Here is a 144,179-nt window from a genome sequence, read left to right as displayed (position 1 = left end):
GGGAAGCCACGCGGAGCCAGATAGGGAGCCTGCTAGCCCCGCGCCAACTGGACTTTTAATGGCCCAGTCAGTGGTGCTGACTGGAGCTGCCAGTGTCCCTTTTCAACTGGCTGTTCCAGTTGAAAACAGGATATCTGGCAACCCTAACTAGTGCTTATCCTTTCTTGTTACCACATGGTGCCCCCTCCCCATCCAACTGCTCTGGTACTGTGCGCCATCCAAGGGCTGTCAGGAGCAAGGCCTTCCTTTGAAGTGGCTTTACCCATCCAAGTGGGATCATAGGGAATGTCTTTCCTCTGCTCTTAGAGGCTCTCCTCATTGCTCGAATGTTCCTAGCATGTGAGGAGGGCACTCTCTAAGTTGCCTTTCACAAGGAGTAAACCGACATCACACAAACATCAAGGAGGGATTGGCCCTCGTCATGTCTCTAATCCTGGCTAATTCACACCAGATGGCTCCAAAACACGTACTGGTGGGAACAAGCCAACATCCTCCTGTGCCAGCAGGGCACACCCCCACATGCCTGTCTGTCCTCTGAGTGTCGAAGTCCCGGGGAGGAAGGGGCAGAGGCTAAGCCAAGCTGCTCCCATTCACAGGAGCCCAAAGGCCCTTTTCAACTGGTGTGTCTCATCGCATTACTTGTAATCTCCTTGAAGAGGTTAGTTAACCTTAAACCTTTGTCTGTCCTGTAAAATCCTGTCTCGTTAGCACGGAAGGCAAGTTGCTATCCAGTTAATGGCTTAGAAGATAGGAATACGGGGGATGCCACACTGGTGCAGAACAAAGGTGCAATCTATTATACTAAGCCAAGAGGTGAGGTCTAACAGGCAGTGGGAAATGATGGGAACACTACAGCTTGAGTCATTTAACATTGGATTGGACAGAGCGCTAGAGAAGGTACTATGGGGTACCACCCTGCACTGTCCTAGAGATGGACTATGTGATCTAGCAGATTTTTAAATTTCTAATTTCATAGATTCCAAGGCCAGAAGAGATCATGGTGATCATCTAGTATGACCTAGACATAACACAGGACCTAGAACAGCCCCCAAAATAATTCCTAGGGCAGATCTTTTAGAAAAACATCCAATCTTGATTTCAAAATGAACCCTGATGGCAAATCCACCGTGACATTTGGTAAATTGTTCCAATGGTTAATTACGCTCACTGGAAATAAAGCAAAAAAAATTTAACAATCTGAATTTGTCTAGCAACTTCCAGCCATTGGATCGTGTTATGCCTGTCTCTGCTATATGATTGTATGGCCTTTCTCCAACCCTGACAGATGCTACACAAGACTGCAGGCCAGTAGGATGCCTCTGACCATGTAATGCTCTACTCTGAAAAGGGGAAAAGGGATGTAATTTCTTCCTGGCCCAATCTAATGAACAAAACAGCCAACCTCAAGCATTCACATTTCATAAAACAGCTTCCCACCCCCCCCCCCCCCCGCCCTCCCCAAAATCATGAAATATTAAAAATAATGACTGTGGGGTTCTTTTTATTTGCCTTTAGTCTGGAGTTTCTCCCCACAACCAAGAAGGCTAGAGACTTATTTGATTTATTTTTACAATGAAGCTGTCATTGTTAGAATAGCATGACTCCAGGAGCTAAGGTTTTAAGAAAGACATCAAATATAGCAAGACTTGCAATACAGTCATTGGAGTTGGCAGTATTGGGATCTTTATGTCCTGAAGCAGGAGGACTGACAGCCCTTTGAATGTTTATACTAGCAAGAATAGCTGTAGATGCTATAATTTTTTCCATAAAAGTTTAATCCTTTCACTGAAATAGTTTCAAGTGACCATTGGCCCTGATATTCTAGTGTGTTTTCTTCTATTCAGGTACTTGTATTGCACTTGTATTGCATCTCACAGCTATTTGAACACCCAGTAGAAGTAAAATAATACAAAATTACAAGGTGACTTACATCAGTAGTAAGTAAAGCGTCCTCTCCTTTCCCCAAGTGGTTTTTGACATTTACCCTGTGTTTGTGTGTTCTAGTGATGGGAGGCTAGACCATGGGCCTTGTGCCCAAGGCCCTGTCCCTCCCTACCCCTTGCCTGCCAGCGCCCTGAGCTCCCCCTCCCCCATTGCCAGAGAAGCCCCAGCTGAACTGTTGTGGGCTGCCAGCTGGCCAGAGCACCAGCCCAACCTGCCGGCCGGCCTAGCTCTGACCTCCAGGCCGCCAGGCTGAGCTGAGCCCCAGCCAGCTTTGGGCAGAGGGGGAGCCCTGCCCTCTGGGCAAAGCATGGGTGGAGCCATGGCCTTGGTTAGGGGAGGCATAGCCTCCCCTGGCCTATTATACCCGCCGCCCATGGTTCTAGAGATGGTAATAGATTGAATTGCTTTGCTGGAAATCATGTTCAAAGAAACAGGATTTACATTTGGACCTGAAGGTGGTCAGGTTGATGGTCACCCTTAGGGAATCAACTCCTCACGGTCAGGCCAGCCCCCAAGAAAGCCCTGTCTACTGTGCTTCAGATTCACCTTTGAGATAGACTAGTCCCTTGTTCCCGAGGAGCAGAGTTGCTGAGGGCAGGCAAAGATCAGGAAGACAAGGGAGTCCTCTAGGGGTCCTGGTCCCAGAACATTGAGGGCCTGGTGAAAAGGACACCAAAAGCCAGATATACAGAGATGTTTATGTACCTGAGTGCAATTAAGTGTCTAGTGAGGTTTTCAAAAGCACTTTAGCAGGTTATGCAATGTGGAATTTGAAGGTAAATGGGAGTTAGGCATCTACAGTACTTCCTTAGGCACCTAGTGGGATTTTCACCTATCTTTATCTTTAGGAGCCTAAATACCTCTAAAAAGCTGGCTCCAAGATCTCAAAATTGGAATGATCTTCAATAGGGAGCCTATGGCGTACAAAGGGGATACAACCAGGAAGACGTGCACTGCCCAGGAACCAGGCTGCTGCATAGTGAACTAGCTGCAGCTTGTTTAAGACAGATGCTCTGAGCCCAAGGTAAAGCACATTGTGTTGATCTGATCTGGAGGTAACTAAAACTTATGTGAGCAAGGCAAAGCCATCACCGGACAGGATGGGATGTAATCCTCCAGCAAGCTGGCAGGAATAGAATATGGGGTTTGTGGGCAATGCTCTATTGAGAGTCCAGGGTCAGGAAGAGCCAATGAGTACTCTCAGTCAGCAACTGTTTTGACAGTTTGGGGACATACATCTTAAACTGGTGGACACATCGACTCCCAGGATATCTTTGCAAGTATGGCCATATAGTCTTTTAATACATATGCTATGCACGTGGGCTCCAGCAGTTACAGTGCCTGGCTATGGACCTTGAGCCCGTCCCTCAGGGTAGGGTGAGAACCACTACCCAACTAACTGCTCCAGTGGCAAAGTGGATCTGCTGTCTTTTGTACCAGGTTCATCTCCTTTCCCAAGGTCCAAGCACCACTGCAGTGCGCTAGTCACTTCAATGCGAACCAGTAGCACAGGGGCTAATATTGACATTTCTCAAGACTAAGTAAATCCGCATTCCTCTGCTCCAGAAACTAACCCTCAGAGCTCTTGTGCAAGCTAATGCGCTGAGCGATTGGGCTGGACAATCCTATTTTGCTTCCCTTGATTCAGAGATCAAAGGCAGTAGTACAGTGCTCTGGTATTTAATACGTCAATCCCTCCTGCTTCAGTGGCATCCTCTTAAAGGAATATATCAGCTAGTGGACTAGACCCGTTTAAGAGAGTCTTTTCCAGGCAGCAGAGCAGAAGACTGAGTGAAAAGCAGGGAAGCCCACTTAAAGGGAGTACTCGACAGAGGGATACATTAGGCCCTCCGTTATCAAATACACCAAACAGGGCTGTTTCTCTGGGTGTAATGTACTCACTGATATTGACTTTACTTTAGGGCCAAATTTTCTCCTCCCGTGCATAGTGTGACGGAGAAAATCCATATAAATTTAGTCTGAGACACAACCACAGAGGGGAAAGGTGGCTACCGAGCAGTAGCCTGCCACAACACAGAAGCTGAGCTCCATGCAGCCATGGTAGCTTGCCCTGCCAGGGAAACAGGGAGAGGGAAGAGACAGTAGGAGACCTCGTAGGGAACAGCTGCCCTAGGTGTCATGTTCCATTCCCAGGGCAGTGGACCTTATGATGGAAGTTGCATAGTAAATTTCTGCCCTTCCACTTCAGCAAAGCAGTAGCAACTTGCTTTTGGGTCTCCCTTGTGTCTTCACCATGCTGATGCCTAGAGGTGTAGTGATGGGCTTATTAGAAATGTCACAGGCCAGAGCTGTGATGGGGATGTGAGAGAATGTAGGTGAGTGGAGATGTCTATTGCTACCCACAGATCTTGCCTTCCCATAAAATCTGCAGCCCAGATCCTGCAAGGAATGTAGACATCAAGCTCCTATTTAAATCCTCTCAGCAGGCCTGCCTTGCTCTTCTGGCTGTTCTTCTCTCTTGCACTGGCTCTGCTTCCAGCAGAGGATCATGCAGTGAAGTGGAAACAACTAGGTCAGTTTAATGTCAGATGTCTGCCTTCAGTGGGAAGGGCCGGTTATGGGTGATAAAGATTTGGAGGTTAATGGGACTCTTGAAATTCAGCCAGCTCTGATATGGAAGGTACATGGGAACTGTTTAACTATTCAAGCAACATTAAAGAGAGAGGGAGAGATCACCATATCTGAGTCTAAGACTAGAATCGAGGAGCTCCTGCAGTCTTCTCTGGCCTCTGACACTGGCTCCCTCCGTGGTCCCCGGGGAGTTCATTTAACTTCTCTTTCCTCTGCGGTAAAAATGGGGTAAACTTAAACTGGCTGACTAGGTTGTCCTGAACATGAATATTTATGATGCCGAGGAAAACCCCTCTTGGCCCCTGGCTCCATCCCTTCATTTATTTTTATGTATTTGGATTTAAATAATAAAAAGACACTAATGCAAAGGCTCTAAGGGGCTGGTGGTGTAATTGGCATTACAGCATGATACCCCAGCAGCATTTAGACAAGAAATCAACTCAACTTGGCCCACTAACTAACTACAAAAAAGCTGCTTTCTACCACACCCACATTGTTCCAGGACCATACCCCACACCTGCTCAAAACCCCCTATCAAATAGCGTGTCACCAACATCAAGTTATTTTGGACCAAGGCCCGTTCCAGCAATGCAAAGGAAATCACAAGTGTCTCTAACAGGCATTTCTGGCTACTTCTCACCTATTCCTTGTCCCTGTGCTGTGAGTGTGTTCCTAGGTGGGCTGGGGGCATGGCTAGGGGCACAAATGAGCGGTAGCGAGTGTTCCTCAGCTGGCAGAGCAGTCCCTATGGAACTACTGTAAACAGCACAGAGGACTGCGGTAGCTGGTTCACCCTTTGGTTGGGCTGAGATTCAGGAGCAGCCACCTTTGCCCCCCACATCCTGAGTCTGTGCTAATTGCTAAGCATGGCCCAACCAGAGCTGGGGATGTGGCCTTCTCTGTTGTTGTTTGTTTGTTTTTATGATTATTATACCAATTCCATTGCAGCCTGTTTGCATGTTTGCTATATAAATATAGAGGGTATGTTGTAGAATCCTAGAAATGCAGGACTGGAAGTAGCCTTGAGAGGTCATCTAGTCCAGCCCCCTGCTCTGGGACAGGGCCAAGTAAACGTAGACCATCCCTGACAGATGTTTTGTCCAACTTGTTATTAAAACATCCAAACACAGGGATTCCACAACCTCCCTTGGAAGCTTATTCCAATACTAAATTATGCTTGTAGTTAGAAAGTTTTTTTTCCTGATATCTAACCTAAAGCTCTTTTGCTGTGGATTAAGCTAATTACTTCTTGTCCACCCTTCAGTGGACACTGAGAACAATTGATCACTGTCCTCTTTATAACAGCCTTTAATACATTTGAAGACTCTTATGAGGTCCCAGCTCCCTCATTGCTGCAGGATATTTCTGTTTGAGTAGTAAATATTATCCCCTCTTCAGTACTTAACACTGGGGTTTCTGTTGTTATTTTCTTCCTTTTGTCATATATTAGTGGATTTTTTTTCTGTTTTAGGAAATATATGGATGAATTTGGAACTGATTGAAATACAACAAAGATTTCTTCATTAGAAGAGTAGATCAGGAAAGACATTTTCTTTGTACCAGACACCACCTACCCTCCCTCAAGGTTCTCCTAACAGAAAATGAGCCCTCTGGAATCTGACCTTTGTAATTAAAAGAATAAATCCACTGCCAATGTATGGATGAACATGGTCATGTATTCAACTGGTGTCTCGGAGCCTCCATCCCCAGGAGAGGAATCTGTAAACCTGATATGTGAATGAAGGGGAGTGGGGTACCCCCTTGCTGCCAGTTCTCACTCTAAGCATAGTCAAAAGTCCATGGAAATCAATAGGATTTTTTTTTATTGATTTCAATGGGCTCTGGACCAGGATCATACCTTGTGAATACAGGGAGAACATGGAACAATACTACAGGAGTGGAATCATTGCCATCTTACTGTCACTTCCGTTCTGTATGGGATTTGCATCACAAGTTAGGGTTTGATCCAATGCCCACTGAAGTCAACAGTAAGTCTGCCATTGGCTCCTAGTCACATCTTTAATTTCCTGAGGTCTATTTCTTTCTCCAGTGAAGTCAATGGGATTTTGGTAATCGACTTTAATGGGAATAGCCCTGGGCCTGTAGTACCCAAGATGTGTCAGAACATAACTCTGCTGAGTAAAATCCAGTTTCACATCACATCCCATGATGCCATAGCATGTTACAAAGTACAAATTCTGTCATAAGTATTGTAACGTCACTTGTGTTAGAATGAATGCTGGGCAAATCTCAGTAGGTTCATTGGTTTGGTGCGGTTCACAATTAAGGAGTTGGGATAATATGTGATCAGAGCTTTTTGATCCACCAAAATACAAACTGGATTGCAAAAAGAGGCTCTCTTGAGAGATTCCTAGCATTCTCTTTCTCACTCGGGTTGGAAAAATAGCCCCTCTCTCCATACCACAGCTGTGCCAGCAACCAGAAACACATAGATCCACCGGGACAATTAAAACAACTTTTTCATGTCCATTTTGGGCAATGTTTTAGGTCAGATCTTATTTTATCCAAGCCTGAGCATATGTCTCAGCTCACCCCAAACATACCCAGTTCCACCACATACATATATGTATTCTGCAGGATACATCTTCTGCTTTGTGTGTCGTATATGTGTTGTTTGTCGAGGTGTTAGGGAAAAAAACATTCTGGGATTTTTTTTTTCAAAAATCTGAAAAATATCAAAATTTCAAAATATGAATGGAAAACTTTTGAGAAGCTCTACAAGTGGTCAAAAAAAAAAAAAAAAACCCTGAACATTTTCAAATAAAACTCACATTTCAGGAAATCTTGATGAGCTCTAACTCTGTGGTTCTGTTTTGCTATAGACATTTGCACCTCCCCTATCTGAGTGGTCTGCGACTTCCTAACACATTCTAAAAAGCGGTTTTGGGGTGGATTTTGCTTTTTCTCTCTTCCTCTCACTCGTGCTATCTTTTGGTTATTGTGAGATAGCTAATTTGGGGAAGTGAGACTCACATTTCACTCTCCTTGTAGTTGCGATGCGTGGTGGCTTGAGTCTCTTGTGAGGCACAAGTTCCACAGGTGTGGGCTAGCTCCCAAACAGATTCTGTCACACACAGTCACAAATCTCTCTGAGCATGCCTACCGGATTGGGCCCTGCACAGCTGGAGGAGGAGGTAGTGCCTCCCTTAAACACAGTGATTAGAGCACTTAATGCTCAGATATTCATTGGGCCAGAGGGAGAGAAAATGATTCTGTGGGCTAGTGGTTAGGGCAGTCACCTGGGAGCCCCAGGTTCCAGGCTCTTCTGCAATGATTATGTAAGTATTTTATACAAAGTGGAACTGCTTCAGCAGGAGATACTGAGAGAGCCCCTCCCTAGGAGGTGGGAGATGTGTGTTCAAAGTCCCTAATCCTCATCAGTCAGAGTGGGGATTAGTGAGTGCTCTAACCACTGGGCTATTGGGTTTAAGGAGACCATCTCCACTTCCTCTGTTTTCTTCTGAGTAAAAAGTGACCTGGCTTAGGCACCTAACTCCAGGAGAGGGTGCATGGCTCTGAATCCCACGCACAGGAAGGCACCTCCCATTAAGCACTTAGTTCCTCTTGAGAGGCAAGGGCTAAGCCCCACCAGTCTCCTCAGCATTTGTTATTGGCTAGTGTAGGTGGCTTCCTGTTCAGCTTGCTGGCTGTTTGTGAATTTCATTCTTAGGCAGCTAACTCTCCCCACAGCTTCTGTGAGGAGCCTGGGTATCTAACTCAGGGCTGTGGATTCCACTAGGTGCCAGAGCACCTAACAGTTAGGCATTGCAACACTGAGTCTGTCTTCTTTGTGGATCTACCTTTACTGACTTGTTTTTTCTGCTTCCAAGTTCAACTGGATTTTTCCAGGGTCAGCATTTTCCTCCCTACGTATGATGGGCCAGATGCTGCAACTGGCATAATCTGGCCTACCTCAATTGAGGTCACACCAATTTACAGCCGCTGAGGATCTGGCCTGATACCTCTATTATTGCAGATGGTATCTTAAGAGAAGCCTCCCTTTGAAGATGATGATGATACAGCCAGAAAAACAGAGAGTGAAACTAAACTCAAATACAGCCGAGTTTGGATGTTTTTATAAAGTCTTGCAGAGTTCCCTCCACCAACCATTAAATCCTAATTGCCATGCTAATGTTATTTTATATTGTAAGTGCAGCTCCAGACCCCTGTTGTTACAGCACCCAGCGGAATTAGAGCAGGCACTTAACTTCACCACGTTCCTTGCTGTAACCTTTTCATTCCGCGATTATTATTCTGCCGTTGCATGCTTGTTCGTTATTACTTAAAGGTATCCTCTCTTTTGCCAAGATGACTTGCAGTTGTGTAAATTAGAGCCATAACTAACTGGGTTCGGTGCTGAAGCAAGCACCTTTCTTCTGACAAGTTATGAATTAAGGGCTTCTGTTCATTCCCAGTGGAAGGAGCCTTTCTCCTTCATTTCTAATAAGGGCAATGCTGAGGTGGATTTAAAAGGTTCTTTTCCATGAAAGGGGTTTGATCGGTGATAATCTCCTCTAATCTGAGAACAGCAACAAACTGAGCATTAGGCCTGGATTACAGATGCATGGTTGGCTTTTTTCCCCCCCTGGTTTAAAAATTCATTTAAGATATGCACCCCCATGGGATGACAGCAAGGAAATGCCTTTCCAATTAGAATTGCACTTAGATTAATTATTAGGTAACCCTATCTCTGGTAATTACATTCCTACTGCAGACATTTCCTCTGCACTTTAGAAATGAATACAGTGTTTGGTAGTGTTGCTGTGGCTGCGTTTTAGCAGCCCAGATAGTGGTTTTTCTCTTTTGAGTAGTGCAGTGCTGACCACTACAATTAAGGAGCCATAACTGCTTCTCTTCTAACTCTCCTTCAAAAGATGGTAGAATTCTTTACTGCAAATAAATTAGCCAGTGAATTTAGTCCCTTTTTAAATTCATGAATCGGTCACTGACTAATCCTAGTTTTAGCAAATGTTTTCATTATTTGCACATAATCTGAATGAATATCATCCCACGGGTTGTTCATACTCTGCTCACTTTGACTGTTGCTCTTTGCTATTGGTGATTTGTGATTGATCACGTTATTGTTTCAACACCCTTGCTGGATGATAGATATTTTTTAAATAGGTGGAAAGCACAAAAGAAATGGTGACTAATGACTAGCCAATATGAATAGTGACCATTCTTTCTCATACAGCCGTTCTGTGACTTGTATGCAAATATACATAGTGGTAGGAAGAACAACCATTCCTCTGACATTCCTATCAGCAAGAAGCATTTCACATGAATGTTTGTGAGTAGAGACTAACAAGGGGTACACTAGAACCAAACAGACGTTAGGAATCTGAGTGATTTTTCACAAAAACTGGAGGCAAGATCCTCTACCCTCTTGAGCCCCTTTGCACCAGGTAAAAGAGCTGGCAGGGGAGAACTGCACAGGCACGGTGGAGATCGGCAATAAGGTTGCCTTGTAAGGCCCCTCTCACAAACCCTGGAGTAGGGTGGGTGTCAGGGGTGGAGCTGCAGCATGAAGCGCTGCAGAGATTCGAGGCAGTGTTGTGGCCCATAGGACTGTCTGAGAAGGCTACTGCAATTTAGACAGCCCCCAGAGCAGCCTAAGTTACACCATGAACCACTGAGCCACCAGGATCAGGACCATGCAAACTTGGCTTAGAACCACCACATGCCTTCCTCCCCTTGGGCTGCAAGACGGGTGCTGCTGCTGCACCTTTTAGAGATGCAGCACAGAATCTCACCCGAAATTGATCTGATTCTTCTCTGCCTTGCTCCTGGTCTGGTCATTTACTTCTCCGGAAAGTGGGAGTAAAATGCTGCCCTCAGTGGAGAATTTTGCTCTGGAGGTGTTTACATCCACTTTCCACTCACTTGACTCAGATGTAAATGATGGCACAAGGTGCAAAGAAGTGGAGATTCAAGCCCATGCTTTTGCAGTGTTTTGACCAGTTATTCTCCCTGGGAAAGATTTTGGCACTAGTCCATCCTCTTTGCCAATCAGTGGCAGCTGGGCATTCATGGCATGAAGCTGGCATAGCAGCTCTGTCACCTGCTCCTGGCACCTTTGGTGCATTCCAGGTGTGGGAGGTGTATGGCTAGACATGTCATGTTCTGGCGGTCCTGGATCAGCTGAACGGTTCCTACGTGGCTGCCTAGTGGATATAACTTAGAGCAGTCCTGTATCTGCCCCAATTTACACAGGGGGCTTGTTACACTAGTATAAATCCAAAGTAACTCCAGTGGAGTTACTCCAGATTTCAACTTGTATAGCTGAAAGAAGAATTTGGGCTCAATTCTGGGAATCAGAATGGTCCATTTACACCACTCCTCAGTAGGGGGCACAGCAGAGGACTGAACCCACTGGAAAGCTTATCTAACTGAAGCCAACGTTCTAGACCTGGCACATTCTGGATTTAGGTCCAGGACATGGAACTGACAATGCTTTAGCAGCACTGATGGATGATGTCCTCTTGTCAATGGGTAGAGGACAGACATCCTTTCTCATCCTCCTGGATCTCTCTGCAGAGTTCAACACTGTTGATCATGAGATGTTGCTGTCTCGCCTGAGAGAGATGGCAAGAGTCCAAAGTAATGTACTAAAATAGTTCGAGTCGTTCCTGGAGGGATGCACCCTAATAGTAGTGATGGGAAATTGTATCTCCACCACTGGCCCCTCACTTGTAGGTTCCACAAGGATCTATTCTCTCTCTCTCTCTCTCTGGTTCTTTTCAACATCTACATGCAATCACTAGGTGAACTGGTCAGACAACATGGATTCAAGTGCCAGCAATATGCAGGTGACACACAGCTCTACCTATCCTTCACCATATATGACCACAGCACTACCACTAAGACAGCCCAATGCTGGGATGAGATCAACTCATGGATAAGAAACAGCCGGCTGAAGCTGGACCTGAGCAAAACAGAAGTGATACTGGTGGGCCGAGGAAAGTATTTGGAGAAATTTGCAGCCATGGTGCAGTTTCCTTGTTTGAAAGTTCACATCCACAATTGGTCAATTCAGTCTGTAACCTAGGAGAACTGTTGGATTCCTTGCTGATGCTGAACTCCCATAGAATTCTGAATCAGGTTCAAGGTCTCAGTCCTCATCATCAAAGCTATCCATGGACTGGGCCCACGATACCTATCAGACCGTTTAAAGCTCTGGGATGAAGACCATGGTCAACAATTCCACTCCTCTGGCCGAGTGGAACTCTCAACAATAAGACTAAAGCTCATCTATGTGGGGAGAGAAAACCTGCTGTGGTGGTGGTCTGAGACCGTGGAATGAACACCCCATAGAACAAAGGTCCATTACAAACCTCGCCACTTTGCACTCCAAGTGCAATGCGCATTTCTTTGACCTTGTCTTCTCTAATAAAAATGCATAGCAATAAGTATATTTAAAACACACACACACAGAGAAAAACCACCTATCACAATAAGTCACTCAACTGCATATGCTCTGTGGAGGGGATGAGAGAACTGATCCCCCATGACAGATATGTAGTTTTGTTGCTTCATGCACTACTGGAAGGCACACAGATGCTGTGGTGATAAGTGAAGTATAAACACCTGAGTAGATTAGAATAGAAGATGATTGTGGAAACTGTCCATAAGCGGATGAGGCCTCAGAAATTCATGAACGCCTCACCTTTCTGAAATGAGATCCAGGTCACCTACTCAGGAGACTAACCTGGAAGTGCCACAGCAAGTGTAATCCATATTAATGCCAAGTGCAATTTACCTGCAATTGCTTTAGATGTAAATCTAACCTCCTGACACTGCTGATGAACCTTTTGGCAATGTGAAAACTAGGGTACAAGACAGATGAGCCTTCAATAAATATAAGGTGTGCATGTGGAAGGCTGTACCCTCTATGCTCACCCCCTTTTACAAGACTACATTAAATGTTGTACAAAGCATACTGTGCAAAGTATCATTTGAAAACTCACGATTTGCTGATCACTATTGGTCTGGTAAAATATGAGTGGCAACATTGTGTGTAAGGATATAAGCTTCCACTGTATTAAATTACCCAGGACATGTTCCGGAGGGCAGTCACAAAGTTCCACAGAGACAAAAGGTTAGCCAATGCCTCACCAGCTGGGAACGCATTCAAAGGGACCATCACATGATTAAGTGGCCACTCTTTGACAGGCGAGAGGGTGTGGGCAAAAGATCTACATTTTTGACAAGGAAGCAGCTTAAGGTTCCTGGACACAGTGACCTTCTGTCCCCTGAACATTAGCTGGAGCTGAATCTTGCACAAGAAAAAGGCTACAAGAAGAGAGAGCAAATGCCCCAAACCATCTCTCCCTTGCTCTCTCCCCAAAGCATCATCAACTGCTGACGAACAAAGGAAGCAAGATTGGACCGGGTGAGGGGGAGGCGGGGAATCCTGACTGAAAGAGGTTCAGCCAGTAAGACTGCTGGAATATGTGGTGTGAGAGACCTTTGCTTTGTATTCATTCAGCCTGTTAAGTTAGGTGTAGTTGTATTTTACATTTTATTTCCTTGTAACCAGTTCAGATTTATATGCCTCATTACTTGTAGTCACTTTAAAATCTATTTTTCTGTAGTTAATAAATTTGTTCTGTTGTTATATTTAAACCAGTGTGTTTGGATTGACGTGTTTGGGGAACTCCATTTGGGATAACAAACTTTGTGCATATCATTTTCTATTAATAAATGATGGACTTTGAGAGCTTGAATTGTCCAGGAGGGTGCTGGGCAGTACAAGACACACATTTCTAGAGACAGTCTGGGACTGGGCATTTGCTGGTGTTGCCCTGGGGTGTAATTCAGGAATGGCTGGCTACAGCACTCATACCGTATAGCTGGGAATGATTTACATGCTAGAGTCTGTGTGGAAGCATACCAGGAGTGGTTGCACTCACAGTGAAGCAATGTAAAAGGTACCCCACGTTGGAGAATTGAGGGGACACAGCTGTCCATCAGTCCAGATTGTAACCTAGGTAATGTCACAGTGCACTTTGTCCCTTGAATTTTATACATTCCTCCCTGAAAGGACATGGGCAAATGCTAAACCAAGTCTGTTTAGTTTACCAATTTGTAAAGCTGTATTGTTGTCCTCGAGAAACTGTCCACAGCTGGACTTTTCTGAGCTAGCAATTAAGAGTGAATAGCTTGAAAACACCCCAGAGGCTGACATTTATTCACACCCAGCTCTTTGGGGAATAATTATGGATACCAAATACATTCTCATAAATTGGGATGGTTTGTGCGTGATAAAAGGGCTCGATTCATCTGATCATTTACTTGCCCTGAATAATTCAAACATTTCTAATTGAAACCATCAGTCACTGAAGTCAACAATGGAGTTGCACCAGGGTAATTTAGAGAGCAATGTGGCCCAGAGTGAGAGAACTAGTCAAATTCTGCCTGGCTGGATTCTTGACTAGATATGTATAGACCTTTCCTAACCCAAAAGCATCAACTGCTTCAGCTTGAGCTAAAGCTCTCTAGGTCAGGGTGGGCAAGCTACGGCCTGCAGGCCGCATCCGGCCCATCAGACCTCTTAATCTGGCCCTTGAGCTTCTGCCGGGCAGCGGGGACAGGGGCTTGCCCCTCTCCGCACTTACTGTGGCTCCCGGAGCCCCCTCCCATATTCCAAACCCCTCTGTTCCACCCCCAGCACGCAGCCCCCTCCTGCACCTCAAACCTCTCATCCCTGGCCCCACACCTACAGCCAGAGCCCTCACCCCCTCCCATATCCCTGCCCCAGCTGGAACCCCCTCCCACACCCTGAAATCCTCATTTCTGGCCCCACCCCAGAGCCTGCACCAGAGCCCTCACCCCAACCCCCAATTTCGTGAGCATTCATGGCCTGCCATACAATTTCCATACCCAGATGTGGCCCTCAGACCAAAATGTTTGCCCACCCCTGCTCTAGCTAGAGCTGTGACAGGCTCATAGCCTCTGTGATCTGCACCAAGGGGGACCTGGCGCACACACTTACCAATGGGTTATACAAGCCTGGCCTCAATTTCATGCAAACTTGAGCTTAAGATGGTTTCTCAATTAAAATTGGATGGGTCTTATCCTCCAAATTGTTCAGCTGAGCTGAAGCAAAATGTGATGATTTTGGCTCAAAGCAAAACACAGATGATTGCAGACAAAAGCAGCCATATTTTGCCCACCTGTCTTGTGGCTGCTACCCAACACTATCAGCTAGGCAGCACTCTGGTGCATGTGGAGAGTTACATTCTGCTCATTGGCATCTGCTTAGTCATTTCATGTTTATTGCTATGGCAGGGCAACAATGCCCGAAGCACTGGGTGAATGTGTATGGGCTGTGTTAAGCAGGTCAGACTACATAATGTCCTGTCTGGCCTTAAAAATCTGCAAATGCTAGTTACACAGTAACCTACTCATACTGTGTGTATCCTTTATTCTGCCAGATATTAACATCTCTACCTTTTATTTCTATAGTGCAGTGAAGTCTCCTGTTAAGCAGAATCATTCTTATTCATGCCTGGTCTATATGCTCATCCTAAGTGGTATGGGTGCATGGGACACAGAGAATATTTGCCCTCGTTTCTTAAACTCTGCAAAGCTATATAAGAAAGGTACTCGCTTTGAGGGCTTTTTAAAAGACCGAGTCTTCAAATTTGATAATGTCTTCCCCCCTCTCCCCCTGTACATTTGACTTCTGTGTCACATGACTCCAGGAGCCACACAGAAGACACTGCATGGATCTGAATCAGAAATGTTCTCATGTCTCTGCACGCACGCTGCCATGTGCTACATTTTTTATCTGCTCAGGCACTGTACTCCCAGGAGGCAAGGCCTGGTTTTTCAAAGCGAGTCTTGGCAAACTCTGAAGCAGAAAACTCAGAACAAGATGAGTCACTCACTGCTCATTTTAGTTCCATGTTTACTGCATATTTACTTTTTGTTTGACTACAGATTTTGAAGGGAGTTTTCTGCTTTTCCATGCCTGTGACATACCAGACAAGCAGGAGCAGGAGGGCCAGCTTCTCTGTAACACTTTGGGAGCTCAGGTGTTGGGGATATTCTGTAACAGTCCACTGTAGGGTTTCTTGCACCTGCATCTGAAGCATCTGGTGTTGCCCCATGTTGGAGGCAGGATATTGGGCTAGATGGACGATGCATCTGAGCCAGTCTGGCAGTTCCTATGTTCTTTTAATGTCAGTCTTCCTCTCTATGACCATAACTCATTCGGTGATCAAGTTCTGGGGGTACCACTTTGCCATTTCTGTGATCTGTTGGGTACAGGCTCAGGGCATCCCTCTTCCATGCGAACAAAGGTTGTACAGAGTCCCATTTTTTGGTGCAGCGGCATGTTGGATATATAGTGAGGTTCTGCTTCCTGATATATTGGATTTAACTGATTAAAGATTCAGACTTCTCTCTGTCTGTGACCTGTTTCATGTACAGGTTTGAAGGAAGGAAGAATTGTTACCTCAGAATGAGCATGGATTGCAATTTTAATCCATAAATCAGGATCTCATCCTGATGCTAACTGGAAAAGTGCATTACCCCAGTGGTAACAAGCAAATCTAGCAGAGTGTACGTCTCTGTCTCTGCCTTCTCAGCATCTTCATTTTTACATCAAGCCAGTGACAGTGTAAACAGGGCCAACGTCCCTGTAAAAATATAATCTAGTCTTCCTCCTCAGACACCTGTCTTGTAGCCCTGACTCATAAAATGTTACAACTGGTAATTAATTGCATGGTATGAAAATATTTCAGTGCGGCTCGTTCCAGGGAAGAGAAGTGGGACTCTTAATAAATTATAAAGTGATGACTTTTAAAATGTGCTAACCACAATGGAAGAGAACTATTTATTTCTGTGAATGGAATTGTTAAAGGGATACATTCCATGAGAAGTGGCATGGAACGTATTATAAGTATTAAACAATAGCACTGCCTGTTATTAAGGTTGCTCAGTACTTCCTATTATAAGACCATGTTTTCAGTTGCTTATAACTTTGCCAAACATTAATCATTTGAACTGCAGTTTTACATGCTGGGTGTCTGCCTGAAGCTGAATATTTTTGGAAAAATTCAGCCAAAATGATTCAGCCATTTCCTGAGAATGAGGCCATGGGAAACTACGTTATTTTGCCCCTGTTACGAAATTAAAACGTTCGTTAAAATGTTCTAGAACCTCCCTGCTGTGGAGAAGAGGCGTGAAATTTGGCAGGGGATGGCCTTTGTGTCAGGGATGTGACTTTTGCTATCCTTGTGAAAACACATCCAAATTTGGCCGCATTATAAGCCTTTGAAAAATCACGTGCTTTTTTTTAAATCACGGTTCACACATGCTCAATAGAGGCTTCTTCAGTTTAGCAGCTAAAATCTCAACACTGAGATTGGACAAAGAGCTGGGGGGAGGGGGTTGTGCTGGAGCAAAGAATGGATTGGCTGGAGAAGGAAACTGAAAGTAGGAACCTGTTGGAGAGGGTAAGAGAGACAGATCTCACAAGGAACTGGGATGCAGGAGACAACTCGGATTGGTTTTGCAAAGAGAAACGGACAAGGAGCTGGGGCATAGGGTAGGGGAAGACTGAGGTTGGATAAGGAGCCCAGGAAGGGAGGCTGGGACTAGAAGCAAGTGGAGAGGGAGGGGACAGAGAGATTGGACCAAGAGCTTGAAGTGGGGGAACTGGGATTGTCTAGACAAGGAGACTGGGGGCAAGGAGTTGGGGTAGGAGGAAGGGAACTTTGACTGGGCCAGGATATTGGTTTTGGATGAAAGGAGGGGGGGAGATTTGAGATTGGGACTTGGACAGTGAGCTGGGTGGGTGAGCCTAGGACTGGCTGGGCAAGGAGACAATGGCCATGTCTACACTATCAAGCTTACAGTGGCACAGCTGTACCGATGCAGCTTTGCTGCTGTAAGATCACTCATGTAGCTGCTCTATGTGGATGGGGAGGGTGGGAAAGAGAGAGAGCTCTCCCGTCAACATAATAAAACCACCTAAATGAGCAGTGGTAGCTATGTCAGCAGGAGAGCGTATCCCACCACCATAGCTCTGTGCACATGAGCGCTTATACCAGTAAAACTTACCTCGCTCAGGGGTGTGGTTATTTTTTATACTCCTGAGCAACAAAAGTTTTGCCAACATAAAGGGTAGTGTAGACATGGCCTAAGCCTAGGATGAGAAGTTTGAGGAAAGGTGACTGGAACTGGGTGAGCAATGAGAATGGGACTGAGACAAGGAGCTACAGTGGGGAAGAGACAGGACTGGGACAGGGACAGGTTGGAGGGGACAGGCAGAAGAGGTTAAACTTGGGGTAAACATGGAGAAGAGTCTGTGCACACTAGACCACACTCCCCTCCAGAATCTGGAGTGGAACCCAATATTCCTGAATCTCGCAATTATTTTACGATATCTTTGTAACCCACTGGCAAAGATTGTATCTCCTTCTCCTCTAGTGCTGCTCCACATAGAAGATGACAGCTGCTATTGTTATCAGTTCCTCTGTTAGCTCAAGTGATGGAGGTTTGTACATTGGATCTAAAGGTTCCACCCCACTACTGACCAGGTGGGTGTCAATTTGATGCCACATGATGGAATTTCTGTTTTTTTCTCAGATTGCCTTTTTGAAAAAAAAACTTAGGAAATTACACACACAAACTGCGTTAAAAGAACACTGTTAAGGTTGCAAAGTCAAGTACTCAACAGTTCGGAAACACTAGTATTAAAATTGCTTGTGGAATTTTAATTCACCTCCACACCCATGCTTGTTGTGTATGCATTATAATATGGGTTTTAGTTACATGAGCACATGCTTTTTTTTTTTCCCCCTGACAGGACCTCTGGCTCATTCAGCACACAGGATGAATTTGGGACTGATATAATATTTTGTGGGTATTGGGACAGACAGTTTGAGGACAGCCCAAAATTAAAGGCCTGCCCCCCTCCACTAAGGGGGGGGGGCAGAATCACTAGACCCAGTTCCCAAGTGAGTACATGGTCAATGGGGAAAATAGCAGCAGGTGTGAGGTCAAAGGTTAAAAATCAGGGAAACAGAGGGGGACACCAAGCAGAGAATTCCTGACAGTGCCCACTGCTCCTCCAAGGTGTCCAAAGAGTCAGTGGACACTGCCCAGAGGATCTCTTCCTATTTAGATGGGACTAGAAATAGGCTCCATAGTCACAGAGCCCCCTCCCTTCCTTCTCCTGGAGTGATGCATCGCCATCTTGGCCAGTGGCAGGAGGAGGTTGACAAGGAGTGCCCATGACTTTGTGGGGCTAGGGTTAGGGTGTGAGTAGATCAGGAGGTGTCCAGAAAAGTGGTACACCACATCCAGTGTACTAAATGCCTCAATAACACCTAGGAGGGGGAAACCAGAGAATTACTACGCTCGTGAGAACTCACACAGGAAAATGATAAAAGACAAAACCATGATATCACCTGTGGGTGAGAAACTGCAGAATTGGAATTAATTTGCAAACTTGACACCATTAAATTAGGCTTGAATAAAGACGGGGAGTGGATGGGTCATTACAAAAAGTAAAACCTATTTCCCCATGCTAATTTTCCTCCCTACTGTTACTCACACCTTCTTGTCGACTATTGGAAAGGGCCATCCTGATTATCACTACAAACATTTTTTTTCTCCTGCTGCTATAGCCCACCTTAACTGATTACTCTCGTTATACTTAGTATGGCAACACCCATTTTGTCACGTCCTCTGTGTATATATGTATCTTCCTATTGTATTTTCCACAGCATGCATCCAATGAAGTGGGTTTTAGCCCACAAAAGCTTATGCTCAAATAAATTTGTTAGTCTCTAAGGTGCCACAAGTACGCCTTGTTCTTTCTGCTGATACAGACTAACATGGCTACCACTCTGAAAGCGATTACTCTATCTCTGACCTATCGATCCTCATCCTCAAATGAAACCTGCACAGCACTTTCAAGAGACGAGCCTGGGAGCTTAAATTCATAACTTTTCTAGACACTAAAAATCATGGGCTTAATGAAGACCCTGGATTTATGGCTTATTACAACAATCTGTAACCCACTAAACTCACTTTTTGTCCTATCCCTACAGGGGTGTTTAATGGGCCATTTCACCTTGAATAGTCCCCCTAGTTTAGCATAGAATATGTGCTAACTACTTATCTGTTTCATCTTGTATTTAACTGTGACATTCTCAGTACCTTTCCCAGAGCTGAAGAAGAGCTCTGAGTAGCTCAAAAGCTTGTCTCTATCACCAACAGAAGTTGGTAAAAAAATATATATTACCTTATCCCCACTTATCTATCGAGTGTAATGGTTAAGACAGTTGACTGCTGCCCTGGAGAACTGGATTCTATCCCTGCCTCTGCCCCAGAATTTCTGTGTGATGCTGGGCAAGTCACTTAAGCCAGACATTTCACAGGTAGCCACTTGTGTGTTCCTCATTTTCTGGCTGCCTGAATTGAGACCTTGATGTCTGATTTGCAGAAGTGCTGAGAAGTCACCGCTGTAAATGGGAGCTGTGCTTTGAACATACAAAGTGCTTTATAATACTATTTACTATGGAAAAATCAAGTTCCAAGTTGGGCACCCAAAATTAATGGATGCTTTTGACCTTGATCTCTCTGTTTCTCATCTGTAAGGTGGGGCTAATACTCATTTCACAGGTGTGTTGTGAAAATAAATTATTTTAATATTTGTGAAGCACTCAGGCCCTATAGTGATGGGTGCCAAAGAAAAACCCATGAGGAAATTCATAATTCTGACATCAGAGCAGGGCTTGAACAATGCTCAGTAAATAAGGCCCCATGGCCACACCTTGAACAGTGAGGATAACCCATAATAGTGAATAGCTGTTGATGAAATAAGGAGTGTCTATCCTCTGCACTAAATAAGACAGGGCCCTGTGGAAAAAAATAGTATGTGATAATCCAATTAAAGTTTGTATCATAATGCACATACACAATGGGCCCAAATTAAGGTTGCACAAGCAATCATAATTTTGGCATTTCCTAACTTGTGAATGTTTGACTTGCAAAGTTAATGACGTTCTGTTAAGTTTTTTGTATGTAATACAAAAATTGGATTGCGCATGAATAATTTCAATAAAGGCAATCAATCTAAAATAAATTACAGCGAAGTGTTAAAAGGGATAAATTCTTCATGCATTGAAAAGGGAGGCTTTAAAAAATTGTTATATGGTTATTCCCTTCAAAATGAATAAATAATACAAAAATCAAACTCCTTTACAAATCCAGGGGACTTATACATACACACACACATATTGTGGGTTGCTGGTGTTTCAATAATCTCTCTCGTGATTCTTACATAAAATACAGATGTAGAGCAAAAGTTTCTTTTAAAAAAAACTCCACTAATCTTTCTTCACTCCAGAGGTGCTGGAACAATGTGTATAGTGGGGGTGCTAAGAGCCATTGAACCCATCTGTAAACCCTGTAGATGATGGAAATCACTTCAAGCCAGGGGCACCCCCTGCACCTCTCGTTCCAGCACCTATGCTGCTCTCCCCTTTCTAAATTACCACCACAGATGGCTGTCATTTGACTAATACAAAGAAAGAGCCCATTGGAGCTAACGGTACAAAGGGAACTAGAAGTACAAATTTGTTTTCTGGTAAATTCTCCCCGCCCCAGTAGAATCCTGTTTTTCTTGCTCTTTCTTTTCCCCCGATAATCCTCCAGAAAAGCCATTCGTTAGGCATCTTTTAAAAAACCCAAAACTTTATCAATACAAAAGGAGTTCAATTGCTGCCCAAGTTAATACAATTCATTAGCTGTCTACAGGCCCCTTCCCTGCAGAATATGCTTTCACTGGGGTTGACTTGTATCCTGTGGTGGGAGAATAGGTTACACAGTGGTAATGAGGTTTTATATAGAAATGGCCCAGACTGAAACCTTGTATCCAAACATTCCAGTGGTTGCTGTCTCCTGGCATACAACATGAGCACCTCCCAGTGAGTGCAATGGGCATCATGTGAATCCTACACAGGGGCTGGGAAGCTTTGGGTAAGTTCATATCCAAACCCAGCCACTGGTCTTCATATATATATATATATAGAGAGAGAGAGAGAGAGAGAGAGAGAGAGGGTTTTAATTCAGCCCATTATATCAAAACGCTGCAGAATATTGGGGAAATTCATCCCTAGAGCTGTACTCTACAATGCTAGACGATGTGTCCAATTGGTATGATTGTCAAGTGCTGATTCACAGACCGGCTGCTACATAGATAGAGGATGATTCTGCCATCTCTTTCTCTCTCCCCTAATATTTCATCACAGAGTCATGTTCATTTCCCAGCAACACCAACACACATCTCTACAGAAATAGGTCAGAGAGCTCCATACATATATAGAGTAGTGGCACTTGCCATCTGTTGGCAGTGCAGTTCCAGGCATAAGCACCTTCCCTTCTTTGATCTAATAGGGCCTAGTGACAGCTGATGCTGGGGGATACTGTACCTTTGAGGATTCAGGCGTAATTAACTGGGGCTAGACAAACATACTGGACAAAACCCAGCATTCTTATATTGAAACGAACAACTTCAAGCTATTCTTCTAGCTGGATTTCATTTGTCTTAAGAACTAAAAAACAGCCTTCACTAAAAGGGTTTAAAGAGGGGGGGGGGATGAAGTATCATCATGTTTAGGGTAATTTCAAAGCAAAACATGTTGGATCTTAATAATAAGCGTTGTTAATTTCATGTTTGGCATGTTATTAAATATATAGCATCACTCAAGTAATAATTCATAAGTTCATAGAGGAAACAGCTAGAGCAAATGCCAGAAAAATACATTGAAACAAGTAGCATGGGGTACAGTATACACCATATGGTGAGTTATATATTACCCATGGGTTAATGGGTATAAAGCATTGGAAACAGATGTGATATTCATGCTATTCAAAGACTCAGATGTTTTCTTTGTTATCAGATGGAATTATTCATTGGCCCCCTAGGATTGAAAGTGCTCAAATCATTGCTACTGGAGTGATTTATATCGCTTGCCCAGACAACTCCCAGAACTCTGTTTGGTCAGCTGGCTTTAGATCATGTCTGTTGGGATACAATGGGAAAAGGAATTGAACAGAATCTGTCTGACTATTCATTTGAACACTCCGGAGGAAAACAAACAGTCTCTGTAGCAAGATGTAACAATCTGAGTACCAGGATGCTAGTGCCATTCAGTCTTGCTTCATGCAAGACCAGGATGCCTTTCACCTGTGTGTTGTTATGGGAGATGGTGTTGCTTATGACAAGGTCACCCAAAGTGGGGCCAAGCACTTAAATGAAGCTTGAAGAGTTCTAAAACACTCTCTCCCTATAACTGCAGAACAAAGGGAAGGCAAATCCTCTGCAATTTTCTATTGCTGGGGAAGCTTATCATTCATCAAGGAAGATACAATCACAGTTATGCTTTGATTAAAAAAACAAAATTATATACAGCAATAAGAATATTATGTACAGCTCTCGGGTTCCTGTGAAGGTTCCGGTGAGTTCTTCAATGACACAAATTTTGGGACTCTGTGCTTCTTGTGTTATAATGCAAGACTACATTGTTTTTCAGCATTTCAAAACGTGGGTTCCATTTCATAACAATCTTGCCCTGTTCTTTCAAATAAAGGGCATGGCACATTTTTAGAAACAATGTCTATGTTCCCACCATACATGATGTCAAAAAATGTAACTTCCACGATTTACTTACACACACACACACGCTCATACACCCAGCTGTCACTTAGCATTTCCAAAGGCATCTCTTTGGTATCTGCACCTTTAACTGTCCAAGCTGCCTTCTATGGAAAGCTCTTCTCAGGCTGTGATGTGTATTTTACTATCTAAACCAACTGACACTTGTATTTAGAATACAGTTGCTGATAACATATTCAACACTCTGTAGCCCTAAGTCATGTGCTACTTTGTGTGACAGTATTGTTACCTGAGGTTTGTAAAGCTCTGTCTCAGTTTAGGGCTGTGGGAACAAGAGGTCAGATTCAACTCTCCCTAGCCCAGTGGGTGTTGTTCTTCAGTAGCAGCTGGATCAGGTGATCCATGAAGTGCTCTTCCAACCCAAATAAGTTTGTGTGTGTGTATAACTTCACCCACCACTGAAATTGAGCCGCTTCAGAGGTGGAACTTGGCAGTTTTAACAGCACACGGTAACAGTACACAAAAATATAGATCAAGCAGTACGGAATGAAGTATTCAACTGAAAACTGCAGTAAACTGGGGGTATGAGAGATCAGAGTTGGGCTAGGATGCTGGGCTTAAAACCACTGATGTCGTGAAAAGTGCTATGGGATCTTTAATGTGCATAAATCATTAGAATGTTGGCTCTACATTTCATCCAAAAGACAGGTCTTCCAGAAACACAGTGTTCCCTGAGCTAGCACACTGGAGCATTAGTTTAATACTGAGTCAGGGAGAAGGGTGCCACCTGTTGCATCATCAGCGCTACTTCATTCAGCACTTGAATGTTGCTTGGTGGTCTCCCAGCCAAATATTGTCCTATCCCGGTGTCATAAGATCAGACAGGGTTCTGTGGGTACTGATCTTGTTTACCTTTCAATCAGCATTTGCAAATGTGTTGAGCCTCCGCCTTTAGTGGTAAATGAATAAAAATAAGACTTAACAATAATAAGTGCTCTTCTGGTTGTTACATTGTGTATCTTAATACCTGGCTCTTTTGGCATGCATCCACTTCTTCAAGACAGCATCTGTTGAGTTCCTTTCTCTGATCTTATGCAAAAATAGAACAGAGGTTTTTTTTTTCTCTTTAATAAAGAGGAGTGTGTTGGATACTGCTTTTGAATTTTCATGAGGGTGAACACTATTAATATTGCAAATGAACTTGACAGCTGAATTCGAAGCACCCCAGCTGCCATGTTTAAAGGAAAACGCAATGTAATAAAAAATAATAGTCCAACCACTGCATATAATAACGAAGAAAATTAAATTACTACACAAAATTCTTTAAGTGTCTTAAATACAATTTAAAATTAAGTATAATTAACAGTCAATGGGAAGCTGTCATCTGGACAGTTGGCTTATATAGATTAAAACACAAGAAATGCAGCTCCCATTTGAATGCATGAGAAAAGCAGAAACTTTCAAAGCCGCTGTAAAGTTATATTACACATTTTTTGGTTATATGAACATTGATAACATGATCCAAAACCTATTTAAATGAGTGGAAAGACAGTGGACTTTGGATCAGGCCCTTACCACTGTTAAAATACATTGGTAATATAGGCCCCTGTAAAATTAACCCTTAGAAAAAAAGAGGGCTTAATTTATCACTTTTTCTTCCTCCCCTCATACATGCTAATGGAATCTGAACTGCTTGATTCCTAATGCCTGGTGAAATTCTGGCCCCACTGAAGTCAATGGGAGTTTTGCCATTGACTTCATTGGGGTCAAGATTTCATCCTAAATCTTCATCAGAAGGGCCTTCCTTTAGGAAGTGGAAGTACACAGTCAATTCCCAGTTCGAGAAATACGAGTGCTAATCACTGATATTGAGACAGGGAAATGGCAACTTGTTTCTGAAATCTGTTCTGGAAATTCATGAACAATCTAGCTATTAATAATAAATAGTAATAGATCCTCAGCTGGTGTCAATTGGCATAGCTCTATTGATGTGGATGAAGCTATGCTAATTTACAGCAGCGGAGGATCAGACCCACTGTATATCTCAGACCTTATATTTGAGGCACTCTGTATACCGGGGATCGGCAACCTTTGGCACGCGGCCTGTCAGGGAAATCCGCTGGCGGGCCAGGATGGTTTGTTTATCTGTGGCGTCCTCAGGTTCGGCCGATTGCAGCTTCCACTGGCCACGGTTCACCATTCCAGGCGAATGGGGGATGCGGGAAGCGGCGGCCAGCACATCCCTCGGCCCACAGCCCCCATTGGCTTGGAACGGCAAACTGCGGCCAGTGGGAGCTGCGATCGGCCGAACCTGCGGATGCTGCAGGTAAACAAACTGTCCCGACCCGCCAGCGGATTTTCTTGACAGGCCGCATGCCAAAGGTGGCCGATCCCTGCTGTAAACATTACTTAACTCTCACAACACACCATGAAACATCAGGACATGTTAGTTATTAGTCTTTTGCACCGAACACTACACATCCATGCACAAGCTGCCTAGTGTGTTCAAGTCAGTGGGAGTTTTACTACAGCAAACAGTTCAGGATTGGATCCATACGAAGTATTATTATTAATGACTGAGGCTTTTCTTTTAAAAGGCATCTAAGGCCTTGTCTACACTAAGAGAGTTTTGCTGGTATAGTTATACTGGTAATAACTGGCAAAACCCTCCAAGGGTGGATGAAGTTATATTAGTATAACTGTGTTGATATTGGTATAGTTTATGGGGAATGACATAAGCTATACTGCTCTAAGTACAGTTATACCAGCATAATTGCATCCAGGCTAGGGCCTATACCAGCATAACTGTGTATGGGTCTGTCTACACTGCAATCAGAAGGTGTGATTGCAGCATGTGTAGATATACCTGAGCTAGCTAAATCAAAGCTAGCTTGAGCCACAATAGGAGGGAGCACAGGTAGTAGCATAGGATAGCCCTGCTTGCCCAGCACCTGAGGACATGCTCAAGAAGCTAACCTATACCACCCCCTGTGCTGCTGCAGCTTCATGCCCATTGTTACTCAAGCTAGCTAGATCAAAGCGAGCTTGGGTACATCTAACCATGAAATCACACTTCCCAAATGCAGTGTAGATACATCACACTCCTAAGCGATATAGCCAAGTTTAGATCAGGTTCTCAGAGCATGATATTCATCCTTATGCAAAGGACCTGTTCACCACTGAATACCTCTGATTAGAGATGAATTTCACCCAAAGAAAAATATCTTTCAGCACATGAAACAACAAAGAGAGAAAATGTCTCAAGGTCTTTTTCTTTCTTTAAAAATATTAATGCTTCTTCAGGTTTCAAAGCAAAACACAAGACATTAAAACAAATGAAAAGAAGGTGTTTTTTTTCCCCAGGAATGTTTTGTTTTTACTGTACATTTTGTAGCAAAAAAAAAGAAAAATTAAAAAGAAAATAATATTCTGATCACAGGGATGTCATTGTCTAAAACTCCAAGTAAGAAACATGACAAATACAAGATCAAGTACATAGCCATGTCACAATATATCTCTGAATCTTTAAAAAAAAAAAAAAAAATACATAGAGGTTTTTTTGTGGTTTTCCTCTGTGCCTTACAACCTTTCTCCACACGTCTGTTATAAAATAATAATAATAATGTGCAATTTCAAAATGCTTCCCAGCTGACAGATCATTGGGAACAAACAAATAAATAAACAAATTAAATAAAGACAGTTGCTGTAGCCACCAAAATATTGGAAATCACATTAAAGTCACTAAGGACAATGGAGTCAGGTGGATGGACCACGTGCACCCACAACATTCCCAGAACCGCAGCAATGCTCCCCCAAAAGGAACTTGAAAATCAGTTTACAAGCCATAAAGAACCATCATTGGTCTCAGGTAGCAAGTACCTTTGCAAGGGATGGGACAGTGGTCTGGGAAAAGGTAAAGGGGCAAGATGCAAGTGACACTTGGGAGACCATCTATTCTGAGACATCCAATTCTAACTTGTTTTCCGTGGCTAAATAGGAACATCCCCATTACACTTATAATCCCCTTAAATGCTCAGAGACCTGCACTTCCTGCAATGCTACTGATACAGACACGCCCTGTTGTGGCGACTGACTGGACAAAGAGCTTTCTGTGGCAAACGAGCTAAAGTCTGCATTTTCTTTATCAGTCGAACAGGGTGACAGAATAACCTTGGCCAGCAGCAATTTGTATTAATAATGTGTAGAGTTCACCGGAGCAGCTTTTGTTTTCACCTCTCTCTTGCCTTTTATATGAAATCTTGAATTTTTTCCCCCCTCCGGGATAGCAAAAGCCCCACTGATATGAATAGCTGTTGCAATCTGCCTTGACAAGCAGCGACCATGAAGGAGATGGAAGAAAGATGATTATTTTTAAAATTTATTAGCCCCCTAGATTTCATTTTCCCAGGACATAAAGGGTGGTGTTGAAGGCGGGTTATACAGTACACATCGAGAGTTTAATCTTTGTACATATCCTTGGTTTCATCACAGGGATTTGATGATAGAATAAAAACAAAAAGGAAAAAAGAAATCCCTTTTTCCTGCAAAAAACCACCCCAACCAAAAACCCCCTCAGCTCAACAATGGGGGGCGGGGGAGAAATTTCCATATGTTTTTGATAACACCAAGAGATTAAGCTGAAAAATCGATCTGTTCTGTCCCCACAGATGCCCTTAGTGTAGTTCTGTGATGACACGCACAATTACAGCCAGTGACATACTTGCATCAGTCTTCTATCCACGAGAGTGTACTTCATAGGTTACCAAAAAGGGAAGGAAAAACCCCCAAACCCTTTGAATTAAATATGTGCTGCTAAACCCACTTTAATCCTCGTTTAAGCTTGTTTGTCGGGTCACCGGGAGGCCAGGAGACTTTTGGAAAGCAATGCTAACTACAACTGGTAAATTCCTTGAAATGTTCACACTCCATTTTGTTGGGACTGGACATTAATGGGGCCACAGGTGCTTATTAGCATTTCATTACCTTTTTCCTCTTTTGTTATCTTATTTTTTTTATTTACCTCTCTCTCTCTCTCTCTCTTTTTTCTTTTCTCCAACATGGTTGAGCATATTCCCTCCCCCCTTTTCATTTTCATGGCTTTTCAACAAAACCAAATTTTATTACATTTGATGTAATTAGGGAGAAGCGAGGGGGGAGAAGCTCTTATTTACACTGTGCTTTCCATTACCCATTCTGAACTCCCATAAGTCCCTTTTGCCCCTGCTAAGTCATTGTCGTCATACTGCAAGAGCATGCCATTCACCGAGAGGCTGCGCTTTGTCCAAATATGGGTTATCTTTTTGGGGTAGGTGCAGCATTGAGATGTGGCAAAGTCCCCCATGTCAAAAGAATGGCTACGTTTAGTTTTCCCCTCCAGTGGTAACATGAGGAGACTACGGAATTTTGACTCCTGTTGGCCCAGAAGCGGCTCTTTGTCCGAGTGGCGGGCCACTGTGGAAGTTCTGGAGTCTACCGTGTCCTCCTTTTTTTGACACTTCAGTTCCAGGGAGGCAAAAGCTCCCATTAGCCGATCAATGTTATGTTTTGACCTAGAAGGAGGCCTCCACTTACTGGACAATGTGCCTTGTTCACTTTGGAGGCTATAATCATCACAGTCGCGGCTATTCACTGAACTAGAAGAGGAGGAGATGCTGCTCTGTACAGATTCGCAGTTAAACTCCATGAGTTCATTTCTTACCACCACTTTGGGGTTGACTTGGGGCAGGACCCCGTTTTGAACAGGTTGAGCTCCATTAGTCTGTGAGTAGACATTGCTGACATTGGCCATCTTCCCCTGGGAATTGTTACAAACTTTATACCGGACCATGAGTATGACGATGAACACCAGTAGAGTCGCCACAATGATGCCTCCAATGACTAAGATCATCGTCCCACCCAGAAACTGGCTGTGCATGGATTGGCACTGAGGATAGTCCTCTTTGGTGAAGAACTGGGCACACCCCACGACGTTGGTGGCTGTGAGTGTCGTGGCAGTGTCATCCCACATGGCCAAGACACAAAGGTCATAGCCCGTTCCAGATACAAGGTTGTTTACCACAAAGGCTTTGTTTGTAGCAGGGATCATCCTTTAAGAAAAAAAGAAAATTAGGTTAGAGTTTAATGGGAAACAGATACACCATTTGTTAATTACCAGTGGAGATGGGCCTGATCTGTAAAGTTCAGACCTAGATCCAAACTTCCTCAAAGGTCAGGAGTGCTCAGACGTAAGGTTTTTCTTCAGGTCCATCTCTCCTGTAGTTACAGAAGGGAACAAGAGTAAATAAAACCAGCCTGGCCTGTTCCTCCCAAAGTATTTGTATCCAAATTCAGAGTGTATATGGTGTAACCAAGGCTGGGTGAACAGCTCCAGGAACATAAACCTCAGCCTGTATGAACCAACCCTGACTGAGTCTGCCAAATGACCCTCAACTTTGCCCTGCTCAGGACCAGCAGCCTTGACATTGTTTCACGAGGGTCGGGAAATTTGCATTGTGATATGATGATGATGTTTACATTGCAATACCAACCTACAACAGTCTGCTTTTGGTGCATACAGATGGCAGACAGCCATCTTTCTCCTTCTCCCTACACTGTGAAGGATGGATCCTTGAAATGCAGAGATCTCATCTGCTGGAAATTTCTGCATGTGACCACCTTTCTCAGATGGGGTGGAAAAGAAGTATCTGCAACAAATGCAGAGGCGTGGTGGGAAGGTGTGAGATTGGATTAGAAGAGCAACTTTGTTTTGGTAAATCCAATCAAAACCAAACAGTCCCAACCTTGCCACAAATGAATAGAATATAAAAACAAAAGATATGCCTGAGTTGTGTTTGCAAAATATGGAGTTGTGCATGGAAAAAGACAATGGGCTTTGCAAGATGGGTGGTCGCTAATGGGTCTAATCCTCTGTTGCTGTGCATCTTGGGCAGTCATTTACACTAATACGACCCTGGAGCAAAGTAGATGTAAAAGCACCATTAAATCAGAATGGTGGTGTTCTAACTGCAGCCACTCCGCATTCATGTTACACTGGCATACATGATGGCACAAAGTGCAGGGCGGTGGAGAACCAGGCTCATGCCCGGTTTACGTGTTCTACATGTAACTGAGAAGCAGCCTTTACATTTTTTATCACACGCATGTCTTCAGACAGCATCCTGATGGCTTAGAATAGTGGGGAAAAAGGCAAATTAAATATAATAAGCCTGAGTCTCATTTATATCTCAGGCAACTTATTGCCACTCTAGCTTACTCCCACTCTAAAGCCCATTTACACTGCTAGAGTGTTTCTGAAGTGGCTTTAGACTAAAAGAGAATCAGGTCCAGCCATTCAAATCTTGCAGTCTTTGTACAGGCAAAATCCCTATTGACTTTTGCCTGAATAAGGCCTGAGTGGAAATTGAGTAAGAATTTCAGGATTTCACCCAGAGTAACCTGAGATTTGAAATATAAAACTACGGAGCCAGAGACCATCTAGTTAAGAACTGCTGGCCGAGGTTTGTTGCTGACAGTTATGTATTGATATACTGTCATATTGTATGTCTGGGTCAAAGCTAAGACCTTCAGCAGACTCAGATATAGATAGGAAGTCTTTGCCTACTGCATCCCTCTCCCCTTTGTTCTGCAGCTTCAGCAGATTTACCATACTGTTACCATACTGGCAAACAACAGGAACAATTATATGTAAGGTATTTAGGTATTTACTTTGTAGCTGATATTCAACAGAGACAACTGATGGCACCTCATTACCTGCAGTAACAACCTTTGTGTGATCCTCCTCCCCCCAAATCTCTAGCATTTGGTCACAGAAGACAAGGTTAAAATACAAAATGATTGAGAAATTCACACACAGCTCTTTCCCTGGTGACATTCCTTCACATGTGCTGTGCTGTCATACCTCACTAGCATTCCATTGATGACAATGGTATCTGCAGAGTATTCCTGGAACATTAAGTAATAGTAGATGTGTTCAACCAGACATACATGTAATAATCACCAGGATGGCATGTGGATAATGCCTGAGGCTGGCTGCTTATGTAGCAGTTCAAAAAGGTGTGTTCTTCCTGGACATGCTAGACCAGAATCTCAGGTGCAGTATGGCTGCTCTGCACTACACTGCCAGTGTAACCAGTCTCTAAAGCCAGTGTAACCATCTCAGGGAGGATCATTTCCATGTACAAGTGATCTTCCAGCAGTAGAGCAGACACATAGACACTTACACCACTCAATCATCTGTTGCCAGGGTAGCAGGGAAAATGGCATGGCCAGAAGAAAGGCAGTGTAGTTGTCATGCCCCTAAACCACGCCAATCCTTCAGGTGTATTTTGGCCTTGGGTAGCCATTGCAGTCAGCACAAATTAGAGCCGCCCACAGGTTGTTCTATCACCAGCCTGCACCCGAAGAAGTGGGCTGTAGTCCACGAAAGCTTATGCTCTAATAAATTTGTTAGTCTCTAAGGTGCCACAAGTACTCCTGTTCTTCTTTTTGCAGTAATATCAGAGCAGTGTAAAGGTGAGCAGTAAGCCACCTTTGCTTGCGTGTGCACGTGCATGCACACACACGTCACAACTTGGGTCTCTGCAGTTTGGCCACAGCTGAGGAACTGGCTTATTGCTTTTAGAACACTGTAGGCAAAGTAAGTATTGCACAGAGATGCCTGGAAAATTGGGCCACCCAGCAGGTGCATTCTAATTTCTACCTAGACCTACCTGGGACATTTAGTATCAGAGCGGATGTGTTCTGCACAGACACAGGCAGGATACTCAGGAGCACCTCAGGTACATTCGGTAGTGCAGCAGGAGTGCTGTACCTGCCATCTCTAGAATGTTCAATCTAGAGCTGCTGCTGATTGCGCTTCCCCCCAATGGTTCTAGAGGCGTTATACCTCCAGTCACCACAACTTGGGCAATAAGAACAGGAGTACTTGTGGCACTTTAGAGACTAACAAATTTATTAGAGCATAAGCTTTCGTGGGCTACTGCCCACTTCTTCGGATGCATATAGAGTGGAACATATATTGAGGAGATATATATACACACATACAGAGAGCATGAACAGGTGGGAGTTGTCTTACCAACTCTGAGAGGCCAATTAAGTAAGAGAAAAATTTTTTTTGAAGTGATAATCAAGCTAGCCCAGTACAGACACTTTGATAAGAAGTGTGAGAATACTTACAAGGGGAGATAAATTCAATGTTTGTAATGGCTCAGCCATTCCCAGTCCTTATTCAATCCTGAGTTGATTGTATCTAGTTTGCATATCAATGTAACAAAGCCCGATGCAAACTCTGTCCACATATCTATTCAAGTGACATCATCATAGGACCTAATCATATCAGCCATACCATCAGGGGCTCGTTCACCTGCACATCTACCAATGTGATATATGCCATCATGTGCCAGCAATGCCCCTCTGCCATGTACATTGGCCAAACCGGACAGTATCTACGCAAAAGAATTAATGGACACAAATCTGACATCAGGAATCATAATACTCAAACACCAGTGGGAGAACACTTTAACCTGTCTGGCCATTCGATGACAGACCTGCGGGTGGCTATCTTACAACAGAAAAACTTCAAAAACAGACTCCAACGAGAGACTGCTGAGCTGGAATTGATATGCAAACTAGATACAATCAATTTAGTCTCTAAAATGCCACAAGTACTCCTGTTCTTTTTGCGGATACAGACTAAAATGGCTGCTACTCTGAAACTTGGGCAATGTTCCTCTTCAATGCATGTTCCACACCACTGCCTGGGATAGCCATACTTTAGTCCTTAGAATACAATGCCACTAGGGCAGAGATCATAGCATCTTCTGTGTTTTGCAGATTGCCAACCACCCTATAAACAATAATAGTGAAAAAATGCACAGCAAGAAATGGGAGATCGCATTTGTTCAGATTTTACTATTGGAGCCCTCTGCTAAGTAGCCCAGTTTGCACATGTACATTCATGTTGCCCAGTTACTCTTGCTGGTTAATACTGTATCTGTCCTTCTGTGGAGTCTGTCAGTGATTAATGTGCTTCTCTAAAGTATTCACACCCCTCAATCCCAGACTTTCTGGCCTATGTGGAAGCAGGGACATAGTACACATCTCATAGACAAGCCTGGTCTCATGAGATTTCCTCCTCAGCTTGCAAAGACATAATGATAAGTCTGATTTCTGAATGCTGAGGGGGTGAGGCACAGAAATCAGTTAATGTTTGCAAAGTGCCTTCAGCTCCCCCAATGAAATCGACTATCACTATTGCTGTCTGAACCAAACCGTAGCCCATTAGTAGCCTGAACGTAGCCCTAGGGATTCTGCCCAGCTGTGGTTTTAAAGAGTCCTTTTGGGTCTGCGCTAACTCCCTATCATTGAGTGCGGTGTTCCGTGATTAACAGTGCTCAAAGTGCAGAGCAGCTGCGAAAGACTCCCCCACGTGATGGAGCAAAGTAAAGATTGAAGTGGCATCTCACAGCTACCCATGTTGTGGATAATCAAAGAGTCATCAATATCCCAGAGTGAAAATGTGTCTACATTGATTTTAGGTATGGGGACTCTTAAGTGCTGCCATCAATCACAGCAGACCAGTAATAAGTTTGGGGGAGGGAGGATTATTTCAAACAGAGTACCATGAAATACTTTAAAGATTGGGTAACTTCATGAAAACAAGATCATCCTCTTCAGATGCAAGAGAACTAGTTCTGAGTTTAGTTGCTTAACCCCTACAGTGCTTGAACCTACTACTTATTTCCATATTGAGCTCTTCTATTACAGGAATATTCATCTGAATGTCATGCAGGGTGGGACATCTGAAGTACATTTATAGAACCATACGTAACCCTTGGCTTTAGAGGTATTATGGAAAGATGATCACCTTTCCATAAGTAAGGTTGCAACCAGGTTCCTTTATAAGCCTATTATTAGCCTTTACGCAGCTACAGCTGTGCCTAGCAAAATTGATTGAGCTTAAAAAAAATACTAGCGTTCCCCTGAAGGCTATGTTTTTTTTCTGGAAAGTTTGAAGAAACTTAACCAAACTACATTTGAGTTCCAAGTCATTAACAAATTGCCCTGCATTGAAATTTTGATTCGTTTCTCATGTTTCTTTGTGCCCCTCTTGGTTAAATAGCTAATTGCTGCCTCTTTGAACATTCCACACAGTTAAATCTCCAGGAAAATTCTTGTCTGGTCCATATTTGAATAAAATAGGTTATAAACGAGTAAAGCTGTTAATGCTTGTTATATGTAACTGTAATGATTATGGCCCCTTTAGATGAAATTCACCTATGTGTGCACCTGACAAATACAAGACTTATATACCATTTAAACACCATTTTGAGGGTTTAAGTGGGACTTAAATGGTGCATAGGCCTTGGGATGACCCTGCTGATCAGCTACTCTCTGGTGGTTTAGAGAGAATATAATCATCCACTTTGGCTATGTGTACACTCACGACAGAGTGTAGACTACAGACACTGCATGCTCAGCTAGCATGGGTACAAACAGCAGCGTGGATGGTGAGATATGGCTTACACAAGTGCTCTTCATGCCCACGGTTTTTATCCTACCCGGTCTGCGGCATGCCCAAGCAGCTGCTGGAGCTTCCCCCACTGCCAGAGCCTTTTACTACGACGTGTAGCTACACATGTAGTACCTAGTCACTACATGCCACCCTAAGTGTAGACATAACTCTGCTTGATAAGGAATAGTTGAGGGTGTCAGTGGAGTTCTTCAGTACCACATGCAGTGGTGTTTGAGGAGTGGGGGAAAAGCTGGGCATTTTTAAATGCTCCTAAACTCTGCAGGACTGGGTGAGCTAGAAGGAGTTACAGGGAATGGAGGACCCTGTAGAGCTCCTGAAAAAGCCAACAACCATACAAGGAAATAAACTGGCAAAAAACTACTAATTTTAAGCTAAGGTTGCTACTATGCATTTCCTTTTACAGTTAAAGAAATCTAAGCCTTTAAAAATCTGGAAATAAACACTCTGGGAAAGGCAATAAATACTCAACTACACTAACAGTTCAAACAGTTGCTTTCACATTACATAATCCAAAACCAACCTTACCTCATCCCTGGCTAGACAATCCATCTTATAGGGATCCACTGGCAACCTAATTATAACAAGCGGAAGTTTGGTGCCATTAACCCATTCCCTGCCAACTCTTGGCTATGAGCTAGACACCGCAAAACACCTCCTCTGACCAAATCATTTCTATATTTATTCCCTTACCCTTTTCCTTCTGGGTAGGAAGAGCAGACAAATAACTCCATCATGTTAATGCAAGGATTCAGATAACGGATATTGAACTTAAGGTTACTACTAAAGTGTCTCACTAGAGATTAAAAATGTCCCAGGAAATTAGGAGATTCTCCCACATAGGAGTCTGCGTGCTACGCATTTAGAAATGCTGTCTTTCCAAAATGAAATGAGTTTGCAAGTCTCAACTTTGGGATTGTAAAAAACTGGAATTGCAGGAGGTTTTACAGGTCAAGACTGAGACACGTTGGAAGAGCTTTATGGGAGCCAGAAATGGAATAGCAGAGGTGCTATAGGGGAAGACTGAAGTGCATTGGTAGATCTTTGAGTGGAAGAGGAAAGTATGCATGGCTCCCATATGGATTATGCCTGCCTCGGTCCCATGCTTTTAATCTCTTATTTTGCACGAGCACTAAAATGAATGGATCACAACAAAACAAAACGGCATCTCACCTCTCAATGGTCTCAGCTCCCCTTTTTGAGTTCAGCCCTGTTTTGCTTCCAGCACTTTTTCCCCACTGAGTACATACCAGGCAATCTTGTAGCCACAGCATAGTGCAAACTGCTTTTGTGATATCTTAGCTAGGCCCATGGCTTCATTTAAACAAATTAGGAAATAAAAGACTTTGAAAAGCCAGCAGCAACGGTTAATTCCCAGGGCTTCTGTGGACCTCACTTTCATTCCTGGCTAGCAGGGACAAATGTGGAGGGCATGTGGCCTTTTGGATAGAGCACTGAACTGGGACTCAGAAGACCTGTGCTCTAGGTCCTACTCTGTCACTGGCCTACTGGGTGACCTTGGTCAAATCTCTTCAGCTATCTGTGCTTCAGTTTTCCCATCTGTAAAATGGGGATAATGATACTGACCTTTGTAAAGCACTTTGAGATCTACTGATAAAAACACTATGTAGAAGAGCTATGTATTATTATTATAACATAATATACAAATGTCCCCATCCCTTCTTTTCAAGCATTAGGGAGTACCTGTGGGGAATTTAGGGGTTAACATTCCAGCAGATGTGTGTGTGGAGCAGATGGATTAGGGGGAAGATAGATCAGACTTGTTGAGTAGGTTATTTCATTCCAACTTTCCGTCTTTCTAGGGATAAGATACCAACTATTCTTAGCCTGAAATTGGCTGCAGTAATCAGAGAACTTGAGCTCCAACATCCAGCCCCTGAGTATGATTGAATGTTAAGAAGGAGAAGCATTTAATGACTAATCGGATCTTTGTCAAATGTAGGTGCAACATTTCCCCGGGCAAATGCTGAGGGAATGCAAGCTGGCTTGTGTCAGGGCAAAAGGCTAATGAATGCAAGAAGGCTAAGAGTTTGGCCAAACATACATTTGTCTCAAAGCTTTACCAGTTCTTGCTGTAAAGACATCTCTTTTTCAATAGCCCATCTCTTGAGTCCTAGTTTAGTGCCCTGTTGATATCTCCCATGCGACCCTTGTGTGTGTTAGCCGTAAAGGTACACTCCCTGCATTTCAGTAAGATTCCCTTTAAGATCTTATATTCTACCATCGAAATTGGAGAGGAAATGACACATTAGATCATTTAGTGTAATAGCACCACGCCTTCACCTTCCTCATCTTCATTGTTCTTACATACACACACACCCCTATTCTTTCCCCCCACTTTTCCTCCCCTTTCTTCTTCCCCTTCCAAAGTGTGTGGAGGAGGCTGGTGAGAAAGAGAAAGGGAAGTTGGAGGAGAGAGATAAGGGAGAGAAAGGAGTGGGGGAGCCCAAAATAAAAAGTAGACATTTTTCTGTTTTTGAGAAATGAAACAAAAACATATTTGAACTGAAATAACCATTTTCATTTTCCTGAAAGAAAGAAAGAAAGAAAGAAAGAAAGAAAGAAAGAAAGAAAGAAAGAAAGAAAGAAAGAACTTTGTTAAATGAGTTTCCCATGAAAAAAAATCAGTTTGGCAAAATCCTGTTTTTGGCAGGGAAAAAATTCAGCTAACTCTAGGTGGAGCATTGACGAGGGTATAAGCAGGGTGGGGTACTGCACTGTAAATGAAGTTCCCAGGATGAATTTGGTCAGGATTAAAGTCAGAATGAGCTAAAAGGGGAACAGTTCAAGAAAAAGATATGAGAGGAATAAAGTGGTCAGGGTGAAAAAGACTGGATTAATAGAAATTAGGCTGAGGTAGTGGGAGAGCAAAGAATGAAATTCATGCTTGCACAGAGGGCCAGTACAAGGCCTTTAAGCCCTGTAGAACTTCTGTGGTGCACAGACCTCACACTGGCAGGCAAAGTAGGAAAAGGGTGAGAAAATGAGGACAGGTAGAGCGAGAAGAACCTGAAGGAGGAGTGGGTGAGGTGAGTGAAGATGAGAGGGTGAAGCAAAGAAGGTGATTAGAGTGGAGAACATGGAAGAGTCAATGCAGTGGGAAGCTCCAGAAAGACAAACAGACAGACATAAGTATAGCAATCAGCGGGATTAAAGCATGCAAACATGCATGTGAATGACAGCACTCAAAATGATGGAAACAGATCAACAGGCAGCTGAATTATGATCAAGGACACAGAACCTGATTGATACAAAGGTGAACGCCAATCAGTGCAGGTGAAGCAAATATGAGACAATTAGGAAGGCAGAGGACTGAAACAGTGCAGTGGAAAGGGCCTAGCTGGGAGCATGCCAGATATTTTAAGGAGCATGGGGACAATGAAGATCAGAGGGGGACTGGAGAGATCTGGGCCCCAGCAGGAGTGGCTGAGTCAACTTTTGGCTGCATGTTCAGTGGGATGGTATTCCTCATTGTTGCCAACACTTGTAATTTTATTGAAAGTCGCATGATATTTGGTGGTGTTCTTAAAGCCTCAGCTCCTGGAGTCATGTGATAAGGTGAGAATTTCAGCTAGCCTTGTAAAAAAAAAAATAAACTGTGTTTCTAATCTTTGTGGCTGCACAGAAAACATGACCTGAGTTTATCCTAAAGGATCAAACCCCAGCAGAAAAATAAAGAAAATACCAATTTTATTTTTTTCAGTTGCATTATTTTGAGGCCTGACTTATGATTTTTCAGTGCTAGCAGTTGACATTACTGATGAAGTGAGAGAGAAAGTTGCTTATAGGAGGATGCTAGGACTTGGAGCTTCAGTAGTGAGTGGTACAAGAGGCACTGTACATAAGGGATGGGACAAAGGGGGAGCTGGGTCCACTCCCCTCTGGAGCCCTGGGGAAGAGGTAGTTGGTATTATTGGTGATGGGCCCAATTCTTCTGCCATCTACACCCATGTAAGGAAATATTTGGCTGAATGTTGAGTGGTGTACAGTGTTCCTAAACTGAACAGTGCACCCAGAACCTCTCAGCAAACATTTGCCCCGCCACTCACCAATACACTCATGACTTTTCTCCTTTTAATATTTTCCTTATTTTACAACAGCCTTAATTTTGCCTTGTGATGGAACAATCATCATGAGAGCCAAATCCCTCCCCACCTTTCTGAATCCTGTCTCCTCATCACTCACACATCCAGCCACTCTTCAGAGAATTCATCTTGTCAGATGAGCCCCCTGGTACATGTCATCTCATTATTGTTTCCTAATTTGATTATGCTCTCTTTTGCTCACTTGGTAAAAGGCGGGGGTGGGGGGAGAGGAAAAAGTCAAAGGCAAGTTATAAGTCTGATGTGAAATAATGAACCAGAGCGATACACCCCCTGAGCTACAGGGAAGAAGAAAGGCACACCTGATACTGTATTTTAGGGAACATTAATTAATGGTTAAATCTATTAGGTAGTTGGATAGTGTTCTAACAGAAGGATTAAAAGACATTTAAAAGGAGATAGAACAAAGCACTGGGAGAGCATAACCTAGGCCTCTAGGGAACAATCGTGCACTGTCTGGGGAACAGAGTCTATGTAACCTGGTGAGTTCCTTCCATCTCCAGGTTCCTTTGTTCTATGATACATTTCTTCCATTAGAATTTTCTTCAGACTCTTGCCTAGAGCAAGGAGCCACAAGCTAGCTGTGCTGGAGAGCCACTTCTGACTGAATGGAGAGTCACAAAACTCACTATGTAACAGCCTGAGTAGACATAAGTCTGGGGAATGGTGTTGAGCTCCTTGATGTGACCCTTCCCCAAGTTTGGGTGTTTGGGTTCTGGGTTTTGGTTCAGGCCCATTATAGAGATGGGTCCAAGCTTCTACCACACAACCTAGTCATTCCGAGCTTCTCTGAACGTCCTGGTTTTGAATGAAAAAATCGAGCCTCGTGCACTTTCCCCTGACACACTTGGCGCTGGCCACTGTTGGAGATAGGATGCTAGATTAGATGCAGCCCTGATCTTATCCAGTATAGCAATTTGAGTGTTCCTATGTGGAAGTATGAAAATACCAGAGCGGCTGCCCTTAGGGTCTGCCCTGTCCAACTAGAAGCAGAATTACCAGAAATCTCACAGAACAGACTGACCTCAAGATCTCCTCCAGCTTCATTTAGCAAACCAAATTGACTCGGAGGTGCTTGAATAAATAGCTGACTATTTGTATGCCTGTGTGAATTAACCTGTAATTCTGACCTTTTTGAGGTTCTCCCGTAATGCTCCCATGAAAAAATAAGCTTTCTGGAACAGGAAATGTAGCAAACTCATCCCTGCCTAGGAACTTCATGGCTGTTACTGTACTACAAACCTTACACACACAGAACTTCAAAGCAGCATGGGGAAGAAACTTGGGTTCTCCCATTTTAATAGCACCATCTCATGCCACTTGAACTAAAGGAGAATCTCCACTAACTGTGAGCAGCATAGGTGCTGTGACACAGAATTGAGCAGTTCTGATTCCATCCAGTAGAGGACAGCAGAGTACATACACACCAACCAGTTCATCTGAGAATGCTCCACTCAGGTAGGGAGGCTAGCTGAATGGCTAGTAATGACCCAAGGTGTTTACATTAAAAATACTGGCAAAGCATTTAGGTTTTGTTGTCAGATGCAGGTAAGCTACACATACGAGAATTACTTCTGCATGAGTGCCCAAAACATGGCCTGGAAGCTAAATTAGCCTGCAGAGTCCTAAAAGGAGGCCAGTAGCTGCTCCTTTTCCTGTAGCCACAGGGTGAGGATAAAACTGACCAGCTGCAGGTTTTTATTCATTGCTATTGAACTCAACAAATAGTTTTAATTGATCTACTAAGTAAGATTTAAGGCCAGACACATATTAAGGCTGTGCATGTTTTACTTCTTACACAGCTGTCTATACTGTCATATACACACAAGGTGGGACTTGTGCTGAAGCCCTCAACTCCCAGTGTAGTCTATGAGTCATAGTCCATGGGCTAAGCATGCATCCTGTGACATTAGGGAACTTTTGCTGAGGTCAGCTGAATTCATTTAGGAAAGGATTCCTCTTGCACACTCAGACTAGCCATCTCCCTTTAACTCTTGAGCGAAATGGTTATTTATCAAAAAGGCAAGAGTAGACCACTGGGAGGAAGGGACCTGTAGGTATACAACCTATCGTTCAAATCAGCCACTGTGCCACATGACTGGCAGATAGCTAATGTAACACCATTTTTTTAAAAGAAGTTTCAAGTGGCAAACCAGGCAATTACAGGCCAGTATGCCTAACTTCACTACCGGCAAATTGGTTGAAATTATCATAAAGTACAAAATTATCAGGCACATAGATGAACATGATATTTTGGGCAAGAATCAACATGGCTTTAGTGAAGGGAAATAATCACTGACAAATCTATTAGAATTCTTTGAGGATGTCAACATACGTGGACAAGGGTGATCCAGCTAATATAAATGTACGTGGACTTTCAGAAATTCTTTGACAAGGCTCACCAAAGGCTGGTAAGAAAAATAAGCAGTTATGGGGTAAGAGGGAAGGTCCTCTCATGGATCAGTAACTGGTTAAAAGATATGAAACAAAGGGTAGTAATAAATGGGCAGTTTTCACAATGGAAAGAGGTAAATAGCGGGGTTCCCCCAAGGATCTGTATGGGGACCTGTGCTGTTCAACATATTCATAAATGATCTGGAAAAGGGGGTGACAAAGTTTGCAGATGATACAAAATTACTCAAGCCAGAGAAGTCCAAAGTTGACTGTGTAGAGTTACAAAGGGATCTCACAAAACTGGGTGACTGGGCAACAAAATGGCAGATGAAATTCAATGTTGATAAATGCAACGTAATGCACATTGGAAAAAATAATCCCAACTATACATATAAAATGATGGGGTCTAAACTAGCTGTTACTGCACGAGGAAGAGATTTTTGAGTAATCCCGGATAGTTCTCTGAAAACATCTGCTCAGTGGCAGTCAAAAAAAGCTAAAAGAATGTTAGGAACCATTAGGATACTTGAATACCACGTGCAGTTTTAGTCACCCCATCTCAAAAAATATATTAGAATTGGAAAATCTACAGAGAGGGCAACAAAAATGACTAGGGGTATGAAACATATGAAGAGAGATTTAAAACAAAAACGGGGACTTTTCATCTTAGAAAAGAGATGACTAAGGGGGGATATGATAGAGGTCTATAGTCATGAATGATGCAGAAAAAGTGAAAAGGGAAGGCATTATTTACCCCTTCACACAGAACAAGAACCAGGGGTCACCCAATGAAATTAACAGGCAGTAGGTTTAAAACAAAGATAAGGAAGTACTTCTTCACACAACTCACAGTCAACCTGTGGCTCTTGTTGCCAGGCGATGCTGTGAAAGCCAAAAGTATAACTGGGTTAAAAAAAATTAGATACATTCATGGAGGATAGGTCCATCAGTGGCAACCAGCGAAGATGGTCAGGGACACAACCCCATTCTCCATGTGTCCCTATCCTCTGACTGCCAGAAGCTGGGATTGGACAACCGGGGATGGATCACTTGATAATTGCCCTGTTTTATTCGTTCCTTTTGAAGCGTCTAGTACTGACCACTGCTGGAAGACAGAATAGTGGGCTAGATCTGGGTTGGTCTGACCCAATAGGGCTGTTCTTACATAGACATATCAAATTTGGGTATTCTCTGAGTAAGTGCCTAAATACAGTTTCATCCTTTTACTCTGAGGTCTAATAGTTAAATAAAGCATTTACTGAAATCTGAGACTCTGTCCTTCTTTGAGAATATATTTTAAAGCACAGACTAGTTGGAAAACATAGTATGGGGGCAGGGGCAGGTAATATATATTATTGAAGGGAATATTGAAGCCCTGCTAGGTCAGAAAAGTAGCTTTGATTTACACACACTGTAGGGGGGAGATAAGGTGAATTAAACACCTAAGGCTAGTTCAATAGTCTTGTCCAGGAATATGTTCCTTTATTCAAAAGTCTCAGACAGATTAACGGCTATTCTCACAAGGTTAGAGTAAATTGACAAAGTCACACCTGTAGGCCAAAGACTGTGACATATTCCTTACACCATGGCACTGGGACAGACATGGAGTGATTTGCCCAAGGTCACCCAGCAGGCTAATGGGAGAGCTGGGAATATAGCCCCCCTGAACCTCAGTTTGGTGCTTTACCCACTAGGCCACAATACTGAATGCACTGCAGGAAAAAATAACATAGACAATGTTTGTCAGGTCTTCTATTTCCAGATACTGACTATATATATCTATATCTAAGTACTTACGTGGTCCTCCTCTGACCCAACAGCAGAAGACAATGCACAAAAGATAGTTTTGATGTGTACAGCAGATTTCTCAGCATTAATTGTGGAAGAGTTAAGGACTGCCTCTCGGCAGAATGACCTCAAGTGAGCTTTGTCAAATTGTATGGATGGGAAAATGGTCAAATCAACACTGGACAAACTCATTCTATTTCAGAGTTTCAAATCAACTGGCTAGACTGGATGACATTATACTAAGAGGAGACTGAATCATGGTTCCAATCTCTAAGACTGAAGAGTACTGCTTCATGAGATTCACCCTGGTGTTGTTCAAACTAAACACATTTTGCATAGTTAGTTTTGAGGCCTAATATGGATCCAGATGTTGAACAGCTGATCAGAAATGATAAAGAATCACCCTGCACATGATGACCAATCACTGCAAAATTTAGATATGCCTTGCAGTCTGTGGATAAAATGAGATCCAGCTCTGGTTGGTCTATTGATTGACTACTAGTCTCGATACCCTGAGGCATTCAAAGTCACAGCTATTTCCTCGTCCATCATTAGAAGGAAAGTTGAGGAAGTTGTTTTGCACATAATGGATATCATTTTGAAGTCCTTATAGATAATGGAGATCAGTTTGTGAGTAATTTCATTGAAAGATTCTTTACAGACTGTGGAAGCAAACACATAAGAGCTTCCCTGAACTCTCCAAAGAGTAATGTAAAGAGAGAGTGTTTTCATCGTTACCTGAAACAAGCTTTCAAACCACTAATAGTGAGGGAAGGGACTGGAAAACAGTTGCCAAAGATACTAATGTGGGTGACATAATATCTTTTATTTGACCATCTTTTGTTGATGACGGAGACAAGCTTTCGAACTACACAGAGTTCTTCAACCTGAAGAAGAGCTCTGTGTAGCTCGAAAGCTTCTCTCTCTCACCAACAGAAGATGGTTCAATAAAACGTATTAACTCACCCATCTTGTCTCTCTAATATCCTGGAACTGATACGGCTACAACAACACTGCCTACAAATAGGGTTGCCAACTTTCTATTTGCAGAAAACCAAACACCCTTGCCCCACCCTATGCCTACTCCGAGGCCCCGCTCCTAGTCACTCCATCCCCCCTCCCTCCATCACAGGGCCCCCCCCCTCACTCCTCGCTCATTTTCACTGGGGTAGGCAAGGGGATTGGGGTGCAAGAGGAGGTGAGGGCTCTGGCTGTGGGTGGGGCTTTGGAGTGGGACTGGAAATGAGGGGTTTGGAGTGCAGGAGGGGGCTCTGGGCTGGGGGTTTGTGCCAAGGGGTTTAGAGTGTGGGAGGGAGCTCCAGGCTGGAGCAAAGGGAGGGGGTAAGAACTCCACCTGGGGTGCAGGCTCTGGGGTGGGGCTGGGGATGAGGGGTTTGGGGTGCAGGAGGAGGCTCCAGGCTGGGGCAGGGGGTTGGGGCATGGGAGGGAGTGTGAGGTGCAGGGTCCGGGTGGCACTTACCCCAGGTGGCTCCCAGGAAGCTGCTGGCAACTCCCTCTGTCTCCTAGGTGGAGGCGTGGCCTGGCGCCTCTGTGCTCCGCCCTTGCCTGCAGGTGCTGCCCCACAGCTCCCATTGGCTAAGGTTCCCAGCAAATGGGAGCTGCGGAGCCAGCACTGGATGGTGGAGCAGTGTGCAGAGCCCCCATGGCCACTCCTAAGCTAGGAGCCAGAGGGAGATGCCGGCAGCTTTTTGGGAGCCGTGTGGAGCCAGATAGGCACTCTGCCTGCTCCACTGTGGGTGGCCAGCAGGCCTTTTAACAGCCTCGTCAGCAGTGCTGACTGGAGCTACCAGGGTTCCTTTTCAACTAGGCTTTTCCATACATACAAAGTTCCTAAGGGTGTACTGCTCAACTATACATAGAGCTTCAGGTGAAATGCCTACAGAACTATTTCTCTACAGGAAATCTGCTGTAAAGTTCCCTTCCCTAGCTCCAGATTGCATAACTGAAAACAAGGTGCAAAAACACCATAAAGAGTATAAACAGAAAATGGAACAAAATGCAGATCAAGTACATGATGATACAAAGACCACATTTTTCCAAGTTGGAGGAACTTGGCTATGTTGCCAGCCCTAAAACCAGGGTTGGGACAGCTGGATGCATTCTATTAATATGAGCAATATGTCATCCTTAGAAACTTGTCAAAAAACTTATTTATGCTGAGGAGCAAAGAGGGTGGGTTGTTCCTTTATTCACAATACCAAACAGCTAAGACACATACTATCAGAACCTAGTTACGATGCCTCAGAAATTGCTTTGGACTTTAAGCTAGACTCTCCCATTTCTACGGAGGAGAAAAGAATACCCAATCAGACTGAAATTCAGTCTAGCTCTAGTTTGGACGCTAATTTGGAATTTCGAATAAAGAAGATGATCCTCATATTTGGACTAATACTAAAAGTGGAAGAGTTGTGGAAGCTTGTTAGATTTGACACGTTTTATGTTAAAAAAATAAAATAAAGTGAAGAATGGGGAGGAGTGTCATCTTATCGGCATTGCATGGATCTGTCAGGAAATGCAGAGGCAGGATGATGAAAGCTAAGGGGAGGGATAGCTCAGTGGTTTGAGCACTGGCCTGCTAAACCCAGGGTTGTGAGTTCAATCCTTGAGGGGGCCATTTAGGGAACTGGGGTAAAAATCTGTCTGGGGATTGGTCCTGCTTTGAGAAGGGGGTTGGACTAGATGACCTCCTGAGGTCCCTTCCAACCCTGAGATTCTATGAATCTAAGGAGGCATGTGGACATACATAATTTAGGGAGTTACTGAATATGGCTGTTGGTTATATCCATTTACATGCTGGTGTAATAGCTAAACAAAAGCATTTAATTGAAACCCAAGCCTCCCTGCTTCTTCGTGAATACATCAAGCAGTGCATTTTAAGGTTCTGATGGTTTAGCTCATGGTCTAGCTCTATGATCCAGCTTGCCGTTGGGTCTTTCATCAATAGGGGCATGTGATCCTTATTAGGACTTGGATTCATCAGATCCAATAGCCAATAACAATCTTGTAGGTGCACATCGATGGGGGCTGAGATGGAGCCTGTCTCTTGCAGTTGATGAAGCAAGAGTTTCTACTACTTTTGCCAGCGGTGACAGTGAGTTGGGAGGAGTGAAGCCCCATACCTCCAACCCAGCCTTCACACCAACTGGTGTTGGATAGGAGCAGTGGGTTGCAGATGATGCATTTTCTTTAATGGTCACTCAGGAACCACACTCCCCCTGTAATTTATGGGCCTAGTTTTCCATTGCTCCACTCTTGTGTTTGAGACAGGATCAAAGTTAAGTGTCAAAGGTGATCAACTCTGCTCCCTGTACTGGGGGCCGTACAGGGCCTGCCCAGCTCCTGATGTAAATGAGACCAGCCTGCTCTGATTTACATTCTGCTTTTCATGACATCCTATGAGCCCTGGAAAACAAATAGCTGTAGCTCCATGCACTCTGGCTGTGCCTCCTCTTCACTCTTGGCCCCCTATGCCAGGCCAAGGAGGCCCTGGTGCAAGCAAGTATTCTCAGACAGCCATTTTCACTCTTATTAAGGCCCATTTATGCTGCTGCAGTGGCACAGAGAGGCCTTAGGATAACTGAGAATTAGACCTACTGTGTCTGCACCAGGCATCTCAGAGCTCCTGCTGGGGTGATATCACCTTCACGCTACCCCTAAAGCAGGACTGCCTTATAAAGGTACCATACAGCCCTCTGTGTTTAAAGAGAAAATGAGCATTAGAGAGTTAAAACTTAGACAGAGCCTTTCATTCCAGTTGATGGAGTAACCTTTCCCACTTCCTCACCAGGGAATTCTTTCAGGGTTTGGGGGTTTTTGTTTTTAAAAGTTTAATTAATCCTTTTCTGCTCTCATGCTTCCTTAGTGTGACGAGGGAAGGCAGACAAACAATCAGCAGAAATGGAATCTGCAAAACTGCTGAATAGCAACATTTGCTGAACGGGGAGAGGAGAGTATGGGCTGGGTCCAGGCCTCTGGGAATGGAACCTAGTGTTGTAGTGTGGAGAGCACAGCAGGGGAACAAAAGTGGAAATGGTTAAGTACAAGACTCCTATTCTAATCGTAAGTAGACCCATTGCCTCCATGTAGAATCGACTGCTTGGTACCAGCCTTTGAATGTGGCTGTATCTGTTTCCAGGTTAATTGGAGACACCATAAGCAAAATAAGTTTTATTCATGATGCCGTCACAAGCAGAATATATATGTGGATAAATCTGGCGTCCAAGCAGAGTGAAGTCTGCTTTTTTAACAAATTGCCTACAACAGAGCATAAGTGTGTGTGCGTGTGTGTGTGGTTACACACACTGTCTGTATGTATATGCATTTGCACACTTTTATGTGTATGTGCAGTGAGAATACTTTTCTCTACATAGCACCTTCTGTGGCATTGCTACTTACCATTAAACTGTACTCCTACAGCCACCATGTAACAGGCATAAAACAGCCAGTTCAGGTATTGTGTAAGCCTATTATGCCTGCTGCCTTTCCCACAGATGTTACAGTCCACTGTGCTTTGTGTGTTCATTGTAATTAATTAATGTCAGGCAGAAGAAACTACACTTAATACAGACAGAGCCAGGCCCTGCCCAGAATGCCTCTATCCCTCTTTTATCAGTGCCAATAAACCACAAGCAAGTAGCCAAGGACAGAATTTGGGCCTTAGTTTCACTTAGCCACACACTGAATGAAGGTATAATTCTGATTCTTGGTGATTAAATACCAATGAAATATTAAAAGGATACGTAATTAGCATTAGCACCTCCACAATGGAAAAGGACTTGGTCTGTAACGGCTAAACTTCACAAGCATCTTTTAGAAATAGCAATTGCTTTTTAAGGAGCATGCTGGTCATTTTTGTTGTGGTAACACTGAAGAAGGGAATGGACAGAAACTCTCTTATCACCACAACTGCCAGTTTCCCAGACATGTGAAGATGTGCACAAATATTCAGGAATATGCTTAAACGTCCAGGGCTCCCCCACAAGACTTTCTGGCGAGTTGCTCAGTGGCCTATAAACTCTTCAGTCCTTATCTGTGGCACTTCCCTTTTATGTGCCCTTATGCTTTTGCAGACAGGGATTGTGGGCCTGATCCTGTCAGCTCCAGTGTGCTTCAAACCATGGGATGAGTGCCCTCAACAGCATTGACTTCAGTGGGAATGACTATGGGCAGAATGGCATTGCATTCATTAATTAATATTAGTCCCTTAATATTCTATTCTGTTTTCTAATACTACGCCCATCACTGTGGTATGTGAACACCTTCTAAAAGTGCATTAAGTGACATGACTAGCATCTGTCCCATAACCACATTAAAGACTAGAGCATGCACCGACACTATGCAAATAGACTGGAAGGATGTTCCAGTGGTTAGAGCACTAACCAAAGACTTGGGAGACCTGAGTTCAAGTGCCTGCTCTGCCACAGACTTCCTGAGGAAAGGAGTTGTTCTGTATGTAAATCATGACTGGAGGATGTCAGTAACTCAGCCAGAGGTCAGGGGTCTATTACAGGAGTGGGTGGGTGAGGTTTTGTGGCCTGCAATGTGCAGGAGGTCAGACTAGATGATCATGATGGTCTTCTGACCTTGAAGTCTATGAGTCTATATCTGCTCCTGCTCTCTCTGAAGTTAGCGGGAGGTTTGCCACTTTCTCCAGTGGTAGCAGGATCAGCTCCCTAAACTTTTGGATGCAGTTCAGAACCTTTCAGGGTTCCCACAGTACTATTCGGTGTAAACCTGAAAGGTCTATGAGCAAATCCTCTAAGTAGTGCCTAGCCCAAGAAGCCAGGCTGAGCAAATACACAGGGGCTGGATTGAGTAACCTTCTCCCACAGTTTGGGGGAGCCGCTCTTTGGAGGCCATTACAGCCCAATAGCTGGTGTAGGAGCCCTTATGTGCCACTCCCCCTACAACTCCCAGAGGGTGGAGGACATGAAAGCTTTGTAGCAAGCAGGGATTCTTCCCCTTGTCCAGCCTGCCAGTACTGGCATCTTCCTGTCCCCTGCATTCCAACATGCATGTGATTTGTACAGAGCTCTCCCCCAATATGCAGCCTTTTAACCCTTGCTCAGCAGAACTACACTGATTCGGTTCCTCTGCAGCCATGGTGGAGGGGATGGACTCACAAGTGGCAAGGAAACAAGCAGTCTCTTTTTCTTGCCCATCAGCCTGGATTTGTTCAGTCCCATCTCGCATCAGAATTAGACTTAGGGAGACGGGTACTCGAAATGCTTGTTTCTGAAGAGTTTTTGTTTTCGAACTTAGGAAGTTTTGCGTGGCTGCTGGCTTGAGACATGAGATGGACACTGGGCCGGCTCCAGCTTTTTTGCCGCCCCAAGCAGCGAAGAAAAAAAAGAAAAAAAAAAAGACAAACCCGATTGAGCTGCCACCGAAGCGGAAGAAAGGGTTTGAAGGACCTGCTGCCGAAGTGTCGCCGCCGACTGAAGCACATCGATAGAGTTGCTGTCAAAGTGCCACCGAAGAGGATGAGAGGGACTGAACGATCCGCCGCAGACCCGGACGTGCCGCCCCTTTCTATTGGCCGCCTGAGGCACCTGCTTCCTTCGCTGGTACTTGGAGCTGGCCCTGGATGGACACAAACTATTTGATCCCAGAGCACATTTCTCAAACAGTAAGACTGGTCTCTCCAAAGAAGCTCCGATCTCTTTCTGGGAGAGCTAAGTGGCCATAACTTCAGAAGAATTAGGAACAATCTTATGAGGTATTTTAGGAGGTTATGTTGCTGTGCCCAACAAGTAGTGACCAAAAAATCAAAAGACTGTTACCCCAACTCTGGGCTGTCCTCTGGCCACTCTGTTCCATTTCAGTGGTGCAAAGAAAGCCCTAAACCTGGTGGATTTAGCTCCTGAAAGTTCTCCTCTGTGTAGGTGGATCATTGGCTGGCACAGTGTCCATGTTGCAGCTCTTACTCCAATATCCGTGTTACTGCTTGCATAAAGGGCATGGCTGGAGAAAAGGGTGTAGCCAATGTTTCCCTGCACCCCATTGATCCCCAACTGCCATTGACTGGATAGCACAGAGAATCTCCAGGAGTGGGGGGAGAATAAAGAGCACATTTACAACCCTTCCCCCTTAGCTGCACCAAAGACTCCTTGGCCTCAGCAAAGGATCTGGGCCTGTGTCTAAATTGCAAACACAACAAGAAATATTCTGTGCAAGTTGGATCTTAGTTTGCTAGGATCCACTTAATGGGTCTCCTGAAAAAAAGCCTAAGGCCTGGCTGAATAGATTGCTATATGAATAGCTCTACCCAATTGATAAATGATACAGTGCGTATCTAATCTTGCAAGGTGCTCTCTTCTCTCCATGGTATTTGGTACCCTGCTTGGTATTTGGCAGGATCTGACCCCCAGTCCATGTAAATGCCAATGTCTGGTGCTGTCATCAGTCCCACTCAAAGCAGTTTTTGGCGTAGGTTGGGGTATGATGGTATAAGCTAATTGGCAATTTTCTATTTTAACTGTGTCAGCTATGCTGTATTTTGCTGTATCATCAAGTAAGGAAAGGTCACGTGATACTGGTATTTGATCAGGACTAAAACAACACGTTAGCCGTACGATTTCTGTGGCATAAATGTCATTTAAACTAAGGCTACGTGTATACTATGAGTAGGGGTGTGATTCCCAGCTTGTGTACACACACTTGTGCTAGCTGGATGAGAGCTAGTAGTGTAATCACAGTAGCATGGGCAGGGGCAGCAGCAGCATGGTTTAGCCGTTCTGAGTACAAACCTGTCTGAACCTCATAGGTACCCCTAGTTAATAGTGTAGACGTAGCCTAATAGTCACTCCTTTTCACACAAGATTAGGAAAGTGAAGTTTCAATACATAAGGTTATTGCATAAAAGTGCAACCTTGTATGAGATGTTCAGTTTCACTGAATCTGTTGACTTCAGGAGATGTCATAGACGGACAAGCTGGCTAATACTAAGTTTTCACATTTCTGAATGGCTGATTCGTAGATTTTAAAGCCAGAAGGGACCATTATGGTCATCTAGTCTGATCTCCCGTCTAACACAGGCCAGAGTATTTCACCCAGTGATTCCTGCATTAAGCCCATAGCTTCTGGTTGAGGTACAGCACATACTTTAGAAAGAAACCAGCCTTGGTTTCAAGATGCCAATGAATGGAGAAACCACCACATCCCTTGGATATTTGTTCTAAGAGTTACCCTCACTGTAAAAAAAAAGTTGCTTCTTATTCCAATTCTTATTGAATTTAAGTTGCTTATGTTCTTGCCACTTGATCATTATGTTTATGTCAATAAAAGTATTTTGAGAATAGGAATGGAACAAAATGGAGTTTAAGTAAGGGGAGGGAAGAAGAACTAGAGATAGTGAATTGAGCTAAACAACACTAGTTCAACTGAATTTTTTTTAATTATTATTATTTTGTCTTCTGATTACTATAGCAATGGAGATCCCAGAAACACCTAACATGAATGGATAGCTAGATAGAAGGAGTTTAGCAGAGACCATGGAGACTCAAACTACTGAGAGATAGCACTAACATAGCTTGAGGAGGTCTAAGGCAGTCTGGAGGCAGACAAGAGGTACAGAAAAATGGATGCCCAGGCATAAGTGCCATTAATTTGCAGATTGCACTCTCAAACCAAGGGGTGGCTCTGTCTTCGGAGCTTATGCACTTAAATATTATATTATTAATTATTATTATATTTATTATTTGTTGTGTAACGCCTAGAGCTCCAGTCATGGACCAGGACCCCACTGTCTGAGGCACTGTACAAACGCAGAACAAAAAGATAGTCCTTGGTGTTTTAACATATTCATTAAAATTAAGTTGACTGTGGTACTAAGTTCTAAGGTGCTGTACCACAGTTCTGCATGTCCTAAGATCTGTTGGGGAAATCAGTATCACTGAGCACAAGAGTCAGTACAGTAGACTCTTAAACGCCTTCAAAATAAGACATGACATTTCAAAGATCTTGTTGCTCGGATAAAATAAAAGATGACCTTTATTCTTCACTTTTCTTGACTCAAGGTCAGCAGCATAACTGTGATCTATTGACAATGGCCTAGGTTGCCCATTGAGCAAGGGATACCCCATGGTTGTCGATGATTAATATCTGTATTTCACTCACCTCAGAGCCATAACTCACTCAATGCTTCAGTGTTTGAGAATGATGGAGCATCACTGAAACAGATAAACCCATAAATACCCCCCAGCCCCCAAAATATTGCTAGCTCTCTCCAGGGGTTTCTTTAAGATTCAGACAATAGCTTTCTGTTTAACATGTGCACATAGGGGGATAGGAGGATGGACACAAATCTCACACTGAAAATTAAGGGAAAATTAATAAGGATGCATTAGCAGAAATGACTGATTGGTGTCACACACTTTCATTATTAGTCACTTTTAAGGAGAAGAAATGCTAGACAGAAGGACATCACATATATTCAGCTGCATCTGTGACTGGCAAGATAAATTCTTTTGCAATTTTGCTGAAAAATCATATTTTGAAGTATGGTACTTCTCTGAAAAAAAACATCTTTATAAAAATATCACCTTCTTAGGCAATAGAACTGACTCCTAGGAGTACTACTATCAATCACATCATTCAGAATCATATCTGCTGACTGTAGTGACTAAAATAAGTTTTCAGCTACCAGAGAGTGATCTGGATTCTCGTTTGACTCGGGTGTCATCAAACAAATTGTTAACTATGTTGCAACTGCAGAATATTTATTGCAATTGATGCATGAGCCAGGAAGAACCCAGCTTGACTCTCAGATTCCGGACAATGAATTAGTAAGGCTGGCAGTTAGAAAAATAAATCAAACAGAGCAGATTTAATCTGAACTCAGAGATAACATGGAATCTTAAAAATATATATTTAAAGTCCCTTTTCAGAGTAGAACTGCTTTTACTAGGATTCTCTTTTGGTTCTAGGTTCACTAGACACACCCCAATAATACCTATAGATGTAAATTTCCCAGTCAGCTCTTTAATTTTCCACAAAACATTTTGAGAAACACTTTGTTTCCATTTAATTTTTTGTGGTATTTTTTGGGTTTTCTTTAAGAAACCCAAATCTGAAACATTTTCAGTTTTCAAAAACCAAAAATTAAAAAAGTGGTTTTCAGATTTTCTATTTTTAATGAAAAACTGAAAAACATTAATGAAAATTTAATCAAAAAGACTTTTTTCATTTAAATATAGTGATTTTTTTAACCAACTCTACCTATAGATATTTAAAAATTAGTGATGGATCAACCATGAAAAGTTTGATGATTTCAGCTGGGTAATTTCTCCAAAGTTTGGGTGCTTATCCAAATATCATTCAAGCTGCTCTCCAGACTTTCTGGGTCTGCAAAATAGGACAAGACATTCATAGATTCTATGGCCACAATGGACCATGATGATAATCTAGTCTGACCTCCGTACATCACGGGCTATAGAACTTCCCCAAAATAATTTCTAGGGCAGATCTTCTAGAAAAAAACCTCCAATCTTGATTTAAAAATTGTCAGTGATGGTGAATCCATTGTTTCAGTGGTTAATTACTCTCTCTCTCTCTCTCAAAAATTTACTTCTTATTTCCAGTCTGAGTTTCTCTCATCTTAACAGGTTGTTTTGTGAGATTTCTAGTGATTCTTACTTCCAGAGTTGTCCAATTATACCAAAAGAAAAAGTCTCTCTCATACAATTTCTGTACAGGAAAAGAGCAAATACTAACTTGTTAGAGAGCCATGTATATTGAAATTGCCCTTGGAGGCAGTAGGTGTTATTATTTATAGTACCATAGTGCCTAAGAGCCCTAACCATGGGCCTGGACCCCACTGTGCTAGGTGCTGTATGAACCTCCCCTGAGAGCTGGAGGCACTGCACTGAGACCAGTACTGGGTACCTCATTTGTTGTTGCCATTCAACAGGCAACAAATACACAGATAAGGTCAACATCATCCTGACCAATGAACCCAGATCCCATATGCACATTCAGCTAGTACTGCCTAATGGAGACGGAGTGAGCATAAAACAGCATCCATAACTATTTGTCCCAGAAGAGTTTGGGTGGTCATCCAATCAGGTAAAAAATAATAGCTAGAGCCCTGCGTGGATACAAAAGTGTGTATCCGCATCTGATCCACAAAAATTGTCTGTGGATGATACACTGATACAGGGCTGTGCCAAGCCCCCGCCCCCCATTCCTCCCCAGAAACCTCCTGCCCTGCCCGGATCGTACCACCTCGTGCCCCGCTCCAGGTAGGAAGGCTACAATCCTGGGTCCTCATATGCAGCGCCGCCCTTCCAGTGGGGAGAGGGGGGCTCGGACACCCCTATGCAGCTGCAGTGGCTGTAATGCATGCAGACACAGCCCGGACAGAGAGCAGCAACAACTACTCTCTTCATAGAATGCGCCCTTGCTGCCCACTAGTTTAAATTACAGCCAGACCTCTTTCAAAATGGCACTTGGTCAGTCCTTTCTGGGCGTTGAATTTTACCTCCTCCATCCAAGCGACCTGGGGACTAAAACTCCCAGAATTCCCAGAGGGCTTTCCACGCTGCTGCGCGATTCAGAGAGTCGAGCTGGAGCCTGCAGGTTGGGGGACAGCTGCTCCATTTGGGTGAGTGTGTGCTGCAGAGCCCTGCGCGGATACAAAATTTGTATCCGCATCCGAGCTGCAAGCCACAAAAATGGTCCATGGATATAAAGCGGATACCTGCAGATTTGCAGGGCTCTAATGATAGCATGTGATATCTAGCCAAATACAGCTAACACATCTTGAATAAAGACAATCTGTACAGAATTGTCAACAGTCAATCCATAATTAAAATAATTCGCCAAAAAAATCAGTCAGATAATTTTGAACAAATAATAAATCTGGGAAAATCAAAATCTGGCCATGGAGAGAAACACAAGCAGAAAAAGAGGCTCAGTTCCAGATAAATTATTTGCTGTGACTTATTGGCTCAGCTGTCTCAGAATCTCTGCTGATAGCCAAAACCCAGAGGGGAATGAGATAAAAATAATAGGAAGAAAGTTAATCAAACTTACTTAGATTTAGTTCACATTTTGTGAGGGAAATGTTCTGTTTTTGTAATGCGAAACCAGTGCTCCTACTTGTATGCATCCCTTCTTGTGTCCATTGTGTCCATCCTTTTCCTGAGCTTTCAATCTTTATTCCTCTTTCTTTAGCTAAGTGCTGTGTAGTTGTGTTTTTTTTTTAATTAGCATTAGGACAACACATAAGAGAGCATACCGGATAAACAGCATGCCTGTCACTGCACTAGCTATATGGGATGGACACTGCAAGGAAAAAAGGAGAGAACATTGTGCACTGAAAATAAAAAGACAGTCAAAGTACAAAGAGGCACTTCATGTTCTGCTGGTATGCAACCCTCAATGGGAGGGGAGCAGCTGGGATGGAAGAGGCTGAAGATGTGTAACACACTCCTTCCCTGACTTACTGCTGCAAATGGATAGTGCTGAGAATCGTGATGGCTCCCTGAATGTAAATCCTAGCAGGAGATCCTGGCAGCCAGGATTATAGCACTTCAGCACATAGCTGAACAGCTCTGATCCTCTCCAGTAGAGGGTAATGTTACTCATTTCAGTTCATGGCTCTATTTTTGTGGACTTGTGTAATACAGTATAAGAAAAAGTATTTCACATGTATATAATGATCGTTTTCAGGGATCTCAAAGCACTTTGCAAGCATTAATACCAGATAGAGCCTCAGAATACCTATGTGTGGTAGATTAGTATACAGAGAATAGGATTGGCTGAAAATTTTGAATTAAATATTTTCCTAGTGGAAAATGGGGATTCTCTAAATCAAAATATTCTAAGGGAAAAGATCAGTCTTGGTTTGATTTTCCTGACAGAAAATTCCATCACAACATTTAATTTTGGGTCAGTTTTAATTTCTGTGTCCACCTGAATCTTCACAAGGGTAGTTGTATTTGCAGGTCACTCATGCCCCGATTCTGCACTATGGTCCTTTCTCCATAGCTAGACAATATTTCTCATTATGTGCTGTAGTCTCTCCCTCTCCCATAATGCACTATAACAGCTCAACCATGGGGTGAGACACACACACATATACACACACACACTCACCATGGTGCATCATGGGAGATGTAGTGCAGCTGGACAGAATGGCCCATATGGGAGAATAGAGGCATGAAGAACGTGGGACTACAGCTCCCATGAGGCCCTGAACTGGCTCGGGGGCAAAGATTAATGCTGATCCAAAAGGACATTTTCAAAAAAATATTGTTTTGACATTTTCATTACCTGAAAAAAAATTGATATTTCAACTTTTTATCCTCATTCTGGACAAAAATAAATGTTGCAACATTGGGACAAAAATTCCAACTTTTATCAGCTCAAAAGAATTATGGAACAAAAACATTGTGATTTATTTACTGTTTCTTTATAGCTATTACAGGAAGCCAGACAAGAGGTAGCTGGCAGATGGTTCTAGGCAGATGCTCTATAATGAAGCATAGGGAGCGAGACAGTAGCTTTAGGAATAAAACTATATTTTGTTCTGTTCCTTGTTCAGTGTTACAAATACCTCTTCTTTTGGTGGGTAAACTGAGGCACCAAAGCCAGAATTTTCAGACGGGCTCCTCAGCACCTACAGTTAGGACCAGATTTTCAAAAGAGCTTAGCTCCTGTTTAAGAACCAGAACAACAGGCCTGATTTTTAAAAGGTCTCAAAATTTGGAGTGTGTGATGGGTGCTGTGCTATTTGAAAATCTAACTCCACAGATTAACAGACTTACCCAACATCACACAGGAGTGAGTTTGTGGCCAAAACCAGGAAAAGAGGCTGGGGTTTTGATTCTAAGTCTCGTGCTTTTAATGTCTCTCAGCCATGTCTTTAAGCAGAAAAAGAATGTTGCCTTGTGCTGCTATCTTCAGATTCTTTTTCTTCCCTGAACATATTTAGTCCTTCTGAATTGTAGTACAAGTAATGGTGAAAATTGGACATGGTGCAGGAAGGTCCTGTGCAAGCTCTGTATCCCAGCTAGTCCCATTGTGACCAGAGAGTGTCAAAGAACTTCCACAAGAATGTCTCAGAATAAGATTTTCAGGTGTAGAGGGTAGAGCATCTTCAGTGGTAGGATGGGAAACATTACCAGAAGAGATCAGATGGAATCTGATACTGAACACGTTCAGGTCTAAATGCCATCCCTACTCTTCTCTGATAACACCTTGGCATCTTGCCAGCACCAAGCCACAACTGATGAGATTGGGGGCAGGAAACAGAAGGAATAAGAAAAAAAACAACAAAATCCCTCCCAAACATGCATACTGGGAACAAGAAAGACAGGAAGAATGCTACCATTAAGGTCATGCTCAATGCTGTCTTTAGTAGTCATGTGGCGCTTAGATACAGGCACCTTAGAAAAAGCGAAGATAAACTGCTACATAGGTAGTAATGTACAAGAATGGGGATCGTGCTATACTAATAGAATTAATTTAATTTAGAGCTGGTCAGAAATGGTTTTCTGATATAAAATTCACTTTCTGCAAAATTGAGATTTTCTGCAAAAATTTGGATTTTTCCATTGGAAGATCATTCCCAGCATCACAGCTCCCCAATTCCTTGGCAGGTGCAGCTGACCTGACAGGCTGCTGGGGAGTCCCAACTTCCAGGTTCCCTGGTTCTGGGGAAGCCCCCCAGGTGGACTGCCTCAGGGCTGGAACAATCAGGGGTTCCCCAATTTGCCAAATTCTCCACCTGAAGGGCTGTCAGGGCTCTGGGAAGCACAAGGAGCCTGGGAAACATTTTGAAGCAACATGCCATTTTGACTTTTTCAAAGTGAAGTTTTGAAATTCCCATTTTATGGAAAACTGATTACTTTGTTCTTTTTTTTTTTAATTTTGGAATTTCCCATGCAATGGGAATTCCAATTTCTGGCCAGCTCTGAATTATAACCTGATCTGGAATTTGAACTCAGGTTGCTGGAAATTAAGTGATGTAGCTACCACTTGAGACAGTTTATATTGTGCCTCCACATGCTACCGTGATGGGTACCTTAGAAATGCATGTAACAATCAGCCCCAAATAATTATGTTGAATGCATGGCTGATTCTCCATAGCTAGTTTCATGTGTTCCTTTCCCCTCACTCCTCTTATTCTTCAGGTCTTATTCTTTTGAAAGAAGACCAGGCAAATAATGATGATACAGCTATGATAACATTTGCCTATAATCTCTAGTTCAGGCACCTCAGTATTCATCTAAATCTCTGTCTATGGTAGTGGTAGCAGGATTTATATAGTGATGGGCTAATGCAGGTAAGGAAAATGCTAGCTCTTTTAATTTGAGAATACAGTGGAAAAGCCCTTATATATTTAAATAAAACTTGTCCTTTAAAGTCATAAAAAGGTTAAAATCAAAATTATTTTTATTTTATTTATTGGATGGAAAGCTGTATTGTTCTGCCTTGCAGCAAAAATATCTATCAGCTTTTACACAGTGCTTCTTGTCACTTTTTCTTCAAAAATTACTCATACCTCTGACCTTTCAGGTGTTCTTCCGTATGCACCACCCAGTTAATGAACACATTAATAAACACCAATTAAACTTGCTACAAATACCTGTAGCAGCTGTGACACAGAGATCCCTCAGCAAAAGTTCTCCTGTTCTTTACAAACTCTTGTCTCAGACTTGACAAACTCATTACACAAAACACATATCTTGCAGGGTATTAATCCATAAAAGGTAACATGCAAGGTGCCTACAGAAAGTTTGTAACTTATCAAAGCTCATAAGCATTGCAAAATGTATGTAACGCTAATATTTAAGGAACAATGTAACTATACTGAAAGTTTGCCTTATGGTTTTGGAGTAAAAGTCACCAGGGATAATATGTCTTGGGATGGCCCATTCACGCGGAAGGAAGTTGTCATCCTTCCCTGGTGAGCTGGTGATGTAATGAAAGGCTCAGTTGTCTAGCCTTGATCCATCCCAAGATCATCAATGGAAAACTATCAGAAACAACTGCAACAATCAAAACCACTTGGGGGTAAAAAAACAAAAACAAAAAAACCCGAACATTATAAGAGACAGAGGATCTCCCTGTCTATGAATAGAGACCAAAAAAATATTTCAGTATAACGCACAATGGGGAGAGGCACTGTAGATCCATTCGGTGAGGAAACATCTTGTGGAGCGTGGGTGTCTTCATGAAAGTTTGCATCCTGGTTCCTTGGAAGCCAGCCAGCTCTGAAGCAGACTGAACTTTGGGGGGAGGAATCTACTTTATTAGCTAGGAAAAGTAATTATTAATATGTGTAAGCCTTAGTTCGCATTTTGCGATTTTGTTTTATATTGTAATCATTTGTGTCCATCACTCTTTCCTGTTTCTAGTTGATCTCTAGTCTTTCTTAAATAAACCTACTTTTGTTTTATGATAAGGGCTCATACGTGCTACGTGTCATACAGGAGCGGTGGTTTAATGTAAAACTAGTAAGTTGGGGCACACTGCTCCTTTGGGGGCAGCAGATCTGTGAGTAGCCAGTGTCAGGGGCTGGGTATCACAGGAGAACATTTCAAAGGGATTGGGATGCACCTGTTGCTAGCCCATAAGGCAAAGGCAGGGCTGGCTTGGCCTGGAGGAGAGTGCTTAAGTGGCTGACAGGCTGGTAGTGGTAGGGAGCTAACACCTAGCCACCACAGGCAAGGATACCTCTCACTAGAGGCAAGAGGTGACAAGAGAATTCATAGTCCTGGGCACCCGAGAACTCTCCCAGCACCACGCAATGCAGAAACGTCCAAGAGAAAATCCCAACAGAAAGCACTTAAGAATGACTAAATAAAATGATTTATTGCCTGACAATATTCCAGAACTGGCCTAACTAGCTGATTAAACTACAGCCAATATAATTATCCAATACAAGAGGGACTGGATGGAGAAAACAAAGCAAAAAGGTATGAGCAAGGTGACTCCTCTTTAATCACTATAGCTTTGGCTGGCCAGAGTCCATCTTGCCACATTCTCACCAAATCTTTGTTTTTTAACTGTGGAAGCAGTTGTGTTACTGTACGATTGAAATATGACCATTTATATAAATGATATTGCCACTGTTTGACAATTGCAACAAATCTTGTACAAAGTGTGTCATGTAAGGTGTCAATGGAAAAGTTACGATTTGCTAAGTATGATTATCCTGTTTATATGCACATATCTTTTTTGTATCTGAAGTTATGAATATTGGCTATATACCTGTATCACCACTGTGTTTGTTCCTGGCGTAACACCCACAAGGTAGTTTACATCCAGCCTAGCTAACACATGGTGAAAGAACTTTTCAAGTTTCATTTCCCATAAAGGACACTTAACTCTCACAATGGGCCATAGGAGAAACTCATCCCACTCAGCAAGTCTTCTTGTGGATGCCTAAGCACAGATATGGCCAATGGCTACCCCCTGTGAGTCAGCAAGCCATGTAAGGACATGTAATATGCTCATGTGACCCTGGACTCCATCTTCTGCCAGTAAGTTTCCACTGGGGCTTTAGGCTTTGTTTGGAACAGTACAATTCCAAGCACATGGCAGAGGATATAAAAGACCCCTGAAACATCTCCATGTTGCCTCTTTCCTGCTCTCATTCTCTGGATTATGGACTTACAACTAAAAGAAGAATTCTGAACTATGGACTGAGGCCCTTCCAATCTTTTGGAAATTACCAGAGAGACTTTACAAGCCAGCAGTCTATAACATATCTGCTACAAACCTGATACAAGGACATTGTCAGTACTGGGTGTATATGATCTATTAACCATTTCTAACTCTCTTCTTCTTTGATCTTATAAATCAACCTTTAGACTGTAGTTACTAAAGGATCGGCAGCAGCATGATTATTGGGTAAGATCTGAGTTACATATTGACTTGACTATGTGGCTGATCTCTTGAGATCAGAAGAACCCTTCGTTCGATGAAACTGCTCATCATAAAGTCTAGTGTCTGGGTGGCGAAATAGGGGCTGGAATGCCATTTTTGACTTCTTGATAACCAATGTGGTGAGACAGAAGTTTACTTTTGTTACTGGCTGCTATATCTAATGATAGAAAAACCACCACTTTGGGGCGAGTCTGACCTATTTCTCAGCAGTTTGTCCTGAATCTGGTATTCTCAGCTGTGACACAGTGAGGCACAGTGACAGAACGCTTAGTGCTTTATTATAATATTCTGTCTGGCTGCACGTTCTCATTCTTTTCCTCACTATCCCAGACTCCTTTGTCATCCTATGTTTTCGTCCCATACCTGGTAATTGAGTATTTATATGTGTGTTGTATGGGAGTTCAGCGGGTGACTTTCCGCAGTTGAATAGTGCTAAATACAGATCTTCTCTTGCATCCATTGCTTTTTTGAGTAAGTTCTTCTCTATACATACTCCACATTCAGCTAATCCATTACCTAGAGGATATCTAGGACTCAGTGTCTCATGATGAAAGTCCAGGAACTCCCTATTCTTGAACTGTGGTCCCTTGCCAGTTATTACTGTCCGTGGAATTCCATGATGTACATATACAGATTTAATATGCCTGACAACTGTTGCTGCTATGGTATCTTCAAGGGTAACTACGTCTGGGAAACTGGCAAAGTAGGTCCATTATAACCAGGTGGTCATGTCTTCTGAGGTTGAACACGTCAGTTCCAGCTTTGTCCCATGGAGCGGCAAGTTGTCCGTGCCATATCATTGGGTCTTTCTGCTGGGAATCTTTCTACTTCTGATACATTCCACACCTGCTCAAAGACATTTCTTCGATGTCATTATTTATCTTTGGCCAAACCACAACTTCTCTAACTCTCCTATTTTATTTGGTCATTCCTAGGTGCCTTTTGTGTATGCATTCCATTATTTCCCTTCCAGTCACTGTGGGAACCACAATCTGTGTCCCCTTCAAGAGCACTCCTGAGATCACTGAAAGCTATTTTTATAGTGGGAATAGGCAGGTGGGAAATGCTATTTTTCCCTCCTTTACTTACTGCTTGTACCACAGCCTGCAGCATTTCATCTTTAGCTGTTTCTGTCTCCACTTCATCCCATATGCCTAGAATTACCACACATGGCACTTTTATCATGTTCACATGTATGTTTACTGCTTTTTCCAGATCATCAGGCTGCGTATTATCAGATGGAGGATATGCTTTTGAGTTTGTCTACCATTACTAAATGGCATCCACGTTGGAACTCCAGGGTCACATCGTGCTTCTGAATTATCAGTACTAGTCACTGTATCACAGGTGGTGCTTCTCCAAGTCCCATTTTGTGTATTTCAGTCAGTGGTTTGTGATCAGTTTCTGCTTTGAAGCTACTACCAGAGAGAAAACTGTGAAATCTTGTACATCCGCAAGCCAGACCCCTTGTCTCTTTTTCAATTTGTGCATACATCATCTCTGCAGCTGTCATAGCCCTGGATGCATACAAGCCTGGCAGCCAATCAGCTCCAAGCCATCCTTTTGAGGTATTTGTGGAGCGTTTGATGTCTTTCAATGGGTCAAAAAAAAGTGCAGCACTCGAGGTGACGTCAGAATGTGCTTTAAATCATTGAACTTTCTTTCATGGTTGGGCATCCATGCCCATTCAGTGACTTTGTGGAGGAGATGTCTTAGTGAGCTGTGCAAGCTGTATAGTTAGGTATGAACTTGTTGATAAAAGGCAAGTAGGCATGTTGAATTACAATTGCCTTTTTATGTTCAATATTGTCTGAATCTTTGATTCATTGGGCAAGGTTCCCTTTGAGGTCAGTCTCTTTCCTGAGTATGTTATTTCTGTTGTTTGAAATGGACATTTGGCCTTATTCAGTTTAAGGTATTAGCTCATACAAATTTCCAGTACTCTATCTATGGTTCCTGATGCTCAGTGACAGCGCTTCCCCAAATTATTATATCATCAGTGAACACTTTCATGCCTGCTAGACCCTTTAGCATCTGGTGAAATACTTCTGAAATGGAACATATTTCAAAAAGCAATCTTAGGAAGCAGCATCTGCCAAATGGTGTGTTGAAGTGCGGATCTTGGAGCTCTCATTGTCCAAGGGGATCTGCCAAAATCCTGCTGATGCATCTAATTGGTTGAAGAATTTGGCTCCTGCCATCTCAGACAATAGTTCACTGCTTGTGGGCAAGTGGAACTGTTCCTTTGTATGTTGTTATTCAGCTCCTTAGCATCCGTACACAGCCGTAAGTCCTCTCCTTTTTCTCTGTGATTACTAAGGCATGAACCTACTCTGCTGGTTCTTCTATTCTCCAGATGATACCATTTGCTGTCATGTTTTCCAGCTCCGCTGCTGGCCTTTTCCCTAAGGCATGTGGAACCTTTAGTGTAGGATGCACCGCAGGCTCTTCATCTTCTCCTAACCATTAGTATGTTACTGGGAGGCACCCATTTCCTATGTTTACATCTTCATATGACACTATTCGTATCTGGTTCAGTGTTGTCTTTCTGTCTCTCTATGGCATACATCCTCTTAACAAGACCCAGCACCTCATGTGTATAGGCCTAATACATCTTGCGTGCCTCTGGGTACCACCACAAATTATTGGTTTATCATTTTCTCTTTGTATTTAAGTAACCACGTGCCCTCTCCTAATGCTGAATTGTTCTTCCATTATAGTCTTTCACACACTTTTGACTCTTCCAATTTTATGTGCTCCTTACATCTCTCTATTTCAGTTTCTATTATAACATTTACTTCTGCCCCAGTGTCTATCTTGTATGTCACCTAAGTGCCATTTGTGCACATTTTATAATTTCAATTTTTTGAGTTTTCAGTCCCCTCCATTATTGGACTTAAGAACAAGGACAAGGAATCCATTTTTGCACTTCAGACATACACTTTCCTGTTTTCTCTGCACATTTTAGTATAATGGCTGGACTTATTACAATTTCTACATATTTGCCTGAATGCTGAGAATTTCCTATATTCATTTAGGTGGCCATATCACTGGCATTATTTCCTGCTTTCTGTTTTAGGGTCACTAGCCAATTTCCTTTTTGTGAACTTTTCCCATGCTGGTTTAGTTATGGTTCTCACAATCATATGCTCTGTGCCTTTTTCTAGGTTTTTTATTTGTGTTTCTGTTCTGCTGTTTTGCATATACATCTTGCCCTTTCTAGTGTCACATCCATCTCTCTTAGTAACCACTCACAGACTCTTTTTTATTGTTACACCTCAAGGACAATCTTGTTTTTAATGAGGGTCTCTTAATATACCATATTCACAGGAAGGTCTTTTTAGTTTTAAGTCTATGACAAACTCCTCTATACTCTCCCCTTCACTCTGCAGTCTCATCCTGAACATCTCTCGCTCATAAGTAACATTTTTTTCTCTGTTTCTATTTTTTCTGGGAGGGGATTTTCTTTATTTTTTCGCACTGATCCACAAACATTTTCATTATTCCTGCAAAGCTTTTCTCTGTCTCCCCACCAACCTCACTATGGAGTGCATAGACACCTATCTGTGCCTATCACTGTTAAGAGAAGAGGAATCTTTTGCTCATCCTCAGGTTATTTGCCCCAGTGGGTTTCATATACTGCTCAAATCGCTGTCTGAACCATTTCCAGGCACATTCAACATTTCCGGGGAGTCTCGGGTCTGGTAGGGGAGTTACTTGCAATCGCATGGGCTCTAGAGTAGCCATTGCAATGTTATCTTTCATGGATCTACCAGCACGCTATGTTTTCCACTCCTGAAACAATGAAGTATCTTACTGACGAGTGAACCAATGTCTTTATTGTGAACCCTTTATTGGGAATGGAAACCATGTGCAGAATAAGATAATAAAACAGCCTGATGTTCTATGTAGCTGGAGACTGTGACTGCCCCACCTGGAGCTTCTTTGTTTCTGCACCAGCAGCAAGCATGTGACAGGAAACCAAGCACTGCATGAAGAGTGTACAAGAAGTGTGACATCTCTACATGTTCTGGAGGACTTTTCTAGAGCACAGGCTCCTTCCCACTTGTGGAGCTCAGTGAATGATACCACACAGATCCCGCTCCTTTACTTGGGTTAAAACATAGTATACTTTCCCCTATTGATGCTGTGTACATTCTGCAAAGCACTTGTCCTAGCCAATGAAACTACCTCCATTTTCATTTTTAGTCACTGTCACTTTCTGAGGATCTTACCCTAGCAGTGTGCTCCAAGGCCAAATCCATCCCTGCTGCAACTCTGCAATGTCAATGGAGCCATTATACCAGGGCTGAACTTGAGCCGTTGTATTTGGATTTCCAGATATGCCAGAGAATATTTTATTCCCTTCCCCCACACCTGCATGAAAATGGTTTCATTTTATTGTAAATATGAAAATGTTTCTATAGTATTATGTTATTTATTATTTGGATTACAGTAGCACCTAAATGCCCCCAAATCAGGGACTGGAGTCCCTTTGTGTAAGGTGGTTCCACGCTTACAATCTACTAATAATGTAGTAAGCCTAGTAAGACGAGACAACAGATGGATACAAAAACTCCATGAGAACAGGAATCATCTATATTGAGCTTTAGAACCTTCCAGCACCTTCACCTATTTTTTTCTTCACCGTCTAAACTTTGGGCCACTTTTTGACTTTAGCACAATATAGAACAAATGTGTTCTTTGTCATAAAACCATTCGTTGGACACTGAAGCATGCCCCCTGTAACAGTATGTTTAGCATGAATCTTTACTGCTTCAAGATTTAAGCTCCTCATATTGGGAGAAATTCTCCCCTGTGCAGAGCATTAACACAAAGCCTATGCACCAGTAAAATCTCACTTACAGCCTCAAAACAGGGATTAAGGCATACGTGGTGCACAGGCCTTATACTGGCCCCTCAGCAGAGGGGTAATTTTCACCCACTATGAGCAAGCACATTTTGCTCTTGAACTCAGCATTCCCCATCTCAGCTTGATTTTTTTTCGAGGGCTTTGTCCAGTCTAATTTTAAACCTTTCAAGTGATGGGGTTTCATCCATTTCACTTGGGAAATGAATTGCACTGTTGTTATTATTTGTTAAGCTCCAGCAATGTGCTCACGGCACAAAATAAAAACAGGTTCTGTCTCCAAGAACTTATAAGTCTGACACACAAGATACACCAGGGAAGCTGCGTGTTCTGATGGATGGGGCACTGGACTCAGAGTTAACGTCTGGGTTCTGCTCCCAACTCTGCCACTCATCTGTTGTGTGACCTCTGGCTAATCACTTCCCCTCTGTTTCCATGACCAACCTTTATCTGTTTTGTCTATTTAGATTGTAAGCTCTTTGGGGGAAGGGACTGCCTCTTAATATATAATTGTCCAATGCCCAGTGCCACAAAGCCCTGATCATGGTAGGGGCCTGTAAGCATTACTGTAGTACAAATGATTAATAATAACTTGGAGCCACTAATGCAGTATATGTAGCTCTTTTGCTACAAGGCAACCTGTCTGCGTTTTGTGTTTTGTTCCAAAAGCAGAATGTTAGAGTTATTTGCTGTGCTCTCTCTTTAATATTTGTTTTTACGTGGAGACTTTATATTTGTTCTTTCCTTTTTTCCTTATCTGAAATAAAAGACATCTAGACTGAAAATGGTATTTTCTATTAATTATCCTATTCTTTTAAACATCCTATTTGTATCTCAAATATCAAGATATTTTTCTACATATGCAGACTAAATTTCCATTTCCTCCCCTATTTTAGACATAGGTTGCACCTCAACATAAATTGAAAGAAACATCCCTTTCCTTTGGAAACTTTTATCACACTGTGGCTCAAGATTCTTCTCCCAAGGACAGTACCAAAGATGGCATTCCAAAATAAGGAATGTAAATTACAGCTTTGCATGATCCCAGCTAATTCTTAGTTATTCTTGGGGGGGGAAACACATTTGTCATAATTCCGTCTCTTGGAGTCTGTTCTGATAAATGTTTGGTCACAGATGTTCGACAAGTCTCTTAGAGACAAGTGTTTCTGATTATCCCTCAAAATTATAATAAGGACATTTGGATTACTTAACTTTCTTGCTCTCCCAATGGCAGTGGAAGAAGTTTCTGATCCCATTTGTTTTCACTCCCTCATTTGTCTCCTGCCCTTGTGTCATTCCTCTCCCTTTCAGGCAGACTGATATGACACTAGGCACCCTGTATGCACACCCTACACACTACTGTGGTAAATATTTGTGCACAATCTGCCTTGTGAGGTCTCAGATGAAAGCTAATAACACACTGTTTATTAATATCATTGTAAAATGCATATGTTAATGTTATATGTGAAGTTATGAATTCCCTCTGTTTGATGTTACTAGAACATGTTTAAAACAAGACAGCGTAGCCTAGTTAAAAGCAAAAAAGAGATCTGTCCTAGACAAAAGACTGTGGGTTTACCTCAATTTACATATTAGCTATAAACAAAGCTATCAAGCTAAATCAGCGACTGTTATCCTGATCCTGAACTCAAGAGACAGAGAATTAACATCTTCTGTACCCCAGAGAAACACAGGAAGCCTTCCTGACTTGAAAAACAAAGATAATGACTTTGGAGATATAAGGAACAGAGAGAGACTCCATCTTTATCCTTCACCTTAGGAGACAAACAAACCAAGCAGTTTGACCTCTGTGATGGGTGCAGGCCAGGCTAGTCAGTAAAAAGCTGGAAAGGAGACTGTGGGTGAGAGAAACCATCTTGAACAAAGACTAAAACTTGCTAGATTAAGTTTTACACTTTTAGATGTGTGTTTTCAATTTTACTTGCTTGTAACCATTGCTGCCTTTATCTCTCATTTGGTATCACTTAACACATGCTAGTTTGTTAATAAACTTGCTTTAGTTTTAATGTAAACGAATTCAGTGCTGTATTTGAAGAGAAGAGAGTATTTACCCTAGTTACATTAATAAACTGTGAGGTACAGGGCAACTTAATAGCTTCAGTGGCTGCACAGTGATAGGGACTGCGCATGTCAGAGAAACATCTCATAGGAGTTTGGGGACTGGAGTTCACAAATTGTTACCTCCTAGGCGAGGTTTGGGCCAGGAGGGCCTTGAGGAGTTTTCCAGTGAGGAAGACAGACTGGTGTGGCAGGGAGCTGACACCCAGCCTACTCGCCAGCAAAACTTATTCTTGATAAGGCAGAGAGGTAACACAGTGGGCTCAAGCTCTGTGTATCCCCAGCAGCATGTTACAATTGACTCTGCACACTTCAGCCTTCCCCGCAGCAGCGTTATTTTTTAAAATATTCTTTGTGCAGCACCTAAAAACCGCAATTGTGATGTGGTTTATTGTTTTTAATTCATCTGTTGCTTCCCTGAGATGGAAGCTGTGCAGAACATGGGAATTATCTGTATTACTTTTTATAAATGTTATGTGTATATATATATATATATATATATATATATATATGGGTTTGGTGGTTAAGGTATTGCTGGTTAAAAGGTAGCTAAATCCTGCAGGAGTCTACAAATAATGGTTATATAGCGAATTCAATTCCTTAGCTCTCAAAGGATCAATACTAGGAATCCACTGTGTGAAGAGGAGAAACTCTCTGGAGAAACGCATAAACTAGTCTGGTTGTGTTTGGTTGCCCTGCTCAGAACACCAGGGGATCTTCTGGCATGAACTCTGAACAAAGAGATATTAGAATGGATAAAAAGACTACCTTAAGGTGGCTTCAGGGAAGAGAAATGCTGGCTGGGGACTGCTGAAACATGATGCTGCAGTCAAAATGTGAGGTGAGCCACAGAGTCTCACTCTGAGAGATGTATTTCAGTGTCATATAGGAGAGTTATAAAAGAATCACCCACTTACAGGGGACTCAGTTTACAGATAACTATAGTTCAACCTCAGTGATGGAATTACAATGATGGATCATTGCAGAAGGCAAAACTAAGGCTTAGTCAGACATTTAGCAGAGCTCCTTGCATGTTTAAATATAAAATGTGAAGATTAAACACCTTGACTTTCATGGTAAGCTCTTTGGGGCAGCAGCCATCTTTTTGTTACATGTGTGGACACAGTGCTTGGCACAATGGAGCCCCAATCCCTGACTAGGGCTGATAGGTGCTATCACAATTTAAATATAATAATTGTTTAGTACAGCATGCTGAATTACTCTTCAGCAGTCAAAAGTATGAGGAGAAATCGGCACATTTGGAATGCATTGACACTTGCACAGTGGTACCCCTGGGTTTTCCTCTGAGCTGTGATTCTCTGGGTTCTGTTCCCAGCTTTGTGCCACTGACTCACTGAGTTACCTTGGGCAAATCACTTACCCACCCCATGCCTCCATTTCCCTATCTGTAAAATAAGAATACCCACATCACAAAAGTTTAAGGTTGATTGAAAACCCATTGATTTCAATAGGCTTGGGATCAGGCCGTTAGTAAGTAGTTAACATTTGTAAAGGGTTATATCAGTGCCTTGTATTTTTATATGCATATGAATGGTATGGGAGGTGGTTACCATTAAAAAGTCAGCATTTTGCAATAGTTACCACACAGAGCAGCCTATGAGACGCCATAGCTCTTTCCTATATTTAGAATAGGAAAAACTGTAGTAACTATGTAGCTGTGGGCTGGCTTATTAATATTCACAAATCCTATGTATACGTCAAAACTTTTCACTTGGACATGAAACTGTTGAATCACCTGAAGCTTAATCAGAATGGCTCATTTTAGCATCAAATATGTAAAACACTATTACTATTATAGGTGTGGACAGCTCCCGGCACGTGGGTTCAGAACAGCTAAGAAGGGATATGACAGATGTTGTGGGCAAGAAGATTTGTCTCCTCCCAATAAAAATGTTGAGGCTTTGATGAGCTAAATAAATAATTAGCCACAGAGCTAAAACAGAGTCACCTCAATCTTATAACAGCCTGGAAACTAATTCTGATTTCACTTCCATCAGTGTAACACTGATTTTGGTGGAGTTGCACCTGAGTAACACTGCAGTGACTGAGATCAGAATCAAGCCCTTTGTCTTTTTGTTCAGCTCCCGAGGCAGAGCTCAAAGGGACCACTGTAATGTACTAATTCTTGATATACATCCCCAAAAGTTGTCAGACAATCGTTACACTTTAAAACAAGGGCTAGTATAGTAGGGTTTAAATATTTTGAAAACCGGAGAAATGTGCTAACAGCCCTGGAGACTGAAGTCTTCTCTATCTGCCTGCCTTTCTCATACTGGTTCTTAAACTGGTGACCATCACTGCAGCATCAGAGTCCTCCGTCCACAGACAGCTACCATGGGTAGCAGTAAGACAAGCTTCCCCTACTGTACTCTGTGTGCTTAGAATTGTCTCTTCTGGGGTTAAGAGAGGAGTTCAGTCCGTGGCCCATTCAGTCTTGGGCCTTGCTGCTGTGACTGTCAAGAAAACACCCCCCCCCCCCAGAGAGTTGGTTCTTGTAAAGTGGACACTTGTCATTATGAACTGGACTGAGGTCCCAACAACTCATTTCACACAAGCCACTGAACAAACACTAGATGGTAACAACTTCTTGTCACTAGCAATCTGGGGATTGCTTTGATGATGTTGAGGTGTGGGCTTTCCCTTGATTCATATACGTGCTTATTTCTTTTGGCAATATCTACCAATCACCTGTTAAACGCAGTGATTCCAGTGCTGACATAATAATGCAGCATTTGCCATCTCAGGTATTTCCCCATCTCCTTTTCTCTTCCTTTCAGATTTCTTTTCAATACTGCAGAACAAGCCAGTCTGCGTCCTTTCTAGGCACGAGACAAAACTTGTATGGAAAGGAAAAAAAAAAACACTCTAAGATCTAACAGATATGTCACTGTGAAGCACTGTAATGTGCCATTTATACCCCCGAAGACCTTCAGCAAACCCTCAGCACACTAAAGCGCCACTGGAAATTAGCCCAAACCAGTTTTTGAGCTACTTTGAAGCAACCTCCAGAGGTCCCCGGCGGGCTTCCTCCTATCCTGATTTATGGGGATCTCGCTTCCCCTCAAGGATGAGATTCCAGGAGAAGCACATTATTATTATTTTAGAAACTTACTACCTCCGCCTGTCAAGGTGAAATGATGAATACTGTGTCTTCATCTTGTTGGCTCTAGGTTTTTAGACTATTCGTCCCTCACCAACTACTTTTGCCAGCAGTTCCTTTGTCTGATGCTTAGATGTTGGAAGTTGAATGGTTAAGGGGAGAATCCTCTGATGCAAGTAAGGGCCACACAGTGCAATGGGGTTGGTGCGCATCAACTCTGGATGGAGGGGAAAAGTGAAAAGCTCCCTCCACGCTAGCTATGGGTGCTAGAGGATAGCTTGGTGGCTAGGCACCATGGCAGGTCCTGGGGACCATGGGGACACTCTGGTGGGCTAGAAAAGGGAAGAGGTGCAGCCAATCGGTCCACAACTGTACAGAGCCACTGTCCACATCCACCATGTAGAAAGTGGTCTGGCCTCAAAGGAGGATTCCATCCCTCTATCACCTGTGGAACTCCTCTGTTCAAAGCCACTTGCTCATGATTTGCTTAGAAGAGAAAATAACAGCTTGACTAACGATAGCCAGTGCACCTCGCCTTTGATCTTAGGTAAACAGAGTCAGGCATGCTCAGGCCTTGGATGAGAGACCTCCATGGAGTAAGCATGTGTCACACAAAATGGTGTTAGTAATTTGGGTGCTAGCACTCTTTTCTGGGGCATTGCCACTCCCTGGTCCTGAGGGTGCTATGCTGTTGCATTTCAGCCATCCAACATCAAGTTCCTACATATTTTCAGTATTCTAAAGCACCCATCATCCTAGTCTCTAAGTGCTTGTTATTAACAATCCATCAAATGCAAGAATAGATGTATTAGTCCCATTGTGCTGTGGAAATTCTAACTCAGTTAATTATTTCCTGCCTAGCTACAAGTTTCCATAATTGCAACTGCTGAAGTTATTCTTTGCTTTTGAATTTTAAAACAATGGTGCATTGGCTTTCTGGTGCAGAGTTGCTGCTATGACCTAACAGAGATGTGGCTGGGTGTCAGTGATTGGTTTAGCGAGCTCTCTTCTCCTAGCCTGTAAAATGTTTGCAATGAAAGGAGCTGTGTAAATGTAAAGCATTACCACATTGTTAAAGTAATCCAATCCACTCAACTATTGTTTAAACAGGAGAGAGATGTGGAGCCATTTATTCATATTTTAGAGCTTAAACTGCCTGCATAAGATTAGATAGATAGATAGATAGATAGATAGATAGATAGATAGATAGATAGATAGATAGATAGATAGAAATAAAAAGTGTTCAGGACTATATACAATACATTTTTCAATGCTGAATTTATAAGTTAGAGTGCAATGCTACAGAAATCCATAATTTGTACTGTTGTTTATATCACCCTTTATACTGCAAAGTAAAACAGGCCTAAATCTATCATAAATGTAATGGTTATGGAGTGTTTTTAAAATGCCTGTATTTTAAGCAGGTGTATTGTGTCAGTTTCAGGATAACTGCACCTGTATTCCCCTCTCGTGGTCCACCAAGGTCACCCACTATAACTATAGACTTCCGGCTCCCAGTCATCGCCTCCCTTAGGTAGAGACCTGCATCTCTCTTCCTCCTGTCTTGGGTTTTTCCAGGTGCACTATACTGACTACACTGTGATATTCCCAGAAAGCCAGACTGCTTAAACAGGTGAGCATCTGTGCTTTGCTTTCTCCCTAGACGCTAGGAACAGCGTAATTGCCCCAATTATAAGTTACCACACAACTCTTTCTAAACACATTTATTCTTAAAGTGAAAGCATTACAGAGAAAACAAATTAAAACAAGTGTTCCTAAACCCATGCTAACAGATTACCAGAGATCATCCATCAGTCTTATGGGGCCCTAGTAGGTCAGGTTCTTCTAACCCTTCCGCAAGGGTTCCCCTCCCCTATCCCACTCCACTCCACCCACTTGAACAGAAGGTCCTGTCTGTTTTCTGGATCAGAAAGAAGGCCCTGAGTCAGTTTAAACTCAGACTATTTATCCAGAAGTCCTTACTTTGTCAGTTGGTCTCTGGAGAATCTAGTCTGAACTAGTATATGCAAGCTTCTCCAGGCAGTGATACTTCTGTAGGGGCGGGGTTACAACCTGACTAATTTGCCTTAATACTCATCCACTGCTTTGATTCCTGGAGGAGCAGGCAGCCTTCCCCCATGAAGTGGAACACAATTTTAAACATAAACACATAAACCATGGAACAGTGGACCACAAAGATACTGCAGGAGGATGCAATATCTGTCACCTCTCCCCACTCTAGAGGTTACATTACAATCCCAGCCCAGAGTAATATGTAATTTAGTACATTAAGGGTTTTCAGAGATATTGCAGGAAGTTGCCATATCTGTCACATCATCATTGCTTTAATCCAAAATACAACCAGCAAGCTAAATGTGGCCTGAGAACTTCTACAGCAATACTTGCAAATACTTTCATCTTTTGTAGTAGTGGTAACAGTTAATATATTACATTATGATGGTGCCCAAAGTCTCAAATCAGAATTGCGGTCCCCATTGTGCAGGGTGCTGCACTAACATAGAAAAGAACCCTCTCTGTACTTTTATTTGCCCTCTCTCCCTCTGTTTGCTGATTGTAAGCTCTTCAGGACAGGGCCTTGTGCAATGCGGCTCTGATCTCAGCTGAGTGCACTAGATTCTACTGTAATACAAAACCACATAATGGTTCCTCCGATCTAAGTTTGCTTTAGTAATGGAGCACATTTAAATGTGCTTCATGTTGTGTGCATGCATGTGGGGAAGGACCAGACTGCTGAACACAGAATCACACAGATTTCAAAACGTCCCCACATTCACCTGGCTCCTGCCCTTGTAATTCCCACGGGCTTTCTCTGATGTGACAATTACGAAAATCCCTGCTCACTTTTCAAATAATTAGCTGTCAGAACGGAAGCAAGCAGCGGCGCCAGCTGCTGCTACCTTAGTTCACCCCTGGCTGCCGCATGGAACACCGTCACACGTCCCACTCAGGGGCACTGAAGCCCCAAAGCAACGATTATTTCCATCCCACTTCCAGCCAGCAGGTGCCGTTCTGCTTGTTTACGGGGATATAGAGGATTTCCAGCAGAAGGCGATGCCAGTTTCACAGGAGGGAAGGAAGGAGGGGAAGTGTAGAAAGCAAAGAGAACCAGAGCTATAATTATTCTTACAGTTAAAAACGTTAATTTGGTAGGAATCGGAAAAGGAATTGTGAGCAACCCATGTGGATCTCCTAATCTATACAGCCTGTGTTCTTGGATGCTGTATGTGTCAAAGGGGGTCTTTGCTAGTTTACCTGCTACTGGGATACTTAGGCAGCAGAGTTTCTCACAGCATTCCCTACTTTACTATTCTTATGTATATAATGCAATAGGTGAGTGTTGCACTTTGTGGACCTCAAGAAGAGCTCTGTATAAGCAAAAAGCTCTGTATAAGCACTTCTCTCTCTCTCTTACACCAATAGAAGTTGGCCCAATAAAAAAATATTACCTCACCCACCTTGTCTCTCTAACATCGTGGGACCAACACGGCCACATCGCTACTGGCAGATGTGAGACAAGGGGCCAGCTCCATTGACTTCAGTGGAGTAACACCAATTTACACCAGCTGAGGACTGGGCCCAAAGTCTCTGCTCTGGTAAGGTGTTGAGCAGCTTTAGAGGTGGGGGACAGAGGAAAGAAAAATAGATAGAAAAGATGTGTCTCAAGACCATTTTATTTAGTTTCTTTGGCATCCCATATTTCTCTCCTCATTTGCTCTGCTTGGTAAAGACGTTCAGGTGAAAACTTAGGTCTTTGCTTCCTAAGACTTCCGCCATTCCTGCTGGCATATTCCCCACCTGACATCACAATTCCCCCTTTTGTGCCATTGTCTCAACAGCTTCAAGCTGTGGCCATAACAAGGTTGTTATGAATCCAAGCTGGGAGAACTGTGAAGGGCAGGAGACTGGGAGTCCGGATTCCTGTGTTCTGTGACGCTGCACTGACTGGCTTTGTGACTTGGGCCAAGTCCCTTAAGCTCTCTTGCCTTAGTTTACATAATTTAAATATGTGTATGACACAGATTACCTAGGGAGGTTGGTTGTAGAATCCCCATCATTGGGGGCGGAGGGGTTAAGAAAAGATTAGACAAACACCTGTCTAGGCATACTTAATACCTGTCTCAGTGCAGGGGGATGGACTAGGTGACTTCGAGAGGTCCCTGCCAGTCTTACATTTCTATTATTTCTGTGATTGACTATAATAAGCAGGTGGAACTGAAGAATTCCTAAATATGTACTGGAATCCACAGTAAAAAGTGTCTCTAACTAGGCCAGTGCTAGTAACCGCTGCTGGATAGGTGTTTTCTGTTGATTATCAAATGGCATAACAGTAGTATGATGAGTGGAAGTGGAGAAAGAAGATCCGGTTTCCTAAGGAATCTAGTGTAGTGTGGCACCCAGGGACTCAGGAATGCAAGAAGAGTTCAGACTGCTACTTCTCAAACGCCAGAGCCACAGCATGTAACACTGGTCACTTGGCATATTTCATAAAGATCTCTTTCCTACAAGTCTGCCTATCTGCTGCATTATTTATTGCTAATGAAACGCCACGCAACAGAGATCTTGTGTCCAACTATAAACAACAAAAAACCCGCACAAAACATAAATATTAATTAATTAAAAAAATTATCAAAAAGGAAGGAGAGAACTTCACATTATTTGCTTCCCTTATAAGATGATACACCTCCCTCCCCATTGATTTAGTTAGGGATTGGTCCTGCTTTGAGCTGTGGGTTGGACTAGATGACCTCCTGAGGTCCCTTCCAATCCTGATATTCTATGATTCTATAATTGGTTACTGTTGTATCTTTCCATCTGCCTTTCTCTACCCACTGTCTGTTGCCATAATTCACTTTGGAGAGCAAAGTGATCCAGTAGACATTTAGTACAATGTATCCCATGCTGAAGGAGTATATCCCAAAGGGGAGGCACCTGAATAGTCCAGAGACAGAAGAAGGGAACTATGAGATAGCTATGTGATTACAGATCCATCCGCCCCACAAACATCCCACTGCAAATGTGTCCTGGGACTGTGCATAAAGCAGCAAGTAACTCCTTGAAAGCACCCCCCCACACACATCTTCCCTTCTTGTTTCTGTGCTGCTCCCTACAGTGTCCAAGTGTGGGAAAAGCCCAAGTGTATATGGGCTGCAGTCACAGGCAGCAACCTGCCAGGCCAAGCTTTGTTTCCCTGCTCCTGTGGCACCAGCTGGCCATGACAACACATGGCAGCCTCATGGCTGCAACAATCAATGGCCTCCAAACAGCATGTATCTGAGTGGGGAAATGGAGAGTTGGGAGGGGGAGGGGAAGGGGAAGGGGATCTATAAGAGAAAAGGGATCAAAAAAGGAAAAACGTTAAATGGAAAGAAAGAGAGAGGAAGACAAAACAAAAACCAAGACCAGTGAAGCAGAACCAGAAGAGACCAGGCAAGAGAGACAGAAGGCTTTGTTCTAATCAAAATATATCAGAGTAACTCCACCAATTGACACCAACAGAACTAAGAGCAGTCAAGGTAAAAGGCAAAGACAGTGATCACTGCATTCAGGTATGGAGTAATAAGCTAATGGTGCCCATCTGCCAATCTATCACAAGCAGGGGGCTATGACATACAATCCATGTGCCAGGATCTCTTTAAATACTACTGCACTTGCAAGGTGGCAGGTAGCTGAGTGCAAAGCCAAGAGGAGACTTTTTGGTGTTAAGAGTTATTTACAAACGCCATTGACACAAAGGAGATTTGGCACAGTGATCACAGTGATGCAGAAAGGATGGCATGTGGTATCTTACATCAGGGAAGGCACGTTGCTCTTTAAATGCCAGAGGTAATGCCCAAGGTCATTATTGCAAATTAAGACTGATCAAGTCACCTGTGTCTGTAAACACAAGCACTGTGCAATACCCTTACCCAGGTGCCAGTCCATTCTTTCAACCTTGTCCTTATTACTCCAAGGCAGTAGAACACAGCTAATGTACTGTTGACCTAGACCTAGGTTCACTGCAGCTGTGCATCAGAGGCCTGATCCTGCTTCCATTGAAATCAACAGGATTTTTGCTGTTGATTTCAATGGGAGCAGAATCAGGCCCCGGGCAGAAATTACAGGGGCACGTACAGATTGCTGGACTGCCACTTCCATTAATCCTAATAACACCAGCACTAATGAATCAAGAGCTGAGATTCGGATTTTGATAACCTTTTGCTCCATTCAGTCAGGAGAGTTGATGGGAAACATTTCTCATTATTTCCGAGGTCTTTTAATTTCATGAGGTCATTGGAGCCCTGCTATCCCATTTGCACAGCCTGCAACCTGTGCAGAGTGACCTGAGAAGACAGCGGAGACCTACAGGCCAGAAGAAAGGCATATCGTGATCAGTGTTGTATGCAATTGTCATTGAGATCAATCAATAATTTTCACTTACAATAGAAAGGTGGAGTCCCTCACTCTTTCTGTTCGAAAATGAATTTAATGTTCATGAAAAGGGTTGAGCGAACAACACAGCAAACTTGTCCTCAATGCATATAGCATTCACAGCAGCAGGGCCAGCGTCCTCCTTTCAAAGCCCTGCCAATGCGTGTCAACCCTGTCTATATATCTTAGGTGACTATAAAGTTATTTAAACACTGAAATATTGTTTAGCATTTACACAACACTTTATATAGTCCAAATACTGTACAAAAAATTATTTTCTAGGCTTTACTACCATGCTCATGACTATGACATATGAGTACCCATTAAAGAAGAGCTAACTAATATTAGCAAGTTATCTAGGAGAAGTAGAATGAGCCAATAGACAGGTTACTGAACTGGAGCTCAGGAGGCCTGGGTTTGGTTCTTATCTCTAGCACTGACCTGCTGTATGACCTCAAGCAAGTCACTTCACCTTGCTATGCCTGAGTTCTCCTCTCTCTAAAGTGTGGACAATGACACTTACCTTCCTTTATTAAACACTTTGAAATCTATGGACAAAAAGTGCTAGGTACAATTAATTCCTCCTCACAGTTGTCTTTGTCAGATAGAAAGCAAAGATCATTGTCTCCATTCTACAGATGGGGGAAACTGAGGCACGGAGCGGCAAAGTGACTTGTCCAAAGCCACTCACCAAGTTGGCAGCAGAGCCATTATTAGAATTCAGGACTTTCTGACTTCTAGGCCTCTGCTCATTCCTTCAGACCATGCTGAAGGGACCATTTCTGACATCTTCCACTCCTTCTATTCTTACCACATCACCCAGTCCCTTCCTGTCTAGCCATTAGATGGTATTTCCTGCATCATTTTTATTTTTTCTGACAGCCTTTTCTTCATAATCATCATCATGCATTAAAAGACAATCTTCATGCACAATGTCCACCTGTTTGTACTGTTTTCACAGCTGCTGCCTTAGACCTCCAGGGAAATCAAGAACTTAAACACCAGTAGGCCTTATTTCTAGAGGTGGTCCTCAGGGAAAATTGGGACTATCATATGTTGATCCCTTCTCTTCCTAATATTCTACTGCTACTTAGTTTATTATTCCTCTTTCACTCTACCCAGCTTCACCTGGTGGTGAAACCCAAGGAGAACACCAGTTCTACAGTACGTAAGCCAGAGCAAAGCAAATAATGTCCATCTAGTAATTGATCTGATTAATTTAACATATTTTTGTTTGGAGAAAATATATGAGCAGATTGTGATTTCCTCAGATTTATTCGGTATTTGAATTTTTTCACATATTTTACTCTATGGATTTGATTTTCAGTATTCAAATTCTGAGCTGTGTCACTCAGTTGTGAGCAGCCAGATACATCACTTGGTAATGTTTCTGTTCCTTGATTGGCTGAGCACATAAGAACTTCTGGCTCAAGTACCTGCATGTGTTAATTTAAAATTCAGTTTCTACAAACATTGGCATTTGCCATTTGAAATCAAAGATGAATGCAAGAGGGACGTGAGCATGAACAGAGTGAAAAGGCCAAGTGAGCACTCACCAGATATTATAGTAGTTATCAGCAGACAGGTGAGGATTCAGCCTAAAAGCAAACACCCTTTGCTTCTGGGGAGTGCCTCCTGTGACTTTATGAGTGCCCCAACTCCCACTGAAGTCAGGCCCAAAAGATAATATTCACAACCATCATCATAGACAAAAAATGCATAGCCCCTGTGTTTTGACAAGGGATTTCCCATTAGGTACAATTTAGCCCAGTACACCTGCTATTGCTGTCTTTGCAGCCACAAGGCAGAAAGGAGTGGTTTCTAAAGCATAAACACACTACATCAATCTTACATTCTTTCTTCCCAGAGAAGAGAAAAGCAATAACACACTGCTATTTTTCTATTTTCTTAAGGCATTCCTACTACTTTTTTAACACCTAAAATTTACAGCATCTTTCCTTTTCATGTGCTTGCTTCCCCCCAATTTATTCCTGTTTTATACCGATGGAATGCCACTGAAATCAAAACTGGTGTAAAGCTGGAGTAGCACTGTTGGTTTATCAGGCCCTACATTTTTGGAGTGATGTTATGAGTCTGATTCTTCTTTCCATGAACATTGGTGTAAATTACAAAAAGCTTTAGTGACAACATCAGTGACAGAAGAGTAAAACTGGTGTAAGTGAGAGGAGAATAAAGACTCAATAGGGCTGGCTCCAGGCACCAGATGAGAAAGCACGTGCCTGGGGTGGCACATTCTAAGGGGCGGCATTCCAGCCGCCCTGCCATGGTTTATTTATTTATTTATTTTTTTGCTTTGGCAGCCGGTCCGCAGCTCCAGAGTTCCTGGCCAGCTACTTGCGCTCCGCCAGTCCAAGCCCAGCACTGCAGGGGCACGGACCCCGACCCGGGGGGGCAGGAACTAGCAATCCCTGCCACTCACCGTGCCGCCAGGCTCCCCGGGACGTGCCACTCCCCGCCGCCTGCACCGACCTCCGACTCCCGTGCCGCTCTGAGCCCGGCCCAGCCGAGCCACCTTTAAAGGAGCGGCTGAGCCAGCACCTCCTACAACCCCCGGGGACTATGCCTGCCCAGCTGGGAGAGACACCCCAAGGCCGGAGGGGGGAGCCCCTCTCACCCAGCTGCGAGGCGCTGCCCTTCACCCCCCTGCAAACCGCCTTGACCGCCCTCCACGTGATCCCTGCGGCTGCCGTTTTTTCTTTTTTTTGCTTTGGCAGTCCGGCCGCCCCCTTTTTTTTTTTTGCGCCCTGAGACCCAATATGGTTAAAGGTGCCAGACTGAAGAACTCAATGGCTATCACTTATTACTTGGAATAGGTAGAACATGGGCTGCAGACAGACAGGACAAGCTTTCATCCACACCGCTTCCCTCCATACCAGTATTCTTCAAACCTGCTCCTGGTTGAGGGTGGCAGAGTGGCAGGTGGGCACCTCTACATGTGGGAAAGGAATTTAATTTTCAAGCAGAGTAATTTTTGCCTTCTTTTCCAAGAGTACCAACAAGGGTGGCAACTGCAATGGTGAATTTTTCCCCAACATGGATGTCAATTAACTATGAAATGGTCCAGTCAGAGCCTAGATACTATAGTGATCAGTACTGTATACAGGTAGATAAACTAGATAGACAGACCTACCAAATAGTAAGGAATTTTTGTCACTGGCATATTGGATCAGATTCAAACCAGTGACATAACAATGACAGGCTACATCATCCATTAGTAACCCAATCCTCTTCCCCCCACATGCCCACCCTCTCAATTTTCAAAGGAAAAACTGGCAGTCACATTTACCTGTAAATTAGAACTTCATCATCCGAGCAGTTATATTGCAGCTGATACATTTTAACCCTGGGGGCTGACTTGCTCACCGTCCACTTGACCAAAGCTGAGGTAGTCGTCACCTCTGACACCAAGACAGTCCTTTCTGGTGGACCTTTCGTTTCCCCTCTATTGGACTTGCTGGAGCTAGTGATGTCAGAAAGCCTGGATTTGGGTGGGGCAGTTCGGCCCGTACCGTTGCTGAGGTGTGGAAGCTGCACGATCGAGAGCTCAATGGTCGCGGTTGATTCTCCAGCAGCATTGGCTGCGATGCACGTAAAAGTTCCATAATCCTTGGATGTCGTGATAACGATATCTAAAGTACCATTATCGTAGACTGCTGTCCTCGAAGAATTCCCAATGAGTCGGTCATCTGGAGCCACCCAGTGAATGACTGGGGATGGGTCCCCAATGGCTTTACACTTTAATGTGGCAGTTTGCCCTTCTAAAACCAGCAACTTGTGAGTATGCTGGGTAATGAGAGGTGGCTCACAAACAAATTCCTCTTCCCGTACATACCAAAAGTATCTTCCCTTTAGATTTGGAGGGGAAGCACAAGTTTCCATATCATCATCTCTGTCAAGCCGCCTTAACCACAGCAGCTCACAGTTACAATGCAGCGGGTTGCCTCCAAAGCTAAGAGACAGAGGTGGAGAAAATGGAGTTGCTTCTAATGGAGATGTTTGGGACCTGGCAAATATGGGATCTGGGGGGAGCTTCTGAAGTCTGTTAGAGGTTAGATCCAATCTGGCCAATTTCTGAAGATCTGCAAACGTCCCCTCTGTAATATAATCTATCAGGTTATGATCCAAGCTAATCTGGTGCAGGTTTACCATCTTCCTTATAGATTCCCAGGGGATGCCTTGGAGGTTATTGTAGGAAAGATCCAAGTCTTCCAATGTCACCAGAAAATCCTCAAAGGCTTCGTCCGAGATGCTGCTCAGCTGGTTGTTATTTATTATCAAGTGCTGAAGGTTAATTAAGCCTCTCAAAATATCCTCTCCAATGTTGGGCAGCCTATTGCTGTCCAAATGCAAAGACCGAAGGCTTTCTAGATCAGCAAAGGAGTAGGGCTGAATGTAACTGATGGTATTCCTGGACAAAGTGAGGTCAACAAGGCCAGACATGTTGGCAAAGTCCTGTCGGCTGATGTTAATAATGAAGTTACCCCCGAGTCGGAGTTCAACAGTCCTTCGGTCTATGTCTAATGGTACAAAAAGGAGGCCCTTGGAGGGACACAGAGTCCCCAGCGACTCTGACAGGTTCTGACACACACAGTATTTGGGACAAGCATTGACCGCAACTGCCATTCCAAACACCAGGATGCCGCAGAGCAATTTTTCCATGGTAAATCACGCAGCAGTACCTGCAAGAAAGGAAGAATTACAATGGAGTCAGCAGCTTTTCCAGTCATGCTTTTTAGCTAATATGTTCCCCAAAGAATCACCTCAAGTGCAACTTCTCCCAGTCATGTGGGAGAAGCTGGGATTGGACAATAGGGGATGGATCACTCGAAAGTGCCCTGTTCTGTTCATTCCCTCTTTATCATCTGACAATGGTAACTGTCAGAAGACAGGATACTGGGCTAGATGGACTATTAATTTGACCGAGTATGGCTGTTCTCATCTTTGAGGTGTCCACTCTTCCCAACAAGGGGTGCTAATCCTATGGTTAGAGTATCAATTTCTCCCCCTATAATACACTTGTTTTTTTCCCCAGATTATGATGGTGATGTTTCAAATTGGAGTGGAATAGAAGTTATTATCCAAAATGACCATTCATATTTACAGACATAATGGTTTATGTCTGCTCATGAGTTTTGAGAACTAACTGCTCTTTAGCTATATGGTAACATAACAGGGTTTACGGTTAAATATTAGGTAGCTGGATGAGGACATAGCCTATCGTTGGGCAGTGCTCTCACTTAAAATCAGCGTGACTTCAGTGGAAATTATGCATACTTCTCTGAGGGCAGAAGGTGCCCACTAGTGATTACACATCCCTGCATAATAATGTGGAGTTAAAATTAGGGTCAAAAGTTACAATTTAGAGGATAAAAATAGCCACATATTTCCCCTTCAGTTATATGATGATTATAGTGTAATTATCTGGCCAGTCCATGGGGGAGGCTAGTTCATCCCCTCCCATGGCTAAACCCATTGGAGGCAGCTCAGGAAGAGGAAGTCTCCTTGAAAACTCACTGCATGGAGATTCCCTTCAACCTCACCATGCCATCTCACCTGAAGGTCACCCCCATGGAAAAGGCTGCAGAGCCCAGCGTAGCAGATCCCCAGGGATCTGTAGGACAACTGTGCTGGCTCTGGGCCCTGGCAAACTTCCCATTACCCTGATTTCCTTGCAGTTCAGACCCTCTGGGGTTGGGATTGCCCACTGGGTCTGAATGGAATGACATGCATCCTGCCCACTCCCCCTTTGGCCAGCCAGTCTCTAGCCTCTTCCCCTGTGCAGATTCTAGACCCACAGAATGGTCTTTGTGGGGACTTGAAGAAGGTGAGTGGTGCTGTGGAGACAGTTGAGTGCAGGAAAGGAGAGAACCGCATGCATAGATTCCCCTCCACGTGCAGAACTTGTTGGGGGGAAACTATCTGGACCTTGGTAATTAACATGGGCAAAGGTTACCATATAAATAAAAACAGGATCTGAGACATCTGTGCCTTGATATTTAAAGTGCTTCTAGAGTATCTAAATTATACAGTAGCTAGAACTGTGATTTCTATTCTAAAACACATCATAGACTCACTCCGACTTTCTATGTAGACCTAATCTCTTTCTCCCTTCTCCTGTCCCCTGCCCTCTTTTCCCATTCATAGTCTAGAACCATCTTCCTTTCTATCCCTTCGCTGTGTTGATGTCAGTGCCTTCTCCCCTTCATCTTCTGTTGTCCCTGATATCTTTCTTGTATCTCCCTGCCTCATTGCTTCCATCTGTTTCTCAAATCTCATGTGCAAACATATCTTGCCATCTTGATCTGCTAGGAGCATTAATTCAAAGAACAAACAAAACACACTTAGAGATTGATTCAGAGGGCTAGATCATGCCTGGAACCACATGCCTCTGCAGGAGAGTAAAAACACTCCCAGGTCCCTGCATGGGCTATCTAACCCTTGTGTCTGGGTGCACAGGCTATATGCCTGCCTACTCCCTTCATTCCCCCTCACCCCATAAGCAGAAAGGGATAAGGAATGGACAGTCCTTCCTCCACCCCAGGCCCAGAGGCAAGGGGGAAGATGGGAGGGAACTGTTTCTCCGAGAGGTGTCCATGAACTATGAAGTCACCCAGGGTTAACTCCCAGGGAAGTGAATTTTCCACACCTGTCTCCTGCTCAGGGCTATGCCTTAAGCACAAGCCAGCCCAAAATCACTAAGGAGAGGAGTTCACCTCCATCTGACCTTCATCACCTCTACTGCATAACCTCACACCATTTGTGACCCTAGGGGCATGTAGCACCCTTTCCTGATCACACAGATGCCTCATGCTTTCAGTACCCTTTAGTAGCATCCTTTGAAAAGGAAACCTTATAGAATAAGAAAGAAGACATACTCGTGCTATATTGGTTCCTTTTACAGGCCCACGTTTCCAAGGTGGCTTCATCTGATTTAATGAGGAGACACCTCAGAGGTTTGTTTTTGGAAAGTGATTGAAGTATTTATCTCCACCCCTGCAGCTCATCATCTTTTATACTGAGTAACATCAAGCCCTGTGTTACATTGTCTGCTTTGAAGGAAGAAGTAAACAAGCTTAACCAAGGAGGGAAGGGTCCACTCTGAAACATTCACCTAGAGTAATTCTGACCCTGCATATTTGTAGGTGATAAATAAATCATCTGGGTCTAAAAATGGCTTGGAGAGATGTTACCACTTCATACGCTGCGATTTCACACAGCACCCTACAAAGAGCTGCAGTGATTAGCACTGGGATGCCATTCGCCCCTGAGGAACCATCTGACACCAGGAATGCTTTTCAATAAATACAGCTAACTATGCATTTATATATACACTTTATCCCACAGTTGAAAAGACCATTGTCCACCTATTATATCACAATGCAAAGAAGAGATCCGGGTTGGTTAATAATCCTCTGGCATAGGAAACCAAAGTCTGTCACATCGATGAATGTTTTCCAATTCTCGCTCAGAGAAATAGCTCCTGCTCCAATTACAGTCAATCAGAATTAGGGCCCAGAGCCATTTGTTATTGTAGGGCTGCTTTCATTGTTTGTATAACATGACTCAAATCCTGACCACTTGGGTGCTAGAGCACTGGGAGGCATTGCCAAATTAAGTACATTCTGACTATCCTGTATCTATGCAGATTTTATTCCACTCTCATCACCATGGTATCCAAATACCTGTGTTCCTCCTTAAATTGTTTCTGCAGCTTCAACTGGGTACAGATTCTTCTGCCCTAAATTGTAATACAGTGTTCATGTGCACCAAAACCAGCTGTTGTGCTCTGCCCAGAGGTGGCTGCATTTCACTAGTGGGGAAAAAATTATTCTGGTATACTCCTTAATACAGTATGTAAATCAGTAGAGAAAGAAAGGCGCTATATAAATGTAAAGTATCCCACGTGCTGAGCTGTACACAGTAGGGAATTTTGGGGGAGGCGTGAGGGGGAGGGGGCATTGGGATTTTTTTCTTTAATGACGGGGTTGATCAGCGAAGTTGGGATATTAGCATTTATATAATATTATTTTATGGGGGGGAAAGGATTGAAGCATCAGTAATTACTGAGCTTTACAAACAAACATGACTGAGGGTTTTTTTTAAAAAAAAGACTCAATTAGTGTAGTTTTGCCTTATATATTAAATAAGGAACTAATTCTTAAAAGAGGTTTGTTAAGACTTAGCAACTATGTTACTGATGCAAATCTACGGCATAGTTAGCAAAGCTCTATAAATATCCTTTATATTATCATCAATTGCTAGTTTTCTACAGACAATAGCCTTTTTGAATCTTAATTACAATTGTGCTGAGAGGCTTAAATTTGTATATTGCCCTACCAGTTGAAACAATGAACAAAAAGCAGCTTAAAAAACAATTTTGGGGAAAGATCAATACAGTTAATTAATAATAAGCCCTTCCCCAGCTTCTCTCTTCCCCTACATCTACAGTCCCCAAACATATATTTGAAAATATAAATGCACACTTAGGAGCAATGTCTCCTTTAAGTATCCCAATTACCTAACCACCTTTTTTTTCCTTTCTTTTTTGGATTCTGCTAAATATCATAGCAATTTTGGGAGACAGTCGACTGAGAGCATCAGAATGAAAAGGGTTTGCAAAAACAGGGGCAGGAACAGAACTTAATTATGGAAAACAGGCATCGATACACAGAGAGGAGGCTGTGAAACAGGAGCTTCTAAATGGCAATGTAAACCCCAATGGGGAAACCATCTGTGGAAGATTTGACAGCTCATCTGCTGTGTGTCTATGTGTTTGAGAGAGAGAGAACGCAAATGCTTTTACCAGCAGAAGGATCAATAGCATCTTTAGCAGGAGTGGCATATCATGGCAGCTGTCATTCTGACTGTAGTATGCTATTTGGAAGTATTACTGTGTTAGTTATTTTCAGTAGAAAGTCCCAGCCATTGTGATATATCACCAGCACTGGTATTTTGGTACCATAGACTTCCTTGTGATGCTTTACCTTAGGGCCCATTTATGTCATTTTTACCAAATAGTACCTTACCCGTACGAATAGCCTCACAGACTTCAGTGAAGCTGCTTGGGTGAGAACAGTGAGTACTCATCAGTGATAGTGGCAGATTGGGCTCTTAGTGATGAGCCGCTAAGCTGGAGCCCAGTGCATTACTGTTCATTCAGTTGTGTGCCGGCTAATGGAGCTTAGACTGCTCTTGTAACAGCAAGCAGGGCTGGCTCCAGGCACCAGCTTAACAAGCAGGTGCTTGGGACAGCCAAGGGAGAGGGGCGGCACCTGTGGCAATTCTGGGGTGGCAGGTCCCTCGCTTCCTCTAGGAGCAAAGGACCTGCCGCTGAACTGCCGCTGCCGATCGCGGCTTTTTTTTTTTTCCAATTGCCACCGCCGATCTGCTTGGGGCAGCAGAAATGCTGGAGCCGGCCCTGACAGCAAGGCCCAGCAACAAGCTTGTAGGGTTTCAGGACACGTGCATTTGCTTCCTGCTGAGCCCTAGGACTCCATGGTATATGCAAGCTTTTTTATTCAGGTTCTGTATGAGGCTAGAAAGTTAGTTAAGGTATGGATGAGGCTCCTCAAGAAGAGAACGTTGTGGGGTTCCCAGCGTAGTTCCCTCCCCCACCCCTTAGACTTTTCCTGCAGGAGGAATGGAGACTTCCAGCCCATCGTTTGTTGTTCAAAAGTATGAACAGTATCTAAAGCTTATTGAAGATCTCCCAAGATCTAGGCTCTCTCGTGATGCCCTGGATACTTCCTGGTTTCAGACAGAATGGGTGTAACAGTGAGAACGCCTTCTTCATGAGATATGGTGATTCCACTTCTGGTAGCAAATGGGCTTGGGTAAACTAAGAACCACCCCAAATCAGGAGCAGCAGAAGGCCCCTAAAAGTGGGAGGGCCACAGGTGCCTCTTCCCCTTAAGACCCCCCCCCCCCCCCCCCGGTCCTCTCAGCCCCCCTGCTCACTCGCCCTTATGGCCAATAAAAAGGGGAGGCATGGCCCCCTGGTCGCCCATTCTGACACCCCTGCGGCAAACTTTAAAACCTACATTGACCTCCCACACCATATATAGATTTGAGGATTCCACTTCCAGTAACATTAGACTGATTCAATCAATCTAATCTTACTGGAAGTGGAATCCCAAAATCTGTATATTTTGGAGGTGTCCGTTTAGGCTTTGGGCAAAATTTGGCCTGGTTCTTATTTTACTCAAGCCTGTTTGCTTATCCAAAAGGTGCAGACCCCAAATCTCCTATGACCCCCAGCTCCATTCACATCCAGCAGCAACCATTTCACAGAATGTTGATGGGATCCTGGTGATATCTCCCTCCACTGATTTACATGTAATAGATATCTATCAGCCAGCCAAAGGGCAGCCTGAACTGCAAGTCTGTAAATCTGGCAAAGTTCCTGTCTCAGCATAGGATGAAAAAAAGCCTCGTTAGTACTCTTATGACATGGCTCAGTATGAATTAATGTGAGCACAAGGCATATAAACCTTGGTGTTTTGTATTCAAAATTCCCTTATAATTCAACTCTTGAGATTTGGCACCTCATTTTAGGACTGTCTCCAAGGCACTTGTTACTTCTATATTCATTGAGTTTTGCATAGAAATTCCAATCACCTTTGCCTACAGTGGCACCAGTTCATTATAAGGTAGCGGTCTATTCATAGCTGTGGCTGTTGTACACATGTAAAAAGAGAGATGGAGGGAGAGCAAGTTCCAGTCTGCTACTTGCTAGTACTGTGGGACCCAAGGGTTAAGGAGTCTAAGGGCAAGATTGGGCCTAGCTCTTTGCAGTGACTGGGCTAGGAGGAATGGGGGGGATGCAAGGAACCACCCCTTCACCCTCTTTCAGCTCTGCACATGGGCAGGTGTCATCTCTGTCTTTGTGATATGGGGATGCGATTTTCAATATAGCTTGGTATTGGCTTAACTCAGTGTGACCAAAAGCACCCCTGTATCCACAGCCGATCACCATGGGCATAATCTTTGTACAAAATATGCCATGTGAGGTATCATTTGAAAACAAATAACTAGCTGGTCAATAATATCATGATGAAATGTATGTAGCACCATTTTGTTAGGGCATCCCCCTATGTGATGTTATTAGCACGTGTTCAAAACCACACAGCCCTGCCTAGGGAAAAGTTATTAAAACAGGTCTGTCCTAAACAAAGGAATGTGTGTTTACCTCAATTTAAATGTAAGTTGTAAACAGGGTCCTCAGACAGCGAGAGGGGAAGACAGGAGACAAGGAAAAGCTGCATTTCAGAAAACAGAGGTGAGAAGAAACAAACTCTTTCACCACCAGACACCATGCTGCCTTCTCTACTGTCTGAGGGTACGTCCAGACTACCCGCCATATGGGCGGGTAGCGATCGATTTATCGGGGATCGGTATATCGCGTCTCGTTAAGACGCGATATATTGATCCCTGAACGTGCTCCTCGTCGACTCCGGAACTCCACCGGAGCGATCGGTGGTAGCAGAGTCAACGGGGGAGCCACGGCCGTCGATCCTGCACCATGAGGACCCAAGCTAAATCGATCTAAGATACTTCGACTTCAGCTACGCTATTCACGTAGTTGAAGTTGCGTATCTTAGATCGATCCTCCCCCACCCCAGTGTAGACCAGCCCCCGATGAATTTTAACTATGGATAACCCTCAGGAAAATACATGTCGAAGGGTGACAACTATAAAAGTGCGGGGGAAAACATGCCAAGTTCTGTCAGCCTATGGACTTCGGGAGCAGATCCCGATCTGAAATTTGGTCAGCAATGTTACTGGAAATCTGTGGTAAGAATGTCACCTTGAACCAAGTCTAGTTTTTTTAAAGTTTAGAAAGTGTTTTCTTTTTATTTCTCTTGTAACCATTTCTGACTTTAAAGCCTTATATCTGCACCTAAAAATCTCTCTTTGTAGTCAAATAAACTTGTTTTATTCTTTAATTTAAACTAATCCAGTATTGCGAATTGTTTGAGTAACTACATTTAAGGTAGCTTACTGTTGTATATTGATCCCCTTAGAGGAGCAACAGACCTAATAGGTCTGTACTGGCCAGCAGGGGTCTGGATAGTGCAGAACATGTTTTTTGGGGTGGAAATCTGGGACTGGGAGTGTGCTGGGGGAGTATGCAGATAGTAACCAAGGCTGCTGGAAACCAGAGCGTGACCGGTGTTTGCTGACAGGCTGCTGGGGTCAGAGCTGCTGGACCAAACCTGTGGCTATACACAGATGCTTAGATGCTGCATGCTGTTTGCAAGGAGCCTAGAGTGGGAACTACAGCAGCAAAGCAAGGTGAGGCAGCGCAGGTTGCAGGGCAGGAGTGACATAGCTCCTCACTGGTCTGGACTGCACTTTGGAATATCATACTCTGCTTCCAGTTACTTCAAGGAAGCATAGTTAGGCCAATGCTGAACCCTTTAGAAAATTCCACCCCACAATGCAAGGCCTGAGAGAATCTGGCACTGGCAGTTGTGTGAGGAACACCATATGATGCAGGACAGGTGGGACTCTGTCTAAAGGTGTAGAGTAGTGGTTCTCAAACTTTTGTATTGGTGACCCCTTCCACACAGCAAACCTATGAGTGTGAAATCCCCCTTAATAAATTAAAAACACTTTTTTATATTTAACACTATTATAAATGCTGGAGGTGAAGTAGGGTTTGGGGGTGGAGGCTGACCCCCCATCTCATAACCTTGCAACAGCCTGAGGGGTTATGACCTCCAGTTTGAGAACCTGTGGTGTAGAGGATGCTGCCACTTGCTGGATTCCCCCTGTGCTCATAGAAGCATTTGCTTGCTTCAGACATAATGGGCCAGATCCTCGGCTGCTTTACGCCACTCTAGAATGGTTCATATATAGGGACATAAATCCTATTGCAAATTACTTCAAATAATGAATAAATCTGAGAATTACATGAGCCGCTCCAGAATGCTTTGGGAAAAGAAAAAAAAAAAAGGGATAAAATCTGGCACACGAGTTATTCATTATGTAATGACTGACTGCCAGATGTCTGCAGCTTGTGTGGGTGCACAAGGGTGGGAAGGGGGCTGACAGGAGCCCCAGATACCTGTGCAGGCACCAGACTCAGTCCTAACTCTTGTGTTCAAAGAGCACAAGGACTTCTGGAGGTCTGCACTGGTGTTTGGGGAGGCCACTGCCACTAACTATGTGGTCATGGCTGTGCCCTCCCTCTGCACTGGACAGCACAGCTGGCCCCATCTGGTGTGTGTGTGTCGGGGGAAGTGTGGTCTGTACCTCGTCAAAGCATGCAGCAATACCACTCTGGTTTGTGGTCCTCTAGAGTCTTCAGAGAAATGGTGTCTGAGTTAGGCACAGTGCCTCGGAGAGCTCCCACTGGGGTGTGCGCAATTTCCCATCCCCCCATACCATATGCTTATGTCTTAAAGGCACAATCTAGCCCCTATGTATACTAATAATTCTGTGTCCTAGAAAGCAGTGACTCTCTAAAGGACTTAGGGTTCATGGTAAATAACTGAGTTCCCAGTGTGATGTAGTAACTAAGAGAGTAAATGCAATTTTTGGACATATAAGCAAGGGAATATCAAGTAGGAGTAACTCCTTATACAGCATTAGTGGGACCATAACCAGAATACTTTGTCCAGTTCTGGTGTCCGCACTTCAAACAAGATGTTAAAAGAGTTTAAAGAAAAGCTACAAGAATGGCACAAGGGTCTGGAAAGCCTGCCTTACACTGAGTGATGAAAGAAGCTCAATCTATTTAGTTTGTCAAAGAAAAGGTTAAGAGGTGACTTCAGCATACCAGTAGTCTATAAGTACCAACATAGGAAAAGTTTTCTGATAGTGCTCTTTAATCTAGCAGACAAAGGCATAAAAAGATGCAAAAGCTGAAAGCTGAAGCCAGACAAGTTCAGTCTAGCACTAAAGTGCAAATTTTTAACAAAGAGGGTAATTAGCCCTTGGAACAAATTACCTAGAGGTGTGGAGGCTTCTCCATCACTTCTGGTCAAGATTGGATGTTTTTTCTAAAAGAGATGCTATAACTCAAACGGAAGTTATTGTATTTGATGCCAAAATTACGGGGTGAGGTTCTTTAGTCTGTGTTATACATGAGATCAGACTAAATGATTATGATGGTCTCTTCTGGCTTTAAAATTTATTATTCTAATTAACTAGATTTCCAACAAAATACCCAACATTTAGGAAAATGAAACCCTGTGTTTGTACAAGTTTAGTCTTAAGGTTTATTTACTACAGAATAATATGTGTACATGTGCATATTATATATACACACACACACACCCCTGGCTTTATGGATCTGTATAGCTATATGGACATTTTCCTACCATTGCAGAGGCCTGAGGCACCTTGGTCCTTCCTATTCTCTTCCTATGGCACATAATAATTGAGTCTCCTGTGGGCTGTAATACTGTGATCTAATTTTGGTTGTTGGGCTTAGTGTGCAGGTGCTGGCGGCCTGTGATATACAGGAGGTCAGACTTTTTGACCTGGTTGGCCCTTCTGGCCCTAAACTCTATGACTATGCCAAAAACATGACCACTTTTTCATGTGAGAGAGGAGGTCTTGTGATTAAGAACAAAAACTGGACACAAATCTTAGTTAGTTCCTGGCACTGCCACTGAATTTGCGTGTGACCATGGCAAGTCACTTAGGCCCCGATCCTGCAAATACTTAAACACATGCTTTCCTTTAAGCCTGTCAGTAGTTTCACGGACTTCAAGGGGACGTCTCATGTACTTAACGTTAAGCATGTAAGTAAGCATATTTATGTGGTTCAGTTGCCCAGATGTAAAATGGAGATAATAGTTCCTTTCTCCCATGCGTTGTCTGCCTTGCTTATTTAGACTATAAGCTCATTGGGACAGGGGCCGTCTCTTACTATGTTTACGTGCAGCACAATGGAGCTCTGATTTGAGTTGGGTCTTCTGCGAGCTAGTATAATACAAAATAACTAATAGCATTAATTGCATGAACTTCATTATTCCTCCAACCTCTGTATAATCTGCAAATCATGGAAAAAATATGTTCGTGCACTTGTGGCAGTCACTACTATGCTCTGCCCTTACCAATGTGACTGATGTTTCCATAGTAACTGAAATGTGTCAAATGGAAATGGAAATAAAAACAGGAAGGGTCTGGAAACCTCACAAAAACCTATGAAAAGAAGAAAAATCGGTAATTTTAAACTGCCTGGTGGTGCATGGGGAAGACTGCAAAGTTTATATTGTCACCTGCACGACTTGCTCATGAATAATGTAGCCATAGCATATTCGTGACAATAAAACTTTATAGCTGCCCACACTGTCATAGGACTCATTCATGCCATTTACTTCATTTGAATTTTGTTCTCTTGTTCCCATCTTCTTGCAACTGTCCCTCAGTGAAATACTTTAGTTACTACAGCCACAGCTGAAGATATTTGGGATTCTGCTTGAGTGCAGGCATCAGGACTGGAAGCATCTGGGGATGCAATGATCAATCTGGGCAGAGTAGAGTGAAGTGCACGCAGAATAATAAAGTTAGTTCATGGGGTGGTTTGAAACATAGGACAGTTTCTGTGACAGTTATTATCAGGACTGTAGCGGGGTGGTCAGGGCTTAAAACAGCCCAGGAGAGGGCGGTGGCTGGGGCAAGCAGCTCCCAGGCTGATTGGGGAAGCAGGTACAGCTGGGGGCCACAGCCCAAACAGACCTCAGCTAGCCCTTATAAAAGGGCTGTGAGCCAGAAGCTCAAAGAGAGTTTCCTCTAGCTGTGGAGGGAGATGGGCCTGGCTGCTGGGGAGCATACCAGGGTACCTGAGGTGGAGCAGGGCTGGGGAAAGGTGAGAGGAGCTGGGAGCTCCTGCCTGGCAACTCCCCAGGCTTCCGGCCTTGTAAAAGGCCAAATAGGTACTGGGGTTGCAGAGGGCAGCCCAAGGGTAGGCGGAGGCAGCCGGTCCAAACCCCCCTTGCCTGTGATGAGTGGCTTGTACACTGCAGTCTGCCCCAGTGAACGGGGGCTAGATGGTGACTGGCAGTAGCCTTATACTGAGGTGGGGGTTCCCCTGGATGGGGAGACCCAGAAACCATGGGGGTACTGCCAGGGGGCAGCCCCCAAGAGAAGGGGGAACCAGGGTCCGGGAGGGACACGGGGGCCAGCAAAAGGCGAGACACCAGCTGACAGAGGGTTCTCCGGAGGCTGGAAAGCTAATTCCCAGGACAACCAGCAGGAGGCGCCACACAGGGGTGAGTCATCGCCTCGCTACAAGGACCTAAAATGTAATAGAACCGAGTCATTTAGTTCAGAGCCAGAACCAAGTATGAACTTCGGCAAAGTCTGGGTGTTTACAGCAGGGGTTCGGTTCAATCCAGCACAAAGATAGGGGTCAGCTGCCAAGTTCAGGGGTGTTCAGATCTGGAAAGCCTGGTTTGAGTCCATAAGAACACAACAAATTCTTAAGCACAGGTAACTTACAAAATAAGATACTGGTCTCTCCCAGCCAGCCAGCCTAATACTTGACAGAGCTCTGTATATGTTGAGAGTATCTCCATCCCTGTCCCTAGCTATGATCACTGGCTTTTATATGCCCTAAACTCACCCCAATTCTACCACCACCACCAAAACCAGTGCAATACATTCAAAAAGCTCATATAATCATGTGGTTAGCTGCAGGGATGGGTCAGATGTAATTCAGATACAGCTAGACAGTCCTAAAGCATCAGGCTATCAGCTTGGTGGAACATACATTATTTTACACACCACAACATCCTTGGTGCCGCAGGCTTTCGGCTGGGGAAGCTGTGATCTGATAGTAGCTTTTCTACTGGAATATAGGAATGTAACACTGATAGTTTCTGGCAGGGGAGCCGCACAGTTTTAATGCAGACAAATGGTTTCAGCCTTCTGTGTCTCCCAGTCTATTGAGACATCACATTCTTGCCATCTAACGCAGCATGTTCCATACACCATAAAAGAACGAATCCATTTATTAATGGGCCGGCACAGTTAACTCTTTCCAGTTAGGCGCCATGTCACATTTCAAATACAAATAGAAACCTAGGGCACTTCCACTATGGATGATGAACGGGGACAATACTTGAAACACAGCCGCAATACTGACTCACACAGCACAAGATACCGTTTGGTTCGGTTCAGTTCAAACACCAGCACAGCATTTTAGTCACACACCTTCAAGCGCTGTATAAGTGACCTCCGGAAACGCACACTGGAAGCGTCCCTCATTCTAGATGTTCCTCATTGTGATGCATGGGGATCTTATTTGAGGGGATATTTTTGGTAAAAGAGAGTGAGAGTGGGTGTGGGTGTGTGGGTGTGTGTGTATAAACAGGGCAGTGCGGAGAGAGGTCATTCAATTTAGTGGAGGATTTCAATAGCTCAAAGTTTTTTGTTTAGTTACAATTAGGAATGAAAACCAATTATTTCTAAATTTTCCATGGAAGGGATTGGAGCATTGGTCCCAGGGCAGTGTACATGGCTACCTGCCCCAGAGCCCTCCGACACCGAGGCAGTTCAGCAGGAGGGCTGCTGAGAAGCCATGCAGGTGAGCAGAGAGGAACCCTGCTTTGCATTGGACTTCTGTCTGGTTTCCATTGGAATAGCATCAAAATTGAACCATTGCCACAAAAATGTTTGATTTTTGACAAATCAGCTAGGGCTGTCAAGTGATTAAAAAATTAATCACAATTAATGACACAATTAAAAAAATTAATCATGATTAATAATAGAATACCATTTATTTAAATATGTTTGATGTTTTCCATATTTTCAAATAAATTTATTTCAGTTTCAACACAGAATACAAAGTGCAGTGCTCACTTTATATTTTTTTATTATAAATATTTGCACTGTAAAAAAGAATATTTTTCAATAAACCTAATACAAGTACTGTAGTGCAATCTCTTTATCATGAAAGTTGAACTTACAAATGTATAATTATGCTGCATTCAAAAATAAAAATGTTGAACTCTAGAGCCTACAAGTCCACTCAGTCCTACTTCTTGTTCAGTCAATCGCTTAGACAAACAAGTTTATTTCCACAGGCAAGAGATAATGCTGCCCACTTCTTGTTTACAGTGTCACCTGGAAGTGAAAACGGGCGTTCACATGGCACTGTTGTAGTCTGCGTTGCAAGATACTTATGTGCCAGATGCACTATAGATTCATATGCCCCTCAGGCTTCAACCACCATTCCAGAGGACATGCATCCATGCTGATGATGGGTTCTGCTCAATAACGATCGAAAGCAGTGCAGACCAACGCATGTTCATTTTCAGCCTCTGAGTCAGATGCCATCAGCAGAAGGTTGATTTTCTTTTTTGGTGGTTCAGATTCTGCAGTTTTCGCATTAGAGCGTTGCTTTTTTAAGATTTCTGAAAGCATGCTCCACACCTCGTCCCTCTCAGATTTTGGAAGACACTTCAGATTCTTAAACCTTGGGTTGAGTGCTGTAACTATCTTTAAGAATCGCATATTGGTATCTTCTTCACATTTTGTCAAATCTGCAGTGAAAGTGTTCTTAAAATGAACAACATGCTAGGTCACCATCTGAGACTGCCATAACATGAAATATATGGCAGAATGCAGGTAAAACAGAACAGCAGACATATAATTCTTTCCCAAGGAGTTCAGTCACAAATTTAATTAATACATTTTTTAAACGAGCATCATCAGCATGGAAGCATGTCCTCTGGAACGATGGTTGAAGCATGAAGGGGCATACGAATGTGAAGCATATCTGGAACATAAATACCTTGAAATGCTGGCTACAACAGTGCCATGGGAACACCTATTCTCACTTTCAGGTGACATTGTAAATAAGAAGTGGGTAGCATTATCTCCCAAAAATGTAAACAAACTTGTTTGTCTTAGCAATTCACTGAAATAGAAGTTGGACTCAGTGGAATTGTAAACTCTAAAGTTTTATATTGTTTTGTTTTTGGGTGCAGTTATGTAACAAAAAATTTCTACATTCATAAGTTGCACTTTCACAACAAAGAGATTGCACTACAGTACTTCTATGAGGTGAATTGCAAAATACTATTTCTTATCATTTTTACAGTGCAAACATTTGTAATCAAAAATAATATAAAATGAGCACTGTACACTTTATATTCTGTGTTGTAATTGAAATCACTATATTTGAAAATGTAGAAAAACATCCAAAAATATGTAATACATTTCAATAGGTATTCTATTGTTTAACAGTGTGATTAAAACTGTGATTAACTCAATAATGAGTTAACTGTGATTAATCGACAGCCCTAAGAACAGCAAATTCCAACCACAACAACAAAAATGTTTCTTTGGAATTTTTTTCCACCACCTTTTATACACTAAAGTTTAGGCTGAACTTTTCAAAGCTACTTAGGGCACCTAGATGCTTAATTCACGTTAATGGGTATTGGGTATCCAAATCCCTTAGGTTGTTGAAAGCATCAGCCCTAAAGAGTTGCCAAGCTCTCTGTGTCCAAAGGGTTACACATATGCACAAACAAAGGTATTGCATAGTGAGAACGAGGGGGGGGGGGTTTGAATTGTTGTACTGTTTATTTACATTCAAACAAATGTCATGTTGCCCTTGGGTTTCCCTTTTAAATATATTAACTGCCAAGAAAGTTTGTTAATGCAGTTAAGGTTGCCAAGTGCTGCTTCATGCCCTTCCTGAGTGTTGAAAGTGGCTATATTTAAACTTCTGTAAAACAGGTAATACCAAATTAAAGTAATGCCAACGGCAGCTGCTCCATTCATCTCAAAGGGTGTTCTTTCCCATCCAAGGGTATCAGCACTTGTGGACCTGCACTACGTACTGAGCATGCCCATTGTCAGCTCCTCCCCCTAGTCTCAGCACTGTGTCCTTAATACATGCATGGAACATGCCCACTCAGTCCCCCACCCCAGTCTCAGCAGTGTGTGCTTGGGCCACGCACCACGCATGTCCAGCACAGACGTATGACCCCAAGTTTAGACTATATCATCAAACCCAAGGATGCACAGCAGATTTCATGGCATTCTGAGTATGCATGTGACTCTCAGAATATTTAGAAAAATCGTCTACAAGCCACTGCCCCACTATAATTAATGTTCGCACCCTGTTTTCTCTGCAATACCACCACTTAGGACTTGGACTTTGACTCTGGGAAACACAGAGGACAGAAGAAAAGAAATACGAGCTTAAAATTGTATTCAGCATCTTGCCTCTCTCTCTAATGCTGCAAAAGATGGAAAACTTTGTTAGAAAGAGATTTACCTTCAAAGTCAAAGGCGGCCTCACCAATCTCTCTCCCCAAGTTGTAAAGTTTAGCATTTAAATCATGGATGTTATTTATAGCTATGAAGTTAATTCAGCTTCACAGCGTGACTAAGCACATATATTGTGTCTATCAGCTGTTCCTCCAACAGAGGGTATTTTAAAAAACAAACCAAACATAACTGGTTTCCCTCTGAATGACAGGACCCCTTCCTAGGTCTGAAGGAGCTGACTTTTAAAGCTATGCATACGAGACTGCAGTGCTAAGCACACTGCCAAAAATGTGGGTGAAAACCAGGGCCATCCTTAGGATTTATGGGGCCCTATGCAGTATTATTAAACTGGGGCCCCTACGCCCGACAGCAGCCCTGGCTCGCATGTGTATTTTAGATATGGGTGGTCTTTTGAAGGATTTATTTAAAAAACTATGTCTGAAGATCCAAGCATTTAAAGCTAAAGATGAATACTCAGATTGTGCATCTAAAAATCTATGCAAGGATTTTTTAGAGACATGATTTTATCATCTTCAGCAACACACTAATGAAATATTTTTAAAGCAAATTTTAAACCAAGGTCCTGTAAACTAACATGTTCTAAGTAAATACTTACAGTAATGCTCAACTGTTTTTGTCAGTAAATTCAGAAACTGACAGTATATACCTGGGGGCTGGCAAATGCCTGTTAAATAGCTTCAATGTTGTGCTAATAGGTCTGGCAGTCTGGATGGCTCTCACTTTTAAGTACTAGATCCCCTCCAGAGGAAGACTCACCAGGCTGTGGTGGGAGCCTGCAGGAAGGGTCAGAACAGGGATAGGAAGAGGCGGGCGAGTAGACAGAAAGACCCAGAGGTGCCCCAAATTTTCGGGTGCCCTACGCAGCCGTGTATGCTGCATAGGCCAAGGAACGGCCCTAGTGAAAATCTAGCTAGCAAGTTGGACCTCACAGGCGACACCTAGATATGGAAATGATAGGCACACTAAGGTCCCGATGATCAGAAAGAGGCTGTTTCCGCAGGCATGATTTTGCAGATAACTGTTTTCACATTATTTCACCTTCCATGAGCAAAGAGCACAAGCCTTAGCACTTAGGCCTCCAACTTACCTGACTTGAGGGTGCAAAGAGGTTGTTAGCTGTCCAGTGGGAGTAATATTTGTGCTTGAAATTACATACAAAGGACAGCTATTTGTGGGCGTGCAGAGAGACAGCAAAGAAAGGCCGTTTCTAAAAATCTGGGTGCATACATACATTTGTTAGGGGGAGAAAGAGAGAAATTCAGAGTTTAAGGCAAGAAGGGACCACCAAATCATCCAGTCTGACCGCCCATAAATCACAGGCCACCAACACTACTCAGCACCCCTACATTAAACCACTGAAATTAGAGCAAAGTATTTAAGTTCTCAGTAGGCTAACCTATTATATGCCAAAGGCAGATGAATGATAGGCAGCATCTCTAGACCCTTGCATATATATCGGGCTTCCCGTCAGGTTCACCAATTACAAAATGCTTGTTCACGATACCAGGGAACTGACCACATCAGTCTTCGTTGTGGTTGCCTTTGCTAAACTGATCGGACAGCACAGACAGAGTAGGGCTGCTGGTAGTCTCTGGCCTGGGGACAGAGGATTCCATTCCCCCAGCTAATGCAGAGAATCCTCAGCAAGGCCTATTCAGTCAAGCTTAGTATAAGAGTAGGGTTGCCAACCCTGCAGGATTGTCCTGAAGTCTCCAGGAATTAAAGATTACTCTTTAATTAAAGATTGTGTCATCTGATGAAACATCCAGGAATACATCCAACCAACACTGGCAATACTATAAAGGAGCCAGGATTTGACAAACACAGAGATCCTCCAGTGAAAGTAGTGCAAAGCATCACTTTCAATAGCGTCAACTGCAAATGAATTGATTTTGTTCCCAGACCATTTGCAGGTAATTCTCTTTGTTACTCTTACTGCTTACATCTCACCCCCTAGCATATGTTGTCGGCACCTGTGTTTATTACTTCGTTTGTATTACTGTGCATCTACTGTATCTTCATCAGATTTGTATCTGAGGTCTCATGAATCAGCTCGTCTGAGCCCTTTTACTTTCATTTATCCATTTCATTCATTCATTTGGTTCTTTATCACTAACCTGGATCTTGCTTCATCAGCACAGTAGAAAAGTGGCCACTGTGGCCCTTATTCACTTACACAGATAAATAAATAGCAAAGGCATCAAGCGATCCCTCAGAAACATCCCCCACCGAGTGACGAGATTACTCATCAGCCAGACCTTGTTTCCTCCCTTGTAGCCAATTCAGAGCCTGCTCTCATCATTTGAGCCCTAATTCCCTGCTGTTTTGAGCAGGAACAGCAACTCCACAGGTGGCCCTTTATCATAGGCTTGCTCTAATTCACATAAATGGCTCTATGTACTGCGATTTCCAAGCCACTTCAAAGAAGGAGAAGATTATTAAGGTTGGGGTCCTTTCTGATGTCTGTGTTTGCTATTTTTTCTTAGCCCATGGCTAACCCCTGTGGAAAACTCCAACAGAGTTTCTCAAAGGCTGTATTTGTTCTTTACCACAAACTGCATTACAGTTTTCCTTTGCTAATGTGTAAAAAATATTTTAAATAGGCACCGTCGAGAAAAATAAATCATACATTAGAGGAGTTTTCTTACTGGTATTGCTAATAAATAAACCTGCTTTATCTTTCTATAGCTTCGTTTTATCCATAGCTCTCAAAGCACCTTAGAAAGACAGGTCAGTATTATTATTCCCATTCTAGTGATAAGAAAAATAAGACAGAGGGAGACTAAGGGCAACATTTTCAGAAGTAGTTGCCTTAGGTTTTTGAATGCCAAATGTAAGACCCTTAAGTGTCTCACCATGCGCACCCAAGAACCGGGGCACCAAACGTTTAAAAGTGTGTCCTAAATAATTACTTGCTCAAGGTCACACAATATATCAGTGGGAGAGCTGGGAATAGAAGACAAATCTCCTGATTCTCAGCTCTGTGCCCCATCAGTGGACCAAAGGCTTCTCAAGTCTTTATTCATCCTGAAAAAAACCTTGAAATACTCACCGAATCTTTTCACCACTAATGCCATTTTATTTATTTGCCTTCCGCTCAGTTTAGATCAGTGATTCTCAAACTTTTGCACTGGTGACCCCTTTCACACAGCAAGCCTCTGAGTGCAACCTCCCCCCTTATAAATTAAAAACACTTTTTATATATTTAACACCATTATACATGCTGGAGGCAAAGCGAGGTTTGGGGTGGAGGCTGAGAACTTGTAACCCCCCACATAATAACCTCACGACCCCCAGTTTGAGAACCCCTGGTTAGATGATGAAACTAAACTGGTCAATTTAATCTTTTGTTTATAGTCAGTTTCACTTTCTGATTCTTAGACACTACCCTAATAACAAGACTCCCCTGGCTTTTTAAGGGAACTCTCATCTCCTATATTTCTAACACCTGAATGACTTATTCTTAAAGCCGGTGACCATCTCACATCTGTTTTATGCTGTTGCATTTTACACTGTGGTGTGGCATCACAGCGGAAGGGGAAATGAGAAGTTCTGAATAATACCACCTAGCTGTTATCTAGTGCTTTTCATCCATAGATCTCAAAGCACTTTACAAAAGAGGCAAGTATAATTATCCCCATTTTACAAATGAGGAAAGAGAGGCACAGATTACTTAAGTGACTTGCCCAAGGTCTCCTAGTAAGCCGGTGGCAAAGCTGGGAAAAGAACCCAGCTGTCCTGAGTTCTAATCTAGTGCCCTCTCCAGTAGTCTGCACAGCCTCCTTGAATCAGAAATGTCACTGCAGTTGGAGTTGTCACCTAGACAACCGGCAGCACATACAGTTTTCCTTTAATTGTAGTATAAAAAAAGAGAGAGCAACAGTGTAGCCAAGGAACCTGAGCAAGGCCTTAGGAATTTAGGCTCAGTCCTGACTCACTGTATGGCATTGGGTAAAGATTTAATTGCTCTATGCCTTGGTTTCCCTATCTGTAAAACAGTGGTCCTCCTTCTTATTTACTTCAGAGGGATGTGTTGAGGACTAATTAGTTAATGTTTGCATGGTGCTCTATAACTGCTAAGTATTATAGGACAGGAAGTATATTACACCACCAAGAACATGAAACTGGGGAGTCAGGACTCCTGGGTTCTCACGTTGACGCTGCCATTGTCTTGACATGCAACCTTGGGCAAGGCATACTTAACCTCTCTGTGTCTCATTTGCCCCGTTGCCTCCCCTCTAAGATGGGGATAAATATACTTACCTACCTCCATTAAATACAGCTTTGTAAAGTACTTGGATATTTTATATGTAAGGTGCTGTACACTGTAAGTGCAAAGTACATCATAATTACATAGAAAGGAGGATTAAATATAGTTAATGGATTCTGGAGCCTTTCATCTGCTAAGTCATCAGTTCAAAATCAATGCAAGGTTGGTGTGAACAAAAAAGGCATAGTCCTCTGATGGCTATTACAGGGCTTAGGTAACATGAATTGCTGGTTTTCAGTCTAGCTGCTGTGTGATAGGTGCGTGCATCACAAAAGCTACCATCCTAATTACACTGTTGCCAACTCCCGTGATTTTATTTCAAGTCTCATGATATTTTGGTGTTTTTCTTAAAGCCCCATCTCCTACAGACACATGAATATGTGAGAATCTCAGCTTACATTTAAAAAATGGTAAGTTTCTATCCCTCCTGGTTGCAGAGAAAAGATTGAAACATGACCTGAGTGCACCTTGAATGCTCAGAAACCTGACTGCAAATAAAAAGATTAAATTAAATGATATAAAATCTCACAATGTTTAAGCCAGTCTCAAGATTTTTGAATGCTCAGCATTGGCAGTACTGGAACTGGTACTAACAAGCACCCTTGCTGGTCCATGGAGTCGCAACTACCTCCTCCAGCAGAGTGCCTTCAGGTGAAGCTAGAGGAACTTTAGCAGGGGGCAGGATGAGGGAAGCTTGCGCTGCTGTTACAAATGCTGCACTACTTCACTCCCCAGAGGTCTCAACATGGCACTTACTGGCATGAAGGGGGGGGGGGAACCACCCCCTCTCTCAAAAAAGGAAGCGAAAACACGTGCTAAAATAAAGCATATAAAATCAACATATTCCAAATATCAATTCTACTTCACTTCGTGGTTCCTGCCCACCAGCCACAGGATGACAGTCTGATCAGCTAAGACTGGCCTGCCCTGTACACTGCATTAAAATGTATATGACAAACAACAGGCTCCATTACCCAGGGATTTTCTTGCTGCATTCCTAATATTATCTTTCTGCATGTTTTATCGTTCCTCATTTCCCCGCGTGCTGTTTGCTTTCTAGTGCATGCAAACACATCCCTCTATTTGTTTCAACCCTTCTCCGATTCCATCTACCACCAGCTAAGTAGCCTGGTTTATACCTCTGTCTATGCATCAGTCCCTGCTTCCCAGCTCTGGAGCTGCTTTCTGATAGCCTCTTACTGCCTTCCTCCTCTGCCCTTTTTGCATCTCACCACCAGTACCCGCCATTGCTTGACCACTGATCTCTTTGAACTGTGCCATCAAACTTAAGCCCAATTTAATTATGTTTTTAGATGACTGACCTCTGTGGTCCCAATTTATGCAAGATATTTCCTTAACTGATCCAGGGCCACATCTACATGCTGCCTGTTCCTAACAGGAGACTTGACAAAACAGGCAGTCATGTAATATCTGTCCAGGCTGCTTCCCACATATCAGTGGTTAATAAAATGCATCCAAGGTGATCCCTGGATTTATGTACATAATCAAAAAATGAAGACAACCTAAATGAAAAAAATCTCAATTCAGAAGAGTTGCCCAACTTACAACAATAACTCCCATTCCACCACTCAAGTGGCCTCAAAGAACCGATTGCATCAGACAAATTGCAAGGTGCCCTGAAGATCAATACACTTGTGCTCTGTCAGACCAATTAGAGAAATAAATTCCAGAGCTGTGGGACACTTAATATCACCTGGCATTATCTCACAATCTGGGAACTTTCAGTAAAACTGTCCTGGCTGCTCTTATCTGTTTGGATGAGGCATAGAGAGATGGTCTCTAAGGTAACCAGGATCCAAACCATTTAGAACTTTATGGATCAAAGTGAGCACCTTCCATTGCACCTAAAACCAAACTGGAGGCCAGTGCAGTGTATGAAACATGGGTGTAATATGCTGTGTGACAGAAACTCCTGTAAGTAAGTGTGCAGCTGCATTCTGCGCTCATGGAAGTTGCTGAGTGTCCTTTAAGGGGAATCCTACTTGACACAATCCAATATAGCAGACATCCCATCTGCATCTGAGAGCATCCCAGAAATCTGAGGTGTGAACCACATTTCAGATAGGAAAGGCTGAAGCCTTCCAGGTAAGCAATGGTGGAAAAAAGTGTACTTGGTGACCAGTGGCTTCTATGGTGTCTAAGAGCAGCCAAAGATCCAATAGGATACAGACTAGAACTGCGTGTCAGCATATTGGTGACATGATCATTTATATCCTCTGTCTCACAGCAGCCTCATGCGTACAATGAATAGGAAAGGGGACAAAGCAGATTCCTGTAGTGCTCCAAATAAGAGCCCTTGGGATCTCTTTGAGAGAAGAGTGCAACTCCATTTTCTCTTGCCAGGATCTGGAGATGCATCAACAATGAACTATGGTTAGCTATATCCAAGGCAGATGTGTCCTTCCTGATATGTTTGGATTTGACATTTACCTTTGTCTGCTGCCAGATGACACCATTCAACAAGATCAGCACAACTTCTGTGCCCCACCCAGATTTAAGGCAAGATTTAAAGGGGACAAGAGAATCTAAGGATTCTAGATAAATCCAGAGATGCACTGTCACAACCTCAATAGCCTTTCCCCAAGGTGGAAAGCTAGAAATAGGATGTCTAGTGGCATGACTGCCAGCATAAGGGGATGGTTTCGTAGACCTTATAATCACTACTGTGAGAGATGTTGACAATCTCCACCAGTAACTGACCCAACGACTGTATGATGTATGTTACCATCCATGATGATGTGAGATTTTGGTTTGGGTCTACTTTTAGTTAAGTACAGGAAACAGACATCCCTCTAAACCTATACACACAGTTCATAAGCCAGGGCATAGGTTTGATTTTTTTTTTTTTTAAACAGAAGGATAACTTTCAGACAAGGAAAGAGATGGGAGGAATCGAATCATACTTAAGAAATGGAAAAAATAACTCTTGGATTACCTACTGTACTCCTAGCTCCTATATTCTCCAGTGCTTTGTTCCACTATTTGTAAATGACCACGCAATGGGGCTCCCATCTCTTTTCTTAGAGAGATAGTTCCAGAGCATAATACCTCTCAGAATCAGGAAGCATTTCATGATATTCAGCCTAGATGTTCTTTTGATCAGAGTCACCCCATTATACCCACCTTGGACCAACCTAAAGATTTCTCCCGCTTTTGGGTTCACACTCAGCAAATACTACACCTGAGTTTATTCCCTTTAGCTGCCACTTAGCAAGTCAAGCTGGTGTGGGTGGGAGGAAAACTTTCACCCTGCGGTGAACAGCTGCTGCTTCTCCTGATCATCTTCACCCACTCATAATGCCTCTTGCCAATTGGCTTTTGGAGGATGTTACTCATTTGTTCTCTCTTCTCTGGGCCAAACCCTGAAATCCTATTAATCTCAAACTGGGTGGGAGTTTTGCCGGAGTAAAATCCAAGCACGGTTTTCAAGGTTTGTCCCTCAGTCACTAGCTCCTTTTGAAGGTCACAAAACCCAAGAACAACTTCCAAGCATCCTTATGCGGTTGTGTTAAACAGGAGCCATGTAGCACAAACTTCTCTGTTTTCCTGTACAGAAGGGCTTGATGGTGCTCACAGACACTGAGAACGTGGTCGATGAATATAGCTTCTATGGCAGTAGCTGATATCACTGAGAGGATACCAGTAAATAAATTTACACATGCATGCACAAACAATCTTCATGAATCTACGAGCTAGCTGCATGGCACTAAATGATCACAGAAACGAAGCCTTTTGTGAAGATGAACTCTGCGTTACTTGGCTTCAGAGATGATTTTCCTTCCCCCGCCCATTGAATTGTTTGCTTTTCCTTCAGGATTTCTGGCATGCACTGGAGCGTAATCGTGCTTTCTGACCTAGTCATCCTCAGCAAGGTGTTATTGCCAGAGTCTTTCACTTATCTGGTGGCAGTGAATGGTAATTAAATTGGACCAAATGGAAGGCAAATGTGGGTAGGGCATTGGTCTGAGAGTTAGGTGATCTGGACTCCATGCCTGGCTCTACCACTGACCTGTTCTATGACCTCAGGTAAGTCACTTCCCCTCTCTGTGCCTTATTTCTCCTATCTGCTGAATGGGCATAATGCTACCCTTCTATGTAAAGTACTTTGAGACCTATAGATAAAAAGTTCTATGTAAGAGCTAATGCTCAGATTTTCAAAAGGTATTTTAGATACATAACTCCAATTTATTTCAGTGGGAGTTAGATACCTAAATAGATTTGAGGTTCTGGGTCCAACTACATGACTATTATCAATTAATTATATTAATGCTTTTGCCACCTATTCAACAAGAGCTATATTTTCTCCATGTAATTCCATTCCTTCTCCCCCGCATCTCCTACCCCACTTTTTAAATCATGGACAGACAGGCTGACTTGGAGCCTGGTCCAAGGATCTTTCCTGGTTCAGCCACTAGGTGTGCTAGAGTGGGACACTGAGACCATTGCTTCTGTGATGGTCCCATCCCTGGCCAGCTGAAGAAGGAAGAGACAAAACATGATGCCCGAACCTGGGTCTCCCACAACACAAGGAATAATTATATCCAGAGGTCATGGAATGAGCCACTTCCCCAACACACTGATTAACAGGAAGTTCATCTTAGTCTTAACATCAGTCCGGTCATAAAATACAACACAAATCTGGAAGCAGCAAGGGCCTTTGGTAAAACGGGATGGCATAGGCTATTTTGTGCATGCCATTCTAAAGGGGATCAAGTTTCTGTCTCTGCATGAGAAGTAGAGTGTGCAGTACAAGAAGCTAGAAAGGAATGAGCAGAAGAGCAAATGCCATGTTTCTGCCAAAGTTCACACTATTAATTAAATGAAGACTTTTTAAAAAAAACACAACCCACAACTCTCACATTATGCAAACTGATTTTAAATCCTAGTTCCTTCTGTTTAAGGGGAATTCTTGACCCCAGTGCAGAACCAGAGTATCTGGGCTGTATAGTGTCTCCTTGGACTTACACAGTTTATCACTTTCACAGTAGACTTGGAAGGCAATGGAGATAACAGCTAGCCCAGTGCATCTATAATAGCAATGAACCATATTACAAAAGGCCCTCCACTTCTAGTGAAGATCATTAAATCAAAACATCCCCCTTCATTGCAAGCAGCTCTCCTAAGAAAGCAAGCTAGTTACTTTCCCCATCAGTCATATTTTACAGCTACAAGATTAGGTACCAACAAAAGGTAAAGAAACACAATCTCTGTATCTTCAATATTCCACAGATCAAGCTGAGGTCCACTTGCGCTAGTTGGTGAATTATGGTAAAATTGTCAGAAATCAATCCTCTGTCAAGATGACAGCGTGATTGCAGCCAAACAACAGTTCGGAAAGCTGGGGTCCCAGATTTGTGCTTATCGCCCACTTTGGAAATCAACTTAAATTGTGCAATTTGTTTGCAATTTAGGACAATAGTGACAGTTAGTGAATTGCCATTGTCTCACTTCTCCACAAGCGTGGCTTTGATGGGAGGGGTGCAGATTTCCTCTTGCTATTTTTAGCAGAGAAGGTGGGATCAATGAGAAAAAACAGGGTTTTCTCCAGCTAGGAGATAAATAATGAGTGTCAAGTTCCACCAGGCTGGCTGGCGTATCACAGGTTACGGTCTGTATTTCCTATGGTAGAAGTTCAGCCCTTCTCCTCATTGCAGAAATGTCCTATGCCTCAACCAGGTAACTTTCAAGGGTGGTGGGTGGAGAATGAAGCTCTTTTCTGGGATGATCAGGGGATATTGCCCTCTTGGGAGAAGGTTTGGAACATAAACTCTGTTATGTGCCATCTGATGAATTCCTTCCCATTAAAAAAAAAAACAAAAAACAGTCTTCTCCAGAAGTACCTGTGAGACAGCGTTAAAAGCCAGTCATGGCAGGGATGATTAAGTGATATCAGACAACAGAATGAACCCAATCAGAGGTACAGGATGATTTCCCCTACACACAACCCCCTTCAGTTTGAACACAGCCAATGTCAAAGCAGGTGCTCAGATACTACCCAGATGAGGGCCAGATTGATAGAAAGAATCATTTAGAGAAAGAGAGAGAGAGACAGACACCAACAGGGTTAAAACCCAATGTACTGTACAGTTGACATCACTTGTAAGAGTACCCATTAACTGCTTCATTGCTGCCTAATGTGTAAAGTCTGTTGTAATAATTGAGCTACAAATTTACCCTAATTGCACACTTAACTGTAAGAAGCGAGTGAAAGTTCATAACGTGTCACAATAACCCATACTAAAATGTTGATGGGAAAAGGTGCAAAAGGGAGACCGAAAGACTGAATTAATCCAAACAAAAAAAGCCTACTGATATAATTCAAGAACTGTGTTAAGATCATGCCTGCTAAACAGGGGAATTGTGGGACTGGAAATCAATGGACCAAAACTGATGCAGTGGAAATGAGGTCTCATTGGTAAACAAACTAATGAGGGAATGGGCTCTTCCATGCACCACTGCCTTTTGGGAGTCTTAAAAAAACACTGTAGGGGAAAGAGGGACTGCAAGCTGTTTAACGACAACTACTGTCCGGGAGACAGGTCAAACAGAATCAAGCTTTGCCATCATGGCTGTCACCCCCACCATATCTTGGAACTCCAGGATCCACCGTAATGCCCTTGGGTCTTCATCATCCTGATCCTGAGAGATGTCCTCACCAGACTGGGCCAGACAGAGGAACCCAGATGACAATGCCTCCTCCACAGTCTTTAACCACTGTCTTTGGCTAAATCCCAAACACCATCTGGCATGGGAACCTTGGATTCCTACAGTCGGCCCCCCTGATGTCATTTTTCTTTCCCATCTTTCCTTTTTCCTTCTAATGACAGTCTGGCTTAGCCAGAAAAGACTATATATTTTGCAACACTGCTGTAAGCCTGTGACCAAAGACCAAAAGCAATATCTTAAACAGCCCGATTCTTGTACAAGTTTGCCAGGTTTCAGAGTAGCTGATAGACAATGTGCCATGGCAATGATTCTCCAGCAGTGAGGTTGCAAGTGAGAGTCAACACCAGAGGCAGAAGCTGTATTTTCTATCTTTGCTGTTTCTCTCCCTCTTGTGTGTGTTTGTCTTGTTTTCTCTTCTAGGAAGTTGAATTGGACTTTAAAAAACAGCAGCAGAAACAGCTCCAGCTCATCTCAACTAACTTCTCTTTTCCCCAACATGAACAATTATTACCATCTTTAATACCACCTAGAGACTATTAAATGGGGATGGGTTCCTTCTAAAAACTCTTTATAGCAAACGAGAAAATAAACAAAGCCGATTGTTAAAATGAAAGCCTTACTTAATACTTTACAGCTTAAAATGTTTTTTCTTTTTTCCTTTATCTTTAAAGAAAGATTAAAGAGATTTTTAATCGAGTGTTTGCCATCATAATAAGCAGGCTAAGGTCTCTGTATATCAAACCTCAAACCATGTGTAAAGCTGGATAGTGAAAGGGTCATGTTAACACGTTTGACTCTTTGGGTCTATTTATTCCATCAAAATTAATGCAACGGGTCCCTGGAGGCAAAACAGTGCTGCCTCATGTACTAGGTACCTCAACACTGAAGCGCCAAACAATCCCAGGGCATTCACAACACATTTCATTTCATGAATGCAGTATGGGTAGGTCTGTATCTAGTTTTCCTGCAGCCAAAATGTGTTTTTCCACTTTCTTTTCTTTTAATTCAAAACCTAACCTCTTCAGGTGTTTTACTGAAGAATAAAAGGAAATCACAGTTCTCAGAACAAATTGTCTATGCCTCAAGGCCAGGGATTTCCAGGAATATACAATCCTTAAAGAAAAGTAAAAGAAGGACCTACTTCTTTATCAGTACAAGTCAGATGGTTTCCAGAAACTGCTGCCCACAGCATCAAATATACTGAAACACTATGGGCTTCTTAGGGCTCAGGAATGCTCACAGTCTGGAGACTGGATTTATGTTTCAACATATACCCTGTTGCTTATCAAGGACATGCGCAAGATTAATCACAGGGCAAAGAGCTGGAAGGAACTGCAAAAGCTCTCCGCCATACTCCTCCCAATTCTGTCGATGTGCCTAATTCACTGACTTCCAACACGCCCTGATCTTTCAGTGCTTGCTGTCTCCTTGTGAGAGGCAGCTAACTGTGCAGTGGATTGGTGGTGTAGAGTAGGCATTCACTAAGGACTGGACTGATTTTGCCAAACTGTTTTTCTTTGGCTAAATCCTGAAATGAATGAGAGTTTTTGACTGAGTAAATATGGAGGAAATCTGTAAGGATTTGGGGGTCCCACTGATTTCAGTGAAAAGTGGGCCTTACTGAGGATGCAGCTAGGTTTTCAGGTTTCAACGCCTTGTTTATCGATCTACATTTGAAGCCATGTCTCCCAAAACAAAATAAACAATAATCCACTGGGCCAGCCTAACAAAGTTTGATATCTACAGTTATGCTTAGAACATGTGTTCTCAGCCTTGAGGTCATGATGAGACTGTCAGGCAGTCGGACCACCCTGTCCTTCCAATATTGAAAAATGAGTGGGGAAAGCCATCTAGATAGGGTGGGAGTCCCACAAAGGGGGTGAGGACCCAGAATTTAAAAGGTTGAGAACCCCAGTCAGAGAATATATAGAGGAATAATAACTGGTTCTACTTCCTCTTCATTTATTTAATCAGACCTGAAAAATCAAAAATAAATATTTGTTAAAATAATTGCCAAAGGACTAGTTTACTGAAAGCAGAGTTCTTGGGGAAAATGAACATTAGCGGTCCTAAAGGCACCAGATAAATGCTTAACCATTCATGCACTTGTTTGGGGGCATTTTTCACTGGTCTGCCTTGTGGAAGAACACTAGTCACTGTCCATGGTCCTGAACTAGTGCCAGGCATCTTAATCTCTGCCAGGTCTGCTCTCACTGCTGTGCGCAGTCAGTTACATAGACTGTATGTGGCACTGGGGCAAAATGGACAGTCGTCAATGTTTTTAAAAGAGTAATTTCACAGATGGATCCAAGCAGATTTAAAGAGCGAGGCTGATGGGATTAATTTAGGAGGGCAGATTAAAAAAAAACAACAACAATCCTAAATCTGTATAATGTGGCTAAGCAATAACTAAGAAGGGAACAGATTACCTGCCTGCAAATAGTTGAATGCTGTAAACACCAAAACACCAAGGAGGTAATCGTTATCCTTACTCATTATCTCTTAAAACTTAGCCTTGGAAAATAAACCTAGGATTGTTTTCACTATACATTTATCTCAGTGTGGTGATGTTATATAGGCACTGATCCTGAATTGAATCAAACAAGCTACAGGGGAACATTTCAAAGGGGCTCAGGGACTACTACCCCTATTATTAACCTGAAAGGCAAAGAAAAGCCTGACATAACCCAGAGGAGATTGCTTTGGTGACTAATAAACTGATGGTTTCAGGGAGCTGACACCCAGTTAAGCACAAGCAAGTCTCCCTCTTGCTGGAGGATATGGGGGTAACAAGATTCTGGGCATCCTGAGAACCATCATAAAATGTCTCCCAAAGAAGTTATGGAAACCCCATTGCTAAGACATTTACAAATGGGCTGGACAAAAACACTAAAGACTATGCCACAGGACACAATCCTACACTAGCAGGAAGATAGACTTTATGACCTAATAGGTCTCCTTAGTTGCTCATTTCAACGATTCTTTTATAAAGCATTTTTTTCAATGGCCAAAACATCAGAAGAAATCTTTCTTCAATACAACTTTACACTCATGCTGTTAATTCTTTGGAGCATAACCTCCCTCATTAATGTAGCCTACACACTCATGCACACATCAAACAACATGTCAAAAGATAAGAGGAAAGTGGAAGAACTTCGGTGACATTTGACATTTTCAACACAGAAGAAACAAACAAGTTACGTTGTAGCTGAAGGTCAGAAAGGCCGTGGAGAGCATGTTTCTTCTCATCAGTGTGGCCCTGGAGTAAGTTTAATGTAGCCTGATATTATGTCCCTTAGTCGGGGGACATAATATTTCCTGGAATGACAGGAGAAGGGGATGACACTTCTCAGCTGTTTGGAGACCTCAATAAAAAGGCCATAGATCTTTTAATTTATGATTTTTAAAAGATCAGGGTCAACTTTTAAAAGAGAATGGCAAGATGCCCACCCATGATTTTAATAGAATGTCATCTCCAACTGGAAATGAAAATGGCAATGTGGCCATTTTCATTTTTATACTCAATAAATGAGGATTCGCTCTTTTTTTCCTTCTTTACTTTTCAGAAAACATTTTGAGATCCCTTTAGAGGCTGCAACCGAGAAACATCAAAAATCTTAATGTGGCCTGAGGGTGGCTCACTACAAAGCCATGTGCTAATAATACCTTACATTTATAGTTCTTTTCATCCAGAAGAAATGGATCCCCAGGCACTTTAGAAACTATATATACAGGAATAATTTCACCTCCTACCCCACCATGGAAATGCGGCTGCCTCTGGGGTGGAATAGGGTATATGATTTGGCTGCACTAGTGTTGTTGCACAGCATTTAGGGTAGGTAAGTGGGTAGGAATACCCTAACATATATTGAAACTACAAAGTGAAGCAGAAAGTAAATACCCAAGTTCGGATTTAGGCAGGACATGTGAGCTAAAACAACCGTATTCTTGCAGAAGGTGTCATTAGATCATCAATGACTCATTGAAGAGACAACATCTCTCCAACAAACTATGTCCCAGCATCTCCTTGAGGCATTGGTTCAGTACAGATACATAAGGAAAGGAAAAGCTCAACCTGTTATCTCACCAAACACCACTTCCTGCACCACCCTAGGTTTCCCCAGGAAGGTCTCTCATCCCATGACTAGGGCCAAGCATTCTCTAACAACATCAGAACAAATTTTCACTGAAAGGTTAACAACAAAACACCACCACCACCTCACATTATTTAGTGATGATAATCCTTAATATCCCAAAACACTTTTAAAACTATAAGTACATGGTAAGAGAGACTCGCATACAGAAAAATTACTTCACCCATCACTGACAGTGGACCACCTCTGTGGTGAACTGTGGCAGCTGTTCAGCAGTGCACAGCAACACTAACCAGTGGTTTAGGGTAGGAATTGCTGAAGAATCTAATTGAAACTACACAGGGAATTTTGGGTTGGTATGATGGAAATACCAAAGTGGAAGATAGATAGGACACCTGAGTTAATTCTCCAGCACGTGTGGAAAGAGACATGGTAATTGTTCAGAACTTCAGATTTACATCTCACAGCACCAAGCTACGATACTGCTTTATTCTAACCCATCTTCTACACAATTTTGGCTTGATCTACGCTGTGGTTTTCTATTAAGTGAGTTGTCCACCTTAGTCTAACTTGAAAAATATGAAACAACTCTCATAAGTCAGCCTGTTGAAAGATAAAGTTTATTGAGAACCCATAGCTGGTGTAACTTTTAAAAATTCATTTTGGAGGCTTGCCTTTCGCAGTTCTAATTTTAACACACACTGCTTCCTGCAGCAGCCTGAATAACCAACCAATGGCCCCAAGAACAGATTCATATTTCAGAGATTACAGTCAGTAATATTGTAACTCCAAAAAAAGGATTCATCAGTAATTCCATGGCTTTACTGTCATTTTTCACACTGAGTTTGGATAATGCCTGATATTGTTCATATCTCATGTCATTTAAATGTGTAATGCAATAGCTCATTTATTAAAGTATGCCATTACCTCCTGTAATGTGCTCATGGATTACAACTAGTATTTGTGAGCTCCACGTACTCCAGATTTCACATCTTTCCTTTGCAGAATTCATTACTCCTCTCTCCCTCCCTCCATCCTTCAGCCCCGTAACCTAGCATATTCACATCATTTTGTTCAACAGGTAGATCCATGCTACTGAATAACAGAATTAATTCCAAAATTCAGCTTTATGTAAATTCCAAGGAGACTTTAATCAAATGAAGGGGTTGGTACCTGAATCTCAGTTAGGTGAGATGGAGAAAAAAGGACATTATTGTCATTCATTGTTAAAGCCAGTCACCATCAATTCTATCATGACATAACAGAATACTTGATAAACCCTATCTGTTAGTGGGGCCAGTTTAAGCCTGTAGCTCTCACTGTGTGCACTGGATGATAAAATGTACCCAAGAGACATGCTGCTGCCAGGTTTGGTTGTCTACAGTTACTTTGTTCAATTTTATTTTATATGGGCTTTCACTTCCATGAACCATCTAGCATTAAAGTACATAATCTTGGATTGGACAATTTTTTTAAAGGAGTGGATGCATTGTAAATATAGATGTGCAAACCATAGTTAAATGCAACTGATCTGGAACCTATGGTTACTGTGATAACTTTCTTGTGTATCTATGGTATATGCCAGTAATCTTAAGGAAGTGGCAGCTAGTAGTTAAGGCAGAGGACTCAGAATAAGGAACTAGGGTCCATTCTGCTGTTGATTACATGTGTGATCTTGCACAAAAAAGGACAAAAAAAGATAGGACTTGGGAGACCAAGGCACAGTTCCCTGCTTTGCCACAGACTGCCTGTGTGATCTTAAGTGAGTCCCTTAGTCTCTCTGTGCCTTAAATCCCCATCTGTAAATCAGGGATAACAGCCCTCCCTGCCTCATGGGGGTGTTGCGAGGATAAACACATTAAAGTCTGTGAAGCACTTTGAGATCTACTGATGAAAACCTTTACATAGGAGCCAGGTATTATTGTTATTTTGTTTCTATTCAATTTTTTCCCTCCCTTACTCCCTCTCCCACACCTTTTCCAGTGGCAAGAAATTGGGGGGAGGGGTGAACTCTAAAGCTGAAATGAAGCAAAAAAAAAAAAAAAACCCATTTAGAAACAAAACCATTTTTGTTTTGATTCATTTAATAAAAAATAAAAACAAAAAAGAAAACCCCCCCCCCCCCCCCCCATAAAAATTTATGAGCCAAACATTTTTTCCCAAACATTTCCATGGAAAATACTTACTGTTTTTCAACCAGCCCAACTGAAAGGCAGTGGGGCCCAGTGGAAATAACATTGGACTGGGATTCAGGAGACCTGGATTCTATTACTGTCCTGCTGGGTGACTTGAGGGAAGTCATTTCACCTCTCGGTGTCATCTGTAAAATAAGGGTCATGATACTGACCTCCTTCGTATAGTGCTTTGAGACAGACTGATGAAAAGCACTATATAAGCGCAAGGGAGTGGTGTTATTATGCCTTACATAGGCAAATCTTCAACTGAAGTTAATATGAGTTTTTCCCGAGTAAGGGTGGAGTAAATGCTAGGTAGGAGCCCGAGGATTTGGACCACAGTGTGGCTATGAAGGTATCCAGGTGCTTCTCAAGCAGGTGCTTGGGGTGGCCGCTCCAGAGAGGGGCGGCAGGTCCAGGTATTCGGCGGCAATTCGGCGGACAGTCCCTCACTCCGCCTGGGAATGAAGGACCTCCCGCCGAATTGCCGCCGCAGATCGCGATCACAGCTTTTTTTGTTTGTTTGTTTTTTTTTTGTTTTGTTTTGTTTTGGCTGCTTGGGGCGGCCAAAACCCTGGAGCCGGCCCTGAAGGTATCACAGAACTCAATACCACAGAAGTCACTAATACACAGTTCCAAGTTATTGCCACCTTTCCCTCTCTAAGGATGTGGTTTCATCTCTCAGCTCTGGTTTCTCAAATGGTAACAAGTCTTAGAATGGAAATGGTGGGCTCATCTTAGAGCCAACCTCAGCACTCACAAAACCATTGCATGATTTCAATGCAACTAGCAGACTGTTTCAGGGAGGCCTAGAGGTGTACAGACAGGGCAGCTGCAGGCCAGACTGATGCTTATGTGATTGTATCTGGAACCCCCAGATTGAATACAAGTCCATGACCTTCAGGAAAGAAGCAGAACGGGTGAGTTCATTTGGCTGAAGCCTGGACAGAGAAGAACTGGTCAGTGAACCCTAGAGGATCCCACTGAAAAACAACAGAAACTCAACATAAAAGGAAAGTTCTGACCTTTATACCTAGTTCCCCTGGAGAATTATTAGAGTAATTCTTGATCCTCTATAGCGTCAGTCAACAGTTCCATCTGCTTTAGATGCAAGACAAGCCTGTATCCCTCATTGGGAGATAAAATGAGGAGGAAAAGGCCAAATGCTTCGTAAATGCTTCTGCTCTCCTGGAGAGGATGAACAAATGTCAGGCTGACACACCTGACATGCAATCTTTATCCATTAAATAAATGTTAGTACATTATTACTTTGGTCAATTTAGGATGAGACACAGAACTTGCTCCAGCTGGGAGGTTTTAATCTTTGAGCCAGATTCACTCTTCAAAGCTTAGAGGGCTCAAATTACCCACACCCTATACCCACTGGAGCTGCTGTGCCTAAGGGGGGGATCCAGTTCACCTGCGGAAATAGCACTGCCACCCTCTGGCAGATGTTTCTCTAGGGAAGCAACTTTGAAATCCAAACAGGACCCATATGACCCTCACCACTGCCTGGGATAAGTGCTGGCTGAATCTCCATCATGGTTCTGCTCCTGCCTGGACCACATTCTCCTGCACTGACTGGAATGGAGACTGCAGGTGAACTCTGCCAGCACATGCTGATGGAATCAAGGGATAAAATGGGCTTTGTCTGGTTTCATTGTTAAATGTGGAAGGTTTGCATCATATTAATATCGTGTATAGGAGGATGCAGACATCCATAAGGCTGCACCTGATCAACCAGCAAGAGGCCTGTGGTTGACAAAACAATACAGGGCCTGACTTTGTGGACTAATGGTCAGGCAATGGGCAGTCATGTCACAATTCTGGATTCCAAGACAAGGACTCAGTCCCTTGCTCTTGGGACAGCAGAGGTGAGGAGCATACAGCAGACAATACTCCCAATCCATAGGGAAAGGACAGTGTATGTTCCACTGCATTACTCTTCAGAAGATGATTTAGTTTCTACTCCCAAAAGTAGTAGTGCCTTTGGGTAGTCACACCTGACTGTGGGCAGGATGTGAGGATGCTCCTGCCAAGACAGTATCCTGTCCAAGGTGCTTCACATTGCCACTCAGTTCTTTGAATAGAAGTAAAAGAATTTTAAAGTCCATGCAGTGTTAATATTTTGCATTAATACAAAATATTGCATCCAAGGATCTCAAAGCAATCCACAGTCAGTCATTAACTAAGCCTCAGACTCCGTGTGTGGTAGGTAGGTTCTACTATACTGGTTGTACAGAAGGATGAACTGGGCTACCTCCTTGTAATTTCACCCTTAACTCCTAAATGGTGCACAGGACTTGTTCTCGCCCTCCGTACAGCTGTCAATCTTAGTGACCTGAACCACGCCACACAGTAGGGATGGGTACATTTGGGACTAGGATACAGAAAACTCCCACTCCTTTACTCTAACCATCACACCACTCTGCCTCTTTGTGTAATAAGGAAACAATGGATTATTGTACATTTTCCTTTGCATTGTTTGGCACATTAAATGAAAGTTGCACAGTAGGACATAATAGGTAAGAGCAAGAGTGTATTGCTACTTAGGTAGTCAGAGATCTCCTTAGGGAATGTCTTAAAAATTAGGCTGTCAGGTGAACAAAACCCTCCTAAGCTACTTAACTGTGGTCTTGCTCTGTAAACATATTGTGAAGCCACGGATGACCTGTCAGATTTACTTTGGAGTAGCTGAGAGTCAGTGCTCTTTTGATGACATCTTTATATTAGAAGTTGGCATTAAATCTTCTTTCAGAAAACAACTTATTTGGAAAGATATGAGGAAAAATATCTAGATATGTTCACTTTTCCATCTCTCCTTCTTTGTTTCTTACCATTATAGCAGGCTGAGCCTGCCCCAGCCATATGGAGAAACAGTGCTACTCATCAAGTTGCTAACTCACACACAGTGTGTACCTGAAACTTAAATTAAACCAAACCAATGTCAGGAAAAAGCATGGGTAAGCATCAAAACATGTATGCAACGAAACTGGTTTCCTTGGTGAATTGGGTTCTTAGGAGGGTAACAAGTTAGTTGCTCTGACCAAAACAAAAACAAAAAAAACCACATCATAGAGACAGGTTTTGTTGCGAGTTTCTCCATATTGCTCTACCAGTGTGCCTCAGTCTTAATTTGCCACAAACACCACTCCAATCCTGGGCTCCCCACACCCTCCACAGCTCTGCAAAGTCATCACAATCTTCATCTGCAGCATCCCCGCTATTGTAATGTTGCTCTCTACCCATATGAATCCAGCAATGTAACAATCATGGTGACCTGCTGCCCACCCTGCTATTCCAGAACACAGTTCTGCAAATGCATCTGGACCTGACTTGCCAAGTTCCTACCTCTTCACTCCCAGCGTATACTATTTTGACCATAAACTATATTAAATTATGTGGTGATTTGGGGAATGAGGAAATAGTTTCTAGGAGGATGTCAATGCTAATTTTAGCTACAACTCAAAGCATGATTTGCCTTCTCTAGAGATAACTCACTCCGTTTCATAAACCACCTTAGAAATAAAAGACATAATAAAAGAGACAGTGAGTCAAAATAATCAAATCCATTGGCTTCATGGGAATTATAGCAGCGATGAATTTGGCTTAATGTGTTTGTTTAATGTTTGACAAAGGAGATATGACAACCATCTACAAGTATTTGAAGAGTGAGGGAAAGACATCTTGTGTAGGATAGTCCAATAAGGAGGAGAAAACTGAACAAAAATCATGTAGGATGAATTTCAGGAAGAAATTTCCAATGGTAAGATTGATCAGGATGTGAAAGTTTCATAAGGATGGGGTAGAAGAACAGCTGCTTGGAAATTTGTCAACAATTTTTTTTTTTTTTTTTGTGGACAAAAAATGCAGTTCATGAAACAGTTCAAAAATTTCCTAGCTTGAAAAAAAATTGAGGAATAAAAGTGTCACGAGTATTTAAACTTTTCATTTGGACTTTTTTTGAAATATTTCAGTAGGCCCAAATCAAACAAACCAACCTGGTTTTTGGTTTGTGAATATTTAAGTTTGTTTACTTTTTGTCCAAATTACAGATGAGAAAAAAATTCAAACTCTTGAAAATACTTGCAGGATGGGAAAAACACCCTTGACCTGAAAGGATCACTTGTATAAATAAATAATGAGTTCTGTCTCTTTAGAAGGGCTGGGTGGCCTTTCTGCTGGGGCTGCAGTCATTTTGTTCTCAGAGACACTGCAATCTGTCACAGAGGAGACAGACAGACAGACAGAAACACTGTACTCTCTCTCAAAAAGAAACTACATTTGTTTTCTTGTCGTTGCTTTTCTCAAGCTATAACAGAAGGCGGCAGCTTAGCCTAGAACACACTCACACAATTTATCTATGTAGGTATGTATGTATGAAAAAAGCATGACAATAATAAATTTTGGCCATTAATACCCCTGGCCTGAGTTGAAGTGATTATCTAACCCTGAAAGTATCCATACCTCATTACCACCAACTCCTTTGTTCTGGCTATAAGTCATCCGTTTTGTCTACATCTCTCCACTGGCCTAACAAGTCATGCATTTCTCATTTCCTAGGCAAAGTGTTCATATTGTACTGCCTGGTACCACTACACTCTTTCTGCCAGACCCACCGACACCAAATTCCGGGGCCGAGGGCAGAACAGTCAATGGGCCCCAAGGCATGCACAAGCTGTGCCCGCATGGAAGCTGTCCCCCTGACATTTGGGCGGTGCTGCGCCTGCGCCTGCTGGTGCCCAGAGGTGCTGCACCTGTGCTGGCTGGTGCCTAGCGGTACTGCCGGCTGTGCTGCTGGGAGCGCTCTTCCGGCATGGCCAGGGTTTCCACGTGCCTGCCCAGTAGGGTTGTCAACTGTCTAATCGCACAAACTCAAAGACCCTTGCCCCGCCCCTTCTCTAAGACCACTCCCCTTTTCCCGCCCCTTCTCCAAGGCCCCGCCCCTGCTCACTCCACACACACCCCGCCGCACTCACTTTCACCAGGCTGGGGCAGGGAGTTGGGGTGCGGGAGGGGGTGCGGGCTCTTGGCAGGGGCAGGGGGTTGGGGTGCAGGAGGTAGGCAGGGGGTCAGTGCTTACCTCGGGCGGGCTCCTGAAAGTGACCAGCACATCCCACTGACAGCTGCTCCTAGGCGGGGGAGCCAAGGGCTCTCCGTGGGCTGTTGCCTACAGGCATTGCTCCTGCAGCTCCCACTGGCCACAGTTCCTGGCCAATGGGAGCTGTAGAGTCGGCGCTTGGGGCGGGGGTAGCGCACAGAGACCCTTGCCCCCCCCCAGGGGTCACAGGGACGTACCGGTGATTTCTGGGAGTAACGCGGAGTGAGGGCGGGCACTAAGCCTTCCTTAGCAGACTGCGCTGCCAGCAGCAGTGGCTGGGGGCAAATCACCCGGGCCACTGGGCAATTGCCCCCTCTTCATCTGCGGGCATGATTTTTGCCATAATTAACTAGCACAAATCTCCCCTTGTACAGATTCATCTGTTTTCACCACACACACACACAGGTGGCCACAAAATAAATAAATAAAATAATAATAATAAAAAAAACACTCTACATCAAGGCGGCAAAATATTTGAAATTTCCTGGCAATAATATTCACAAACTCAAGGATATCAGGAGAGGTCCCAGAAGACTGTAGAAGGGCTAATGGAGCACCCATCTTTAGAAAGGGGGAAAGGAGGAGCAGGGGAACTATAGACCAGTCAGCCTGACTTCAATACCAAGGGCCATCGATCTGTCAGTTTCATTCACAATAAAATTCTCTTCAAGGAGAGAAAGAGCTAATGAATTCTAGCTTCGATAGTCAATTATCTACCTTTAATGTCATGTCATTAATGGTGAAAATTTGATCCAGAGCACAGTTCTCCCCTCCCCACGGCACACCAGCATCACTTGGCGACCCATTCAAGCTGTCTGTTTCCTGTCCAGAGCCATAAACTTCATCATGACATAAAATACCAGGATCATCATCGGCCATAAAGCTGCAGCTCACTCATCATGCCAGCTGGGAAAACCTCCCTTCCTGCCTCTTCAAGGCAGTCCACAAAAGCCACTCACCTGCTGCTGCTGACCTTGATTTTGATTGATATGGATGTTGGTTGATTCTAGTCAACATACTTCCAGAGGGAGGCGGGAGAGACCTTGAACAGAACACTTAAGGAGTGTTACTGCACTGGACATATTATTTCTCTCTCATCTGAGAGAAAGGAGTGGCTAGTGGTTACAGCAGAGAACTAAGAGTCAGGACTAGAGCTGGTTGGAACACTTCTACGAAATAGGATTTTTCATCAAAGCCAAAAATGTTTTGCAGCAACATATCAGTGTCAATGACATTTTTGATGGTTTCTGAGGTCCAGGGCTCTCTGGTAACTTCTGATGAAAGAGAGCAGGAAATGCAAACCTGAGCTTTCTGTTCCATAAATAGATGTTTCAATCTGTTCTGCAAAAAAAACTTTCAAGAGGGTTGGGTTTTGTTCTTCATCAGAACAAAAACAAATTTAGAAACCACGAAAGCCTTCACGAAATGGAATTGTCAGTCTGCAGCCAGCTCTAGTTAAGACTCCTGCATTCTCTCCTGGCTCAGCTGCTCACTTAGTATATGATCCTGGGTGAGTCACTTACCTTCTCTATGCCTCAATTTCCCCCATACATAAAATGAGGATAATAATGCGTCTTGTGCTTCCCTCCAAGTATTATTGTGAGGTTTAATTAAATCAGTGTTTGCAAAGTCATTTCAGACCTTTCATACCAGTTCTTAGCATTTTTCACCTTTTTAGCTATTCAAAATGAGACAGCAGACAAAAAAAAAGCACAGAAGTTGAAGCAGCTTTTCCTTTGCTTAAACTTTCTGGCTTTTAGACAAAAAAGTCCTTTCCAGCCAGCGTTTAGCACTAACTATTTGGGCCATTCTCATTGCATTTTCACAAAGGAACTCTAAAGCCGACATGAGGCTCTCCTGTGAACAGGCTCATGGATTTCTGAACACTGCTTGCTTTTCACAGTGCCCACAAGAACAGCCTCTCTTCTGGTGTTTTGGTTTTGGATGCATCAGTAAGCGCAGTGGTGCAGAGACGAGGGAAGACAATAGGCAAGGCTGGGGGACTTAATTCATTGTTCTGAATCTCAAACAATGGTCATTTCAAATTCAGTTCAGGTGTTATAGCAAGGATACACCAACATGGAGTGGCCGATGTGATGGTTTTAACTTTACAAAATTTGGGTCACGCATCCCTCATCATGTCACGCTCTAGGCAAGGGGCTGAGTTTTCTGTCAGGCCCATGGAGCACCACATTTTTCAGCACATCCATGGCCAGGCCTCTAATTGGATCCCAGACTCAGCCTCATTGAGCAAAAAATGTGTGTGGAAAGGGTTCGGGGTGGGAGAGCATCTCTCAAAAAGATTAGTATTTCCTGAGTTGTCATTCCCTACTGCCTGCAGCTTCCTCCCTCACGATTCAGCCTCTGCTCTGCTCCCTGCATTCCTGCTGTGCTGCTCCACTCTTGGGCGCAGGAGGCAGATGAGTGAAATAGATGAAGGATCTTCATTTCTGCAGCATCTGCACAGGGCACTTCGGGGAACAGGATTCCAGACAATTTCACCTGGCTGTTAGAACACGTGCACTAGAGAAGCTCTGTCTAAGCCAATTATCCCAGAGAAGAAATGGGGAAAGTACGTGTCCCCTGGCCTTCTGATAATCCATGTAAGTAGATGCTAGGGCTGCAAATGACCTCATGGCTCATCTAGTGAAGGGGTTCTCAAACACCATTGCATCGCGACCCCCTTTTGACAATAAAAATTACTACATGACACCAGGAAGGGGGACCGAAGCCCGAGCCAGCCCAAGCCCCAGGTCAGGGGTGGGGAGGCAAAGCCAAAGCCCAAGGACTTCAGTCCTAGGCAGGGGCCTGTAATCAAGTCCCGACACCCAGGGCTAAAGTCTTCAGGCTTTGGCCCTGGGCAGCAGTGCTCAGGCTTCAGTTTTGGCCCCAGCAAACCTAAGCCAGCCCTGGCAACCCCATTAATATGGGGTTGCGACCCATTTGGGGTCCCGAACTACTTTTTGAGAGCACACATCCAATCTAGCTGTTGGTAGGGAGCCAGTAAACACTCTTTCCCAGTGCAGGGGAACCTCCAGCAGTACAGTAACCCCCAACACTAGGCTGTTCAGTATGGACTCTGGACAGCTTAATGTCATGCACTAAATCACCTAAACCACTTGTCAACAATCCCCAGCACCACTCTTTCAAGGAACTGCAAGTCAGAACCAGATGAAGTCCTAATTAATGTGTCAAGCCAAAATGCTTACAATATGGTCAAAAGAATCAGTTCCCTGGGTTTTCCTCCCCTCCCCACCACTTGGCTATGGTATCCTTCTGTTCATTTAGAATTTGATATTTTAAACCTCAAGATATGGGTGCTGACTAAAAAGTCATTGTCACTGAGGGACATTTTCCCTATGAGGTGAACCACATGAGTCTTCCCATCACAGAGCTAGGCTTCCGCATCTGACCTCTTAGAGTAAACGTTGTATATTATTGATAGCATCCAATTTAGAAGAATAACCAGCTGCCTGCAAAACACACATGTAACATGGTTTTACATTCATTATTTCTTCCAAAAGACATTTGCTAAAGAGGCCTGACAAGAGGATATTAAACATCAAGGCAGCTTGTTCCCCATCTTTGGGGACAGAAATCGTTCATCTCAACCCTAGGGAAAAAAAGAATGTTTAATTTATCAGACAACACTGCAAGATGTTATTTACTAGTATACAGGATGTACAATTTATTCAACAAACCGTGAACATTTTAAACCTGTTCACGTTCTTCCGCAGCATAATAATTAAAAAGACAGCTTGGATCACATGTACGATGCAACAGAGCATCTCAAGGAGAAGCACAGGGGCCAGTTTGGCGGGCTTTCAATTTATCGTCTCCTTTTCTCTGCGTGGAGATGGAAAACAACTCTGGATCCACTTTCTTCTCAACACACCAGGGCATTTGGGGGTGGGTGGGCAGCATATTACCCAGGAGGGATGGAATAGGAGGAAGTACTAACATCCACTGGTGTGGAAGAGGAGGAGATTATCTTAGAGAAGCTAGAATTGCCTCACAGGCCTAGGACTCAGAAGATATGGGTTCTGTTCAGCTCTGCCACTGACCTGTTGTGGGACCTTGAGTAAACCTGTTTGCTGCTCTGCTCCTTCCTCCGACCATTAGTCTCTGTCTGTTTAAATTGTATCTGTGCACAATGGAGTCTCGGTCCAAGTAGGGGCCTCTTGGCCTTACCTTAATATACACAAATAAATAAAGGCTCGTGGGGGCATATCACCAGTGCAGATTCAAATAGAGTAACAGTGGTGAGAGTGAGATTTGGAAACATGTCCTCTATAAACAACAATACCACAACAGACTACGAGGTGTGCCCTATTCACTAAGTTGTGCTAGACAAATACACAGAACTAAACCCCTTGCCACCAGAGAAAATATATCCAGTGTATTCGCTTCCTGTGTTATTAACAACAATTACAAGGCATAGCCAAGTATGTTAAGTTTGATACGGGAGGTTGAACTGAGGCAGTCTCTAAGGGTGCAGCAATTTTTTGAGGTATAGCTCTTCTCAGGTTACCCCTTTAAACATTTGGGGTTCAAATGATCTTTTCCCCCTGCTAATTATCAAGTAGCTGACTGATTGATTGCTTATAACTGGCAGGTGTCTAGCTGATGAAAGGAAATGAGACTGGCACTGCAGGAGTTTGATGGGTTAAGAGGATTGAAACAGGAAAAGCAGAGCTATTATGCTTTCCCTTCATTTAGAGGTGTGTGTTTGCTGATTGAGGAGTGCCAGCTTTATGGTGCCTGCAAGGAATCAGATGTGGGGACTCTGAAGCAAATGAGCCTGATTCACAGCAGGCCCTCAGTGCCTTTGCACAGAGAAAAGTGCAAATATCATGCACACTGGACAGCTCTCCCCAGGAAATACCCCAGGGACAAGAGACTCTTTAGAAGCCGCAGAACCAACCCTGCTGGCTCTGTGTCCTCCCTCCATTACAGGCAGACCCGGTACAGGGGGTGTTGCGTGGTGGGCTAGTAGCAAGAGAGGGAGTATCTGGTGTGTTTGTATGGCTTGGTACTTTTGTGCCCTTAAGGTTACCTAATCTGAGGTGGGGGCCAAATTGGCTTCTAGCAGCCCTGGAACTGGAGAGATGCAAGCTGCTTCCCATCTGTCCTTGCGCAGGTGCCAGTGCAGCGATGAATCAGGGCCCAGAGCATGATGTTTAAAGGATTTTCATCCAAAACTTAGGCTCTGTTTAAAATAAAAAGTCACTTGGTGGAATTTTGCCAGTGCAAAAAAAAAAAAAAAGAGTCATGAAAACAACTGATTTGGATTTGAAATACTCCAGCATTGTTCTGGGAACCAGAAAGTGAAAACGACTAGAAACAAAGGGCTAGAGTCTCAAGGAGGACTGAGGCACCTAACTGCCCCTTTCGGGGTCTAAATCCAACATTTAGGCACCCCTGACATTCAAAGAAACCCTGCCCAGCTGCCGCCTAACTCTGTAGGCACCTAAACTCAATATGTGCTTAAGTTTTTATCAGTTACAGTCCCTTAGGTGCCAGTATTTCTGCCGCTGGGCACATGCACAGCCACCTAAGACCTGACAGCACTGAGCAGCTTGGCATGCACTTCACGCCTACACCCTGGCAGGATTCCCAGTGTAGACATTCCCCAACCTATTTCATGTACAGGGCCCAAGCCATAGGTGTGTTCATTGGCCACCAAAAAATGCACCTCCTGAATTGGATCCTGCACAAAACTCAGGGGTTAGTGCACTTGGGATGTGGGAGACTAGGGTTCAAGTCCCCAATCTGCCTAATTTAGAACTGGGACTTGAAACCAGGTCTTCTACCTCCTATGTGGATGCCTGCCCCATTGGACTATGGAATTGGTAGGGTGGGTCCTTCATCTTGAAGCTGTTCCACTTTGCATAAAATACTTAAATATTTGTTGGAGCAGAGACTGGAATCTGGGTCTCCCAGTTGAGTTCCTTAAGTAGTAGGCCATAGAGTCACACTCTCTGGATCAATTAATATTTAGTTATTTGTCCAAAGTGCAACAACTTCAGAGAGATTGAGTGAGACCCATAATGGAATATCCCATTGGTAAGGGAACTTACCCAAGACGTGGGAGACTTCAGTTTGAATCCCTGCTCCCCATCAAGCAGAGGTGGGATTTGAACTCTGGTGAACTGGATATATGCAAGGGTGAGGTCACCATTTCATCCTCGATTTTTCTTGAGAAATGGCTGACCTGGTTTAGGTACTTAAATCCAAGCGAGGATTCACAGCTGTGAATCTGGGCCAGAGATAAGCACCTAACTCTCTTTGATGCGTGGGGCTTCTGAAGCCCCACACCTCTCTTCCCAGTATTTCCTACCATCTAGTTTAGGTGGCTTCCCACCTGCAATGCTGGCTTCTGTGATTTCCATTCTTAGGCACCTAACTCTCCCCATGAGTTGTATAGGGAGTCTGTGGACATAATGCAGTGCTATGAATGCAATAGGTTGCAAGGCATCTAAACTTTAGGTGCTACAACACTCAGTATTGTAAGGCCTAAGTCCCTCTTGTGACTAGAGCTGTACAAAGTTTTTCAGACAAAAATAGTTTATTCACCAAAAAAAGAAAAAAAAAAAAAAAAAAAATGTAGTTTTGGGTTGACCAAAACTGTTTGTGAATTTGAGTTGAATTCAGTGAATCATTTCATATAGAAAAAGTAATTTTTGAAAAAGCCAAAATGTTTCATTTAGACATGTTCAATAAACGTTTCAACTTTACATTTCAAAATTTAGCTAGATTTTTTTTTTTAAAGGGTAAACATGAAATCTAAATGAAACAAAATGAAAAAAAGTATTTTGGGCCACACAAAACATTTTGTTCAGTCCAAATATTTTTTTCTTCATTTTTTTGTTTCAGCATAAAGATAAAATTGTTCTGGATTGACCTGAAACAGATTTCTTTTTTTTTTTTTTTTTTTGGTTTGGTCACTGAACCAACAAAATCAATTATTTGCTCAGCTCTACTTGTGAATCTAGCCCAAAATGAAAATGACCCAACTAGTTTCACTATTCAGGCTGCGTGAAGTGCAAAGAAAGGGAAAAAACAGCATCAAAGGTAAAAAATATCAATTGGATTTTATAATGCCCACTGATTAATAGTCTCAAGTGTCATCAGGAGCACAGGTAAACAATTTTTAATTTTCTAATACAGTGGTGCTATGAAGATATTGTATCAAAGTCTGCTTAAGTTATTCATGCATATCACCCAATTAAAGCCCACAGGATTACTCATCTGAGTAATGACAGCAGGAGGTGGCCCTTTATTGGCATGACTTTGGGATGGCTGCATTACTCAGAAGTGCCAGTAAAACCCACATACCACAACATCAAGTATTCCATTTACCTCTCATTTTAGAGAGAGAGAGAGAGAAAAAGTTATTTTGGAAATATTTTGGAGTTGTAAAAACTTGATTACTACTATTTTTCCTGTCTTCTCTGCCTGTAAAACCCGGTGTTTTAGTTACTGTACACAGCTCTTGGAGTGATAGAAAGTCAGTACTTATGCATTTTGTATTCCCATAAAAATTATTTACACTAGAGTGTCTACAAATCAGGATGTTGCAGTTTTAAGGTCAGATAGCTCTCACAACCTGCCAGAGCTAAAACACACATGCTGTGCATTTCACAGCCTCACATCCCTTCTCTCCAACGGGACACAGCAGGTGTTTCTAGCCCTGAGAAGGAACCACTCAGACCTGAAAAGCTGTCACTGGTACAGAATTGAAACCTGTCAAGTTTCTACCTTAATGCTAGTGAATTTCTGGTAAAGAAATTACACTTAGGGAAAGAAAAAGTGGGCAGTGCTCTGGGCAGGTTTTACATATATACACACACATGGGTATCACAGTGATATGGAGCCTGGGTATGAGACCAGAGATGCTCTCTCAGGACTTGACATTGTCATGGTACAGATATACTGCTGGATTATCTGAAATGGCTATAACCCCAAAACAGCAACTTCTTTCTTAAAATTCAATATATATAATAACGAATGAGTTGCCCAAGTGGAATATGTGCACCCCGGACACCAAACCATCTCCTGGATTTTTGTTCATTAAAGCATTACAGAGCATCATTGGGAATAGCACTTATTTACTCTATATATCTACTCCCTGCAAGGCTTTCACTCCTCTTTGCTGCATTTGCTGACACACATATACACAACAGATTTTACTCCTATTAGCCCTGCAGAGCCAATATCATTACAGGAAAGTGAGCAAGATTCTATTTTGCTTCGTGCATCAATGAAACCGTCAACTAAATTCTGACTGCAGAGTCTTTACTGGTGGTCATGTAAGGGAGGTAGAAAGATACCAGCATAATTTTCCAATCCAAGACTAAGTTTGCAGTGCTGGCAGGTAGAAAAATAATCTTTTGACTTATAAACTGAACAATAACGTCTCTTTGACAATTGCTTTCCCATCTATAACCACCTTTTACAAGGGAAGCCAACAACGTTTGGAATAAGATAGCTGCTTTAGCAGCCAACAGCAGTTTGCCAAGCAATAAAATGACAAGACTCTGTGTGGTTATTTAATTATTTAGGACATAATATGCTATTTTATTTGACAATCTGTTTGCTATGTGGATAAACTGTAAGGCTGAGTAATTTTTCCTGATGAAAGAACCAGATCATCTCCTCATTAAACAACCTCACTGGCATAACAGCGGCATGATGCAACAAATAGAAATAATCCATTGAAAAGAATGGAACACAGATGAGTGGAAGTTACAGAAAATACAATGGAAGATGAGTCTTTCCTTAGATGAGCATGAAAGGCGAGAGGGAGAGTATTAGGGAACAACCGTAGCACTGGAGTCTGAATGGCCAGAGCATTAGATTGCTGGAGAATAACTGAGTGGTGGCAGTGCACGTTCTGACTGGTTGAGACAATCTGCCTGCGGACACCAAATGGAGACCAGGGAAATCGCCACCGACACTGGCTGAGTTATTCTGGTTTCAAGTTGGGTCAACATCAACCAGTGATTTTCTGGTATGCCCTGGAGCAACTATGACAATTGTTTGTAGAGCTGACCATGCCCCTCCACTCCACCCCAGCAAATAGTAAATTCACCAAAACAATGCATTTTTCAGGGCACCAAAACTATTTGGGTCAAATTTGGCAAAAAAATTCAGCTGGGAAAAAAACACCAACAACCCTGAAAACAAAACATCAGAAATGTTGAAATGGAAAAAATTGTCAAAATGCAGCAACAAGTTATTTAGCTTGATTCAAAGAGACATTCGAATCATTCAATTTGTCTGAATGACATTTTTTAGATTCTCATGTTGGTAACAAAAATAAAAAAATAAAAACAAATAAAAACACACAACCTTGTTTTGGCTCAAAATGAACTGGTTGTTTTTCTGAATGTTTCAGTTCAGCCACCAAACCAAGAAAAGCCATTATTTGCTTAGCTCAAATAGCTGGCCACCCATTGCTAAATCCCAGTTATAGACCAGGGATTAGGTTTCCATAGTGTGTTCTTTCCCTTTGTAAAGTGCTTTGGGATCTTCAGATAGAAAGTGCTACAGGAGTGCAAAGTATTATATTTATATATATAAATGAGAGCAGATATTTCATGTCTCTCTGGTTTGCCATGGCTACCTTGTACATAGAGACAGTAACACACAATAATATTTAGCTATAATATAGTGCCTTTCATTTGAATATTTCCAAATGTGTTACAAAGCTGGGTAATTATTATTATCCTCATCTTACTGTGGAGAAACTGAAGCACAGAGTCCATGGTCATATTATGAGCCAATGGCAGATTTGTGATTAAGAGCTAAGTCTTTTGCTTCCTTGTCCTGTGTTCTAACCATACATCCAAATAATATACATGTAGTGTTATATTGCAATGTAATGTTGCATAGTTCTCTCCACTTATGCAGGTGCAGCAGTAACAATAATGAGAGTTTTTATTAGCTCACATTTAGAAATGGCCTGAGGCTTTGTCTATGAATAATAAACTTGTGTGGCCAAACTAGTCTCTGGGATAACTCCCCTGTAACCAATGGAGGCTCACCAAGGATGAATCAGGCCCATTATATCATTGCTGGGGAAAGCCCTGGAGAATGAGGTCTACTGTTTATCCACAGAACTGGGACAGCATGGTGAGCAGCAGTGTGAGCCTTCCACACACTGACTGGTCAGTGTGGTGTGGTGTGTTGTGTTGTGTTCTGGATGGGACCCCATTAGGGATGTCTATTTTAGGTACAGTATTTCTTAGGTGCCTATTACTGTGATATTTAGGCAGGTGAAAGGATAGCTCAGCTTCTCTACCCATTTAATCTTTGCCTTTGAGTGACCAGATGTCCTAATATTATTGGGACCATCCCAATATTAGGGGCTGTGTCTTATATAGGACTTTATCTTCTCCACCTCCACAGGACCCTATTATATCACCCCTTCCCAATGTTTTACACTTGCTATGTGGTCGCCCTAGTCTTATCTGAGGCTGCCAACAAGGCTTCCACTTGGTACCAACTCTGACATGGACACCTGTTTGTTAGAACTTGACCAAGACCCCACCAACTCAACGCACATGGACTAGGCCAATAGCATTGACCCAGGCACCTACATGTATAATGCTGTTGGTCCCATTCGCAAACTCTCTAAGTCAGCCAATCAGCCATTATACATGTCTTAAAGGTCAGATCCATCTGCTTCTGCACAATTCTCTAGGTCTCCTCCAGCACTCTCACCCTGGGGCTTTGTTAAGCCTCATGAACGCAGCCAATCAGTCCAAATGAGCAACACACAAAGAGTGCCTGGAGTCCTGCTGCAAACTGTGATCCCTGCAGCTAGTTTACGTCTCATGTCATGGCAATTAAAGATGTCTCTTCTTTGTGCCGCACCAGGAGTGCTGCCTATATTATGTGGCCAACTGCATAATATTCCTTGTGAAGATGTGGCTATTCTTTGGGACCTCAGATTTCCTATTTCTCTCTGCTCATGGGAGAAGTCAGTATACAGTCTTCATTCTGCTTCCTCCAACTGAGAGCATCTGATGCTAACCCTGCCCCCCCCTCACCCCCCCGCCACACACACCACATTATTAGGCAGGGCTTTGATACTGATGCTAAGATTAAACGGTCAGGCACATGGGAAGGATCAGGATTTTGTTTAAATTTGGAGGCTTTTTTACAAAAAACTGTGTAGAAAGGCAACTTGAAAATGCAGGTAGATAATGTTGTCTAATGGCTGAGGGGGTGTGGTGTCTGGGAGTGAGGACTCGTTGGTCCTATTCCCAGCTCTGACACTGACTCACTGTGTGGCTTTGGGCAGTTCACTTCATCAGGGCTTGAGCCTGAGCTCACTGAAGTCACTGGTGAAACTTCCATTGACTTCTCTAGAGCAGGGTCAACCCCCAGTGCCTCCATTTACCGATTTGCAAGATGGAAATGTTAATATTGATCCTTCTTCCAGGAGTAACGTGAGCCTTAATATTGATTGGAGTTCTTTGCTGTCCAAAGATAGAAGAAGTTTAAGTGCAAAGCAGTATTTATTGTTATTAGCAATATAATTACTAATAAAATTAATCAAGAGTTGTCCAAGAACTAGCTGATCATCTTCCAACGCTCTCCTTAATGCAAAAGTCCTCACAGGGGAACAATAATTCTATACTGCAGAACGTTAGGCATGTTTGGCTTAAATGTAATCAGTTGATTAGCAATCATCCAAGGAAAACCTCCCCTTTTAAAGACAGTGAGCAAAAACCCACCTACAGTTGGTTCGGACAACAGGCAAGAATATCAGGCATAGGAAGTTTGTACAGCACATGATGTCCTTTGACCATGTTCAAGGAAAATACAGTATACTTTAAAAATGATACTTGAACCATCATCCCTTGGGCACTGACCGCCAACAGGATGAGGGCCATATAAAAACCTAGGGAGAATCTTTTAAAATAAAACCACACAGATGTTGCCTACAAATCACCACAGGATTATTTGCATTGTGATGTGGTGTTTTGACTGAATTGTTTGTTCAAGCCAACTCAGTGAAATGGAAGAGCTACCACAGTCTTGATTCTGCTTCTATTCTTTCCCTAACTAAGCTCCCCTCCAGCCCCCAAGTACACATTGCATCTACTGATGCCTGCTCTGTTCTGCCAGGACTAGCTACTATACTTGATTAACCATCTACAGACAGATCCAACTCCCAGTGAAATCAAAGCTAAGGATCACATAGGGTACATCTACACGGCAAGCAGGATCCCATGGCAGCGAGACTCAGAGCCTGGGTCTAGAGACTCAGGCTTGTGGCGCTCATGCTACAGGGCTAAGAATAGCTGTGTAGACATTCAGGCTCGGGCTGCAGCTCGGGATTTGAAGCACACACCCCTCCCTGGGTCCAGCCTGAGCCTGAACACCAACGCAGCCATTTTAACATTGTAGCGTGAGCTCCGCAAGCCCTCGTCTATAGATCTAGGCTTTAAGACTTGCTGCCACAGGATCCCACTTACCTATAGACTTCAGTGGGAGGTCGATCAGGCCCCTAAATAGACCATAAACATCCCAGGCATTGTACAGTGAAAAAAATCCATGTCAAGAGTCAAATAGTTTTCTGCTTCGAAAAGTTTTCGGTATAAAGGCACTGACAGATGCACTGCAACCAATACAGGAATGTACAAAAAGTGAGAAACTGCCATTAGACCTTATTCCTCACTTTCTCCAAAGCTTTTCTCTCAGTTGAATAGGTTAAAGGGGGACAGTGCTGTCATTTATTATTTGTATTGCAGCAACACCTAGCAGCCCCAGTCACGGACCAGGACACGGTTGTTCCAGGTGCTGTAAATAAACGCAAAACAAAAAGACAGTCCCTGCCCCATGGAACTTAAGTACTAACATTGGGAAGAGATTTGTGATTGAAGACAGCATTTTAATCTAACAGAAAAAGGCATACCAAGATCCAGCAGCTGGAAGCTGAAGCTAGACAATTTCAGACTAGAAAAAAGGTGCAAGCTTTTAATAAAGAGGGTAATCCACCATTGGAACAATTTACCTGGGGCTGTGGGGGATTCTCGATCCTTTGTAAGCTCTAAGTCAGGGGTCGGCAACCTTTCAGAAGTGGGGTGCCGAGTCTTCATTTATTCACTCTAATTTAAGGTTTCACGTGCCAGTCATACATTGTAACGGTTTTAGCAGGTCTCTTTCTATAAGTCTATAATATAGAACTAAACTATTGTTATATGTGAAGGAAATAAGGTTTTTAAAATGTTTAAGAAGCTTCATTTACAATTAAATTAAAATGCAGAACCCCCCGGACCGGTGGCCAGGACCCGGGCAGTGTGAGTGCCACTGAAAATCAGCTCGCGTGCCGCCTTCGGCACGCGTACCTTAGGTTGCCTACCCCTGCTCTAAGTCAAGATTGGACATTTTTCTAAAAGATAAACTATAGCTCAGATGGAAGCCATGGTCTTTATGCAGAAATTACTGGGCAAGGTTCTATGATCTGTGTCAAGCAGGTCAGACTGGATGATCACAATGGTTCATTCTAATCTTAAAATCCATGAATCTGTGTTCCCCCAACTGGGCACCACACTAATTGAATTGATACAGTGCCACTACGCCTCTGCAAAAATAGCCTGGGAATAGTCAGATGAACAGTTAAAAATGTGATAACATACAAGAATCGCTAATTAGTAAAACAATCAATACCGCCGACATCTCTTTCACCTAGGCTTTTATACAGAGCTCCCGTCGGTAGTAGCTGAGTGCCAAATACCTGCTGAAACAAACTTTGACCTTCTCAATCTAAGGGGAATATTCTAGGCTTGTTCTCTGTTTGGGACTCCTAGAGATGTGAAACCATACAGATATTAGCTCTAGCTGCAATAACTCATTAAATTCTATATACTGCGCTGCCTTGAGCCATGTGGATCAAGGGGGATTATGGTCATAAGTGCCAGACATTCTTCATCAGATTTAACATTCTACTGTGTGAGGGTTATTCTGGGCCCTGTCAGCACATCTCTCCTTATATAACTCCCGTTTCTTCCTGCAGCTCTCTCCCTCCTCACCCAATCTTAGAAGAATTAATTTAATTGTCAAACCCTGCCTGGATCACTAGCAGCAAACACCCCATTCCAATCCCCTACACCAGCTGCCAAATCTTTCCCTAGGTTTCCCCTTGCTTTCAGCGACACCATCGCAACTGGCAACGCCTGCCTGCAGCTCTGATGATAAGTGCTTCCAACCTGCCTCTCTGCCACAACAGTCTGTATTCTCCAAACTGTATGCAGGGTACTGGACCCTGTCTGGGGACTCACACCTATCACCTTACACAGGAACCTGCCCAATCTAGAGGTGTCTCCGGTCTTCACATTCATCAAGTGTTATAATGAATCTCTGAACCCACAATGCAATGGATGGTAACACATACTTATTACACTTCATGCAACACATTACCTCCACTGCTCACAGTAATTTACACAGATGGAAGTGGATAGATTATCTGTTTCTCCGAACATACCTATGGGCCTTGAGTTACAAGGGAGTTTCTTGGTATTAGGTCTCTTCTGGATGTGCAGGAGGAAACAGTCCCTGGAGCTACCCAGCCAGGGACAGATTTCTTGAACTGACACCAGATGACAAAACAGAAGGGTGCCTTATTTGGCAGCACAAATCCCTTCTGGCTGCAAAGTAGGTGACAGCAAGAACTAGGGTGAAGAAGGGCATTAATTGGTGTGTGTAACACTGCAAAAAATGAGAAGTCATCATGCTTTGCAGACAGGAACTGGGGGTGGGGAAGAGATACAAGGACAGAAGAAGAGTTCAGAGCAAGGACTTAGTGCTAGACTTACGCTGCTGCACGACAGAAACTTTAGTGCACAATGAGTAGAGCTACACAAAAATACTTAGCTCTGACACAGATGATTAAAGTGAGACTCAGAGGTGAAATGCATTGCCCAAGGTCACCCAACAAGGAAATGTCTGAAATAGGAATAATAGCCAGGTATCCTGATTCCCAGTGCAGTACCCTATCCACTAGACCATCCTGCACCAATATAAACTAATTTATTTGGGACAAAAACACTCTTGATTTAGGGCTCACACCTACAAGATGGTGAGAATCCCTGTGCGGTACTGAGCATCCTCAATGCCTATCAGCTCCAACGGATTAAGTTAGAGAAGTGATCCCTTTGTGTCTTGGGCACCTAGTGAGGATAGAACCACTGGTGCAATCCAGACAGCAAGGAACAGTGGAAAACCCAACAAGCCTTCCCAAGATGCTCTCCAAGAGGAGAATTTTCTGTTTTGGAGCCACCTTATGACTTCTTGAATACTGAATTACTGCCTCCTTTTCACTCTCACAGAGCCCTCCATGTATATCCATTTCCTTCCACACACTAATATTGCCAGAAAGTCATAGGGGGCTTTCCTTGCCCACTTTCCTTCACTCTAGCGTCTCAAACTTAGGACTTCCCACTTTGAATCCATCTGTCTAGGTCATTGTATATCTTGCTCTGATCCCTAGTGTTGCCTGGTCCACTGTTCACTAAAAGCTTCCTATTCAGTAATATGGTCTGTTATCTTAAGAATTATATATGCCGCAAGTAGTGATGCCTAGAGTCAAGTCTGCCCAACACTTTCCACTGCTCAAGACAAAAAAATTGTTTCAGTTCCCTACAACTTTGACAAAGGCCAACTGTTCAGATTGAAGTTTCCCAACCTGGGATTCTGGCTCGGGTTGAATTTTTTTTGGGGGGAAACAGTTCAGCTGTGTCAGAGAACAAAATACAGGGACAATATCATGTTTTGCTCATGTTCATATAGATTTAAAACAGTTTCAATGGGAAGCTCTAGCATCTCCATGCTTTTGGGAAAGGGCTTGAAATCGGCAGGGAGGTTGTCCTGGTATCAGGGATGGGCCTTTTGTTGTGTAGGTGGAAAGCATGAAGGGGCATACGAATGTTTAGCATATCTGCCATGTAAATATCTTGCGATGCCAGCTACAAAAATGCCATGCAAACGCCTGTTCTCACTTTCTGGCAACATTGTAAATAAGAAGAGGGCAGCATTATCTCCTGTAAATGTAAACAAACTTGTTTGTCTTAGTGATTTGCTGAACAAGAAGAACAGTGCAGTTATGTAACAAAAAAAAAAATCTACATTTGTAAATTGCACTTTCACGATAAAGAGATTGCACTACAGTACTTGTATGAGGTGAACTGAAAAATACTATTTCTTTTGTTTATCATTTTTACAGTGCAAATATTTGTAATAAAAATAATATACACTGATTCAAATTGCAACACAGAATAGAATATATATGAAAATGTAGAAAAACATCCAAAATATTTATTACATTTCAATTGGTATTCTATTGTTTAACAGTGTGATTAAAATTGTGATTAATCACGATTAATTTTTTTCGTTAACTGCAATTAATCTACAGCCCTAAAAAATTTTGAAGATTCCATATGCACTAATCGTGTTCCAGCCCCTTACAGAGCTCCTACATGCAGAATAGACTCTGTATGCACAATCCCCATGGAGGGACTGAGCATACTACAGCCCATAGCTGCAAGGGCTGAGCAGGGCCTTCCATGCAATTGCTACTCCAGGCTACCAGGGGCTGCTATGGTGCCAGGCACCATAACTGAAAGCAGGGAGACTGTCAGTGTCCCCATGGAGGCAGTGAGGAGGAGAAGGAAAGTACCTGATCGAATACAGAGGGGTGAGGAGCAGCGGAGAGAGAATGGGGTGAGATGCAGGTTGGAGGCCCAGTGGCAGGTGCTGGGGTGAGGAGGAAGAGGGGCATGAGCAGAGGGGAAAGAGGAGTGTGTTAACAAGAGTCAGGTAGGAGCAGAGGAAGAGTAAGAGACGTGGTGGTTGCTGCTGAGACACATTGGCAAGAGCTGGGGACAGGGGCAAAAGCTTGGGGTGGGGGGATACGACAAAGGTAGGAGCTGGGGAGGGAGGAATAGGAGCAGGAGGAGACAGCAACAGAGTGGAGGGGGGAACAAGGGCAAAATGGTCTGTAACCACTGGAGAACACTCCCCTACTGAACCTGGAAGTGGACCTATTATTCCTAAATCTCACCATTCCTTTGCTGTCAGCAAATAGTTGTGAAACCCACTAGCAAAGTGTGTCCCTCCATCCCCCTCGTGTGGTAGGCCCATGCACACCGTAACAGCCTACCATTACTCCCAGTAATTCCATTAGCTCAAGTAGTAGAAGACACTGCTGTGGATTTAGAGATCCCCTCTGATGGCCCAGTAGGGTGACCAGATGTCCCGATTTTATAGGGACAGTCCCGATTTTTGGGTCTTTTTCTTATATAGGTTTCTATTACCTCCCCCCCACACACACACACACCACGTGTCCCGATTTTTCACATTTGCTGTCTGGTCAACCTATAGCCCAGGGTGGGGTGGGGGAAAGGGGAGGTTCAAGAGGATTCCGCCGGATGAAATTTGTTTGGTTTTGTTTTTACGTCTTATGAAATTACATTAAAAAACCAACACTATTAAGGTTGCAAAAGCCAGCACTTAAAAGTTAGGAAATGCCAGAAGATTGCCTGTGCAACCTCAATTTCACCCCCTTGTGCCTATGCATTATGATCCAGACTTCAATTACTTAATCCCAGACTGTATTTCCACAAGACCCCTGCCTCATTCAGTACACAGAATAAACCTGCTCTCGGCATAAATCAGAGTTGTGAAGGAGGCTGTTTTCTGTAGCCACCTCATTTGGAGCAGACGTTGGATGGTGTGTAGTGAATGAGGCAAGAAAGTGCAGAAAGAAAAAGGATAGTTTCATGGTTAAGGCAGTGGAACGTTCCCCTAGAGAACTGGATTCTCTCCCTGCCTGCACCACAGATTTCCTTGGTCATGCAAACCAATTATTTTTTTACTCATGGTTACTCTGTTCCTTAGTTTCTGGGTGCCCCACTTGAAACCATGGGGGGTCTGCTCTGCAGAAATGCTGAGTGCTCACAGCTGCAACTGAAGTCAATGGGAACTATGCTTTGAACATACAACGTGCTCTAAAACGCTGATTACTGAGAAAAATAGTCCCTATGTCTCTCAGATTGGGCACCCGATATAAGTGGATATTTTTGACAACTTTGCCTTAATCTCGGTTCCCCCGTTCCCCAGGTGTAAAATGGGGAGAATAAAGAATTTCAACTCTGATTGTGCTTGTAGCAAACATTCCTCCTTAGTTATGATAATCCACATGGGCGACTATGTGCATGCCCCAATTATCCCCTCGCTTATATTGTACATTGCTCACTGAAGTCAAAAGGGGTTGTGCCATATAGTTGGGGGCAAGACAGAGCCTTGCTTTAAATGGCATACTCATTTACTCTCAAAGCTGAGTGAACGGAGGGGAGGAATATCTGCAAATATACACTATTACATTTGTGAGAAATTACTCCTCGTGAATTATTTACTTGACTTTGGTCATAAACCAGATGTCCCCAACCTCAAAAGATTCTACTCAATTCACGAAGAGAGGAGGAGGAGGACAAAAGAAATACCCCATCTACAGCCATCACTGACTGAAACTGTTATGCCAAGAGGAGCAGCACCCCAACCCCTCTGGACAGCCTATAAAAATCAGCAGAGGCAGTGGTGTGGTGGTGAAAAATATATCAGGGCTTGCTCTAGAATCCAGTGAAGCCAGTGGGATTCTCTGTTTACTTCAGTGGGCTCTGGATCAGGCCCTAGCTGTGCTGATCGTTACTGAAAGCTTATTATCTGGTTGGTGAGTACGTTTTATAAGTAATTGCTGAAGTGTATCTTCCTTGATAATTGCCAAATGAGGGCTTTGCGCATGACTGTCACTTGCTGCAGATGGTGTGGATTAATGTGTCTCCACTGATATCTGTTTCTCCCTTCCAAACCAAAGACAAAGATTTCTTTTAAAAACAGTTTGAGGCTCAGCTGTTGCTATGGCAACGGATGCTTATTTTTGTGATGTAGGAAACGGAACAATTTTCATGGTGGCCTCAACAATCTGCTCCAGTCTCCTTCATGCTGCAGTGGCTGTTCCGTGGCCGTTGTGAAAGAGGTTGGTGGATCTCAGTCCCTTTCATCGGGGAGAAACATCCAAGATGCAAAAACTATCAGAATTATTGACACAGATTGGCCAGTGCCCTAGCAGAGGAGTCAATGACTGCATAGGATTGTACTGATGAAGACATCCTTTCCCTACTAGGATTAATCCCTTCAGGTCAGAGTTGAGGCAAATGGATGGGTAGCCATTGTCACTTCCAGTGCTGTTCCATAAACTGTATATAAACAAAGGATTTCTGCTTCCAGGGCTGTCAAGCACGTTCACCTTTCATGATCGTTATTGGGAAATCAATTGAGATTTGCGTGTCCTCAGTATCACTGAAAACCAGTACCCTTCTTTAATAAGACCTACATTTTATTTAGCATTTTTCATTATTAGACCTCAAAGTGCTTTACAAAGGAGCTCATTATCCTCATTTTACACATGGGGCAACTGAGGCAGATGATTTGCCCAAGGTCACCCAGCAGGTAAGTGGCAGATAGGGGAATAGAAACCAGGTCTCCTGAGTCTCAGTCCACTGCTCTATCAACAGTGCCTAGATACAGATTTAGGGGTGAAGTTTATCCCTGGGCAGAACACCCCCACTTGGATTCAAAATAAGCCCTATTTTGAGGTCTTCAATGAGACATAAATGGTGCCTGGGGCAGGTGTTGCCCCTCTGCACAGGGGTGAATTTCAACTCTTTAAGGGTGAAAGTCAAGGGGAGTTTTGGCATGGACTTCAATAGACCAAGCATGTCTCCCTCGGTACCTAACTTCAGACAAACAGGTTTGAAAATCCTGGCCTAAATTTACTAGAAAATAAATGAACCTGTGCTAAAAAATTAGAAGCACAAAATACACTTTCATAGGTTAATTTTGGAAAAACTCTGCATTTTACTCTTTGTTTTTGCAACAGACCCCCTCTAAAACCAAGGTGCCTATGCCAAGATTAAAAAAAATAAAAACATAAATCAAATTTTAAAAAACTCACCATTGTTTTTTTTTATGATTTTTGTCTTTGATTAAATCCCTAGGTTAATTTTAAAGAGCGACACTATAAGCCCGGAAGCCATAATCCCTTTAGTAGTTCAATATGGTTATGAGGGGAGAGGATGTTAAATGTGGCAGTTAAAATGCTAAGCTGAGCAATCAGTTCATTAGGAATTTGCTCAATATGTTTGCTGTCTGCAGCTGAAGCATGCAAAACCAGACTTGGTTTTTGCAAAACCAGTCAGCAGATAGTATAGCGCACGGACAAGATAAACTCCTCAAACACTGATTGATGACCCTAGGATTTCGGTGGCACAGATGAATATACACACACAAATGTATATATTTTATCTGCTTCCAGCACAGAGACCCCATAATAGAAATACTTCTAGCAGACGGGCTGTGGGGGTGCAGGGATTCTGTCCTCAGACAATCTCAACAAAGCGTGCAAAGGTTTGGCAGCGTTGGGAGAAATCCAGAGAGTTGCTGAAGTGGATTTCAGAGCTGGGCAAATAATGGATTTTCCAGGTCACTGGCAATTCCAAAAAAGTGTGTAAAGTGTTGGTGCAACCCAAAACTAAACTTTTAAAAATGTTCAGTGAATCAAAAAAGTCAAAAAATGTTTGAGCCAGACTGAAATGAAATGTTTCATTTTGACGTTTCCAAAACGTTTTGAAGTTTTTTGGTTCCGGCTCAAAACTATTCCCTGAACTTGTAATTTGTGAATAGTTTCACGTTGATTGAAACTGCGTTTTTTGGGGGAAATAAACTATTTGCCAAAAATTTTTTTTGCCCAGCTCTGCTGCGTAGCTCTCGAGGCCTGATCCACAGCTCAGTGAAATCAATGCAAGTCTTTCCACTGGCTTCAGTGGGTTCTGGATCAGCTGAACACCTGTTGTCAATCGCAGTTGCAGGTTCTCAAGTCCTCTGAGGAACTGCCTCTGTTTGGGGGAACCTTCCCCTGTGCAAACAAAGAAGTGGTTGCTTCTCTGAAGCCTATCCCACGCCTTTTGAGATCACCCACCGTCGTCCTTCTCAATCCAGCAGGTGCATCTCTTTCTGACACCCTGGGTACCTTCCTTCTTTCCTCTGACCCAAGCTCCCTCTCTCTGGCCCTCAGCTCCCTGACTCCAAGAGGTCACGATCTTTGCTAATATCACATTGTTGATATCCACGTGCAGGGCTAGGAAGCCTGTGCTCTCATCCTGCTGGGCTCTTGTTACTTGCTCTATCTAAGGGCATGTCTACATTTCGAGCTGGAGGTATAATTCCCAACTGGAGGAATACCTGTGCTAGCTCTGATTGAGAGAGAGCAAGCTAAAAATAGAAGTGTATCCATGGCAGCACAAGCAGCGGGAGGGGCTAATCTCCCCAAGTACATACCCATCCAAGACACTATGTATGTACTTGGCGTGGCTAGCCCCTCCTGCTACACCTCCAGCTCAAAGTGTAGACACACACACTAAATGTCTCATGCTGCGCAGACTACCCCCAATAAGAGCCACTCCTCTGTTTTGACCCTCAGGGAAGCCCCAGAAATAGTGAAATATAAAGACAACAGTCAGACCAGCAGGAATGGCTGGACCTCTTGGGCCTTGATGAAGGATCAAGGCTGGGTGGGAAATGGAGAATGGGATTGCAACAGGGAGTTGTATATCTATGAGCCAGAAAAAGGATCTTGTTTGAGATTTGGGGTAAGGTTCAAGACAGTTCTTCCTTGTTCCCAATCCCATATCTCTTTACCCATTTTTAAGGACTTGTCTACACAGCAAGTTAGTGAGCAGCCAGCTAGTGCATTTAGATTCACACCCTGGCTTGCCACACATTAAACTTGTCATGTAGCCAAGCCCTTAATCTCAGTTTTTCTATTGTTTTCCACATCACCATTGCAGAAGTCCATCACTGTAGTATCTGGGAGATGCCCCTCCCCCCGCCCACACATGCACGAGTTCTGCACACTACGCTAATTCCATCTCCCAGACCAGCATCACCTAAGGTTGCCATCCTGATCATCCGGGCCCTAGTCGGGTCAGGCCCTGGCAGTCTCAGAGATCACCTCTCGCTCCAAGACCTTGCCCTCCTACCACAATTAAATTCATTGGAGACACTGTGTGCACTGTAAGAGTTGCATGTGCAGGGAATCAGGCATTCTCAGCAGCAATGGAACTCAGCTTCCCAGCAGCTGTACCAAAATGCTCATAGACCTTCTCCCACTCCATGCATGAGGCACCCTGCCCATTAGCCAAGCCACCACCCTGTCTTCAAGTCCCTTTTTTAAACCTCCATTGAGGCCCACAAGGAGTGATCTTACAATTAAAGTGAAGTGACTTGCCACTAGTAGAGACAGGAATAGAACCCATATCTCCTAGCCTTAGCCACTAAACCATGCGGTCTCCATTTTCTGTAAGTCCCTTCACTGACTTCCTATTGGAGAAGAGCTGCTGTGACAGCACTGGCCACCAGTAATTACTCTAGAAAGTCTTGTGATGTGCAATCCACCATCTCTGTGTCAACAATCTGTGTCAACATGAAAATGAGACGGCAGCAGTGCCTCTTTGTATAGCACACATGCTCCTCCATTAGCATTCATCTAATTCTTTGCTCTTGTCCCACTGTGTGGAGTTCATTTAGACTTGCAATAGCTGGAAAGGTCAATCCATAAAACTCCCCAGGTGTTTCAGTGATCAAACCCCTCTGGAGGCTTTGTTTTTGCAACAAAGATTAATGAAAGAAGCTACGAAGGGGAAAACGGAATGAAATATAAAACAACGTCATTGCTTAGCGTGATACACAAGTGTTGTAAAGAAAGGATGGATGGGTTGTGGGGAGTGAGAGGAAAATGGTGATTATGTGGCAGCAGAACCACACTCCTTAGCGCAACGCCTCTGGGGAGGAAGAAAGGAAACATGACAATATTATGGTCTCACCGGGACACAACGACCCTTCAGATCACCGGAGGGAATCTCATTGATGAAGATAATTCCTCTGAGGTCTCTGACAACTTGACATTTCCAAATCCCATTTGCCTCTCTAATCACTCACAGTTAGTCACTTGGACAAATTCTGCACTTAGTTACATCAGAATAAATCTGGAGTAACTCTGCTGAAACTAGTCTGTGCTGGTGCAAATGACAGCAAAATCTGACCTTCCGATTTATAATTTAAATAGTATTTAAAAAAAAAAAAAGATTTTCACAGTTTGTTTAAAGTGTGACCACAGAAAGCTAATGGGTGCCCACGGGTGGCTAAAAATGTACCTGTGGAGGTAACTATGTAACAAGTCACTTTCACGGGTATGGTTATATTGGTGTGTAAGACTCAGGCCTGAAAAGGAGGCAGCGCACAGCTATGTCACCCCAGGAGGAGCCCTGGGAAGAAGCTGTTATTTAGAGGTACAGTTCTTTCCCTGCTCTCTCATTGCTCATGGGGAGGGGGAAGTAATGTATTGCAGGCCTTTACAAAGCCCATCACACTCACCCAGCATGTTAGGGGTCAGAGCGATACCTCTACCTCTTCCCCTCTCAAAGTTTCTCCATCCCTTTCCACCCACTGATCCTGAGAGATAGCTTCTGCTCTCCCACCAAACTCAAGATCCTTGTGTGACGTTGCACCCCATAAGGCTTCATGGAAATGTGCTTATGAATGTATATATGATATAACTGGAATATATTTTAGGCTACATATGCCATGTAACAGATCTATGTAAAGGTTAGGATCTACTGAATATATTCATCCTATTTGTATGCATGTGTCATTGTTGTATTCGAAGTTATGAATATTGGCTGTGTACTTGCTTGATTTCTAAGTAGCCTTAGTAAAACATTTGGTCAGCTTTTTGAGAAAGGAATGTGCAAATTAAGTGCCCAGTCAAGAAACACTTAAAGGACAAGGAATCTTGGAAGGCTCCAATCCACATAAGAAGTCTACCTGAGGAAGTTCAGGGTAACATGTAAACAATGGCTGCTGCCTGTAAAGACTGAGTCATGCATGGACAAGTGACTTGCCCATGTGACTCCAAAACGCCATCTTGGAGCTGGATTTGGCATAGGAGAGAGGAGGGGGTCTCCACACACAAGAGAAAGTCTATTTAAACC

At 43.1% G+C, this 144,179-nt stretch overlaps 1 protein-coding gene across 1 annotated transcript; it reads right to left on the bottom strand.

Moving 5' to 3' along the window:
• Positions 1-27,570: 27,570 nt before the first annotated feature.
• LRFN2 (leucine rich repeat and fibronectin type III domain containing 2) lies at positions 27,571-82,131 on the bottom strand. The gene is made up of 2 exons (XM_034764792.1): positions 80,759-82,131; positions 27,571-29,283 (listed from the first exon to the last, which is right to left on the bottom strand). The coding sequence occupies exons 1-2, from the start codon at positions 82,129-82,131 to the stop codon at positions 28,365-28,367; spliced, it is 2,292 nt and encodes a 763-aa protein (XP_034620683.1). The 3' UTR covers positions 27,571-28,364.
• Positions 82,132-144,179: the final 62,048 nt, after the last annotated feature.

Source organism: Trachemys scripta, chromosome 3, assembly GCF_013100865.1.
Source record: "Trachemys scripta elegans isolate TJP31775 chromosome 3, CAS_Tse_1.0, whole genome shotgun sequence".
In the NCBI taxonomy this organism is placed as follows: domain Eukaryota; kingdom Metazoa; phylum Chordata; order Testudines; family Emydidae; genus Trachemys; species Trachemys scripta.
The sequence above is the reverse complement of the archived record's forward strand: the minus strand, read 5'-3'. Positions and strand labels throughout refer to the sequence as shown.

Excerpts from the sequence above, each read along its gene's own strand:
- LRFN2 (XM_034764792.1), bottom strand. The coding sequence starts at position 82,131 with ATGGAAAAATTGCTCTGCGGCATCCTGGTGTTTGGAATGGCAGTTGCG. Across the intron at positions 29,284-80,758 it reads GATGAAGTTCTAATTTACAG|GATGATCCCTGCTACAAACA; the intron begins GTAAATGTGACT and ends TTTTTCTTAAAG.